The sequence below is a fragment of the Staurois parvus genome, unplaced genomic scaffold, assembly GCF_062004578.1.
Source record: "Staurois parvus isolate SC_StPar_1 unplaced genomic scaffold, SC_StPar_1.0 ptg000973l, whole genome shotgun sequence".
In the NCBI taxonomy this organism is placed as follows: Eukaryota; Metazoa; Chordata; class Amphibia; order Anura; family Ranidae; genus Staurois; species Staurois parvus.
Genome location: NW_028318769.1, coordinates 896795 through 1000156, shown reverse-complemented (window position 1 = coordinate 1000156; position 103362 = coordinate 896795). Strand labels below are relative to the sequence as shown.

General features: G+C 43.2%; 1 protein-coding gene across 2 annotated transcripts; it reads right to left on the bottom strand.

The window, feature by feature from the left end:
* Positions 1 to 35862: 35862 nt before the first annotated feature.
* DAXX (death domain associated protein) lies at positions 35863 to 98864 on the bottom strand. Of its 2 annotated transcripts, none has more exons than XM_089657182.1 (8): positions 98705 to 98864; positions 77468 to 77760; positions 70105 to 70954; positions 69148 to 69332; positions 67167 to 67320; positions 58842 to 59973; positions 40901 to 41033; positions 35863 to 36315 (listed from the first exon to the last, which is right to left on the bottom strand). In XM_089657182.1, the coding sequence occupies exons 2-8, from the start codon at positions 77678 to 77680 to the stop codon at positions 36262 to 36264; spliced, it is 2721 nt and encodes a 906-aa protein (XP_089513308.1). In that variant the 5' UTR covers positions 77681 to 77760; positions 98705 to 98864; the 3' UTR covers positions 35863 to 36261. The 2 variants fall into 2 exon arrangements, with proteins under 2 accessions (XP_089513308.1, XP_089513307.1); XM_089657181.1 differs by having other exon boundaries at positions 58842 to 59976; positions 98705 to 98862.
* Positions 98865 to 103362: the final 4498 nt, after the last annotated feature.

Below are 103362 nucleotides of genomic sequence, written 5' to 3'. Positions count from 1 at the left end.
ACAGGATGGAAGAGCTATGTTTGGGGGCTATAAGGATATTCCCCGATGTTTAGTCATGTGACCTGCCTGCCTGGAAACTCTCCAGATTTACCCCAGAGATGTCGGATTTGCAGCTCTGTGGTCCCCAGGCTCTGTTCTCCGGCTCAGCGTGCCCTGCCAGAGCCGTTGTTGCGTTTTTTTTGCACACGTTTGAAAAATCATTTTAGGCCTGAAGATTAGATAACCCCCAAACATTATATATTATCACAGTATATAAAAAGCAGACACCCTACAGAATCAAATAGTGGTAGTTCCAAGTTTTGTATGTCGCTGGATCTTGGCACAACGGTTTACAAAATGCAACATTTTTATTTAAAAAATGTACTTCATTTCATTTTATGGCACAGAAACATCAAAATGTTACCCAATTTCGGCTGCGCCGAACAAATAGGACCCCGACATGTCAAAACATAAAATTGTGTGTACCCACAAACAGCAACAAGCTTTACAGTGGCTAAATGGCACTTCCGCCTGGCAGTACTAAAGTTGTTGGTTTGAATCCCAACCATGGCACCACCTGCCTGGAGTCTGCATGCTCTCCCTGTGCCTGCATGGGTTTTCTCCGGGTACTCATGTTTCCTCCCACACTCCAAAGACATGCTGGGAGGTGAATTAGCTCCGGTCTAAATTGTCCCTAGTATGTGTATGCATGAATGTGAGTTAGGGACCTTAGATTGTACACCCCTTGAGGGTTAGGGACTGATGTGAATGTACAATATATGTAAAGCACTGCGTAAATTGACAGCGTTATATAGTTAGGTCCATATATATTTGGACACAGGCACAATTTTAGATTTTTTCAGGTATTGATGAAAACATATTCAAGCTATAGTTATATAATGGATATGGGCTGAAAGTGCGCACTCTCAGGTTTAATTTTGAGGGTATTTACATCCACATTGGAGGAAGGATTAGGAATTACAGCTCTTAAGAGTAGCCATCCCCCTTTTTCAAGGGACCAAAACTAATTGGACAAATGAATATAATCATAAATAAAATATTGATTTGTAATATTTTGTTGAGAATCCTTTAATGGCAATGACTGGCTGAAGTCTGGCACCCATGGACATGACCAAAGACTGGGTTTCCTCCTTTCTGATGCTTTGCCAGGCTCTAACTGCAGCTTTCTTCAGTTGTTCTTTGTTTGTGGATCTTTCTGCCTTTAGTTTTGAATTCAGCAAGTGAAATGAATGCTCAATGGGGTTGAGATCATGTGATTGACTCGGCCATTATAGAATACTCCACTTCTTTTTCTTCAGAAGCTCCTGGGTTGCTTTTGCAGTGTGTTTTGGATCATTGTCCATCTGTACTGCGAAGCGCCGTCCAATCAACTTTGCTGCATTTGGCTGAATCTGTGCTGACAGTATATCTGTAAATCTGTTTTGCAGGTAAAAAAATGTGCATTTATTATTTTTGTCTGCAGGAGCCTGTAAAGCATTGTACCAGCGATCTCTAATGCCATGCAGGTCTCCTGCAGACCTGTCAGAATATGTGCTTGGCCGTACGGGATATACAGTTAGGTCCATATATATTTGGACACAGGCACAATTTTAGTTTTTTTCAGGTATTGACCAAAACATATTCAAGCTATAGTTATATAATGGATATGGGCTGAAAGTGCACACTCTCAGGTTTAATTTGAGGGTATGTACATCTACATTGGAGGAAGGGTTTAGGAATTACAGCTCTTAAGAGTAGCCATCCCCCCTTTTTCAAGGGACCAAAAATAATTGGACAATTAAATATAATAAATAAAATGTTGATTTGTAATATTTTGTTGAGAATCCTTTACTGGCAATGACCGCCTGAAGTCTGGAACCCATGGACATGACCAAAGACTGGGTTTCCTCCTTTCTGATGCTTTGCCAGGCTCTAACTGCAGCTGTCTTCAGTTGTTCTTTGTTTGTGGGTCTTTCTGCCTTTAGTTTTGCCTTCAGCAAGTGAAATGAATGCTCAATTGGGTTGCGATCAGGTGAATGATTCGGCCATTGCAGAATATTCCACTTCTTTTCCTTCCAAAGCTCCTGGGTTGCTTTTGCAGTGTGTTTTGAATCATTGTCCATCTGTACTGTGAAGTGCCGTCCAATCACCTTTGCTGCATTTGGCTGAATCTGGGCTGACAGTATATCTCTAAATGCTGCAGAATTCATCCGGCTGCTTCTGTCTTCTGTCACATCATCAATAAACATGAATGACCCAGTGCAGGGGCGGACTGACAACTCATGGGGCCCCCGGGCAATAGGGGATCATGGGGCCCCTGTGTCCTTGCCCAAATTGAAAAAAGCCTATGAAAAAGGTACCAGGGGCATCTCATCGGGCCCTTTACTGACCCCGGGCCCTAGGGCAGTGCCCGAGTTTTCAAATAGTCAGTCCGCCCCTGACCCAGTGCCACTGGAAACCATGCATGTCCATGCCATCACACTGCCTCCACCATGTTTTACAGCTGAAGTGTGCTTTGGATCATGAGCTGTTCCAAGCCTTCTCCATACTTTTTTCTTCCCGTCATTCTGGTATAGATTAATCTTAGTTTCCTCCATCCAAAGAATGCTTTTCCAGAACAGGTCTGGCTTTTTTAGATGTTTTTTGGCAAAGTCTAATCTGAATTTTCTATCTGCAGGCTTATGGATGGTTTGCACCTTGTGGTGAACCCTCTGTATTTGCTCTTGTGAAGTCTTCTCTTGATTGTAGACTTTGACAATGATACTCCCACCTCCTGGGGCGTGTCCTTCACTTGTCTGGGTGTTGTGAATGAGTTCTTCTTTACCATAGAGAGGATCCTGCGATCATCCACCACTATTGTCTTCCGTGGACGTCCATGCCTTTTTATGCTGCTGAGTTCACCAGTGCTTTCTTCTTTCCTCAGAATGGACCAAACTGTTGATTTGGCCACTTCTAATGTTGCTGCTATCTCTCTGATGGATTTGTTTCATTTTTGAAGCCTTACAATGGCCTGTTTCATTTGCATGGACAGCTCCTTTGAATGTATGATGTAGGTTCACAGCAATAGATTCCAAATGTAAATACCACACTTAGAATCATCTCCAGACCTTTTACCTGCTTAACTGATGAAAAAATAACGAAGGAGTAGCCCACACTTGGCCATAAATCAGCTTTTGATTCAATTGTCCAATTACTTTTGGTCCCTTGAAAAAGGGGGGATGGCTAATCTTAAGAGCTGTAATTCCTAAACCCTTCCTCCAATGTGGATGTACATACCCTCAAATTAAACCTGAGAGTGTGCACTGTCAGCCCATATCCATTATATAACTAGAGCTTGAATATGTTTTGGTAAATACCTGAAAAAAACTAAAATTGTGCCTGTGTCCAAATATATATGGACCTGACTGTATAAGTACCTGAAATAAATAAAAATTACCCCATATTATCATCCGTAGGAGACACTTTAAAGACCCCTACAGGTCATCAGTATAACCAGTTGTGGGCCGCTCACCCACAGTGGACAGGTGGTCCCTACAGGCACAGCAACATTCCTGTACATCCCTGCCTGTTTCGGGGTGCGTGTGCCCCCCCACCCTCCGACTTCTGCTGTGATTGAACACTGGGAGTTTGTCAGCAGGTCCCGGCCACTGATTCCTTGTGTCCAATAACAGCACAGAGCTGTCGGAACTATTCTGGGCTCACAGAATTAAACCGGAAGGCCTGAACGTATCATATCGACATAAACCTCACCAACCTGATTCCCAGGTACCACCCTACCCGTACCCTTCGCTCTTCACAGGACCTCCTTCTATCTTGCTCCCTGGTCTCCTCCTCCCACGCACGACTGCAAGACTTCTCCAGGTCCTCCCCCATCCTCTGGAACTCACTACCCCAATCCATCAGACTGTCACCTTCCCTCCTCACCTTCAGGCGCTCCCTGAAAACCCACCTCTTCAGGGAAGCCTACCCCACCCTCACCTAACAGCCGCTGCCCTTCCCTCCTCCTACCACTCCATCCCCCACAGCCGTTTCCTCCTGTGCCTCTACCCCCTCCCTCCTAGATTGTAAGCTCGAAAGAGTAGGGCCCTCTTACCCCTTGTGTACTGTTTGATGTTACTGTTCTGTTTCATGTATTGTCCCCCTAAATAAATAAATAATAATGTCACATGGACATGCTGGACGCCATCTTGTTCTGTATATCCTATTGGTATACAAGGTTTCTGTACACAGAACTTGGCAGACATTCCCAGGTTCTTACAGCATACTTTCCCAGGTTGTAACATTTGGGGGGTATAGTTATACCAGAAAGCCTGAGGGATAAAGACTGGATATGATACCAATTTGCATGATTAATTCCGGTTCTACATCTCGGACTGAATAAAAGACAAAGAACTATTCACAATGATTTTTTTTCTCATGAACATCTGGAAAAGCATTCATATTAAACTTGTGGTCTTATTATTATTTGACAGGAATATTTTAACAAAAAGTGAATATTTGCCCTAATTAACCTCACTGGTGGTCTAATAAATCAATATTTTTGAATGTCAAAGCGGTACATTTGTTTTTCATGGAAATTTGTTGTTTTATATTGTAGGCCTGTATATTTTAGGAATAACTCACTGAAATCTGTTCGATTAAGAGTCTAGTAAACATCCCGGGTATGATAACGTTTGAAACACGAAATCATAAATTATAATATAATAAATAATTATAAAAAATAATAATATAATAATCAATTTATTTCAATAATATAATCAAACCAAAAACACTGAAATTTGAAATATAGCGCCAAGTTCGCACATCACTGAGCAAAGTCGTAGAATCGTTTTCAGTGTCTGATGACGAATTTCCCCCACGAATCATTTTCACTCAATTCTGGAAGTGGTTCTAATTTACTATCGCTGTTCTCTAGCCGGTCTAAAACCGCTTTTGACCTAAAGGGACGCTTTTTGGACGCCATGGATGTTTCTCAGTTTCCAGGCAGAAAGAACGGTAAAAATGCAGCAGGGCACAATGTAGCAATCTTGCGCTCAGAGATGGACGCAGTGCCACCATTTTGTCAGGCACATCCATTTTGAGAAGAGCATACATTTCTCCCTCAATCCTTTATTCTCCTTCCCCCTCCCTTCCTAAGAGGCACAATGACAGATGGTGTGTGCTGGTTATGGGTCAACAGCAGGGCAAGACATCCCTAGTTCGGCGACGAGCAGTCTGCGAAAGTGTAGCCTTCCTCACCTAAGTCATGATAAGGCCAGTGTTCCTCAGAGAATTGGGAAGCACTGACCCAAGAACCTGTGTAGGCTCACACATCATAAAACAGATAAGGCAGCTTCTCCCAGGAATTGAAAGAGATTGTAACCTCATAAAACCTAACAGCTTAAGGTGACAGAATTAAATGAACATTCCTCAAGTCAGTTTGTCCCCTGAGTTTCATATCATGGATTATGAAGATATTGGTTTTAATTCAGAGTCCACCCAAGATCCCTCCCTAAACAGAGTATTGGCCAGTTGCTCAAAGGCACCCCCCTGCTGGGGGACTTTAAAAAAGCACAGGCTGTAGGCTTGAGGATAAGCAAAAGACATCTCCTAATTTTAACATTGTAACAGCAGGAGATCAAAGACCCTTCGCTCTGCAACTTGGATCTGCTACCTCAAGGCTTAACATGGCAAGTAACTTAACCTTTTAACTTCTCCCTGTTATCGCTTGGCTGTGATATGCTGTTTTATATATAAATATATATATCTAGTTACATTTTCTTTGTAAATATTTTATTGCACCTGTTTGACTCTTTTAGTAATAAATCTTTCTTTCTGAAAGAGTTAAACTGTTTCTAAGCGCTTACTTGCAATTCACGAATTCCTGCCTTTTGAAGAGATGCTACTGTGTTTGTTTAATCCTCTGCCCAATCGGTCTGCAGTGACCGTATTGGACAGGCGACTTTTCAACCATTACAGTGTATATTGGATAAAGAGAGTTTCCCCTTTCTCTGTACAAAAAGGGGTGGTGGCAGTGAAGGGTTAGTTGCGTAATTAACCCGACCCAGTAACAAGCGCATTCAGGCTGCTGGTGTGTCGATTGCGTTCCATTAGCTGGACAATCGTTGTAAAGGGAGCAGCAGAGTGTGGCATTGTTACGCACGTCACATCGCGCTTTTAGATCGGCCGGTCCTTTGGTCACGAGTTTGGTGAGAAGGTCTGGGGTCTGACGCCGCGGGCGTGACGTATTATTGTTGGTCGCGATCGTGCGATTGTCATATGTTGAGGGTGCCGATCGGGCGACCGTGACACACAGGACAAAGCACTCGGGACAAAATGTATGTGAAATGCTTTGATACAGTAATGTGATACTAAGAGATTACAATGTATTTTGTGTATGTAAAATTTTTACTTTTTTTAATCTCCCGCCAGTTCCGCCCCCATATGTCCCCACGCTCGCAGGGAATGGAACCCGGAAGACGGATGCCGGCGGACATGGCAAGGGAACACAGTTGGAGGACCTCGCAGGATCGTGAGTCAAGGTAAGGCTCGAGGGATTGCTGCAGTGTAATCTCGAGTGTTGCTCGGGGTTACCACCAGGCAGGTTAAATAATTTGGGTTTTATATTACTATATTCTATCTCCACATACATATATATTTTATCTATAATAATTGGTTTTAATAATTAATACATATTGGTATATACTGTGGATATTATGTTTTCAACATTATAAATAATTATTTTACGTATGTACGCTACAGAAGAAGTTAGATAATTAAGAATCCTCAATACAAATGACCTCAACGAATGTCTGTAAGATGTACAGGTAGATTTTTTTTTCTTTCTCCCTCTAGAATCAGGTAATCCATTATTTTAACCACTTCCTGTCCGGACACTTTTACCCCCTTCCTGTCCAGGGCAATTTTCAGCTTTCAGTGCTATCACACTTTGAATGACAATTGCGCAGTCTTGCAACACTGTACCCATATGAATTTTTTGCCATTTTTTTGAGACAGATAAAGCTTTATTTTGGTGGTATTTACTCACTGCTGGGATTTTTATTTTTTTTACTATGTAAATGAAAATGTCCAAAAATTTTGAAAAAAAGTGGTTTTTTTAAAATAAAACTTTGCAAATAAATAATATTTCATCATAAATCTTGGCCAAAATTTATTCCGTTATTTTTTTAGTAAAAAAAAAAATCCAAATTAGTTTATAACCAATAATTATAATTTTTAAACATTTTTTTTTACATTTTTATTTTATTTTTTTATATTATTATTTTTTATTTTTTTTTACATACTGTCTCCCTAGCAGTACAGTGTCACCATGGTGACACTGTACTACTTGTGGGGGGTGATGAAGATTTTTTTTTTTTTTTTTTTACACTGATTGCTTTTACACCCATATAGGATGTAAAAGCAATCATTTCTCTTTCTCTCTGTCTGCATTCTTGCAGTCATTGAGAAGTACTGAGTGAGCTGTGATTGGTCACAGCTTGTCACATGGTACAAGGCTGTTGTGAATAGCCTTGTACCATGTGACCTCTGTGATCATTCACAGATTTCACACGTAGTAAGCAATGATTTCAGAAGTGACATCTTGCTTACTACTTTGCATGTGATCACTGATTGGCCAATCAGTGATCACATGATTGGGACCTCGTACAGAGGTCCCGTCCGACGATCGGCGTTTCACTGTGTCCGGAGAACACAGCGGGCACTGGATCACGGTGCTGCGCGCTACCAGGGAGCGCGCACAGCTAGGAAAGGCGGGTGCCGCTTATAAACGGCAACCCGCCCCTGGACTGCCACCGCCCTGCCGTTTATAAACAGCAGGCGGACGGCAAGTGGTTAAGTGACACTGGTCCCAGTTTGTCTAACCAGTTCTGTCAATAGAGCTCTACGTCTAAAATGTAATGCATTTTAACAAGCTAAAGGTTCAACTCTTGACATGGTACAGGAGGTTTTAGGAAAAATCCCAAATAATTCCTAATCCTATACTGCCCCTTCAGGTAATCGGGATCATTGAGTGACGTCATAATTAGGCGAGATAAGCTGTGCCTGCCTATATTTTTTGGGTGATAAAAGTTAGGAGCAGGACAAAAGAGGGGGGATAAGAAAGGGAGAACAGGCGGACACACACAGAGACAGAAGTGAGCTGACATCAACAATACCATAGATTCTATATCAGTAAAGTGTAACTTTTAGGGCTCGTTCACACTTGGCTGTTTTGCCAACGCTTGCCAAACGCCCCTATAGCTTTTGGCAAGCGTTGGTCCAGCGTTTGCGGAGCGTTATTAACGCTCGGCAAACGCTCCGCAAACGCCGCATGCGCGGTTTAGCGGCGGTTGCTAGGCGTTTGCCGAGCGTTAATAACGCCCCACAAACGCCTATAATGCAGTTTGAGTGGTGTTACCGCTCCGCAAACGCCCCGCAACCGCGTCGCAACCGCACCGCAAACGCCGGCCGGGCGTTTGCGGAGTGGCACCATAGACGAGAATAGGAGGCTTCAAAGCCTCCTGACTCGTCCAGAGGCGTCCGTTTTGCCGCAACGCAACGCGACGCAAACGCTCCCGTTAGAACAGCACCATGTGCTGTAATGTGCAGAATTGGCAGAGGCGTTTGGGAAGCGGTAAAAACGCTTCCCAAACGCCTCTCTGCCGCCTGCACACAAGGCTAGTGTGAACGTAGCCTTACATTTCCTCAGGCAATGTGCGCTCACCTTATATCTCCAGCTAAACCGTTTAGTCTGATGACGGTTATGGTTAGCACCTGAGTTGAATCGAAATAATTTTAACTGCAGTATAAATTATCTTCATTTTAATTCTCTGGGGGGAGGATTCTCTTTGGAATATCCCCTGATGTCTCGTCTGATCTCCAATGAACCGAATGCAGTACAGATTGCACTGTATTAGTTTCTAGAACCCGCCACTAACGTACTACATTTGTCGGTGACATTAAAAGTCTTAAGCACTGCGTGTTTTTTAGCTGGACACACTGAGCATAATAAAATAATCATTCTCCAGTCATTTATTTGTTAAAATTCTTACCCAAGCACTTGCAGGTTGTACATTTCTGTGTTGCTGTCTCCTGCTTTCTCAGTGCTGTTTCCCTGAACTTCCTGCCTTAACTAGTTAACAGTGGACAGTGCAGTTTCCAGTTAGTCTGTTATCTGGGAGAGGGAAGGAGGGGAAGGGGGAGTGCCTGACCATCCTAGGCTATGAATCTGTGTGTTTCTATTGATGCACACAGTGTAGGGAAACAGCTTTATAGTTCCTGCATTCAAGGGTGGCTCCATAGGAAGCTGCAGGAGAAAGGACCCACCCTGAAAAAGGAAACCTGGGGCAGCAGTCATGGCACCAGTTTAATATGGAACAGCTAAATCAGGAAATGAGAGAATCCCAGAAGTAGTGTCCCCCATTGGCAGATTTCCCCTTTATTCTTGTTCTGGTGACCCAAAATTTGGGATTCTCATGTTGCTCCCTTCTGTCCCTCCACTGCTCAAGAACCAGGACACTTACCTGGCTAGTTGGACTCTGATTGGTCAAGATGGAGATCATGACATCATCTGCCCCGCCTCTCCACCCCCACCTAGTATTCAAGGCCAAAAAGAGAACACGGTTCTTGACACTTACCTGGTGTCCATCTCACAGCTACCAAGTCCCCCACAATCCATGCCGATCCCCAAACATACTGGTTGCAAAGGGAAGGTGACAGTAGGCAAGTGATTGGCTCTTGCAGCTGTCTGTCAGGAGCTGGGAGGAGGGTGCAGAGGTGTGGATTGGTGTGTGTCAATGGACGCACACAGCCCTGATCAGGAACATGCAAGCATGGATGTCTCCTTTAGGATTGGCTAGCTAAACAAAAATATAAACATTCAAGGAAGCAGACTGGATACACTGGAGTGTTCATTTTTTTTTATTTGCATAGCAATTCACCCAGTGACAGTGAATCCACATTCATTTTGTGCGAATGGCTCGAGGAAAATAAGTAAAACTATTTCTTGTGTGGAAAATATCACATTTGGCCATTAGATGGCACTAAGTATCACTGGAAATTCCTATGATACTTCCCTGGATCTGGTGGCCAAGTGCAGTACTTTTCCATTTCAAATAATGAAAAACATTCTATCGGCACAGGAAATAGCCTAATAACATTCGCTTTGTTTGCCCCATTTGCACAGAATGGATTTACCTAGACCAGATATAGTGAATGCAGGGTTCGGGGAGACCAGATATAGTGAATGCAGGGTCCGGGGAGACCAGATATAGTGAATGCAGGGTCCGGGGAGACCAGATATAGTGAATGCAGGGTCCGGGGAGACCAGATATAGTGAATGCAGGGTCCGGGGAGATCAGATATAGTGAATGCAGGGTCCGGGGAGACCAGATATAGTGAATGCAGGGTCCGGGGAGACCAGATATAGTGAATGCAGGGTCCGGGGAGATCAGATATAGTGAATGCAGGGTCCGGGGAGACCAGATATAGTGAATGCAGGGTCCGGGGAGACCAGATATAGTGAATGCGGGGTTCAGGGAGACCAGATATAGTGAATGCAGGGTCCAGGGGGAGACCAGATATAGTGAATGGCCGGTCCGGGGAGACCAGATATAGTGAATGCAGGGTCCGGGGAGAGCGGATATAGTGAATGCAGGGTCCGGGGAGAGCGGATATAGTGAATGCAGGGTCCGGGGAGAGCGGATATAGTGAGTGCAGGGTCTGGGGAGACCCGATATAGTGAATGCAGGGTCCAGGGAGGCTAGATATCGTGAATGCAAAGTCTGGGGAGACCAGATATAGTGAATGCAGGGTCCGGGGAGATCGGATATAGTAAATGCAGGGTCTGGAAAGATCAGATATAGTGATTGCAGGGTCCGGGGTTTAATAACACTTTAAGCTATTTCTTGTGTGGAAGATTCCACATTTGTCCATTAGATGGCACTAAGAATCATTGTAAATTCCTATGATACGTAGTGCTATCTAGTGGCCAAACGCAGTACTTTTTTCATTTTATAAGCAATGGAAAATATTTGATCAGCACAGGAAATAGCCTAATTACATTCACTTTGTTTGCCTCATTTGCACAGAATGAATCTACTAACACTAGACAAATTGATATGAAATTAAAAATAAAAAATAACCCCCATTGTATATAGCCTGGACTTCTTCTAATAAAATATAAAAAAAAATAGGCTTTAGTATGACTTTATCTGCTCCATCCCGTCACAGCTGTATTCTCAGACCCGGTGATTTCCCAATGTTCCCAGGTATGCTGATAGAGGTCAATTGAAGAAATGTTTCCACCCTCCACATTATGATGAGCTCACGGCCGGCAGTAAAGGAGGTGAAGGAATTGGTCTGGCCCCTCCCTGGAGCAAAGGCCCAGTCACAACTGTGATCCCAAAGCCGACACCACTGGAAGAAAGAGTAAATGGGCAGATGACTAGGACACGGCTCACAGAAGATGTGGAGTCTTTGTACAGAACCCAGATTTCAGACGAGATAGGCATACTTTTGGAATGGATGGTGCAAGCCGCTCCTGTCCTGGAATGGTTCAGCCTGGAGGACCGGTTTTCCCGGATACACTAATGATATGAACTTATTTATAATTACAATGTGTCACACCTAAGAGTAATGATTTCATCCCAGTTTCTGAAGTCGGAAGGCCTCGTTCACAATTTGCGGCCGGGACAAAGCAGTAAAGATAGGCAGTTGAGCTGTGGTTTCTCCAATTCCGGAGGACCCACCTTAATCTGCAACAGCAGCTGGACCAGGTGGTACAAACCAGCCAAGGAGAAAATTATACCCCATGCCAAGTCCCATTTCCAAATACCCATTCAAGGGAATGGGACTGCATCACAACTGACCTTCAACTGCTTGTGGTTGCAGAGTGCTGGGGCAGGATATTCCGGGTTAAAACAAGCAGCTGTTTAACCACCCACCTTAAAGCCCAACTCCAGGCAAAAAAAAAAGCTTTCCCTTGCAGTTGGGCTGTGCCCACACTGCAAGGGTTAACTGCTCATTTCTGTCTAGGGGATTGGAGAATGTAGATATATTTACCTAATCCTCCCAGAAGCTCCTGCCCCCTCAGTCTAGTGGTCTTGTGCAGTGGACTATTCCTGACATCATCACACTCACAGACCTGCTCTGGACATGATAACGTCAGGAACAGTCCACCTCTGGATCATGGGGGAGCGATGTTTGCCGCTGGAGTGGAGGATCGGGTTACTATTAGCTTTCTGTTCTCCATTGGACAAAACAATCAGTTAACCCATTCAGTGCAGGCACAGCCCTACTATATGGGTAAACCTTTTTTTTTTTTGCCTGGGGCTTTAGGCTACAACAGCAGCTGAATGGGGTGTTACTCCTGTCACGGCTGCAGCAAAAATTATACCCACTGTCACATTTGGCAGGCAGTACAGCTGCCACATGTGGCCTATTCATGTGAACAAGGCCACATCGAATTACACTTGGTTGTAGTGTGGTATTGTGGGCTTTTCAGGGTTCAAACAGGTGGGGAGGCAACATATCACCTCCCAGCTGCCTGTCAAACCACCCTCTGAAAAGCGATCACCACAAATAGCTACAAGTATGAATGAGCCTGTGACGGGAGTCACTTTGTGTGGGGGGCCCATGGAGCACAGCCCACTTTAGAGAGGTGGGGAGACCCCTGTCTCAGCTCCCCATGTCCCTCTTATGTGTAAGTCACCCTGAGTCTCTTAGGGGCACAGGGTGACTAATGGATGCTGAGAATGCGGTTGGAATTACTTCAGATATGACAGTAATATTTATCAGCTATATGAAGACTACTCCTGATTGTTGATTCTGAACTAGACATGTGAATTGAAGGAGCCAGACCTTCTGCTCTTTAGAGAGATCCTAATTCATCCAACCATTGTCTAGGTGTGAATTCCCATTCACCTTTTGTTTGGATCACCCAGCTAGCTAACCTAATTAACTTACTGTTTAGAGTGTTGAGTCTATTTCTGTATATAGCTGCGTTTGCGTATGATCATGTGATCAGTCTCAGTGTGTATTGTATAAAAAGCTGTTTGAGTTTAAAATAAAGAGTTTCATGTTCAGACAGACTGGTATCGGCTAGTCTTGTATGGTCAGCGGTGGTGTCCGTGGATCTGTGTTCGGACAGGGAAGCAGGAGTCTAACGGAAATACCGTAGTGCAGTCGGGGTCCGGTTCTGTTACAGAGCCCAAGGGGCTTCTGATATGAAGGATAAAGCTGGCCGTACACAAAACAATTCTGTGCAAAAATTACTATTTTCAGAACATTTATTGGTGATCATCAGAACACTCCCATCTTGATCCTGTGAAGATGAGGAAGAAATTTCAGGGGATGAAAGGCATAGGTGTACTGATCCCACAGATCTACCAGATCATCCTCTGATTCCACTGGAGGATCTCTGTACCTGGAGACAAACCTGTCCAGTTTGTTGTTGAACCTGGAAGCCAGGAAGTCCACATCCAGTGCTCCCCACCTGCAAAACAGGTCCTGGGTGTAGGGACCACTCTCCTGGATCCAGGCACACTCATGTGGGGATGGCTACCTGCCAATTGTCTATGCCTGGGAAGGGATTAAATCTACCACTATTGCCGTTATGAGACTTTTGCTTCCATACCAATGGTTGATCTAAGCCACTTCTGTGGGGGTGTTCTTGAACCTGGATCAGGTGACATCTCAGGAACATGGTCCAATGCTGCAGAAACAACATTCCATATAGAATATAATTTCCAAACTAATTAAATATTTATGTATTTGTATAATAATGATAATACATTTAAGGCAATATATAAATAATGAACATGTAAAATCAATACAAATGGAACAAATAAAATAATGTCTACATAGCATGAAATTCATACGATCAAAGAAAAAAGGAAAAATGTGCAGCCATTAAGAAAATATAACCAGCAGCAATTATATATAATTAATTTGTAAATAAACTTCTAAATCGAAATAAAAATAAATGCATGGATGATGAATGAAATGTTTTTGCACAAAGGAACCACTTGCTGTCACCAGAAAGCAGATATATATTGTGGTGCCATTGAAACGAAATTAAAGTAGAGCAACAAACTGGTTCGGGGATGTTTTCTATTCCATAACACTTCCCAATGACCTGTGGTCCTGTCTATGGCTCAACCCTTTGCAAGCTGAGAGGGCCAGCCCACCTGTTTTATAAAGGACACAAACACGAGGTCTTATAATAAATATTTTATTTTCTTATTGTAAGACGATAATACCAATTTGTATCAATATATGAATCTCTGTAACATTATTGAGGTTTATTTCAGGTACTTATATAGCGCTGTCCATTTACGCAGCGCTTTACATATTTATTGTACATTCACATCAGTCCATAACCCTCAAGGGGCGTACAATCTAAGGTCCCCAACTTACATTCATACATACACATACTAGGGCCAATTTAGACAGGAGACAATTCACTTCCCAGCATGTCTTTGGAGTGTGGGTGGAAACCCATGCAGGCACAGGGAGAACATGCAAACTCCAGGCAGGTGGTGCCGTGGTTGGGATTCAAACCAACGACCCGAGTACTGCCAGGCTGAAGTGCTAACCATTTAGCCACTGTGCTGCCCTGCTTTAGTACAGGTACTAACAGTATACAGTTGCAAGAAAAAGTATGTGAACCCCTTGGGATTACGTGGAGTTTTGCATGAATTGGACATAAAATGTGCTCTGAACGTCATCTAAGTCACATCAAGAGAAGAACACAGTCTGCTGAACATAATACTACACAAACATTAGATGTTGCCATGGTTTAATTGCACATAACATGTACACATTCACAGTGCAGGGAGGAAAAAGTATGTGAGGCCCTAGTTTAATGACATCTCCCAGAGCTAATTGGAGCCAGGAGTGAGCCAACCTTGACTCCAATCAGTGTGATGATATTGGATGTGTTGCTGACAGCTGTCCTGCCCTTAAAAAACACCCACCTGTTTTGGGTTTACTGGTTTCAAGAAGCACTGTCTGATGTGAACCATGCCTTGCAGAAAAGAGCTCTCAGAAGACCTACCATCAAGAATTGTTGACTTGCATGAAGCTGGAAAGGGTTACAAAAGTATCTCCAAAAGCCTTCATGTTCAAGTGTCCACGGTAAGACAGACTGTCTACAAATGGAGAAAGTTTAGCACTGTTGCTACTCTCCCTAGGCATGGTCATCCTGGAAAAATGACTGCAAGAGCACAGCGCAGAATGCTGCATGAGGTAAAGAAGAATCCCAGAGTGTCGGCTAAAGACCTACAGAAATCTCTGGCACAAGCTAACATTTTTGTTGACACATCTACAATAAGGAAAACATTAAACAAGAATGGAGTACATGGGAGGACACCACGGAGGAAGCCATTGCTGTCCAAAAAGAATATTGCAGCACATTTGAAGTTTGCAAATGAGCACCTGGATGTTTCACAGCATTACTGGCAAAATATACTGTGGACAGATGAAACCAAGATTGAGTTGTTTGGGAAGAACACACAACACTATGTGTGGAGAAAAAAAGGCCCAGCACACCAACATCAAAACCTCATCCCCACTGTAAAACATGGCGGAGGGAACATCATGGTTTGGGGCTGCTTTGCTGCCTCAGGGCCTGGACGGATTGTTGTCATTGATGGGAAAATGAATTCCTGAGTTTATCAAGACATTTTGCAGGAAAACGTACGACCATCTGTCCGCCAACTGAAGCTCTGCAGAGGATGGGTGATGCAACAGGACAATGACCCAAAGCATACAAGTCATTCAACAAAACAATGGCTGCAACAGCACAGAATACGCCTTCTGGAGTGGCCCAGTCAGAGTCCTGACCTCAACCCGATTGAAATGCTGTGGCATGACCTTAAGAGAGCGATTCACACCAGACATCCCAAGAATATTGCTACACTGGAACGGTTTTGTGAAGAGGAGTGGTCCAAAATTACTCCAGATCGTTGTGCAGGTCTGATCTGCAACTACAGGAAACGTTTGGTTGAGGTTATTGCTGCCAAAGGAGGGTCAACCAGTTATTAAGTCAAAAGGTTCACATACTTTTTCCTCCCTGCACTGTGAATGTTTACATGTTATGTGTAATTAAACCATGGCAACATCTAATGTTTGTGTAGTATTATGTTCAGCAGACTGTGTTCTTCTATTGTTGTGACTTAGATGACGTTCAGAGCACATTTTATGCCCAATTCATACAAAACTCCACGTAATCCCAAGGGGTTCACATACTTTTTCTTGCAACTGTATATTGCTGTCAATTTATGCAGCACTTTACATATATATATACACACACATATCTATATATATATATATATATATATATATACACACACATTTTATATATATACACACATACATACACACATTATATATACATATAAAATATATATATATGAAAACACTCCTATCGTCCTTTGACCAATATTAAAATAAGCACCGATGCAGGTGCCAAAAATAACCCCGCCCCTCGCTGCCCGCCATTGCCTCCACCCGCCACTACTTGCCCCCCCTGGTGGTTCTCAGCCTTACCTGAGAATCCATCAAATGATCCTGGCGCTGGGCAGAGAGATCAGTGAAGGAAAGATGGCCTCCACTCATCTCTATGCTCTTGGAGGACCGGAGCGACGTCACTTCCGGTTCTGGTTCCTTGTAAAAAAGGCCTTTTTTTTTAAAGCACTAGATCAATGCTTTTTTGTATCCAATGCTTTACATTGTAGAGGAGAGATGTGGGGTCTTATTGATCCTATATCTCTCCATAAAGAGGACCTGTCACTGCTTATTTCTATCACAAGGGATGCATGTGTTCCTTGTGATAGGAATAAAAGTGATTAAAAATTTTTTTTTAACGGGACAGTGTAAAAAAAAAATTAAATGAATTAAAAAAAAAAAAAAAGTTTAAAGTGCCCCCGTCCCCCCGTGCTCACGTGTAGTGGTGAATGCATACGTAGGCCACACCCACATATGTAAACAGTGTTCAAACCACATGTGAGGTATCGCCACGAACATCGGAGCAAGAGCAATAATTCTAGCGCTAGACCTCCTCTGTAATTTTAAACTGGTAACCTGTAGAAATTTTAACAGCGTCACCCATGGAGATTTTTAAGTACTGTAGTTTGACGCCATTCCACGAGTGTGTGCAATTTTAAAGCATGACATGTTGGATATCTATTTACTCGGCGTAACATCATCTTTCATATTTTACAAAAAAATTGGGAGATATATATTGTGTTTTTTTTTTTAAATCGTTACAGTGTATTTTTTTCCAAAAAAATTGCATTTGAAAAATATATACATTTTTAAAAACTGCTCATTTCGGTTTTCAGCCAAGTGAATTTTCAGTTTTGGGACCAGAATTTTCATTTCGGTGCACCACTAATATATATATATATGTATATATATTGTACATTCATGTGAAATCCCATGTTTAATCAATGAGAGCCATCTTAATTAGCAACACTGAAGTCGCTCCAACTTTAGAAAAGTTTCCTGTACTAATAGAAGGTGACCGCTATGCGACTTGTGCCCATGGAAGTCACCTCCAAGTCTTATCCTCATCTATATTGATGTGATTTCCCCACGGTTGTGGGGAAGAGGCCCTTGTGGGGACATGGTGCTTTGGGGGGAGGGAGCCCAACATGGGGGACAAGGTGCTTTGGGGGGAGGGAGCCCCCCTGTCCCAAGGCACCCCCTCCAATGTTGAGGTCATGTGGCCTGGTATGGTTCAGGAGCGGGGGTGCTCTCTTGTTCTCCCCTTTCCTGACCTGCATGCATGCTCACATTTTGGCATGGGGGTTCTCCGTAAAATCCATACCAGACCAGAATGGATGGGGGGGACCCTACGCCATTTTAACAAAAAAATGTAAATTGCTGGCAATTCTTTTTGCATTAAAGATTGTTTTCAATACTAAAATACTTAATAATATAACTCATGCCGTATTTTAGTAGCTGTGCGGTATCTTCTCACATTCCCACATACTCAGATGCGGTAAGATACCACATAGTGAATTGTCGCCTCTGTTCAAAGTTCATGGTTGGCCCATAACTACCTGCCATCAGATCCTCCACCCTCCACCCTCCTCTCCTGCAAACTGTCTGCCATCATATCCTCTACATGCATCTTCTGCACATACTGTCCACCATCATACCCTCCGCACTCCTCTCCTGCACATACTGCCTGCCATCATACCCTCCGCACTCCTCTCCTGCACATACTGCCTGCCATCATACCCTCCGCACTCCTCTCCTGCACATACTGCCTGCCATCATACCCTCCGCACTCCTCTCCTGCACATACTACCTGCCATCATACCCTCCGCACTCCTCTCCTGCACATACCACCTGCCATCATACCTTCCGCACTCCTCTCCTGCAAATACCACCTGCCATCATACCTTCCGCACTCCTCTCCTGCACATACTGCTTGCCATCATACCCTCCTCACTCCTCTAATGCACATACTATTTGCCATCATAGACTCTGCACTCCTTTCCTGCACACACGGCCTGCCATCTTACCCTCCGCACTCCTCTCCTGCACATACCGCCTGCCATCTCACCCTCCGCACTCCTCTCCTGCACATACCACCTGCCATCATACCCTCCTCACTCCTCTCCTGCACATACTGCCTGCCATCATACCCTCCACACTCCTCTCCTGCACATACCGCCTGCCATCATACCCTCCGCACTCCTCTCCTGCACATACCGCCTGCCATCATACCCTCCGCACTCCTCTCCTGCACACACCGCCTGCCATCATACCCTCCGCACTCCTCTCCTGCACACACCGCCTGCCATCTCACCCTCCGCACTCCTCTCCTGCACATACCGCCTGCCATCATACCCTCCTCACTCCTCTCCTGCACATACCGCCTGCCATCATACCCTCCGCACTCCTCTCCTGCACATACCGCCTGCCATCATATCCTCCGCACTCCTCTCCTGCACATACTGCTTGCCATCATACCCTCCTCACTCCTCTAATGCACATACTATTTGCCATCATAGACTCTGCACTCCTTTCCTGCACACACGGCCTGCCATCTTACCCTCCGCACTCCTCTCCTGCACATACCGCCTGCCATCTCACCCTCCGCACTCCTCTCCTGCACATACCACCTGCCATCATACCCTCCTCACTCCTCTCCTGCACATACTGCCTGCCATCATACCCTCCACACTCCTCTCCTGCACATACCGCCTGCCATCATACCCTCCGCACTCCTCTCCTGCACACACCGCCTGCCATCATACCCTCTGCACTCCTCTCCTGCACATACCGCCTGCCATCATACCCTCCGCACTCCTCTCCTGCACATACCGCCTGCCATCATACCCTCCGCACTCCTCTCCTGCACATACCACCTGCCATCTTACCCTCCGCACTCCTCTCCTGCACATACCGCCTGCCATCATACCCTCCGCACTCCTCTCCTGCACATACTGCCTGCCATCATACCCTCCGCACTCCTCTCCTGCACATACTACCTGCCATCATATCCTCCGCACTTCTCTCTTGCATATACAATCTGCTATTATACCCTCCACACTCCTCCTCCTGCACAGATTACCCACCATTGTATCCACCGCACTCCTCTTTTGCACCTATTGCTCACCATCATATCCTCTGCATTCCTCTCCTTTCCATCATCTTATCATCCGCCCTCCATTCCTGCACACATTGACCACCATCATACCGTCCAAACTCCTCTCCTGCACATGCTGGTATCATATCCTGCCCACACTCTTCTTCTGCACATACTGGGCCTTTTCATACTTCCACACTCTTCTTCTGCACATACTGTACTAACTGCTATCATATTGTTTGCAGTCTCTCCCAGTTTTCCCATTCTTGAACAGACACACTTTTGCAAGTTTTTGCATAAAGGTAAACCAACCCTTAAAAATTGTGGATAACTGCAATCAGTTATAAGTGTCTTCACTGTAGTCTGGCAGAGCGGTTGCTGAATGCCACAATTGTCCAACACGTGATCCGGTTATACTAGTTGATTTACTGCCAATCACAGGATGGTAACAGCAACCCATGCATTGTAGGTAAATGTAGAAAAAGTGGGGGGGGGGGAATGGGAGCTCGTTCCTATTTTTGCGAAGAACTGACTCCTACTTGATACATTTTTTTATTTTATGATCTAACAACCCCAATATCTCTTTGTTTCCCTATAGCCTAACGGTCTTCATAGAATATTTATTATAAAAAACATACCACCACTGGATGAAGTGAACTGCCATTTTTACCATCACCGTGTAAAATGGAGTTTTTAACCAGACACACTGAGGTTGATTTACTAAAACTGAAGAGCAAAATCTGGTGCAGCTGTGCATGGTAGCCAGTCAGCTTCTAACGTCATCTTGTTCAATTGGTTGTAATGGCTCAAGGTTTTTTACCTTCATGCATTCTATGCATGAAGGTAAAAAATCTTCTGAGTACAGCATCCCCCCCAGCCCCCTCAATACTTTCCTGAGCCCCATCGATATCCAGTGATGAGTATGACAGCCTTCGGCTGTCCCGGATCTCTGCCTCCTCATTGGCTGAGACAGCAAGCAGGAGCCATTGGCCACTCAGCCAATGAGTACCGAGAAGGGGGCGGGGCCAAGCCACAGCTCCATGTGTGAATGGGCACATGAAGCAGCGGGTGCCCCCATAACAAGCTGCTTGCTGTGGGGGCACCTGACAGAAAGGAGGAGCCAGGAGAGCCTGTGGGGGACCTGAGAAGAGAAGGATCCGGGCTGCTCTGTGCAAAACCACTGCACACAGCAGGTAGGTATAGACATATTTAGTATTTTACAAAAAAAAAAAAAAAATAACCTTTAGTATCGCTTTACGCTTTGACAAAACAAGAAAACCTGGAGGCAGATTGGTTTCTATGCAAAGCTGCACCAGATTTTGTACTCACTACACTACACTGAATCCTTTACCTGATACTAATATTGTTACATGTCTGTGTAAGCATTGTACATTCTGCTTATGAATAATATGTAGCTGTATTCAATCAATAAATAAAAAAGTAGAAAAAGGCATGAACAGATGTAACAAGGCATGTTCAACCTTAAACCATTTCAGTAGCAGGAAAATCCCTCTGCATTGTTTTCTGTAGTTAGCCTAAGTTCACATCTGTGCGGGTGGTTCCCGATGTGGATCTGCACCTTTTCCTGCAGCCACAACCACACACAGAAAAATGGATGCGTGCAGGTGCCATTAATCCTAATGGTACACCGCACGCACCGGAAATCACTCCCCTGCTGCACTTGCAGTTCCCGTGCGGGCTACAATTCCTAGAATGCTGCAGGAGCCTTTTCCATGATTTTCTGGAGGCACAGCAGCAAAACGCAGTTCATAGAGCCACATATGTGTGAACCTAGCCTTAAAACTGAACCCCCGGAATTATTTGTATTGCATATCTCATACCTCTGTGGAATCTGAAAATCACTGTGGCAGTCAGCACTGCTACAGTGATAGCTGCAATCTTCTTGGACTTGCTTAGGTTCTATGCAACCAGCTTCATCTCTGAAAAGAAATGCCACCAGCACACCAAGGATTTCTTGAACAGGTCCAAAGTTTTATTCCATATTTAAGTTTTTAATCCTTGGTGTGCTGGAGACATTTCTTTACATCAAGTGTACAAGGTTCCCAGCATGTGATCACTGCAGCACCCAGCTGTACCGACCAGCCATTTCCAGGAACGTGTGCGTTGGGAATATTGTGGTTAGCTTCCCCTCTGCACACAGGTTCGCTTTCCATAAACAAGGTGTTCTCTGATTGAATGAAGTGACTATGGTGACATCACGGCCCCTCCTCTCCACCTCACCCAGTCTGAGAACACCTTGCATTCACTGAAAAAAGGACAAGACATTCTATGAATGGCAGCAGTGTCTAACTAGAGACACATCATACATTGTGATTATTACTTGCTCTTTTACTAAACTAGGACAATGGTGGTCTTGTGATCCTTACTGGTTCTTGATGAATAAGATACCTATGTGCTCTGTTATAGAACTGATACTTCTTGTATAGACTGCCCAGATTACTTTAAAAACATCACTAGTTTTTTTTTTCTTTCTCTACAAATATTATTTTGGTACAATATTTATAAGTAGCAGATTTTTCTGTCATACAATCACACCATTTTGGTTTTTACCAACACATGGTTTTATTTTTCTAGCTATTTTTGTTAGGGTGACCCCACTATGGGGGAACTCAAGGGAGTGATTCTTTGTTGGGGTAAAATGTTGGTTTCTGTTTGTGTATCATGTCAAACTCTCAATAAAACGTTGATTTGAAAGAAAAATTGTAATGCTCATCGGTATACTTTGGAAATGGATGCTTCAAGCTGCTCCAGTCCTGAAATGGTTCCCGGCTGGAGGACCAGTTTTCCCAGATACACTATTATTATGAATGTATTTATAGTTACAATGTGTCAAACTTATGACTAATAGTTGTCCCAGTTTCCAAACCTCTAAACTGCACGGCCCGGTCTGACATGCCGTACTGATGATTAAGAATGAACAAGAGCTCCATGCTGTTTCTGCCCTTCTGCTGACAGCCTCAACATGTTGAGGAGTCACCGTCACATGAGCCTCTTTTTTTTTTCTGTTATTAAAAGAGAACCACTCATAATAGAACTTATACAAGATGTTTCATGTTGAATCACACTATATAGTCAAAAGTTTGTGAAAACCTGACCATTCACCTACGGTATACTATATAGTATGCTCCCTTGTCTCTTCCGCCCATGCCCCTCACCAGGACTTCTCCAGAGCTTCCCCCAATCTATCCATCTATCGCCTACTCTGCCCACTTTTAGGCGATCTCTGAAAACCTCTCTCTTCAGGGAAACCTATCCTGCCTTCAGCTAATAACGGAATCTTCTATTCCTATCAGTTCGTCCCCCACAGTTATTACCTTTTGTACCACCACCCCTCCCAGTTAGATTGTAAGCTCCCAGGATCAGGGCCCTCCTAAGCCTCTTGTATTGAACTGTAGTGTTGCTGTATTGTCTCCCGTTATATTGTAGAGTGCTGAGCAAACTGTTGGCGCCATATAAATCCTGAAGAATAATAATATAGTCACAGGTAGGAGTTGAGATGTTCCCATTGAAGGGTAGACGCTACAGCATGCAAAGACATTTTAGAAAACTGTGTACTTTCATCATTGTAGCAACATAGTTACATAGTCTGGCTGAAAAAAAAAAGACAAAAGTCCATCCAGTTCAACCATTAAAAAAAATAAAATAAAATGTTATAATCCTACACCCACAGTTGATCCAGAGGAAGGCAAAAAAAAACCAGCAAAGCATGATCCAATTTGTTCCTGCAGGGAAAAAAATTTCCTTCCTGATCCCTCGAGAGGCAATCAGATATTCCCTGGATCAACTTCACCTATAAATGTTATATCCAGTTATATTCTGTGTATCCAAGAAAGAATCCGGGACTTTTTTTAAAGCAATCCACTGAGCTGGCCAGAACCAACTCTTGAGGGAGTCTATTCCACATTTTCACAGCTCTCACTGTGAAGAAACCTTTCCGTGTTTGGAGATTAAATCTCTTTTCCTCAAAACGTAGAGTGCCCCCTTGTCCTCTGTGATGACCTCAGGGTGAATAACTCTACACCGTGTTCACTATATGAACCACTGATGTATTTATACATGGAGATCATATCCCCCTTATGTATTATACATGGAGATCATATCCCCCCCTTATGTATTATACATGGAGATCATATCCCCCTTATGTATTATACATGGTGATCATATCCCCCCTTATGAATTATACATGGAGATCATATCCCCCTTATGTATTATACATGGAGATCATATCCCCCCTTATGTATTATACATGGTGATCATATCCCCCTTATGTATTATACATGGAGATCATATCCCCCCTTATGTATTATACATGGAGATCATATCCCCCCTTATGTATTATACATGGAGATCATATCCCCCCTTATGTATTATACATGGAGATCATATCCCCCCTTATGTATTATACATGGAGATCATATCCCCCCTTATGTATTATACATGGAGATCATATCCCCCCTTATGTATTATACATGGAGATCATATCCCCCCCTTATGTATTATACATGGAGATCATATCCCCCCCTTATGTATTATACATGGAGATCATATCCCCCCTTATGTATTATACATGGAGATCATATCCCCCCTTATGTATTATACATGGAGATCATATTCCCCCCTTATGTATTATACATGGAGATCGTATCCTCCCCCCTTATGTATTCTATATGGAGATCATATCCCCCCCTTATGTATTATACATGGAGATCATATCCCCCCTTATGTATTATACATGGAGATCATATCCCCCCTTATGTATTATACATGGTGATCATATCCCCCCTTATGTATTATACATGGAGATCATATCCCCCCTTATGTATTATACATGGTGATCATATCCCCCCTTATGTATTATACATGGAGATCATATCCTCCCCCCTTATGTATTCTATATGGAGATCATATCCCCCCCTTATGTATTATACATGGTGATCATATCCCCCCTTATGTATTATACATGGAGATCATATCCCCCTCTTAATCTCCTCTTCAGAAGAGAGAATTAATTCAGTTCCTCTAATCTTTCCTCATAGCTGATCTCCTCCATGCCTCTTATCAGGTTGTTTGCCCTTCTCTGTACTTTCTCCAGTTCCCCAATGTTCTTTTTGTGTATTGGTGTCCAAAACTGAACTGCATATTCCAGATGAGGTATTACTAATCATTTGTACCGGGGGGGGGGGGGGGATGATATCTCTCTCGCTGGAGTCTATACCTCTTAATACAAGAGAGGATTTTGCTCACTTTAGAACCCGCAGCTTGGCATTGTATGCCATTATTAAGCTTGTGACCTACCAGAACCCCCAGATCCTTCTTCACCATTGATTCCCCCAGTTGTACCCCCCCAGTATGTATGATACATGCATATTCTTAGCCCCCCAAGTGCAGAACCTTACATTTATCAACATTAAACCTCATTTGCCACATAGTTGCCCAATTACACAGAGCATTGAGGTCGGCTTGTAAATTGGAGACATCCTGTAAGGACGTTATTCCCCGGCACAGCTTGGTGTCATCTGCAAAGACTGAAATGGGATTTATAATCCCAGACCCTATATCGTTTATAAATATATTAAAAAGTAAGGGTCCCAACACTGAACCTTGAGGTACACCACTGATGACCCCAGACCATTCAGAGTATGAATCATTAACCACTTCTTTCTGAATACCATCTTTTAGCCAGTTTTCTATCAATTTACATACGGATTTTTCCAGCCTGTAGACTTTACCTTACACATTAGCCATCTGTGGGGAACTGTGTAAACCGCTTTTGCAAAATCCAAGTTTACCACGTCCACCCCCACCCCTCTGTCCAAGTATATTGCGTCCACCGTCACCCCTCTGTCCAAGTATACCATGTCCACCGCCACCCCTCTGTCCAAATATACCACGTCCACCCCTCTGTCCAAGTATACCACGCCCACTGCCACCCCTCTGTCCAAGTATACCATTTCCACCACCCCTCTGTCCAAATATACCACGTCCACCGCCACCCCTCTGTCCAAGTATATTGCGTCCACCGTCACCCCTCTGTCCAAGTATACCATGTCCACCGCCACCCCTCTGTCCAAATATACCACGTCCACGCCTCTGTCCAAGTATACCACGCCCACTGCCACCCCTCTGTCCAAGTATACCACTTCCACCACCCCTCTGTCCAAGTATACCACAACCACTGCCACCCCTCTGTCCAAGTATACCACTTCCACCACCCCTCTGTCCAAGTATACCACATCCACCGCCATCTCTCTGTCCAAGTATACCACATCCACCACCACCCATCTGTCCAAATAAACCACGTCCACCGCCACCATCCCTCTGTCCAAGGTTTTGCTCACCTCCTCATAAAAAGAAATCAGATTTGTTTTACAACTTCTGTCTGTCTTTCATGAATCCATGCTGTTGCTTAAAATATTTTTTTGCAGTCATCTATGTGGTCTTTTATTAATCTCTCCAGTATCTTCCCAACTATAGAAGTTAAACTAACAGGTCTATAATTACTTGGTAGAGATTTTGAACCCTTTTTAAATATTGGCCCCACATTGGCCTTACGCCAATCCAGTGGTACTATGCCAGTAATTAACGAGTCCCTAAAATCAAAAAACAATGGCTTTGAAATGACAGAGCTCAATTCTTTAAGGACCCGTGGGTGTATGGTCCAGGTGCTTTTTTCACCTTTATTCTAAATATTTCTGAATCATATCAATTGTGAGCCAATGTGGATCATCTGGAGCTGTGTCAATACCATGCCCATTATGGACAAGAGCTCCCCCATGCTCCTTTGTATACACAGAGCTGAAGGTGTTTCATAAATTTACCTTCTCTTTATCCCCAGTCACCCACTCTAGATTGTTCTGTAAAGGGCCTACATGCTCAGACCAGACCTTTTTACTATTAATATATTTGAAGAATTTTGGGGTTGGTCCTGCTATCTTTTGCAATTTATCATTCGTTTTCTGCAGCCTTTATTTCCTTTTTGCATATTCTGTTATATTCTTTGTGATGTTTAAACGATGATAGTGTTCCTTCATTTTTATATTTAATAAAAGCTTTTTTTTTATTATCTATAGCCTTTTTAACTTTGGCCATAAGCCACATAGGTTTGATTTTTAGCCTTTTAAACTTGTTGCCCATGGAATATATTTTGCAGTGTGTTCACATACAGTCTTTGAAAAATTCCCATTTCTGTGTTGTGTTCATCAATGCCAATATTCCCTCCCAGTCTAAGTCTTGGAGAGCAGCTCTCATCCTTGGAAAATAAGGTCTCTTAAAGTTGAGCATTTTTATTTTTCCCGTATGTGCTTGCTGTTTACAGCTAACAAATGAAATCATGTTATGGTCACTGCTACCCAGATGTTCTTTTATATGGACATTTGTAATAAGCTCTGCATGGTTTGAGATTACCAGGTCCAGCAGAGCATCATTCCTAGTTGGGGCCTCTATGAACTGTACCATAAAATTGTCCTGTAGTAGGTTTATAAATTTTGCCCTTTAACTGTTCCTGCAGTGCCATTACTCCAGTCAATTTCCGGGTAGTTAAAATCCCCCATTATTATCATTATCCCAGCCCTTTCGATCTGTTCAAGGAGCTGAGTCTCCACCTCCTCATTAACACTGGGAGGCCTATAACAAACTCCAATGATTACCTTTGTAGTACGCACCCCATTTGCAGTTCCACCCATAATGCTTCAGCCTCATCACACTCTCCATCAACTAGGTCCTCTTTCACACTCGCTTTGAGATCACTTCTCACATAGAGACAGACACAACCACATTTCCTATTTACCCTGTCTCTCCGAAAGAGAACATAGCCAGGAATATTAATGGCCCAGTCATGTGAAGAATGAAGCCAAGATTCAGCAATACCAATTAAATCATAGCTCTCTTCATGCACCAAAGCTTTCAACTCACCTATTTTGCTTGGCAGACTTCTGGCATTGGTGAACAAACACTTTAATTCTTTGACACCTTGTGCACATGTATTTTGCATATTTTTTTATTTTCATACAAATGGTACCAATTGCAATGGTTGTTTGTAACATGGGAACCTTCTCATCACCTGCCATAGTCCTCCCCCCATCTTTCCCCATTCCACCCACCAATAAGGACTGACCCCCTATCTGAGCTGTCTGCCCCATTATAATCTAATTATCCCCCCCACTCGATTCTAGTTTCAATACTCCCCCAACCATCCCATAACCTATCCACCAACATAGCAGATCCTCTTCCATTTAGGTGCAAACCATCTCTAGCATATAGATTGTACCCCAATGAAAAGTCAGTCCAATGCTCTAGAAACCAAAATCCTTCCCTCTTACAGTTTGAGGAAGACTCTTTTCTTTTCTAGCATGTCTGTAGCCCCATGCCACAAATCCAGCTCAACAAAGACAATGTTTGATGAGTTTGATATGGAGAACATTGAGTGGCCTGCACAAAGCCCAAACCCTACTGAACATACCTTTGGGACAAAATTGGAATGCTGAATGTAAGCCAGGTCTTACATTGTGACTGGTGTGATCTGACCTCACAAATGCTCTTCTGGCTGAGTGGACATTAAATTTCCAAAACCAACATACAGACAATAGAGCAAAAGTTTTTGTGAAGTGAAGCCAGACAAGGAGGAAACAATGATGTCCCGATTGAAGCGAGAGGCAGAAACTACCTTCGACAAGAAGGAGGTCCTGGACCTCGACATCACTTTGTCCCTATGCAAAACTATAAAAAGTTCCTTGCAAGATAAGGCCACCAGTGTCAAGGGTGAGAGAAACACCATCTCTGAAAACAGAAATGTCAGAAACCAGCCCTTGATAGAGCTCGGAGTCAAAAGCTGGTCTAAGCCCAGCTGTGAGAAGGACGACACTGAAGCAGGATGGTCTAACAGAGTGCAGAGACAACAAATTTTCCCCTTGTAATGAGATCACGTACTGGGCACATGAAAAGCCATGTTTGGCAGCCATATTGTCCAGGAATCATAGGTCAGCCATGACGGTTTTGTAGAACAGTACACATTGCATCAGCTAGGAGTGTACCTCCAAACCTTTTAACAGTCACATTTCAAAGAGCCTGTTATCTCAACTTAGGGACAGCAGATACCAGCACACAGACCTTTACCAGAGCTGTAAACATCTAATTGAGGTTCTGGCATGATGTCTGTTAACTTTAGCCACTTCAGCTCCAGTGACGTACCCGTATGCTGCTGGACTTACAGTGGTTGTACCGGGATGATGCATGCAGGACAAAGACACTGCCCATTGATTTCAATAGGACAGTCAGATGGAAATGGACCGCCTGTTCGTTTCCACCCGATTGTCATCCAATCTGCTGGACAGATGGGGAATGGATCCCTATCCGTCTGTTTTTGGCATACAGGATCGGATCAGATGCCGTCAGGTGTCAGCCGACTATTGTCAGCCGACACCCGCTTGTCCTTAGAAGTCTATGGATGGACCGATCAAGTCTGCCTGAAAAACGGACTGGTGGACCCCATCAGTCCACTCATGTCAAAGGGGCCTTAATCTCTGTTGCTGCTGCCAACTGTTCAGTTGATACTTTCCCTCTAAAGCTCCATTACAGCAGAACTTAAGTGTAAAAACCACAAAACCAAAAATGCTATTTGATTCATTTTTAATAATCAAAGTAAAACTCAGTGTCTTCATGCTTTATTTTGCTTAAAAAAGAAAAATCACCATGAAACTCCCCACACCCACCCTAGTGCCCAATGCAACTCACCTTGAAATGGTTAACTTTGTAGTTAAGTTTTTATTTCCTGAAATAATTCTTGATATACAAGAGGTGAACAAGAGTATGTCTCCTATGTTCAGTGATGTGCAAACCTATCTTACCACTCATATATTGTGAAATTTTGTATTTGCATTTTGGCCCCTGTGTGGGCCTTCTTTGTGAGTCCTTTTTTGTCCCTTTTATTAAAAAATAAAAAAATTGAACCTGAACTTAGCACTTCTAGCCATGGCCATCTTAAGTAAGGGTAAAGTATTCATGTAGTAGTTATTTCCTGGACTTCATCTGCTCTTAGCTCAGGAATGCAGGCAGGAGGGTGTGCTTAGCTGAAAAAAACCCTCCTCTGCTCCTCCAGATGAAAGAAAAAAAAAAAAATGGCCATGATGAGTTTCGGGATGTATATCATTCTGGCCTTGGCCAACAACAGGAAACAACAGAAATGTAAAAAAAAAAAAAAAAAAAAAGCAAACTAAACAAAGGATAGCAGCATATACAGTAGATTAATCACTAGGGGACAGCCCGCAGTATATATACTGCTACAAGGCGGCCCCTGTGCGCAGGATCACGTGTATATATAGGGGGTGCGCGCGAGACGCGTGACCGCCGTACCCGCGCCATCAATCGCGGCCGCAGGTGTCAATCACCGGGTCCCAGCCGGTCATTACCCGCCAGTTCCCGGCGATTGCCAGCAAACAGTGACACAGAGCACAGCTGCATTGTTTTCAATGCAGCTCTGCTCCCTGTCAGTTCCCAACACACTGTTCCTGAGAGCGGAGCTTAGCTCTCGGGATCAGTGTGTTCCTGTGAAGTACGACCCCCTGCCCACTTGTAAAACACTACCCTCACAGTTAACCCTTTGATTGCCTAAAAAAAGTTAACCCCTTCCTCCCCAGTGCCATTAGTACAGTGTCAGTTTTTTTTTGCGCTGATCACTGTATTGGTGTCACTGGGGATGTCAGTGACCCCAAGTCAGTTCCCCCCCAGTGTCAGAATGTCCGCCGCAGTCCCGCCATAAGTTGCTGATCGCCACTATAATTCGTATATTATATATATATATTCACAGTAAATATACCGCCATTTGTAGACGCTATAACTTTCACGCAAACCAATTAATTTACACGTATTGAGATTTTTTTTTAGCAAAGATGTCGCAGAATAGATTTTGGCAGAAATGTAAGACTAAATTAGATTTTTTAATTTTTTTACTGGACATGATTTATAGCAAAAAGTCCAAAATATTGTTTTTTTTCTCAAAATTGTCGGTCTATTTTTTTTATAGCGCAAAAAATAAAAAATGCACAGGTGATCAAATACCACCGAAAGCCCAATTCATGGGGAAAAAAGGATGTAAATTTCATTTTGGTACAGCATTGCACGACTGCGCAATTGTCAGATAAACACAGCGCCATAACACAAACCGCTTATGTAACCGCTTCCTGACCGCCCTATAGCAGAAATACTGCTACAGGGCAGCACAGGTGCGCAAAATCACATACATATATATATATATATATATATATATATATATATATATATATATACACACACACACACACGTGATTCGCACTCCCGTGGTTTTCACGCCCCTCCCAGATGGCGTCAGATTGCCCGTCAGTACACCAGTCATTACATTTAACCCCTTGATTGCTAGAAAGACACTCATACACAATAATCCTCCATTGCTAGTATAGTGTCTGAACGGATCAATATCTTTGATCAGATCAGCACTATACCAGCGTTCAGATTAGTATAGCGTCCCCAAAAATGCAGCGTCAGCAGGATCAGCCCCGACACCTGCGTTTAGCCCCTACGCTTACCCCCCCCCCTTCTCCCCCAGCAAGTGCAGTGTCAGTAGGTCACTGTCACTTGATACATTGCACACAAAACCGCAGTGTTGGCAGAATCAGGCCTGATCTCTGTTAGCACTTGCCGATAAATTTTGATGACTCTCATATGCAGCAGAGTGCCAGTACTAGTGCCACGCTACCTCTTAGTGAACTGGCGAGCACCAGCGATCTAGTACATCCTGGTCTTTCACATACCTCTTAGATTGTAAGCTCCCAGGATCAGGCCCTCATAATCCTCTTGTATTGAACTGTATTGTCTCCCATTATATTGTAAAGCGCTGAGCAAACTGTTGGCGCCATATAAATCCTGTATAATAATAATACCAGCACTGCAGTATCACTTGGTGACGTGGCGAGTCCCATAAGTGCAGTACAAGCTGGTGAGGTGGCGAGCACAAGTATTGTCACGCAACCACCAAGAATTTGCACACAGGCCCATAGAGCTCCTAGTATCCTTCTGGATGTGCTTGCAAATCCCAATTGGCAGCCCACAAATTCTGCAGCACCCGTACTTCCCCCATTCAGTGCCCACCCCAGAATTCAGGTGGAAATAGCAAATGTAACTACTCCCCTTGATTTTTTGGAGCTGTTTTTCACGGAATATCTATATGCGTTGATTGTGGATCAAAGCAATTTATATGCACAACAATGTATCGCCGCCAACCCAAATTCAAACAAGACCAGTTGCATGGAAACTCATTACAGTTTCCGAATTTATATTTTTTTTGGGCCTAACCCTCAACATGGGCATTACTAAAAAAAAAAATGAATTGCGGTTGTATTGGTCCGCAGACCCGATTCATCATATCCCGTTTTCTCTGCTAACATGGCCAGGCATAGATATGAGAGTATAATGTGTTTTATGCATTTCAGCGACAATACACTCTGTCATCCTTGGGGTGACCCTGAATTTGACCGGCTCCACAAAATTCAGCCCCTCACAAATCACCTTAACCAAAAATTTGCAGATTTCTATACTCCCCAGCAAAACATCTGCGTTGATGAATCCCTCATTAATTTTTCTGGCCGCCTTGCATTCAAACAATTTCTCCCCTGCAAGCGTGCCAGATATGGGGTCAAGATGTAGAAGACCTGTAAGAGGGCAACAGGCTATACTTATAAGTTTCGGATTTACTAGGGAGCCCCCCGGATGCCCAGACTACATGGGGAGCAGTGGCAAGATAGTTTGGGACTTGGTGACATCCTTTTTCCACATGGGGTACAACTTGTACGTGGACCATTTTTATTCAAGCGTGCCGCTATTTAAACATCTTAGAACTGGTGCATGTAGCACCGTGTGACCTAATTTGTGCCCACCATTAGAAGTGGGTGGACCCAGGGCGGTATATTTTAATGGTTGGCATACCACACATTTTTGTTTTTTGGCAGAGATTTCTTCTCTTTTTTTCATTTGACCCACAGGCTGCATACAAAAACAAAAAAACAACATAGCATATATAACCAATAAGGACCAGCGATGTACTGGTACATCACTGGACTTTGAATGGTTATACCAGGATGATGCCTACAGCTGCAGGCATCATCCTGGTATCATTTTTTTCAGCTGGCGATCGGCTTTCATATAAAACCAATCCTAGTAGCTAATTAGCTGCAGGATTGCTTTTACAAGCAGCGGGAGACAATACCCCCCTCCCCCTTCCACAGCCTTCTCGGGCAGTCCCGCGCCATCGGGGGAACCTGAGAATGCAGCCGGCGTATCTGCCAGCTGACCATAGAGCTGATTGGAGACCAGAGTGGTGCCAATTATCTCTATAGCCTAAGAAATCAGAAGCTACGAGCATTTCATCACTTCAGTTTTGCAGGATATAAACAGCGCCATTTGTAAATTGGGAAAGCATCTCATCACATCGATTTGGTTTGATTAGATAATGTAAGGGCAGAGGAGATATCTAGAGTTGATAGACCCCAGATTTCTCAAAAAAGAATATATGACAATGCCCATTGAAGTTATAGGGGTTATTTGCATTCCCTGTGATAGCATTAAAAGTGATAAACAAAAAAAATTAAAAAGGGACAGTGTAAAAAAAATTAAGAAAATCAAAATAACGTTAAAAAAAAAAAAAAAAAAGGTACCCTTGCCCCGCCGCGCATGCGCGCACCTGCGTTCGTGAGCGTTGACCCTGTGCCAGTATGGAAACAGCAGTTGCACCATGCATGTGAGGTATTGCCGTGAACTTCAGATCAAGGGCAGTAATGCTAACACTAGACCTCCTCTGTAAATCTAAAATGGTAGCTTGTAAAGGCTCTTAAAATGTTGCATATGCATATTAAAAATGTATGCAGTTTGTCGCCATTGCACGGGGCATGTGCAGTTTTAAAGCATGTCATGTTTGGTATCTATTTACTCAGCATAGCATCATCTTTTATATGTTACCAAATAATTGGCCAATATATTGTGTTTTTGTGCATTAAAAGTAAAAAAAAGTATTTTTTAAAAAAGAATTGCGTTTGTAAAATCGCTGCGCGAGTACCACGTGACCAACAATTGCAGCACCCACCATTTTATTCACTAGGGTGTTTGCTTTAAAAAAATATAAAATGTTTGTGGTTTAAATTAATTTCCTAGCAAAAAATACTGATTTGTGAACAAAAAGTGTCAAAAAAGGCTTGGTTTTCAGGTGGTAAGAAGAGTGAGTGATGTGTGGCATAAACTTCTAATGTTGGGCATAGAATGCCTCCACCCCCCCCTCCCCCAAAACGACCCCTTTTTGGAAAGTAGTCCCCCCAAACTATTTGCTGAGAGGAATGTTGAATCAATAGAAGAATTTATTTTTTTACCACAAGTTTTTGAAAAATTAGTTTGTTTTTTTTTACACAAAATTGTCATTTAAATGATTTACTGCTCACACATGCCATGGTTATATGTGGAATTACTCCCCAAAATACATTCTGCTACGTCTCCCAAGTATGGGGGTACCACATGTGAGAGACGTTTTGACAGTCTAGCCAAGTTCAGGACCCCAAAATCCAATAAGCACCTTTAGGCTATTAAAGGGCTTTATTTCCTCATTACACTTCCTGACTACCTATTACAGTTGCGGGGGCCCTGAAATGCCAAGATAGCATCTAACCCCCCCAAATTACCCCTTTTTGGAAAGTAGACACCCCAAAGAATTTGATAAGAAGCATGGTGAGTATTTTGCAGATCTCGTTTGTTGCCACAAGTTTTTGGAAAATGAAGAAAAAAAACAAAAAAGTATCTTTTCTTTTTTTTATATATTTCAAAACCTTGTGAGAAAAAATGAGATCTGCAAAATACTCACCATGCCTCTTTTTAAATTCCTTGGGGTGTCTACTTTGCAAAAAGGGGTCATTTGGGGGGTTTGGTGCTATCCTGGCATTTCAGGGCCTTTGAAACTGATAGGTATTGAGGAAGTGAAATGAGGAAGTTACACACCTTCAGGCTTTCAAAGTGGTCATTGGATTTCAGGCTCTTGTATGTGGCTAGGCTCCCAAAAAGTCTCACACGTGTGGTATCCCCATACTCGGTAGAAGTAGCAGAATGTATTTTAGGGTGTAATTCCACATATACCCATGGCTTGTGCGAGAAAATTATGATTTAAAAGACAACTTTGTGTAAAAAAAAAAAAGTTGTCATTTACCAGAAAAAAAATAAATCTTCCATGGACTCAATATGCCTCTCAGCAGATAGCTTAGGGTGTCTACTTTCCGAAAAGGGGTCATTTGGGGTATTTGTACTATCCTGGTATTTTAGCACCTCAAGAAATGTGATGGGCAGTCAGAAAGTAAAAGCTATGTAAATTCCATTATCTATACCATAGTTTGTAGATGCTATAACTTTCATGCAAAGCAATCAATATACACTTCTTGGGATTTTTTTAACCAAAAACATGTAGCAGAATACATTTTGGCCTAAATTTATGACAAAATTTTAGTTTTTTTGGATATTTTTTATGACAGAAATGAGAAAATAGTTTAAAAAAAAAAAAAAATTTTTTCTAAAATGTTTTTGTTTATAGCGCCCAAAATAAAAAAGTGCACAGGTGATCAAATACCACCAAAATAAAGCTCTATTTGTGTGAAAAAAAGGACATAAATTTCATTTATGTACCGCATTGCATGACCGCGCAATCGTCAGTTAAACTAGTGCAGCACTGTGTAGCAAAAAAATGGTGTAAATTGCAGTATCTTTACCATAGTTTGTAGACGCTATAACTTTCACACAAAGCAATCAATATATTTTTTTTTACTAAAAACATGTAGTAGAATATATTTTTGCCTAAATTTATAACTAAGTTTACTATATATTTTTTATAGCCAAAAGTAAAAAATATTAGTTTTTTTTCAAAATTTTCAGTCTTTTTTTGTTTATAGCGTGAAAAATAAAAACCGCACAGGTGATCAAATACCACCGAAAGAAAGCTCTATTTGTTTGAAAAAAAGGACGTTAATTTTGTTTGGGCACTGCATGACCGCGCAATTATCAGTTGAATTAGTGCAGCGTCTAGTAGCAAAAAAGAAACCTGGTCAGGAAGGGGGGTAAATCCTCTAGAGGGCAAGTGGTTAAAAACATTTAATGCTGATGGAGAGAGTTTAGTTCCGCTTTAGTGTTCATATTCTAGGACCCTTTGATTAGGACGTGTGATCAGTACTTTCAGTAGATGTTCAGTTCTGTGTATCTTCCAAGCATAAAATACAGGAGCCAGAGAATAATAAAATGTACATTTATTTTCAAAGTTTTTTGATGTTTACATTTTTTTTTATTATAAAACAATAATTACCAGTGAGGGGCGATATTAAAAATACCCAGAGTAAAATAAAATACTCCAGGGTAAGACCCACTCACAGGAACACGTTATTTGACATTTGGCCTCTCCAGAAGATCTTATATTAACGCCCCAAAAGAAAGTCTGATCCACTGGATCCCCCCCCCCCCTCCCCTGAGGTTCTGTACCACACCCATATCTACCAGGAGTCGTCCTCTGAACTCCCCACCTACCAAAACATACCCTACATCCATATTATTAACACTCTCTGCTATTCCGCTAACGTCCATCAACTCAAAACATCACACATCCTGCTATGGTCCCCGATCTTCACAAACTGGATTCAGTCTGACAAAACGATCACCTCATCTGGGTCACACTGCGTGGCAGCATCAGTCTGGAGCAGAGAGGGAGAGGGAAGGGACAGGGAAAGGGAGGTGTGTGGGGAAGGGGGTGGGAGATTATGAAATAGAAAGGAAAAAAGTAGAACATTAGGTGAGCAAATGAGAATTTCAAATGTGTAGCAATTTCAGGTTCTATATATAGTTTCTATTTAATGGATTCATAACCAAATAAATAAGAAATACCAAAACCAAACACTTGAAATCTATCAGCATGAGGCAGGCTAAAGGGGGCAGCTCTCTCACGTTGTCCAGAACAGAAGATCCAAAGATCCAGACTGCTGGATGAAGAACTCACACCGGCACTCAGCTGTCCTGGGACCTGTGCACACTGCCTGTATCACAAGGAGTCTAAGCAGCTCTCAGTCCTCATCTGGGAGTACAGAATAATTAGGCCTATGTTGTGAGAACTGGATAAGAGGGGACAGCTGGAGCAGTTTATCAAGAGACACTAGGAGGGACATTATCAAGCAAACCCAATGTGTCTACTGGACAGGAGCAGCTCCATTTCCAAAGTCTGAGACAGGTATTTGCAACTTGGACACCTGTTTTCCTGGACAGCCAAGTGCGACAGTTTGCAAAATCCCGAGGCAGGTTTATGACTAATGTTAAAGTGATTGTAAAGGATCTTATATATATATATATATATATATATATATATACATACATATATATATATATATATATATATATATATACACACACACACACACACACATATATATACACACACATACATATATATATATACACACACACACACACACACACACACACACACACACACACATACATACATATACACACACACAGTAGTATCTCCCAGAAGTGAGTCCCCCCCCCTCACATTTTCATAAATATTTGATTCTATCTTTTCATGTGACAACACTGAAGAAATGACACTTTGCTACAATGTGACGTAGTCAGTGTACAGCTTGTATAACATGTAAATTTGCTGTCCCCTCAAAATAACTCAACACACAGCCATTAATGTCTAAACTGCTGGCAACAAAAGTGAGTCCACCCCTAAGTGACAAGGTCCAAATTGGGCCCAATTAGACATTTTCCCTCCCCGGTGTCATGTGACTCATAGGGTTACAAGGTCTCTGGTGTGAATGGGGAGCAGGTGTGTTACATTTGGTGTTATCGCTCTCACTCTCTCCTACTGGTCACTGGAAGTTCAACATGGCACCTCATGGCAAAGAACTCTGAGGATCTGAAAAAAAGAAATTATTGCTCTACATAAAGATGGCCTAGGCTATATGAAGATTGCCAAGACCCTGAAACTGAGCCGCAGCACGGTGGCGAAGACCATACAGCAGTTTACCAGGACAGGTTCCACTCAGAACAGGCCTCGCCATGGTCGACCAAAGAAGTTGAGTGCATATGCTCAGCGTTATATCCAGAGGTTGTCTTTGGGAAATAGATGTATGAGTGCTGCCAGCATTGCTGCAGAGGCTGAAGGGGTGGGGGGTCAGCCTGTCAGTGCTCAGACCATACACCACACACTGCATCAAATTGGTCTGCATGGCTGTCGTCCCAGAAGGAAGCCTCTTCTAAAGATGGTGCACAAGAAATCCTGAAAAAAGTTTGCTGAAGACAAGCAGACTAAGGACATGGATTACTGGAACCATGTCCTGTGGTCTGATGACACCAAGATAAACTGATTTGTTCAGATGGTGTCAAGCGTGTGTGGCGGCAACCATGTGAGGAGTACAAAGACGTGTGTCTTGCATACAGTCAAGCATGGTGGTGGGAGTGTCATGGTCTGAGGCTGCATGAGTGCTGCCGGCACTGGGGAGCTAGTTCATTGAGGGAACCATGAATGCCAACATGTACTGTGACATACTGAAGCAGAGCATGATCCCCTCCCTTCGGAGACTGGGCTGCAGGGCAGTATTCCAACATAACGACCCCAAACACACCTCCAAAATGACCACTGCCTTGCTAAAGAAGCTGAGGGTAAAGGTGATGGACTGGCCAAGCATGTCTCCAGACCTAAACCCTATTGATCATCTGTGGGGCATCCTCAAACAGAAGGTGGAGGAGCGGAAGGTTTCTATCATCCACCAGCTCCGTGATGTCGTCATGGAGGAGTGGAAGAGGACTCCAGTGGCAACCTGTGAAACTCTGGTGAACTCCATGCCCAAGAGGGTTAAGGCAGTGCTGGAAAATAATGGCGGCCACACAAAATATTGACACTTTGGGCCCAATTTGGACATTGTCACTCAGGGGTGGACTCACTTTTATTGCAAGCGGTTTAGACATTAGTGGCTGTGTGTTGAGTTGTTTTGAGGGGACAGCAAATTTACATGTTAAACAAGCTGTACACTCACTACGTCACATTGTAGCAAAGTTTCATTTCTTCAGTGTTGTCACATGAAAAGATAGAATCAAAGATTTACAAAAATATGAGGGGTGGACTCACTTCTGGGAGATACTGTGTGTGTGTGATATCTCTATCAAACATGTTATGCTTACCCGCTCTGTGGAATGGTTTTGCACAGAGCAGCACTGATCCTCCCCCTTCTGGGGTTCCTTGCCAGCACTCCTGGCTCCTCCCACCTTCTGAGTAACCCCCCCCCCAGCAAGCCACCTGCTAGGAGGGTACTTGTGTAGGGGTTGATTCCGAGCTGCACTGCGTGTATCTATTGGGCCCTACCTGCCACTTTGTTCTCACTGGATTTGATTGACAGCAGCAGGAGCCAGTGGCTCCCACTGCTCTCACCGAGTCCGCTTTGTGCTGCTTTCAGGCACATTGCTGGATCAAGATCGGACTCAGGTAAATATTCTGGGGAAGAAGAGGGGTGGGGTTAGGAGAGCTGCACCAAAAAGGTTTTTTTTTTTTTTTTTTACATAAAATGCATTAGGGTAACAAACCATCAGCCTTTACAACCACTTCAAGACAGATTTTTACTCTAAACAGTCACGTTAAATGCAGTGCAACCTTAGAGCAGCTGAGCGGCGAAGAATGTATGAATCAAACTGTAATCTTGTAGTAAATCCATCTCACTGGTCCAGTAGAGCATTGCCTTGCTGTGTGACAGAATTAATAAAGGTTCCCCTGGCAGGGTTGATTGCTCAGTCCACCGGAATGTTTGTTGTCAGCCCTCAACAACAATAAGGAGCTCCATGCATTTCTGGCAGATGAACAGGTATTCTTCTGCACTTGCAGGGCCTTTAACCTCCTCCCGCCTGCCATATAAGGTAATGACGGGCGCAAGGTGGTTCTCTCGTTCTGATAGGACGTCATATGATGTCCTCCCATTCTAACAGCACATGGGCGGCTCCAGGAGATCCGAAGATGTCGGCTCGGTCATGTGATCAGCTGTGTCCAATCATAGCTGATCACATGTAAATAGGGAAATGCCGGTTATCGGCATTTCTCTCCTCACGAATTGTCATGCTGACAGCTCAAGAGGAGAGCCGGTTATCGGCTTTACTCAGAAGGGACAGTGTGCCCTGAGGATTTGTGTAGTGCCAGCAGTGCCACCTGTCAGTGCCCATCAGTGACAGCTGTCAGTGCTCATCAATACCACCTGCAAATGCCCATCAGTGCCAAATATCAATGCCTACCAGTGCACATCAATGCCACATAGCAGTGCCCATCTGAGCTGCCTTTCAGTGTTACCTATCAGTGCCACCTATCAATGCCAGTCAGTGCTACCTATCAGTGCCAGTCAGTGCTGCCTATCAGTGCCATATATGAGTGCTGCCTTTCAGTGCCCATCAGTGATGCCTGTCAATGCCCATCAGTGCCACCTACCAGTGCCTCCTCATCAGTGCCACCTATCAGTGTAGCCTATCAGTGCCCATCACTGCAGCCTCATTAGCGCACATCAGTGAAGGGAAAAAAAAAAAAATCACTTATTTACAAAATTTTATAACAAAAACTAAGAAAAAACTTTTTTTTTCTAAATTTTCTGTGGTTTTTGGTTTGTTTAGCAAAAAATAAACCCAGAGGTGATTAAATACAACCAAAAGAAAGCTCTGTCTCAAAAACAAAAATACAAATTTCATATGGGTACAGTATTGCATGACCGCGCAATTGTCAAAGTGTGACAGCGCTGAAAGCTGAAAATTGGCCTGGGCAGGAAGGGGGTATAAGTGCCCTGTAGGCGAGGGGTTAAAGGATTAAAGTATAGGGAAATGTGTATGTATTACAGAGATGTACTGAATGTTTTTTTTGCCCAACGTACATCTTCTGAGATCTGTAAACTGGCTAAAAAAATCTGGAATAAATCTACCAGTGCAGTTGGCGGACTGGCAAGACTTCCAGGATTTCCCATATCCAGCATGAATCTAGCAGCAGCTTGATGATAGCAGAAAAATCTTCCTAGTGATCAGAGAAGAACACACATCCTCTCCTAGGCACACTAGCAAAAACTGTGGTGTGATGGTTGTAGGCGGGGTCATTTCATAGCCCAGTGCTTTTTTGTTGTTAGTGCCTTTCTCCTGTAGGTAGGAGTATAACCCAGCCTATGAATTCGACAAATTCCCATGTCCCTTAATGGCCGAAATAGAAACCTCTTATAAAGCAGTTAGTAATGTACTGTACATATCTGTGCCTTTACAGCTCACCTTTTGTCGGGACGGGGTCTTGTTCGGGGTCACCTGTGGGCTGCAGGTCACCATCAAGTCTAGTGTTATGTCGTGCTCATTGTCACTGCAAGGCTCGGAAGGGCTGGAGTAAGAAGTATATGTACTGCTTGTTCTGGAAAAAAAAAAAGAAGGATTTTAGACATCACTAAAAAGGAAAATTATACTGTAGAAATACATTGTGTGCCGGCTTCTTTTTTTATTTTTTCCTTATAAATATTTATTGGTTTTCAATCAGATATAATTAACAAACATTTTCTTCATTAAAAGATCATTATATTCCTCATAATTTATTTAATTCCCACAACCCTAATTCCCTCCTAAACCCCCCCCCCTCCCTCCCACGCCCATCCTCATATCAATATAAAATTTTATATGTGTGCCTGCTTCTAATACGCTGATGGCATTGTTTTTACAGTCTGTTATACACAACAGCAAAAAAAAAAAACAAAACAAAAAAAAAACCATACGGCAGTGCGAATTCAGGTCAGCAATGGCAGCCCCCATACTTTCTCATGACAGAGTCCCTTCACAACAGACCATGCAATACAATGCAAGATGGCGTATATCTCCAGGCTCCAACCCCTATTTAAAAATCTGACGTTAGTAGGTGCAAAATGTACCCCCTTTAACCACTTCCTTTCCGGACACTTTCACCCCCTTCCTGTCCAGGGCAATTTTCAGCTTTCAGCGCTGTCACACTTTGAATGACAATTGCGCGGTCATGCAATACTGTACCCATATGAATTTTTTACCATTTTTTTGAGACAGATAAAGCTTTATTTTGGTGGTATTTATTCACCGCTGGGATTTTTATTTTTTTTGCTATGTAAATGAAAACGTCCAAAAATTTGGAAAAAAGTGTTTTTTTTATAAAATTTTGCAAATAAATAATATTTCATCATAAATCTTGGCCAAAATTTATTCCGTTATTTTTTTTGTAAAAAAAAAAAATCCAAATTAGTTTATAACCAAAATTATAATTTTTAAACATTTTTTTTTACATTTTTATTTTTTAATATTATTTTTTTTTTTTTTTACATACTGTCTCCCTAGCAGTACAGTGTCACCATGGTGACACTGTACTAATAGTGGGGGGTGATGAAGATTTTTTTTTTTTTTGTTTTTACACCGATTGCTTTTACACCCATATAGGATGTAAAAGCAATCATTTCTCTTTCTCTCTGTCTGCATTCTTGCAGCCATTGAGAAGTACTGAGTGAGCTGTGATTGGTCACAGCTTGTCACCTGGTACAAGGCTGTTGTGAATAGCCCTGTACCATGTGACCTCTGTGATCATTCACAGATTTCACACGTAGTAAGCAATGATGTCACAAGTGACATCTTGCTTACTACTTTGCATGTGATCACTGATTGGCCAATCAGTTATCATATGATCGGGACCTCGTACAGAGGTCCCGTCCGACGATCGGTGTTTCACTGTGTCCGGAGGACACAGCGGGCAAAGGATCGCGGTGCTGAGCGCTCCCTGGGAGCTAGTTTATGAACGGCAACCCGCCCCTGCACTGCCACCGCCCTGCCGTTTATAAACAGCAGGCAGACGGCAAGTGGTTAAAAGAAAGATCTCAGTTCTGTGCCTGGAAAGTTAAGGCTCCATGCACACCAGTGGTTTTTTTCAAGCTCCTAGAAGCTAGTGTTATCCTATGTGCACACTGCTTTCGGCTAGTAGCGTTTTTCGAGCTTCAGCATCTAGGAACAGAAAAATAGTTTCTGTAGATTTTTTTGGGAGTGTTTTAAATAAAACACTCCCAAAAAAATCTACAGAATAAAAAAAATAAAACGCTAAAAGTTCCTAAAACGCTCCTAAGGGCTCGTGTGCACGGGGAGTTTGGAAAACTCTTCTGAACGATGGAAATGGACTGCTGGAAAACGTAGGTTAAAAAAACGTCAGTTTAGCCGTGTTTGCATACCGCGTTTAGAAGTGTTTTTAAAAGATAACCTCAGGAGACCTTCTAAAATCCCCAGAATGCACTGAAAAATAGTAAATTAGCTATTTCAGATATTTTGTGAGAAATAGAGCAGAAGCAGAGAGATCAGTATGTGTTGAGATGACCTGTCTTTTCTGGTTGTATTCACTATGGATCCCATCATGAGCACAATGCGGAACGTTCTACCATTGTTTCCTTCACGCGAAACCTGGAACTGACTGCGCTGGTGTACCGGGTGCATTCGAATACATAAAAACCGCTTTGCATGCATTTCTGATGATGAAAAAAGGATCTGGACATGGAACAGTTAAACGCTTCTAAACGTGGCTAACCGCGTTTGCAACGCCGGTAAAATCTACTCCTGAATGCAAGTTTGGTGCGTTCAAAAAAAATTACTGTAAACGGCGATGTGCACATGGACACAGGAAAAGATAAAGGAGAGTTCAGGGGCTGCTGAAAAAAAAAAACTGCTTAACTGCTCCTGAACGTCAGTTTAGGACCTGCAGAGTACATGGAGCCCTAACAGCTTTTTTTCTACACGTACTGTAAAAACAAGAATAAAATGCCAACACTCCTAAAAACCGCTATTACCAGCATTTTTACGGTAATTTTTTTTTTTTTAAAAGCTCAAAAAACGCTAGTGTGCATGGAGCCACAAGGACAACTTTACCTTTAATTAGTACCACAATCCCCTGAGGGCAGACTACCTGGTCACATAAGTACCTTACTTCCCCAGTCCAGCAGTGTTTGCCCCATACTACATTGTGCACCATGGCCACATCCATGTCTGAGTGTGCCAACCTCCACTAGACTGATGGAGGCTGTCCTGAATTCAGCAGCCCCATAGGAACATATAGGGCCATGGCGATCCTGCACAACATGAACTGGAGCCCACCACATGTGTTCTTTGTAAAGGCTCTGCAGCCCTTCCTGGCGTCCTACATTGCTGTATCAGGGAGGTAGGTGTGCATGTTACCAGATGGGCTGCATTTAGGTTGGTGGGGAAAGGTGAAAAGACAACGGCACCATAGGTGAAAAGTAAAAGGTAGTTGCGCACCCCCACGATTATTTTTTTCTCTAAGCTCAGCCTTGCCACTGCATGAATGCAAGCCAAGCCTATAAAAAAAAATAATGCTACCGACGTAACTGCCCTGGTGTCAATTATAGATAATTGATCTTAAAGCTGAATTGTAAGAAGATTTAAAAAAAAAAAAAAAAAAGGTACAGCCATCCTAAAGGAAAAAAGAAAGAAAGCTAACACACAGCGGCAAGTCTTTGCAAACGTTTAATTTCAAAGCGAACGCACAGCTCTGAACAGTCCTATTAGCATGACTGTATATTTACTTCGGAATGAACATTTGCAAGAACTTGTTGCTGTGTGGTGGCTTTCTTCTATTTTCCTTATGGACTATGGGGCAGAAAGGAGCGGAGACACAGCACTAGTATTTCCAAGACGCCAGAGTGGGAGAGGTGGAGCAGGTATAGGTTGTTCAGTGGAAACAGAAACAACACCTCCTGGCCTCAGGGACCCAGATCAAGGGTGGATGGATGGAAAGAAAACTTGTAGAAGCTCGTCCACCAATGGATCAAAGGTTGTGCAGCTCTAAACAAGGCTGGAGAAGCCCGACCAGTACTGCAAAGTAAAACAAAAAGAGAGCGCACCAACCTTGCGCATTACCTCAGTAAACTGTGATTTTATTAAAATGAGATATACAGGTGAAACTCGAAATATTAGAATATCATCCAAAAGTTCATTTATTTCAGTGCAGCAACTTACAAGGTGACACTAATATATGAGATAGACTCATTACATGCAAAGCAAGATAGTTCAAGCCGTGATTTGTCATAATTGTGATGATTATGGCTTACAGCTCATGAAAACCCCAAATCCACAATCTCAGAAAATGAGAATATTGTGAAAAGGTGCAATATTCTCGGCTCAAAGTGTCCCACTCTAATCAGATAATTAAGCCATAACACCTGCAAAGGGTTCCTGAGCCTTTTAATGGTCTCTCAGTCTGGTTCAGTAGGAATCACATTCATGGGAAAGACTGCTGACCTGACAGTTGTGCAGAAAACCATCATTGACACCCTCCATAAGGAGGGAAAGCCTCAAAAGGTAATTGCCAAAGAAGTTGGATGTTCCCAAAGTGCTGTATCAAAGCACATTAATAGAAAGTTATGCAGAAGGGAAAAGTGTGGAAGAAAAAGGTGCACAAGCAGCAGGGATGACCGCAGCCTGGAGAGGATTGTCAGGAAAAGGCCATTCAAAAGTGTTGAGGACTTTCAAAAGGAGTGGACTGAGGCTGGAGTCAGTGCATCAAGAGCCACCACACACAGACTGATACTGGACGTGGGCTTCAAATGTCGTATTCCTCTTGTCAAGCCGCTCCTGAACAACAAACAATGTCAGAAGCGTCTTACCTGGGCTAAAGAAAAACAGACCTGGTCTGTTGCTCAGTGGTCCAAAGTCCTCTTTTCTGATGAGAGCAACTTTTGCATTTCATTTGTAAACCAAGGACCCAGAGTATGGAGGAAGAATGGAGAGGCCCAAGGACCCCGAGTATGGAGGAAGAATGGAGAGGCACAAGGACCCCGAGTATGGAGGAAGAATGGAGAGGCCCGAGGCCCCCGAGTATGGAGCAAGAATGGAGAGGCCCAAGGACCCCGAGTATGGAGGAAGAATGGAGAGGCACACACTGCAAGATGCTTGAAGTCCAGTGTGAAGTTTCCACAGTCTGTGTTGATTTGGGGAGCCATGTCATCTGCTGGTGTTGGTCCACTGTGCTTCATTAAGTCCAGAGTCAACGCAGCCGTCTACCAGGAGATTTTGGAGCACTTCATGCTTCCTTCCACAGACGAGCTTTATGGGGATGCTGACTTCATTTTCCAGCAGGACTTGGCACCTGCCCACACTGCCAAAAGCACCAAAACCTGGTTCAATGACCGTGGGATTACTGTGCTTGATTGGCCAGCAAACTCGCCTGACCTGAACCCCATGGAGAATCTATGGGGCATTGCCAAGAGAAAGATGAGAGACATGAGACCGAACAATGCAGAAGAGCTGAAGGCCGCTATTGAAGCATCCTGGTCTTCCATAACACCTCAGCAGTGCCACAGGCTGATAGCTTCCATGCCACGCCGCATCGAGGCAGTAATTGCTGCAAAAGGGGCCCAAACCAAGTACTGAGTACATATGCATGCTTCTACTTTTCAGAGGTCCGATATTGTTCTATGTACAATCCTTGTTTTATTGATTGCATGTAATATTCTAATTTTCTGAGATTGTGGATTTGGGGTTTTCATGAGCTGTAAACCATAATCATCACAATGATGACAAATCACAGCTTGAACTATCTTGCTTTGCATGTAATGAGTCTATCTCATATATTAGTTTCATCTTTTAAGTTGCATTACTGAAATAAATGAACTTTTGCACGGTATTCTAATTTTTCGAGTTTCACCTGTATACTCACAAACAAAGAAGTAAAACAAGTGTACAGGATCCTCAAAGGAACATTGGAAGTGTAAAACCAGTGCGAGTCACATCACGATGACGCGTTTCGAAGGGGGTCCCTTCATCAGAGCTCTTAACCCCTTAGAAACGTGTCAGAGGAACCTCGAGAGTCTCCCCTCATGATGTGACTCGCACTGGTTTTACACTTCCAATGTTCCTTTGAGGATCCTTTACACTTGTTTTACTTCTTTGTTTGGGAGTATATATCTCATTTTAATAAAATCAATTTACTGAGGTAATGCGCAAGGTTGGTGCGCTCTTTTTGTTTTACTTTGCAGTATAGGTTGTGCAGTACTAGAAGTGCATGAGTCCTTTTATATGGGCTTTGTCAGCTGATTTAGCAGGGGATCTGCTCTGAACTGGTGCTGAACTGGATGGATATCGGGTTTTGGGACATATGTGTCAGTCTGCATTTTACCATCGGACGTCCACAAACCTGTGATGGCTCTATGGATAGCCTGATGTAAATGGACAGTGTTTTGGATCCTTTGCTCCTTGGCTGTGCAGTGATGGACGGGTGGAAACGGATACTGGAAGCTGTTTGCATAAATGGGAGGTGGATATCTGAATAGACAGACTTGAGAAAGAGACGTTACCGCAGTGAAATGCGTAGCCATGCCCCAGCGTCTGCCATCATTGCTGAGGATCCCACGTTGTCAAACTTTTGACAGTTCGGCTTACACTCTCCATGGTGGTTTAGTGTTCTGATTAGCTGGACATTTTTCCATGCCTGGGACTATAGAGTTGCATAACATGCGCTTTATTCTTCATATTCACGCAAGTGGATATTTACTCTCTTACTAATAAATTTGTTTTCTGCTGCACTTATAAGCACCCTCTTGTGTTCTTCTCCAAAAGTCTTATTTTCTTTCTCGGTCATTTAGGGACACAGGATTCAGACACATTTGGGGCATCCAGAGCAGTCCAACCAAGAGGTGGGCACCATGGCAAACATAAACAAACTGGGGACTGGCTGAAAGAGCTACATGAATCACCTTGCACCCCAAAGCTGGCATGAGAGGAGACCTGTTAAAACATAGAACTATGAGCTGGCAGCCTTGACGATCTGGGAAATGGTCAAAACCATGTTGAGAGGGTTGAAATGATTGGTGTCTCAGTACTACAGCCTCACCATATACAGGCAGTGCCCGAGTTAAGAACGACTCCTACTTACGAACAGAGGGAGAAACAAGTGAGAGGAATTCTACCCCTAGGACGGGAAATTCACTCCTGTAAGAGTTTAAATGGGAAAACTGTGTCTCCACTGAAGATTTACCACCAATACTTGTTTCCACAAAAAACCCAAAATTTTCTAAATCCAAATGTCACAAGAATAGAAAGTGAACTCTTCTGAACAGAACAACAGACTGCAAAACAAACACTGAAGTGAAGCAAAAAGAAAGAGCGCACCAACAAACAAGGATGTAAAACAAGCATTACAGATCCTCAAAGGAACTAAGGAGTGAAGAGCCAGTGTGAGTCACGTCACGAGGGTAGACCCTCAAAGTGAGGCTGACACGTTTCGAAGGTGGACCCTTCTTCATCAGAGCTAACTCCACAATGACACAATGAGTGCCCCCTACCATTTATACCATGGGACTAAGTGAGGGCCCTCCCAGGCCAGGAGGAGGGACATAGGTGTCATAGAAATATATATATATATATATATATATATATATCTATATATCTATCTATCTAAATATATAGATAGATATAAATAGATAGATATCTAAAAAAATATATATATATATATCTATCTAAAAAAAATAAAATATAAAAATAAAAATTATATATCTATCTAAATATATATATATATATATATATATATATATATATATACACACACACACATACATATACACACACACATATACACACACACACACATATACACACGCATACACACAACACAAATTCAACATATATATATTTATTTCTATGACACCTACGTCCCTCCTCCTGGCCTGGGACAGCCCTGCCCAGATGGCACCCTTTAAAATCATGGACAGTCTTGAGGCAACGCATTCTAAAATGGGGTGCCTCAAGACTGTCACTTTTAAAAGGGCACCCCATTCTAAAATGTGAAAAACTATTCGAATAGTTTTTATAGTACAGCAACATCCACACATGTAGGACACCCAACATTAGAGGTGATTTATTAACTAATAGGCTGGCTTGTCCACCTGCTGGCTTGTATACAAGTTCTGGGCAATTTTTAGACATTTTACCAAGGCACCCCTGAAGAAACCTCAAGGCACCATGGTTGAGAAAGGCTGCGCTAAGCAACATTACAGGTCAACCCCACCTCTTCCAGGCAGAGTCTAGAATTGTTACCCAGCCAAGGAGTCAAGTGATCTGAAAAGCTGCAAAGTGTTAGCTTCAGAACCTCCAAAGCAGCTAGTGAATGTTCTAGAAAATAAGATGCAAAAAATAAGAAAGGGGGGAAAAAAAAAATGAAAAAAGGTTTGTGTTTCTTAGAGCTGAGAGAAGATATCCATTCACCTAAAGACACTAGCAAAAAAACTGAGGCTTGGGGGAGTTGAAGGGCTTATGCTAGAGTTGTCCTTATGACCGTTTGCCTGTGTCCAATCACCTTCTGCTTAACACATGGTCCAAGTCTAAGATCCTGTGTCTTTTAATGTACAATTAAGAAAAATATAAAAAAAAATAAAAAATTACTAGTATAATGGAGAAACCTTTTTTTCCCCCTACTAAGACATTCACCCTCTTAGGACACTAGAGCCAACATCCTGGGAGTGTGATGGGTATACCAGCTGCTCACCAGGATGGATAAAAATCAATGATTTTAAAAAAAAAAAAAAAAAAAAAAAAAAAAAAAAAAAATCAGATTTTTTTAATTTAACCGTTTCAATACCGGGCAATTTTCCCCCTTCCTGCCCAGGCCAGTTTTCAGGTTTCAGCGCTCTCACACTTTGAATGACAATTGCGCGGTCATACAACATTGTACCCAAACTAAAATTTGATCATTTTCTTCACACAACTAGAGCTTTCTTTTGGTGGTATTTAATCACCACCGGGTTTTTATTTTTTGCTAAATTAACAAAAAAAGACCAAAAATTTTGAAAAAAAACCACATTTTTCTTTGTTTCTGTTATAAAAGTTTACAAATAAATAATTGTTCTTCATAAATTTAGGCCGAGATGTATTCTGCTACATGTCTTTGGTGAAAATAACCCAAATTAGGATGTATTTTTTAGTTTGTAGGAAAGTTATAGAGTTCACAAACTATGGTATAGATCTGAATATTGATCAATCCTGAAGTACTGACGGCCAATCTAATATCTTGAGGTCCAAGAATGTCAGAACAGTACAGATATCCCCCAAATGACCCCTTTTTGCAGCGTAGACAGTCCAGCGTACTTCATAAGAGGCATGGCGAGTTTTTTGAAGTTGTATTTTTTTGTCATAATTTTTCGGAAAATGAAAAAATTAAAAAAAAATATTTTCACTATTTTTTTTTTTACATACTGTCACCAGTGCAGTACAACGTCATCATATAACTGGCATGGCGGTGAACAGCGACACTGACTGGTGACAGTATGAAAAAAAAAAATATATATTTTTTTTTAATTTTTTTTTATTTTTTTAGTATATTTAATTTATTATTACATTTTTTTTTTTTTTTAAGATTTTTTTTCATATTTTACTATGACCAAAATAGTACAATGTTACCATGGTAACACTGTACTACTTTGGGGAAGTGATCAGTATTTTTTTTTTTTTTTTTTTTACACAATTTGCTTATAGCAAAGAATTACTTTGCTATAAGCAAGCATTTACCTGAATGAAATCGATTCATTCAGCTTTTTTTTTTTTTTTTTTGTGCTTAGCTGTGATTTGGTCACAGCTAATCACATGACATGTGCATGTGATTAGCTGTGACCATTCACAGCTAGGCACTAGTATACAATGGATGGCATCATGAATGAAGCCATCCATTGTATACAACTGTCATGTGACCTGCTGTGATTGGTCACAGCAGGTCACATGGTACCGGCAACGGGAGCCGGTACTCGGATCTGTCATCGGCCGTGTCCGAGGTGCACGGGCGGTGACAGATCGCACTGCTGCGTCGCTCTGCAACCGCGCATGTGCGGGAGCACGCCAAATGGCGTGCACCCGGAAAGCTGCAGCGCTTTTCAAGCCGCCAAACGGCCATTGGCCGGGCGGCTAATGGTTAAATCAAATTTTTTTTAAATAAAATGCTTTTTGAGGAAAATATATTACCATCCAAAGGTTATTCCATCATGAAATAAAGATTAGTTTTTTAATTATGTAGAATAAGGCTGTATAGGTTTCATTTTTTTGGTAAATAAATTCCATGAATCCATTCACAATGTCAGGCTCTTCCAGAGGTTTCTGTAAGATTATTGGGCAGTTTCTCTGCCTACAAGATATTATCACAGATGTTGGTTTACTTTTGCAGTTCTCAAAACTGAATGTGACTCAGCGGAGATCACATGCCTCTTCTTCACAGCAAAAATGTTATAACATGAACAGAGTTAAGAAAAAGACCTTCATCCTAACTTCTACAAACCTATGAATACAGAATCAACCCCTTCACTGCTAAGTTTCAAGAAGTTCGGTGAATAGAATAGAAATAATATTTTTCTGATTGTTTGGAGTGGAATAGATCTGCACAAGAAGAAAGTGAAACTAAGTGTGAGGGGGAAGGGGCTGACAGTCTAAGGTTCTTAAAATATATAGATTTTGTTTCGCCAAATTAGTTAACAAACATGGATGTTTAAGCCAATCACATATGCTGGAATGTTATTGTTTCAGTTGAATAAATCTATTTAAATTGTTATTATTAAGGTAATGATTATTTTTCTCCTTCCTAAGTACAACAGAAAAGTTGTCCAAATATGAATGATTAACCTATTAAACTGGGGATAAAAAAACTAATATGAAAAGTTGTTATTCTAAAAATCTTCATCTACTTGTATATTAAAGTTATACCAGCAAGAATTAGTCTTTATGTAGAAAACTAGGATTTACATCAAGCCTTACTGACTAGTGATTTAAATCAAATCCACCCTGTGGCTCACAGTTTTTTTTTTTTATGCCAGTGTCCAAATTCTCCAGTAGCTGGCAGGATAACCCATATATCTCTGATTCCTGTGTCCCTCAATGAATAATAGTTTTATTTATTAGAGTGCAGTCAGGTTTGAGGCATCGGCACTATCCCACAAGTCATATATATTGTATTTATGGGAATGCATCACTTGCAGTGCTGCAAAAGGAACAAGATCTGATTGGTTGTCAAAGTCAACAGTACCACTAAAGCTCAAGTTTGCAGAAACCTGCCCTAGTGTGTACAGACAGCAGGAGCACACTGCAAATATAAGCACTGCACAATTTTTCATAATCCATATCTAAAGCAACATAAAAAAGAAAATGGACCAAACTACATTACTACTTCACAAATACCTGTAACTACAGACCACATAAAGACAATGGCGTGTACAGCACAAAGCAAGGAGCAATGTGCAAGGCCCAGAAAATAATCTGAAATCATTGTTCACCCTGTTGTAAATGGATATCAAGTATGGCTGCCATGGATTACCCCCCCCCCCCCTTCAGCTCATTGCACTGCTTTTCAAAGCAACCCAGTCACTATGCAAAAGTGTTTAACTCCTTTGCTGCCAGAGCCATTTTGCATTTTGTGCACATTAAAAAGGTACATTTTGGGCCTGAAGTTTAGTTAAACCCCCATACATTTATTATTTTCTGAAAGGAGAGACCCTGAAGAATAAAATGGTGGCAGCTCCAATTTAAGTCACACAATATTAGCGAAACCGTTTATCAAACACATATTTTAACGTAAAAAATACACTAAAGTTAATTTTAGTGCACAAAAATGCAATATAACACACAATTTTTAGTAAACTAGAAAAGGGGAGGTCGTAAAGAGATACCAAACACATCAAACTAAAAAATTGCATGCTCCTGTGAGACGACATTACAGGGATACTAAAGCTTCAAATTTTTGGTAACTAAATAAACATGTCATACTTACCTGCTCTATATAATGGTTTTGCACAGAGCAGCCCCGATCCTCTTCTTCTGGGGTGCCCCTCTGGTGTTCTTAGCTCCTCCTCTTCGCCGCGTGCCACTATAGAAGGCCCCTTCCTATGGGGGCACACATGCGGGCTTGCTCTGGAGCCCTGCTGTGCTTACTGAGCCAACAGCTCCCACTGCTATCAATTTGCCCAGGGAGGAGGGCAGGGCGAGCATCTGGGCTAGTGCACATAGTTAATCTGGTTGAAAAAAGACAAGTCCATCCAGTAACCCCCCCCCCCAAAAAAAAAACGAAAACCACACAATCTAATAGATAACCTCCAAATACACAATCATATACCCACAGTTGATCCAGAGAAAGGCAAAGAAAACCCCAATAAAGCATAATCCAATTTGCTCCTGCTGGGGAGAAAAAATTCCTTCTGATCCCCCGAGAGGCAGCTGGATATTCCCTGGATCAACTTTACCTATCAATGATAGTATCCAGTTATATTCTGTTATATCAAGGAAAGAATCCAGGACTTTTTTTTAAAACAATCTACTTAGCTGGCCACAGCTAAGCTTCCACATTCTCACAGCTCTTACTGTGAAGAAACCTTTCTGTATTTGGAAATTAAATCTCCTTTCCTCCAGACGTAAAGCGCGCCCCCTTGTCCTCCGTGATGACCTCAGGGTGTATAACTCTACACCGAGTTCACTACGTGGACATCCACAATCGCTGGATGGAGATCGGGCTCAGGTGGGTATATGGGGGGAATGCCCTGACACAGAAGGTAAAAGTTAAAAAACCTTAAGGATTTAGAACCACTTTAAAAACTTTGGAACCCAATTTTCCATAGGCGACATGCTAGAAACCCTTACAGGTCATCGGTTTAGAATTAACCATAAACGGGGGCCCAAAAATTATTGCTCTCATTCCAGCATGCATGATGGTATGTAACATGTGCAGTGCAATCAGCATTTTTATACATGGGTGCTACGGTGCACATGTGGGTAGTGAAATGTTTTTCTGGGGGGGGGGGGGGGTTAAGTGCTTGGGGAGAAATTTAAACTGTACAATTTTTTCATCTTAGCTTTATTGCTTTCAAATTGGTGGAGCGAAGCCCGTTCCAGGGGTCCTTGGAATTGATTCAGTGACTGTATAGCCACTAGATCACTTCTATCTAAAAGCTGACAACAGTTACACACATCCCCAGCAGCCCAAAGTGTCATGACCAAAAACCCTCCCGGATGGATGGAGAATTCCAGGTATGGAGAATTCCAGGTATGGATATTTTATACATAGGGCAGCTGTTTAGCGTGGAACCTGGAAACAAGTGGAGATCACTGGGGTAGTGGCGTCTACTTCAGTGATTTCCAGCTTCTAGGGGCAATGGCCAGGTATGGTATATACAGTTACATTGGTCCAAGCTGGACCAATGTAACTATGTATAAAATATTCATATCTGAAATTTGTCTTTAAACCAAGCATTACCTTTGAGCGACTAGTGTACATACACTCTCTGCCTGCACTGACGAACACCATCCGATTATGAGAAATCTGCTGCTGAAATCCTTTGGGAGACGGATACTTCCAGGAGAGTCCTGGGACCCCCCGCAGCTCACTGGTTCTCCCTTCTGATCTACACCCATTACAGGATACAGCAGTGACATGGAGGTCTCCAGGAGGTACCAGAGGGATCTGCAGGGAACCCAGGAGACTGACATCGCCTGAAAAGTCACTTTTAAAGAGAACCTCAGCAGACGATTTTACGAGATTGCAGCAAAGGTTAGTATGTACACTTAGGCTACGTTCACACTAGCGTTGTGTGCAGGCGGCAGAGAGGCGTTTGGGAAGCGTTTTTCCCAAACACCTCTGCCAATTCTGCACATTACAGCACATGGTGCTGTTCTAACGGGAGCGTTTGCGTCACGGCAAAACGGACGCCTCTGGTCGAGTCAGGAAGCGTTGAAGCCTCCTATTCTAGTCTATGGTGCCGCTCCGCAAACGCCGATTGCGACGCGTTTGCGGAGCGGTAACACCACTCAAACTGCATTATAGGCCTTTGTGGGGTGTTATTAACGCTCGGCAAACGCCTAGCAACCTAAAGTTAAAAACTGCTCCGCAAACGCCGGACCAACGCTTGCCAAACGCTATAGGGGCGTTTGGCAAGCGTTGGTAAAACAGCCAAGTGTGAATGAGCCCTTACCTTTAAACATTTTTGAATAGTAACAGGGTCACATCAGATCAGAACTTTGTGGGAACCCTCCGCCAATTTCCTCACCAGGTGATTACACACAGTTTTATAAAACTTTGTTCTCGCATACAATAAATATAACCATTTAGAAATGTGAACGCAGCATCAATAGTTACTTTATAACAAAACATTAGAACTCCTAATTATAGAATATAAATCCACCTGAAATACATTACATGGACAAAAGTATGTTGACACCCCTCCAAATTATTGCGTTCAGGCATTTCCAGTAAAGGGTACAGCATACAAAGACACATTAGATACAGTAATTGTACATTTGTAACTGCGGAACAGTTTCAGGAAGACTTTTCCAGCATGACTGTGGCCCTGTATTTATAGCAGGGTGGATAAAAATCAATGATTTCTTTTTTAAAAAAAAAACCTAATTTTTTTTTATTTAAATCGGATTTTTAAATGCATTTTTTAAAAATAAAATGCTTTTTGAGGAAAATATATTACCATCCAAAGGTTATTCCATCATGAAATAAAGATTCGTTTTTTAATTATGTAGAATAAGGCTGTATATGTTTAATTGTTTGGTAAATAAATTCCATGAATCCATTCACAATGTCAGGCTCTTCCAGAGGTTTTTGTAAGATTATTGGGCAGTTTCTCTGCCTACAAGATATTATCACAGATGATCGGTTTACTTTTGCAGTTCTCAAAACTGAATTTGACTCAGCGGAGATCACATGCCTCTTCTTCACAGCAAAAATGTTATAACATGAACAGAGTTAAGAAAAAGACCTTCATCCTAACTTCTACAAACCTATGAATACAGAATCAGCCCCTTCACTGCTAAGTTTCAAGAAGTTCAGTGAATAGAATAGAAACAATATTTTTCTGATTGTTTGGAGTGGAATAGATCTGCACAAGAAGAAAGTGAAACTAAGTGTGAGGAGGAGGGGCTGACAGTCTAAGTTTCTTAAAATATATATATTTTGTTTAGCCAAATTAGTTACCAAACATGGATGTTTAAGCAAATCACATATGCTGGAATGTTATTGTTTCAGATGAATAAATCTATTTAAATTGTTATTATTAAGGTAATGATTATTTTTCTCCTTCCTAAATACAACAGAAAAGTTGTCCAAATATGAATGATTTACCTATTAAACTGGGGATAAAAAAACTAATATGAAAAGTTGTTATTCTAAAAATCTTCATCTACTTGTATATTAAAGTTATACCAGCAAGAATTAGTCTTTATGTAGAAAACTAGGATTTACATCAAGCCTTACTGACTAGTGATTTAAATCAAATCCACCCTGGTTCATAGCCAGCTCTATAAGGACATAGTTTGATGAGTTTATGGTGGGAGAACTGAAGTGATCAGAACAAGCCCAGACCTCAACCCTGCTACATACCTTTAGGATACAAAAAAAAACTGATTGGTATTCACATCATGAAAATTAAATATGTGGGTTCAGATTCATAGAAGGAAGATCTCTGCTAAACGGGAATTCAGGAGCACAAGGGACACATCTCACTGAAGGTAAGTAATATCCCTTGTGCTTATTTTTTCATTTTAAGTAGACTTCGGCTTTAACCACATGCTGTCTGGGGCACACACACACACACACACACACACACACACACACACACACACACACACACACACACACACACACACACACACACTAAAATCAGTATTTTTTTCTGCTAGAAAATTACTTAGAACCTCCAAACATTTTACAGGTAACAGGAACTCTTTCTGAAGACATCTTTGCTTTCAGGATCATTTATCAGAGATCAGACGTTCCTCCATCTCTGTGTGACACCAATGCAGCTGCTTACTGAGCCCGGCAACCACCGTAAGGCCCCTGGATCACTTTTACAAAACAGCCAGTCACAAGGGACACTGATGAAAGAGGAATTCCCTAGAAACATACATTTCTCCATATCAGCATCTCAGCACCCCAGGCGTGTGAAAAACTTCCCCACTAGCCAAACAAATCCGGTTCTTGAAGAAAAAAAAATATACTTTAAATGAAAGACCTAACATCACCCATTAAAAAAACATGGAGGAAAATTTAAGATCACCATGGATACTTTAATGCCACAGACCCCCTATACACAGATGATGCCACCGACCTGAGGAACACTATAAATGCGACCATTCTCTGCAAAGCTTCAGACACATCCACACAGAGGTGGCTACCCATCTGGGTGTAAACTCTGCTGACAGCAGGTCCCCCACCTACCTACCTCCTCCCTCCCTGCCCACCTATTCAGGTGCCCCTCAACCCTTTGCCACCTATGCAAGTACCTACCCCCCTTCCCTCAATTTGGGGAGCTTTAAAATGCATCTCAAGAAGAAAAAAAAAAAAAAAAAAAAGACTCGCCCTGTCCGACCTTCCACTAAACCCACATTGGTGACTTCTTTATTCACAGAGTTATGCTTTTTGTTTATATGTAATGACCCAAAATACCTGAATATATGCAAATTCCATTTACACACATTTGTACTTAACCACTTGCCCTCCTGAGGATCTACCCCCCTTCCTGACCAGGCCATTTTTTGCGTTCCAGTGCTGCATTATTTTGACAAATGCACAGTCATGCAACGCTGCGCCCAAATTAAATTTATGTCCTTTTTTCCCCCACAAATTGAGCTCTCTTTCAATGGTATTTGATCGCCTGTGCAATTATTTTTTGCGCTATAAAGAAAAGAAAAGAAAAAAAAAAAAAAGGCCGACAGTTTTGAGAACAAAATAATATTTTTGATTTTTGGTACTAAACATGCCCAGTAAAAAATTTAAAACAAAAATCAAATTTCATCATAAATTTAGGCCAAAAATGTATTCTGCTCCATGTCTTTGCTAAAAACAGGAAAAAAAAATCCCAAAACATATAAATTAATTGGTTTACGTGAAAGTTATAGCATTTACAAATGGCGGTATATACCAGGATTTTTTTTTTTGTAAATTTTTACTAGTAATGGCGGCGATCAGAAACTTATAGCGGGACTGCGGCGGGCATTCTGACACTGGGGGGGAACTGACTTGGTGTCACTGACATCCCCAATGACACCAATACAGTGATCAGTGCTAATAAAAAGCACTGACACTGTACTAATGGCACTGGGCAGGAAAAGGTTAACACATGGGGTGATTAAAGGGTTAACTGTGTGCCTTTTTACATACTGGGCTGTTTGTGTGCTTCACTGTAAGCACACTGCTTTGCATGGCTGTGCATAGGAGCTGACAGGGGAGAGAACTGTTATGTTTAGAAACCGTTCTCTCTCCCTGTCGGAGATGCTCGGCCATCGCCGGCCGAGAACTGGTGATTAACAGCCGAGGCCGCGAATGGCGGCCCTACCCGGAAATGCGAAATCACGTATATATACACACACATGATTTTGCGCACCCGTGCCGCCCTGTAGCAGTGCTTCTGCTATAGGGCAGACCGGAAGTAGTTAATGCTGCTGTATTATTTGTGAAAACAAAGAATTTCAAAAAAGAAATAGGAGAGGCAAAGGGCTTAAACAAAGTTTACAGACTTCCTCTGTCCAGTGTTCTCTGTGTAGCAACACCACTCCTTCCCATCAGCTGTGTTTATCGCCCATTATTCCTCAAAAACCTGAAGTAGAACTACTGTATAGGCAAAACATTTTTTTTTTTCATTTTGGATGGAGTAAAGGAGGGTTAAAACCCCCGTCGGATTATTTTCCGCCATCTGTGTCCCACAGAGAGGATTTCCCTTCACTTGCTGTCCCATAGCCAAAACAGCAAGGGAGAGGAAATCCCTGCAAATCAAGGGAAATCCTTGGGGACACTCAGGTCTCCAGAACTAGTGCCCCTATTGGAAAATTTCCTATTACTTCTCTAGGGACAGCCCAAAATTTTGGGCTTCTTTTAACTTTTGCTTTTGATAATAATGGAAAAAAAAAAAAAAAAAAAGACAAATAGAGAGGGTGAATCTGTCTAACGGGGGCACAGACAGCAATAAAAACGGACAGGGGTTCCACTCCCCTCTATTCAAAACAAAAGTGTTATAGTTATACTTTAACCCACCAAAAGTTCTTTGGGGACATAACTTCATAAAGGTGGAACATGTAGAAGACATGAACAAAATATAACAGCACCTACTTCCTCTACCCCTCTCCTTTAAATGACTAATGACAGCCCAATGACAGATGCACATATGTTCTAAGCCGGTAACGTCCCAATCCTCACCTGTTGAGTTTTGCAACACTGAGTTTTTGTTGTGTGTCGTTTTCTTCCGCTTTGTACTTTGCCACTCCGTTCCCAGTCCATAACTGTGAGGTGCGCTTTCTTTTCCTTTTGTTGGAACCAATTTCCTCAACTTTCACTGTGATAACAGAGTCTGTAGGGGTGCTCGTGTCTCTTTTCCGTTTTAAACGATTTATGGGAGTGGATGACATAACCACGGCCGTGTGAACTCCGTTGCTGGTGTCACTGCATATGCTGCTTTTGCAATTATCCAACTGCACCACTTCTGAGTTTTTATTTGAAGACTGACTGTGGCTGAATGCAATCTTGCGTACAGAGTCCCCGTGCTCTCCAGGAGTATCTATACAGACCAGCTTCCCGTTACTGCTCTGCTCCTTGGTCCTTGTTGATCTCCCTGAACCCAGCTTTTTGTTATTTACATGCCTGAAGCGCTCCTCCTCACTGCCCACAGATGGCGAATCCTCCGGTCTGATAGGAACCTTGTGAGCAAGACTGCCTGCAATTTTGTTGATGCATTTGTCCAAACGACTGGACTTTCCCTCTTTTCCCCTTGTCGGTGGGCTCTTGGGATCCGTTACTATGTTTTTTGTTTCTGTACACATCCTAGTACCCTGCTCCTTGCTGGAAGGCGCTCTTGCCTCCTCATAAGGCACATTTACTAACTCAGTGTTTTTTTCATCCCCCCAATCAAAATCCTCTTCAACAACGCTCATTTCCAAGTTCTCCTCCACATCATGATTTCCAGAATCTGCCTCCTCAGAAGCCACACCTGAGGTCACATTGCCCTTCTCTTGTTTAGCATGGTCCTCTTGTGGCTGGTTAACCAGTTGGCTATCATTGCTAAGACATGGAGAGGCAGGAGAAGCTGCCTCCACCTCTAGCTCTAAGCTTGTACTCTGGTCTTCCTTCTCAGGTGAGAGAGATGTAGAACCTGAGGACAAATCCTGGTCTTCATCTTTATCTGACCCCTCTTCATCCTCTTCATCTCCATCCTGATCGGAATCCTCACTGTCTTCATTATCCCCCTCCTCCTTACTAGCAGGAGAAGAGTTCTGGGGATCGGATGTCTCCTCCATCTTTTGGTCGGTTTCATTCAAGTAGTCGACATTCATGTCTTCTAAATCAAAGTGGAAGAAAAAAAAATATATTAAATGCACATTCTATCTTAGATACACTATATGGCCATATGTATGTTGACTCCCCTCCAAACTACTGAGTTCAGGTGGACAAGGTCAGCTCTATAAGAGACACAGTTTGATGTGAAGGAATCAAGTGGCCTGCACAGGGCCCTAACCTCAGCCCTACGGAATACATTTGGGATGGATTACAGATTGCAAGCCACATCTTCTCAAACATTAGTGTCTGACCTCAAATGCTCCTTTGGCTTAATAGGCACCTTTTAGAAAAAGCCCCAAAATCTTGCAGAAGGAATTCCCAGAAGAGTGGAGGATGTTATAGCCATAAAGAAGGGGACAACTCATTATTGCCAAGGGTTCGGAACGATGTCTCACAACTCATACAAGACTGTAGTGGTCAGGGGTCCACAGACTTTTGGCCACATAGTTTAACCACTTCAATACCAGGCACTTTCATCTCCTTCCTGCCTAGGCAACGTTTCTGCTTTCAGCGTTGAGTTACAATTTGGCGGTCATGCAACACTGTACCCATATGAAATTTTTATCATTTTTTTGAGACAGATACAGCTTTCTTTTTGAGGAAATTTAACCACCACTGAGGCTGTTTGCTGCTACACAAATGAAAAAAATACAGAAAATTTTTACGAAAAAAATTTTTTTTTCAGTTTGTTATAAAATTTTGCAAAGAAGTAATTTTTCTTCTTCCCTGATGTGTGCTGATAAGGCTGCACTGGTGAAGAGGCATTAATGAGGAAGCCCTAAAAGGTGGCACTGACAGGCAGCACAAGTGGGCACCGTTAGGCAGCACTGATAATCAGGGTCACGTTCGCTGGTTACCAGCTTTCCTCTCCTTAGTGCGAGGAAAGGACTGCTGAAAACCGGCAAGTCTATTTATGATGTAATCAGCTGTGATTGGACACAGCTGATCACATGGTAAAGGGCCGCTGTGATTGGCCCTTTACCATGATCTGCGACTCTAAAAGCTTAAATTTTTTTTTTCTAAAAATAACAAGTGTCATACTTAACTGCTGTGTGTAGTGGTTTTGCACAGAACAGCCCAAATCCTCCTCGTCTTGGGTCCCCCGCAGGCTCTCCTGGTCCCTCCCTCCTGCCGGGTGCCTCCACAGCAAGCAGATTGCTATGGCGGCACCCGCTGCTCCATGTGTCCATTCACACACGGAGTGTGGCTCGACCTCGACCTCTCTCTCTTCTCATTGGCTCTTTGGCTCAGATTGATAGCAGTGGGAGCCAATGGCTCCCGCTGTGGTCTCAGCCAATAAGGAGAGGGAGTCCCGGGATAGCAGAGATTCCAGTGCACATCGCTGGATCGAGAGGGAGATAGAGGAGTATTAGGGGGGATGCTGCACAGAGGTTTTTTTACCTTCTTGCACCCTTGAGCCTTTACAACCACTTTAATTACAGGTAAGTCAGGTCAGTAAAGCTGAAGGGAAAAAACTATTTCTAGCTAAACTTGAGCTTTAAAACCTAGTCCACATAAGGACATGAATTAGCATGGATCCAAACCCCTACCTGACCCCTACCCTTGTTCGCTTTTCCTTGGAGATTTCCCTAATTGTTTCTCTCTTCCTCCTTTTCTGATAATTTTTCTTTTGTTTCCAATACCTTTTCCTATTTTTCTATTAAGCCGCATCAGCAGACACTGCCCACCTGTTTCTGGACCTCTCCCCATCTGCCTTGATTCAACGACCTAATGGTGAATCCACCAAAAGACTGTCCATTCTCTCCCAGGTCCACCCCCGTAGCTTCAGAAAGAGCAATGCATGCCTACGATAAGTCTAACCTTGATGATATCACCTGGTTGGGAGCAAGTAGCGTCTGATGCCTACCATCTAGAAATGGGTGGAGAGCCTGGGGCCAGATGGTTCAACTACCTGGAGAAATATTTCTCCAGAGCCACTCCCATCCCCTGGAACTCCCTTCCCCAATGTGTCCGACTATCTCCATCTGTGTCCACTTTTAGACAATCCCTGAAAATTAATCTCTTCAGAGAGGCCCATCCTGCCCCCACCTTACATCTGTTCATGTATTTTGTCCATCAGCCCATCCCCCACAGTTATTACCTTTTGTATCTCTCAACCCTCCCTCTTAGATCTTGCTTTTTTTTTTTATTATTTATGTTTTATAATTATGTATTTTTTAATTTACCATAATATGATATATTCAATAGTTTTTATTCATTAATCTATGGCTATTTGTTGCTTATAGGATTCCTTTTTGATTAAGGTGCACTGACTCTCCTTATAAAGTGATTGGATGAGCAAAAGTAGCCCCCATTAGAACTGTTTAGCCATATAATACAGGATATAAATGTTGTTTTTATAAATATTATCGTTTCTAATAAGTTTCCCCTAGAAATATCAGCATATTATGTGTATATATGTTTTTATCTCTATTTTTGCCTTTTAACAATGGTCTTATATGTTGTATTATAAACTGTATGCCGTGCAGGGGGAGCCGTCCGTTCCGTTTCCTGTTTTCCCTTGTTGTCCCTGCCTGGCCTCTGTGCTTGTAAATCTCCTATAAAGATGGCTGGTAACTGGACATTCCTTAAACTTGATAAAGCGCACGCGAGCAAAATGCGTTGTCAAGGTTACCAGCTCAACTTGTGTTCCAAGGCCAGGATCCTCCTTCTGCCCCCTCCGAGGTTGCGGTGATGTCATTTCCGGAACGCCACGATTCCAGCCACTAACGGAGTTCTCTCCAGGCTTTTGTTGCCTGAGGAGCGAACGGTTCTCCTACCTTGTCCTTACCACCACACTCTTGGATGTACTTACCACTATACATTGCTTCTATTAAAGCTCCACTTCCTTAAACTGAACCTCTCCAAGACCGAGTTTCTTGTCTTCCACCCAGCCCGGACACCACCTCCACTGACTTCTCCATCATGTCCAACAATGCCACCATCAAACCCGCCCCGCAGGCCAGAGTACTTGGTGTCATTCTGGACTCCAACCTATCCTTCCAGCCCCAAGTCCAATCTTTAACAAACTCGTGCAGACTCCACCTCCGCAACATCACCAAAATCCGCACGTTCCTAACCCCAGAAACCACTAAACAGCTCATCCACTCCCTCATCATATCACGACTCGACTACTGCAACTCCCTCCTCACTGGCCTGCCTCACCGCTGGCTATCCCCCCGCTCCAGTCGATCCTGAATATGGCTGCCAGACTCATTCACCTTTCCAACAACTCCATCTCCGCCACCCCCTCTGCCAATCCCTCCACTGGCTTCCGATTGCACAACGGATCAAATTCAAAATCCAAACACTGACGTACAAAGCCGTCCACCATACTGCCCCGAACTACATCACTGACCTAATATCCAAGTACCACCCAACACGCACACTCTGCTCCTCACAAGACCTCCTTCTCTCTAGTTCCCTGGTCTCCTCCTCCCATGCCCGCCTCCAGGACTTCTCCAGGGTGTCACCCATCCTCTGGAACTCCCTGCCCCAACCCATCAGATTATCACCTACTCTCCTCTTCTTTAGGCGCACCCTGAAAACCCATCTCTTCAGGGAAGCCTACCCCACCCCCTGCTAACCTGCCGACATCCTCCACTCTTCCTACCACCCCATCCCCCACAGCTATCTCCTCCTGTGCCACCATCCCCTCCCTCCTAGATTGTAAGCTCGAAAGAGCAGGGCCCTCGATCCCCTCATGTATTGTATTGTATTGGTATTGTTCTGTCACATGTTCTGTCCCCCTTTGTAATGTACAGCGCTGAGCGAACTATTGGCGCTTTATAAATACTGTATAATAATAATAATAATGTTTTGGTAACACAGCCCTGGAGAGCAGTAACAACCTGACAGGGGATCTAACCTTTCCCTACTCTTTCAAAAATTAAGGAAAAACAAAAAACAAAAACACAATTTTGGCAGGACGAACAAATTAAAAAACAATGCAAAAGACATGGCTACATTGAGCTGGGCATGACCTCTGGTGAGGGTAAAACCTTTATTTGTGCAATAATCTTTTAGCAATGCTGAAAGAAAACATGTAATCTAGTAACTGTAGAAACGTTATTGGTTTTATATTTACAGGTTTAACCCCCGGGTGGTGAAAAACAGATGGGGAATTCCTCCAGTTTCACACCAAGGCCATCTGCAATATATATGGCTATAACCTGCATCTTCTGTTACCCCCTTGTGCTCCCAATTCCACTCCATTCTGGGTCCTGCCTGTTCGTTTCCTTTCTGCTCATACTCAACACAATAAAGATCCAATCTTACACCATCACAGGAGAAAACATTTTAAAAGGACAGCCTGGGAAGGTGGCACCCTGGGCTTAAAGGGGAAGAGGTGACAGCCACCTGGGCTTTGGGTTTGCCAGTCAACATTGCAGTTTATTTTGAGGAATCAATAATTTGGGGTGATACAGAACTGCAGCAGTGCCAAGATTATTATACAGTATTTATAAAGCGCCAATAGTTCGCTCAGCGCTGTACATTACAAAGGGGGACAGAACATGTGACAGAACAATACCAATACAATGCAAAACATGAGGGGATCGAGGGCCCTGCTCCTTGGAGCTTACAATCTAGGAGGGAGGGGATGGTGGCACAGGAGGAGATAGCTGTGGGGGATGGAGTGGTAGGAAGAGTGGAGGAGGTCGGCAAGTTAGCAGGGGGCGGGGTAGGCTTCCCTGAAGAGATGGGTTTTCAGGCTGCGCCTAAAGGAGAGGAGAGTAGGTGATAATCTGATGGGTTGGGGCAGGGAGTTCCAGAGGATGGGTGACACCCTGGAGAAGTCCTGGAGGCGGGCATGGGAGGAGGAGACCAGGGAACTAGAGAGAAGGAGGTCTTGTGAGGAGCGGAGTGTGCGTGTTGGGTGGTACTTGGATATTAGGTCAGTGATGTAGTACGGGGCAGTATGGTGGACAGCTTTGTACGTCAGTGTTAGGATTTTGAATTTGATCCGTTGCGCAATCGGAAGCCAGTGGAGGGATTGGCAGAGGGGGGTGGCGGAGATGGAGCGGTTGGAAAGGTGAATGAGTCTGGCAGCCGTATTCAGGATCGACTGAAGCGGGGATAGCCAGCGGGGAGGCAGGCCAGTGAGGAGGGAGTTGCAGTAAGATGCATAAATGAACATAAATGAAACAGAAAGGGAGTATGGGGTAGCGATGTGGAGTACAAGAAGAAGTCCTCATGCACACGAGACGTTTTTACAGCGGCTGTTTTTGGCTTTTGACGTTTTTCTCTACAGCCAGTAAACCCCCCAGCATGTTATCCTATGTTTCCATACACACAGACTGTAATCAACGTTTCTTGGCTGGGGCCTTTTCTGGCTGGAAAAAAGACCCCACAACTAGAGGAGTTTTTTAGCTGTAAAAATGCGGAAAAACACGGTAAATCGCGGAAAACCAGCATTTTTTGGATGTTTTTCTGACAGAAAAAAATCTCTAAAAACCACAAACGTGAAAAAAACGCAGCAAAACACCAATACAAAAACTCTAAGAAAAATCTGAAAAACTCACGTGGGTAAAATGAATATCTCCTAAACGTGCCCCATTTAGGAGATATTCACTCTTTTTGTCCGCTGGCGCATGCGCTCTGAAGGAACGGCATACATGTGCCATTCCTTCATAGCACTGAGCCGTGTCCCGAGACTCCCGCGCATGTTGTCAGTGCAGCTCGGCCAGTACGGTGGCCAGGACTCATGAACCCGGAAGGAAGACCGGGTGAAGATGGAAGTTTCTGTAGCACGGACACCAAACCGTTGGAGGGCTTAATTTCCAGGTAAATCCGGCATAATATGCAACATTATTATGACATTACCTTCCAGGATATTTTTCTTTTCCAGCTGCGGTTTACTATTGCTTTAATCTGAATGGAGTGTAGTACTAGTAGATTTAGATGCACAACTAATTAGAAGCTGAGCTTCAGATAACACTTTTTATGTTTTTTTTTCCTTTTTGGAAAAAGGTTTTACATAAAGCTGACCATTGTAAGCACCTCTGTCAGTATTAAAGCGGAACTAAAGGCAGAGATACTCACTTTTCCAACAGCATCTTCTCCTGTGTGCTTACATTCCCAGGATCGCTGTGAGCTGGCAGGTAGACGTAGTTTATTGCTGAAGAGACAATGAGGGGTTTATTTACTAAAGCTAGAGAGTGCAAAAATCAGGCTGACTTCTGCATAGGAACCAATCAGCTTGCAGGTTTTATTGCCAAAGCTTCATTGAACAAGCTGAAGTTAGAAGCAGATTGGTTTCTATGCAGAAGTCAGCCTGATTTTGCAATCTCCAGCTTTAGTAAATAAACCCCTGAATGTCTTTTCTGCAAAACAAATCCTGCCAGTGAGTTACAGCAGAACTTTAGTTCTGCTTTAAATGGCTTGTCTCAATCCTCTAACTGCCACTTTTGCAGGATAGCTTGTCCTGCTGAAAAATAATAGAATACCTGGCCAGATCACCTGTTGAAAATAAAGGAAAAAAAGCCTATAAAAAAGAAAGTTAATGCAGCCATCACATCTAAGAATGTGATGCATACTAGCACATTATGCAAGACTTAACTGAAAATGAAGCCCTCCAGCGGTGTGATGTCCATGCTACAGAGGCTTCCATCTTCACCCGGTCTTCCTTCCGGGTTCATGGGCAGCACAGTGGCTAAATGGTTAGCACTTCCCCCTGGCAGTACTAGGGTCGTTTGTTCGAATCCCAGCCACGTCACCACCTGCCTGGAGTTTGAATGTTCTCCCTGTGACTGCGTGGGTTTCCTCCGGGTACTCCGGTTTCCTCCCACACTCCAAAAGACATGCTGGTAGGTTAATTGGCTCCTGTCTAAATTGTCCCTAGTATGTGTATGTATGGATGTGAGTTAGGGACCTTAGATTGTACACCCCTTGAGGGTTAGGGACTGATGTGAATGTACAATATATGTATGTAAATTGACGGCTCTATATAAGTACCTGAAATAAATAAATGAGTCCTGGCCGCCGGACTGGCCGACCCACACTGACGACATGCGCGAGAGTATCGGGACACGGCACAGTGTTATGAAGGAACAGCACATGTATGCCGTTCCGTCAGAGCGCATGCGCCAGCAGACAAAAAGGGTGAATGTCTCCTAAACGGGCACGTTGGGAAGCTGCAATATAATAAACGTTTGCTTTTGGGTGAAATACTGCGTTAAATCCTCCACTGACCATCATTTTCATCATCAGCCGCCTCCTGGCTTTGTCTCAGCTCTTCTTCAATATCCACATCCGATTCCTCCGACTCTTCATCTTCTTCATCCTCTTCTTCTTCCTCAGATTCAGCTGAACTGTGAGATTTTGCGCTTTTGCTTCTTGGAGAATCCTGCAACCAATCCAAACAAATACTGAAGTAGTAACAAGCAGCAGAGAAACATAAATCAAAGCATCAACTAAACGAATAGGGAAAACCATCTTCAGTATGAGCCCCAGTTTTGGTCACCAATCCTCAGAAAGAATGTCTGTGATATGGGAGTCCAGAGAAGGGCAATGAAGCTCACAAGCTGGCTGGAGGACCTCAGTTATGAGGAACGACTACAAACATTGAATTAGATTCATTTATATCTGGCAGCGGATGCAGCATTGGGAACAGGTTACATGTTCCACCCTAAAAATGGTGAACTTATCCTTTAAGAGGGGATATGATCACAATATACAAATCTTTAAATGGTGACTCTAGCAAGGGAAAAAAAAACTGATTAATCTCAGGTCTCTAAAGAAGACTCAAGGCCACACAATGAAGATTAACCGCTTGCCCTCCTGAGGATTTACCCCCCTTCCTGACCAGGCCATTTCTTGTGTTACGGCGCTGTGTTACTTTAACTGACAATTGCGCGGTTGTGCAAAGCTGCACCCAAATGAAATTTGCATCCTTTTTTTCCCCCAAATTGAGCTTTCTTTCTGTGGTATTTGATCACCTGTGCGTTAATTTTTTTGCGCTATAAAAAAAAAAAATTGACTTTTTGCTATTAAACATCTCCAGTAAAAATTAAAAAAAAAACAAAAATCAAATTTCGCCATAAACCTACGCCAAAATGTATTCTGCGACATGTCTTTGCTAAACAAAAAAAATCACAATATGTGTAAATTAATTGGTTTACATGAAAGTTATAGCATTTACAAATGGCGGTATATATACTGGGATTTTTTTTTTTTATTAGTAATAGCGGCAATCAGCGACTTATAGCGGGACTGCAGCGGGCATTCTCACACTGGAGGGAACTGACTTGGTGTCACTGACATCCCCAGTGACGCCAATACAGTGATCAGTGCTAACAAAAAGCACTGACACTGTACTAATGGCACTGGGCAGGAAGGGGTAAACATCTGGGGTCAAAGGGTTAACGGTGTGCTGCGTGTGTTTTACTATGGGGCTGTGTGCTTTGCTGAAAGCACACTGCTTTGCATGGCTGTGCTGTGCAAAGCCATTCAAAGCAGTGTGCACAAGCTGACAGGGAGGAGAACTGTTTTGTTTACTAAGTTCTCCCCCCCTCCCATTGGAGATCCTCGGCAAACACTGGCCAGGACCCGATGATTGACAGCCGTGGCCGCAAATGACGGCGAGGGTAGGGCGTGCGCCCCCTAATCGGAAATGCGAAATCACGTATACATACGCATGATTTTGTGCACCCGTGCTGCCATATAGCAGTATATCTGCTATAGGGCGGGTGGGAAGCGGTTAATAAGAAGCGGTTCAATATAAAACTGTGTAAGGAGTTCTTTGCTGTTAGAGCATTAAGGATGTGAACTCCTTTGCTCGGTTGGTGGTGTCAGCAGAGAGTGTAGATAAATTCAAAAAACTTTTAGATATGTTTCTTCGTAAACACAGTGTGCAGGGATATGGAAAATGTTAGTGACATGAACACACAAGCTAGCTGGACCAGTTTGTTCAACCTTACCAACTATGTAACAAAACAAGGGGACATAAAGGGCTGTCCTCCCAAACAGAGCAAATTTTGATCTTGGAGTGCATACAGAAAACCAGAGCTCCCTGGGTGCCCCCCTACCTACAGTAGGGGAATACATACAGAAAACCAGAGCACCCTGGTCGCCCCCCTACCTACGGTAGGGGAGTGCATACAGAAAACCAGAGCTCCCTGGGTGCCCCCCTACCTACAGTAGGCTCTGTAGGCTGACAAAGTCTCTTATCTACCTTGACACCCTTGGAAGTACTCGGCACTTCGCTGTCTTTGTTCTTGTTCTTCCAATCCTCCTCTTCCCCTTCATCTTGCATCTCTGCAAATTTTTTGATGACATCCTCCAAGCGATTTACAGCCAAGCTACGGTTTTCACAGAGACGTCGGGCCAGGATTGTGTCCTGTTTAGCAGGGTCGTCACCTGGGCAATCACGCAAAAGAAAGATCATTAAAATAACTGACATAATACCTTATTATAGCTGCAAAAAGATGCAATAAGAACCCCCACCAAGACCCTCCAGCCCATTTTTTTGTAATTACATTTCTGGGGACATCCTGTACTCCAATGGTGTACAGAATACCTCTAAGTTGCTATATTGCAACGACAATGCTGTAGATTGAAAAGGAAAGGTCATTTATAATAACATTAAAATTACAATATGGCGTGTGTAGCAATTATATAGGCTATATATATTTTTCCCCCATGAAAGTGGAGTCACCCTTTATCGTAGACCTCAATGTATATTCAAATCCCTAAAATCTTTGGAGAGTGACTTTGATGAGACTTTACACTCTCTGAATCAAAGTCGCAATAAAGTAGTGCAGGCACCTTCTCAAAGCTGCACTGCTTTAAACAGGTGCCATTGAAAAGAATGGGTTGCAACTTGTCATACGACTTTGATGTCCAAAGGCACATGACATGTCTCACAAATGTGAATGAAGCCTTAACCTAGTTATTATTATACAGGATTTATATGGCACCAACAGTTTGCTCAGCGCTTTACAATATGAGAGACAATACAGCAACAATACAGTTCAATACAAGAGGGAAAGGAGGGCCTGATCCTTGAAGCTTACAATCTAGGAGGGAGGGGCTAGTGGTACAAAAGGTAGTAACTGTGGGGGATGGACTGGTTGGAAGAGTAGAAGATTCCATTATTAGTTAAGTAATGATCTTTTCTTTAATCACTCACCACTCTTGTAGAAATCAGTCAGATGAGAACCAAAGTTATACACCAAGTCCAAATGTCTCCGGTCTTTCAGCTTGTTCCCAAGGTCCCGAAAAGCATCCTGTGCTATACTTTGCACATGCTTGCGTGTCAGGCCTAGGTTATGCCTTTCACTGGCTTTCTGGACCACCTTAAGGATATCGCCGTAATCCGGGAAGACATCTCTGGTTTTATTGATGAACTTTTCCAGGCGGCGATTGACCTCTTTGTATCGGGTGCCCTTGTACTCTACCCGTTGCTCTATAACCCGACCTGTGAGGCTAGAGCAGTCCTTCAGCTCACACAGTTTCTCATAGATGCGAATCATTTTCTGTTTCAGCCTTGACTCCTGGATGTAGGTCGAGTCCTCATCATCCATATCATCCAGAGACAGCTCCTTCTCTTGTAGCTTCTGAATCTCCTGAGCGTAAAGCCGCAAAAGGTTCTCGAGGCGTCGGATCTGATGCTTGGATCCCGCTTTCTTTTCCGATGCCTCCTCATTTGCGTTCGCTACTTCTTCCTCCTCCTTTGTATTTTCAGTTTCTACCCCTTCCTTTGAGTCTTCGACTTCCACCTTGTCACGCTGTGGAGTGGCAGCTAGCGTTCGTAGACTGACTTTTTTCTTCTCGGAATGATTCTTGAGCACAGTACACAGTTCATTGATGTAAACATAGAGCTTTGTTTGCTTGCCCTGCACACGCGTGAGACAGCGACCCAAGGTGTTGCGGAACTCAACAGAAGAAAGGTAGCTAGCGTTGGTCTTGGAGTAACATTTTTGAAGGAAGGGTATTACCTCTGGATGTTCAGCTGTTAACTTGGAGCAGTAGTCCACAAACTGAAAAAGATGAAAGGTGCAAACATTAGGATTGTAAGGGAAATACAGTGCTCAGCATAAATGAGTACACCCCAACAGATTTGTAAGAAAACCTCTTTTCAGAATCAACATTTTCTATGGGACACTATACTACAAAATACTCCCACTAATGCCAGCCATTGATTGCGAACAAGATTTGTTAAATTTGCACAAAATATTTTCCTAACAAATTCATTTAAGATCATGTGGAAAAAATGAATACACCCCAATGAAAGTCTTATGCAGGCCATAGACGGGTCGAAAATCGGACGATTTTTCTTTAAAAAAACAAAAAATCGGTCGTTCAAGCGGCCGACATTACCAGCAACAGTAAAAGAAAAAAAAAAAAAAAGAAAAAAAAAACGGCCGATTTTCATCCCGTCTACAGCCGGCAAAAAGTGTCCCTGCAGAGAGCTCCGCTATTTCTTTGACAGTTCCTTGACATTTACAGCGGCTGCAACATTGTATCTATTTGTATCCATTTAGGATACAGATGTTTTTATTCGGAAACAAATAAATACATTGTTGCAACCGCTATAAATGTCAAGGAACTGTCAGAAGAAATAGCGGAGCTCTCTGCAGGGACACTTTTTGCCGCACTGGAATTCCTCTTCTTCTTCATCCTCCTCTTCTTCTTCATCCTCCTCCTCCTCTTCATCCTCCTCCTCTTCATCACCCTCCTCTTCATCACCCTCCTCTTCATCACCCTCCTCTTCATCACCCTCCTCTTCATCACCCTCCTCCTCCTCCTCCTCTTCTTCACCCTCCTCCTCCTCCTCCTCTTCCTTCACCCTCCTCCTCCTCCTCCTCTTCCTTCACCCTCCTCCTCCTCCTCCACCCTCCTCCTCTTCCTTCACCCTCCTCCTCTTCCTTCACCCTCCTCCTCTTCCTTCACCCTCCTCCTCCTCCTTCACCCTCCTCCTCCTCCTTCACCCTCCTCCTCCTCCTTCACCCTCCTCCTCCTCCTCCTCCTTCACCCTCCTCCTCCTCCTCTTCCTTCACCCTCCTCCTCCTCCTCTTCCTTCACCCTCCTCCTCCTCCTCTTCCTTCACCCTCTTCCTTCACCCTCCTCCTCCTCCTCTTCCTTCACCCTCCTCCTCCTCTTCCTTCACCCTCTTCCTCCTCCTCCTCTTCCTTCACCCTCCTCCTCCTCCTCTTCCTTCATCCTCCTCCTCCTCCTCTTCCTTCATCCTCCTCCTCCTCCATCCTCCTCCTCCTCCTCCTTCATCCTCTTCTTCATCTTCATCCTCCTCTTCTTCTTCATCTTCATCCTCCTCTTCTTCTTCATCCTCCTCTTCTTCTTCATCTTCATCCTCCTCTTCTTCATCCTCTCTTCTTCTTCATCCTCCTCCTCTTCTTCTTCATCCTCCTCCTCTTCTTCTTCATCCTCCTCCTCTTCTTCTTCATCCTCCTCCTCTTCTTCTTCATCCTCCTCCTCTTCTTCTTCTTCATCCTCCTCTTCTTCTTCCTCTTCTTTTTTCTTCTTTTTGTCTTCCTCTTGCAGGTCACTGCTCATGCGCAGATTTTTTTATCGGTAAAAGATCGGCCGATTTGCCCATCATTGCCGCGAAAATCGGCCGATTTTTTTTCCAACATTACCGATAAAAAAAATCTGCCAAAATACCGAAAAACGGCCGAACATTTAGCCCCCTAACGATCCAAAAATCGGCCGATTTTATTTTTGGACGAAAAATCGGCCGATTTTCGACCCATCTATGGCCTGCATTAGAAGCAAAGCTACATTTTAGACAACAAAATCCTAATTATGAAGAATTCAACTACAGGCGAGTCTAATTATTCATTCCACAGGTGTCCAGCAGACAATTATAAAAGGGAGTTAAAGAAAACCCCTCCCATGCCATGCTGTCAGAAATGGCACCACATGGAAGAGAGCTGTCACAAGGCCTGAGAAAGAAAATACAATTTTCTTTACACAAGAAAAGTGAAGGCTACAAGAAGATTAGCGAAGCTTTACTTATCAGTCAGAATACTGTAGCAAAAGTGTTACAAAAATGGAACTGCAACCATCTCACAAAGACATTCAGGCCGTCCATGGAAGTTAACACCCCAGCAGGAGCGTCTTCTGATGAGAAGGGTTGAAGAAAATCGTCATGCAAGTACACGTAGTTAGCTAAAGAAGTACAAAGCCAAACTGGGGTGATTGTTTCCAGTGACACAATATGGCGTACACTGCAGAGGAATGGCATGCATGGGTGTCGTCCACGAAGGAAGCCTCTTCTAAAGTCCATGCACAAAAAAGCCCGCCTAGAATTTGCCAAAGCCCATGCTGAAGAAGTAGAGGTTTACTGGGACTCTGTACTCTGGAGTGATGAGATGAAGATAAAGTTTTTGAAACTGATGGCGTCACAAAGGTGAGGAACACAAAGAAAAATGCATGGTGCCTACAGTGAAACATAGTGGTAGCAGTGTCCTTCTGTGGGGCTGCATGAGTATTGCTGGTGTCGGGGAGCTGCATTTCAATGATGGTATCATGAATTCACAGATGTACTGCTCTATATTGAAAGAGAACATGCTTCCATCACTCTGTAACCTTGGTCGTCATGCATTTTTACAACATGAGAATGATCCAAAACACACATCTAAGGCCACTGTTGCATTTCTGAAGAACAGGGTGAAAGTGATCTAGTGGCCAAGTATGTTTCCTGATCTGAACCCAATTGAACACCTATGGGGAATTCTGAAGAGACAAGTTGAGCATCACTCTCCATCCAGCATCCAGGCTCTAAAAGAGGTCGCTCTTGAAGAATGGAAAAGATTGATGTTGCAATATGTTGTCAACTTGTTCATTCCATGCCTAGAAGACTTGGTGCGGTCCTTACAAATCATGGAGGTCATACAAAATACTAGATGATGTATTTTTTGTTGTTGGGTGTGTTCATTTTTGCATCAACTAATTTGAGTAAAACCGAACATTTTGTAATCTAAGTTATATTATTAACCTTACTTTCATGTAATGAGTGAAACAAATGTTCTATAAAACTCAGTTTTGTCAAAATTTTGAAAATAGTTCTTCTTGTGTTCATTGAGATATTGATTAAAATTTTACTTTTCAAAAGGAGTACCCATTTATACTGAGCAGTGTATATATTTTTTTTTATACACAAGTATGAAATATTATACATAAATATTTTGTGTGTGTCACTTGCTGCACAGTCTGCAAGCATAACAGCAGCATTCCACAGACTCATAACCCGCTATGCTGTGAAATGGACATGAGGAGCAGGTAAGATCAGATTACACAGACAGATGGATGAAACAGAAGGGCTCCCCCCCCTCTCTTCTAGCAGAGATAGGACAATCTAGATCTCTGTTATTCCCAGGCTGCTAACAAGAATGCAGAGAACGTTAGACCTTCTAATTAGGAAAACCAAGTGTCATAGATGCACCTTATGTTAATGAGACAACGATTTTATTCCAGAAAGGAAAAGTGGCTCATACACCCATCTGCCCCCCTCCCCCTTTCTCTATCCTACCCACATCTGTTCTGAGGTCTTTTTCTCTCGTCCCCTAATTACTTACTTTGTCTATCCTACTTTAATATTCCCTTTGTATTTATTACTTCTGTTGTCATGCCAACAAAGCAAAAATTAGTCAGTGCAATCTTAATGACAAATTACTTTTCACCCCCCCCCCCCCAATTCCCCAAACATTGCTTCTGCCCCCATATACACACACACACTTTTTTTTTTTTTATAAGAGCAATTAACACATCTTAAACCCAGCAGGCCTCTGACCAGTCAAGTGATGTCAATGGTACTTCCTTTTCTCATCAGGCTTCAGTGGTGTTTACTCCTGAACAGAACAGCTCCCAAGTAATGACGCGAGTTCTCATCTGTGCAACAGTACTGTGACCCTAGGTCAGCACAATTACACACCTCCAAGGGGCGTGTCCATGACTGCCTGGACTGTGGGAGAAGTGGGTTGAATGTTGCTCGGGGTCATTCAACCTGGAAGATTATAGGTACTGGACTCTTGAGAACAAGCTTTCGGGGTATGTCCCCTTCTTCAAAGTCCAAACAGTACTATTACAAATCACAAAGTTTAAGCAGAATGTTAGAAGGGATTGAGAAAAAAAAAAAAAAAAGGCTACAGATAAGATAGATCAAAAGTGAGGGGGGGAGGGGGGGGGATACTACACTCACACAGAGGGGGTCAAGCTTCAGCTAATAGATAGTCATAAAACTGTCGGATAATGGTTGAGGAATCCCATGTCCAAGTTAAGGCCGTTATCTTTTGTGTCAAATAGAATTATCTATTAATAGAATTAGAAATAGAATTAATTAAGGGATCTTCAATATTTCCGGATCATACAGCTGCACCTCCAGTAATGTTGTATATCTTATCCAGTGCAGAAAATGCAGCAAAGGATCTTATGTTGGCGAAACAGGACAGAAGTTGCAAACAAGGATGAATTTGCACAGACATACCATCAAGGAACATAAAGAAGATGACCTCTGCACACCTGTAGGACACCATTTCACACAACCAGGCCACAATATGGAAGACCTCAATGTTTTAGTTCTGAAAGGAAAATTCAAATCCATCCAGGAAAGAAAAACATTTGAACTAAGAATGATAATTCTATTTGACACAAAAGATAACGGCCTTAACTTGGACATGGGATTCCTTAACCATTATCCAACAGCTTTATGACTATTAGCTGAAGCTTGACCCCCTCTGTGTGAGTGTAGTACCCCCCCCTCACTTTTGATGTATCTTATCTGTAGCCTTTTTTGTTTTTTTTCTCAATCCCTTCTAACATTCTGCTTAAACTTTGTGATTTGTAATAGTACTGTTTGGACTTTGAAGAAGGGGACATACCCCTGAAAGCTTGTCCTCAAAATTGTATGTTAGTGCAAATAAAAAAAGTATCACGGACAGTACTCAATTGTTTCTGTCGCAAATGCACTAATATGGCTGCAAGAACCTCAGGTACTGGACTCCAGAGAGAAAATAGTGAGTATAGCAGCATAGGGTGCATTTTTCCCAACAGCATATTTAAATGTTTTTTTAAATAATGATTTGTATTTTTTTAAAACCCTTCAAGTCCAGGGTCAAAACAAACCTTAAAAGGATAAGTTAATCTTTGTTTAAAAAAAAAAAAAAAAAAGAAAAAAAAAAAAGCGCATTTATTTTTTTACTAGGAGCCTAGAAAATATTGGTGCCATGCAAGACTCCTGCAGTGTTGTCAGTGTAGCTGTCTGCTCATACCTCGTACACAGAGACAGATACACACTGACAGGAAGAGGGAATTATTATTATTATACAGGATTTATATAGCGCCAACAGTTTGCTCAGCGCTTTACAATATAAAGGGAGACAATACAGCAACAATACAGATTAATACAAGAGGGACAATAGGGCCCTGCTCCTTGGAGCTTATGAACTACCACAGCACTCAACAGCACATTGGTAGTTCATTGAGAACTACCAGCTGACAGCCCCAAAGGCTGTTTGGACTTGTAGTTTTTAACTCACAAAATTCTGTGAATGAATGATGCGGCCGAGTGGGTGGGGCCCCGCACGGCTGCTTTTTTAAAAATAGTGACAACTAGTGGGGGTAGAAGATCACCTGCTAGCTGTCACATGGTGCATGAGCACCGGCAGTGGGAACAGGTTACATGTTCCACCCAAAAAAACGGATGTAACATGTTATCCTTTAACACCCAAGCACAATTTTGAAACTTTAACATGTGTTAGTAAAACTGTACATATCACCACAACTGATTAGTGTATCCTGGTGGACTATACCCCTTGTTTGTTCTCAGGAATGATTAGACTTTCATTTGGAGGGAAATGTTAATGGATTTTCCTTTTTTTTTTTTTTTTTATGAGAAAACTGTCCCAAAATAGTAAAAAAAAAATATTTTTTTTTCAAGTTTAGCTTTATACTTTTATGCCAATACCATGTAGAACCACAAAAAAAACCCCTTAAAATAAAATCCCCTACTCCTGACGATCCCAGCAATACCACGTGTGTGTGTGTGTGTGTGTGATTTGTTCTTTGTGCCTGTAGTAGCGGCAGGAATCAATAGTATTTTGCTTTGTCCTACCTAAACACACTGACACAAAATATAAAACCTTTTTTGCTTACCTAAAGCACACTACCACTAATACTGCCACTGACAGACAGTGCCCGACACTGCTTTCGCAGCAATCGTGTAATTGGAATCTGGTTCCCTGGGTCCTGATTGTTAGCAGAAACCAAGGTTGTCATTGACAGCCCGGTCTCAGTGCTGGGAGCGCGTGATCAAGCATGCTGCCAGAATAAAAACAAAAGTTTAAAGCCCACCTCTTGGATGGCACTTATGTGTGAATGAACCTTGGTCAAGGTTTCCTGAACACAAATTCCTTTTAACAGAACATCCTGAGAACATATAGCAGGACAGCAGCAATCATAGCTTTGCCCAAAAGTGGGGGATTAGCTAGAAATAGGCATGGACCTCACCAAGGATGGTCACTGGTGTGCATTACCTCCTCAAAAAGTTTTTGGTTTTCTGCACCCATTGGGGCCTTGTTTTGGCTGTTTCCACCATCTTTCTTTCCACTGCTTTGCGGCTCAGGTGCTGGCACAGGCTCAGGTGGACTTTCCTTTGCTTTAGGGGAAAAGGATGCTTTAGGGGAACAGGACGGTCCTTCCTCATCATCGCCGTCATCCAGCACAATGATATCAACCACATTGGCCATTTTTCCACCTCAAAATCTCAAGGACTGAGACAGTTCTGCGTGAGCATGGCAGGCCAGGGTAGGTGAGGATCAATACCAACCTAAAAGAAAAAAAAAAAAGTAAAATACATTCATGCTTTTTCTTTCTGTACATTTCATATTAAACATGCTGAAAATAAAAGTCACATCTAGTCAGAGAGATTAGGCCAGGGGTGGTCAATTATTTATTTTTTATTTCTTTAAAGTACTTCTATAGCACCATCAATTTACACAGCGCTTTACATATATATATATATTGTGTGTGTGGATCTGAGGAGCTATGTGATCTGACCAGACCGGTACCCCCATACCATTGAGGAGCCATCAGTGTATTTCCAGGCAGTATCCATACAGGACCCCGGCTACACATGATCTTTACATGCGCTTTAAGATTGCGCTTCTGGTAAGTGGGCAATCTATCTATTCCTTTCGTATTGGGATATTGGATGACATCAGAGCTGTTTGAAGTTGTTTTCTGGACCACTCATTTCATTTGATACGACTATATCGGACATTTACTGTTTATCATTTTAAAAGGACAATTTCTCTGTTTTTTCTTCTATAGCGCTGCACTTATTTTTTTTGTCCAATTTATATAGAAAGGTTTTGTGGTTCCTTTTAGTGCAATTAGCTGCTTTTGAAAGTGCGCTCACTAATCTGCTTATATACGTTTTAAATATTCATTATCAGAGACAGCAGACACACAAAAGGATATAGTGAAAGGCTATGGGCATGACAAAAGAGATGGTCAGACATTGCAAACATGCTGCAGGAGACTGTCAGAATGAACACGCTATAGGAGTTGTTGGAGACTGGGGACATGCTGCAGGAGAATGTCAGAGTGAACACATTATAGGAGTTGTTGCAGACTGGGGACATGCTGCAGGAGACTGTCAGAGTGAACACGCTATAGGAATTGTTGGAGACTGGGGACATGCTGCAGGAGACTGTCAGAGTGAACACATTATAGGAGTTGTTGCAGACTGGGGACATGCTGCAGGAGACTGTCAGAATGAACACGCTATAGGAGTTGTTGGAGACTGGGGACATGCTGCAGGAGACTGTTAGAATGAACACGCTATAGGAGTTGTTGGAGGCTGGGGACATGCTTTCAGAGACAGTGATAGACTGGGAACATTAAATGAAGCTGCTAGAAAGCACTAATATAACATAGCAATAAGAAAACAAGACCTACAGAGCTGCACAAAAAGTGTCAAGGGGCCGCAGGTTGGGCACCACGGGACTAGAATATGTAATCCCGAAGGCCTAATTCACGTGGGCACACCTGTTCATACACCCCTGTGAAGAGCCTGCTTCGCCTGCATGGGAAGCACAGCTGTTCTGTGCAGGCAATATGTTCAAGTCAACGACAGGAGGCCGGGCTGAACAGACCAGCACAGACCTCCAACCACATCCCAGAAAGTACACTTGTGCAGGTCCGATGCACAGATCAGAATGAAGTCTGTCTACATTCTGATTGGTGCTTCAGAGCTGCACAGATGAGCTCTGAGATCCAAGTAGCTGGCCACCTCTCATTGATTTGAACAGGCTGCCTGCATGGATCAGCACAGAAAACACCTGTACATCCCGTATGGGTGAAGACAACCCTTCACACAGGTGTATAGATAGGTACACCAGTTTGGATGAGTCCTAAATGTATCTTTCCAGTATGTTTTGAATTAAGCCTCACTAAGCGCCTTGCAAATAGCAGTAGAATTGACGCCTGCCTTGTGTGCTCTTTCAATTGGCTGTTGGGTTGCCCATTAAATAGACCCAATGGGCAATGGCCAATTGAGGAAGCAAGCACAGAAGCCTGATAACACGGCTACCAATTGCAAGGCAGTGACTTCACGTCGTCAGCCTGGAACAGAAAATGCCATTATTGAAATCATTGCAGGCGTGCATCAGGAAGTCCTGTTACTAACACAGAGACCAGGATCTCACTCTCATACTAACGATCGGGACCCGAGACTCACGGTTGTGGGTCACCGGAACGCGGAGATAGCCTCTGACTGGCTACAACAGCGATCAGTCATTGTGAGCCACCCACCTGTTTACTTCCTCTTCTGAATGAATGGGAAGATGCATTGTATCATTCTCTTCATACAGGAGAGGAAGATATAAACTATCAAAAGTGTGTTAATAAAATTGCTAGATAAAGGTTTGATCTAGGTCAGTGCCAGGGTAAGTGGTAGGGTCAAAGGTCAAAAGTAAAAGTGAAAGGTCAGTATCAAAGGTCAAGGTCAGTATATTTTGGATAGAATGCTTTTCTTTTATTTCTTTAAAAAAAGCTTTTTTTAAAAAAATTTGTGTCAGTGTGTATTAGGTAGAATGATAAAAAAAAAAAATAAAAATAAAAAGTTAAATGCGAACCACTGTTTCTGGGCCGTACTATAGATACAAGCAACATACACATAAGTGGTATCACCGCAATTGTTAGGAGAATATATTTTGGGTTGTCCTTTGGTGGTAAATTATGGTAATAGCAAGAAACACAGTTGAATTAGACAAAAGTTGAATTACAAAGTCCACTACGTGATGATTTTTGCTGACAGGTTCTCTTTATGGAGACATCCAGGACCCTGCATGTCTCCCTTGTGCTCCACTGAATGTAATGCAGTCCACATCGCCCTGCGTTACATTCTTTCCAGGCCTCCATGGCTGGGAATTTGTCAACGGGGACCCGGAAGTGACATCATAAACATCACTTACGGGTCAGGACACAAAGCGGAGGGGAGAGGACGTGTACGCTCTCCTCCCTCCTCTTCAGCTGACGGCGGTGAGCCTCAAGCAGGGGGAGGTTCACACGGGAAGGGGGGGGAGAGGTTGGTACTGTGTGGAAGCAATCGGAGGCACTGCCCGAATGATTCAATCTGACAGGGCTAAAGGTAAAAAAAAAAAAAAAAAACCTACTTGCCCGGCACTACATTTCCTGGGCGTTGGGCGATATGAATTCAACATCCCTGGTGCATGAACTACTTTACAAATCCAAACGGTTCCATAGCCAATCATCGGATGAAATTTGCCATGCGATTTCAACAGTCAAATTGCATGAAAAGTGGCAATAGTGTGAACAGGGTCTAAATCACTAAGGGGTTAAGAAACAATAATACACCTGCGCCTCTACAAACAATGGTTAGTGTATACTGACAGCTGCTGTGTTCAATCAAATACAGGGGTCAATTCACCAAGCCCTGGTTCAGACCAGTGCGACTTGTCATGCGATTTGGAAGTGTCAAGTTGCACCCTATTGTCCGCAATGGAACCGTTCAAATTGGTGCGATTCCGACTTTGCGGTGCCGCACCCGTTTGAAAAAAGGTTCCTGCACTATTTTTTGTAATTTCAGGTGTGGCTTGCATAGACAGCATGAAGTTGCACAGATGTCAGGCAAGTTGCACCTTAAATCGCACTGACCTGCGGCTTTGAAATCATGTGACTTCAATTGAAGTTAAAGTGGAGCTCCACCCAAAAGGGGAAGTTCCGCTTTAAGGACTGCTCCCCATTAAGGATTGACACCTTTGGGAGGCGGGGGCGGATACCCGAATTTTACAGGTACCCGCTTCCACTTCTGGTCCGATTGCCTAGGCAATCGGAAACGGAAGGTGTCCTCCCTCCCCGAAGTCTTTTGGGACACGTGACAGGTCCCAGAAGACTACAGGACCATTCACAAAGCACAGAGCTTCTCGCACATGCGCAGTGGGTACCCGGCTGTGATGCCGCAAGCAGTCACAGCCGGGTGCCCACACTGAAGATGCCGGCCTCCAGGAATACAGGACAGCAGGTGAAACGGGCTGCGGGGGACACACCACAGGACCGAGGGACAGGTAAGTGGCTGTTTTTTAAAAGTCAGCAGCTACAGTTTTATTTTTTGACAGGGTAAGCGGAACTCCGCTTTAAATATTTATGTTTTGCGATGTTCATCCTGTTATTTTTGGTGTTTTTACGCAATTTTTTTTGACATGCTAACACCGCACCAGAGGAAGATATAAACGCACACAGAAATATTATGAAACTGTGAAAACATTCTGGTGTGTTTCCATTCACTGTAAAAACATTCTGGTGTGTTTCCATTCACAGAACAATCTCCCCCTGGTGAAATGTTACAAATTGTTCTCATTTCTGAGCTCAGGACAGAACATTTCCCCACAGATACATTGTATACTTCTCATTTTCTGGGCAGTGCAGAGCTCCTCCTCATTGGTATTGTGTACATTGATACAAATCTGATGTCCTACTGGCAGGTGATGTATAACCAAGATGTGTTCTTTAACCCCTCGCCTACAGGGCACTTCTACCCCCTTCCTGCCTACAGGGCGCTTCTACCCCCTTCCTGCCTACAGGGCGCTTCTACCCCCTTCCTGCCTACAGGGCGCTTCTACCCCCTTCCTGCCTACCGGGCGCTTCTACCCCCTTCCTGCCTACAGGGCGCTTCTACCCCCTTCCTGCCTACAGGGCGCTTCTACCCCCTTCCTGCCTACAGGGCGCTTCTACCCCCTTCCTGCCTACAGGGCGCTTCTACCCCCTTCCTGCCTACAGGGCGCTTCTACCCCCTTCCTGCCTACAGGGCGCTTCTACCCCCTTCCTGCCTACAGGGCACTTCTACCCCCTTCCTGCCTACAGGGCACTTCTTCCCCCTTCCTGACCAGGCCAATATCCAGCTTTCAGCACTGCTGCACTTTGAATGACAATTGCGCGGTCATGCAACACTGTACCCATATGAATTTTTTACCATTTTTTTTGAGACAGATAAAGCTTTATTTTGGTGGTATTTATTCACCGCTGGGATTTTTATTTTTTTTCTATGTAAATGGAAACGTCCAAAAATTTTGAAAAAAAAGTGTTTTTTTAAATAAAATTTTGCAAATAAATAATATTTCATCATAAAACTTGGCCAAAATTTATTCCATTATTTTTTTAGTAAAAAAAAAAATTTGTTTATAACCAAAAATTATAATTTTTAAACAGGTTTTTTACATTATTTTTTTATATTATTTTTTTTTTTACATACTGTCTCCCTAGCAGTACAGGGTCACCATGGTGACACTGTACTACTTGTGGGGGGTGATGAAGATTTATTTATTTATTTATTTTTTTACACTGATTGCTTTTACACCCATAAAGGCTGTAAAAGCAATCATTTCTCTTTCTCTCTGTCTGCATTCTTGCAGTCATTGAGAAGTACTGAGTGAGTGGTGATTGGTCACAGCTTGTCACATGGTACAAGGCTGTTGTGAATAGCCTTGTACCATGTGACCTCTGTGATCATTCACAGATTTCACATGAAGTGAGACAGATAGAGCTTTCCTTTGGTGGTATGTAATCACCTCGGGGTTTTGTTTTTTTCTTAAACCAAAAACCACTGAAAATTTTGAAAAGAAAAAAACTTAATTCTTAGTTTTTGTTATAAAATTTTGTAAATAAGTGATTTTTCTCCTTCACTAATGTGCACTAATGAGGCTGCAATGAGGGGCACTGATAGGCTGCACTGATGGACACTGATAGGTGGCACGGATGGGCATTGACAGGCATCACTGATGAGCACTGAAAGGCAGCACTCATATGGCACTGATAGGCGGCACTGACTGGCACCGATAGGTGGCTCCGATGGGTGACACTGAAAGGCAGCTCAGATGGGCACTGATATGTGGCATTGAAGTGGCACTGATGAGCACTGACAGCTGGCACTGATGGACACTGACAGGTGGCGCTGCTGGGGCTACACAGATCATCAGGGCACACTGATCATCAGTGCTCTGATGATCAGTGTAGATGTCCCCTCTGAGGAATGCCGATTACAGGCTCTCCTCTGTCAGTGTGTCAGCTCGTGAGGAGAGAAATGCCAATAACCGACATTTCCCTGTTTACATGTGATCAGCTGTGATTGGACACAGCTGATTACATGACCGAGCCGATATCTTCGGCTCTTTCTGTGGATCGGTGATCTGTTGTGTACGAGGGACACCGTGCACCGTCGATCGTCGCGCTCCGGGAGCCACGCATACGCGGTCAGAATGGGAGGACGTCATATGACGTCCTCCCAGAACAAGAGAACCACCTTGCGCCCATCATATTACTATATGGCGGGCGGGAGGCGGTTAATGAATTGACTTGAATGATTTATCCTTTTGCTGTAATTACCTCACGTTCGTTATTTGACTTTGATGAACTGACTCTTACTATCTCATGATGTATGTCTGAAAAATGGGGTCACGTGACCCTCACATTGCATGTGTTAGTGCATTGACCCCATTGTCACAAACATAAACAAGCGCTTGCGCGTTAAAAAAACGAATCCATACAAACGCAATTTACACATATACATGTGTACATAGAAGTATTTCCATCAATTAATTCTAGCAGAGAGCATAAAGGAATATTCCAGCCAATGGAATGAATTACAAAAAAAATAAAACAAAAGTCCAATAAATTATTATGTAGTGTCCTAGTGAAAATATATTAGTAATGGTGCTCCTTTCCACCGTGCTCCACTGTGAACACTCCGCACTCACTTCAAGAAATGCGTGTGATGGAACTTCCGGCCCTTATGAACTGAGCCAGCGATACTTCCCGGTCACACAGAGAGATGCTCATCTTCAGCTGGAAGTGAAATTTTAATATAGAATGATGGAAACAAATTTTTACGTCATGGGAAGCTTCTCCTTTTATCCTTTTCACCAGGTGCCCTCTACCCTATAGCAGAAGTACTGCTACAGGGCGGAAGGGCTGCATAAAATCATATATATATAAAATCAGACATAAATATATATATATATATATATATATATATATGGGCAGCACAGTGGCTAAATGGTTAGCACTTCTGCCTGGCAGTACTAGGGTCGTTGGTTCGAATCCCAGCCACGGTACCACCTGCCTGGAGTTTGCATGTTCTCTCTGTGCCTGCGTGGGTTTCCTCCGGGTACTCTGGTTTCCTCCCACACTCCAAAGACATGCTGGTAGGTTAATTGGCTCCTGTCTAAATTGGCCCTAATATGTGTATGTATGAAAGTTAGGGACCTTAGATTGTACACCCCGAGAGGGTTAGAGACTGATGTGAATGTACAATATATATATGTGTAAAGCGCTGCGTAAATTGACGGCTCTATACAAGTACCTGAAATAAATAAATATATATATTATATATATATATATATATTATATATATATATATATATATATATACACACACACACACACACACAGACATACATATACACACACGTGATTTGAATTTTCGGGTACGGCGCATGCACGGGTGCCGCCCTACCTGTGCTGCTATTGGCCGCTAGAGAGAGCAATCACCGAGTTAAAGCCAGCGATTCCCGGCCAGCACTCGGTGATCATCGGCAAAAGCTGACAGGGGAGAAACCTGTGTGTAAACAAGTAGGGATGCACCGAAATTTCGATGGCCGAAACGTTTCAACCAAAAACACCCCTTTCGACTGTTGGCCGAAATGAAAAAAAAGAAAAAGCACCAAAACAGGTGCTGAAAAAACCCCACCCCTGGCCCGCCGCTCGGTAGTTCTCAGCCTTACCTGAGAAACCATCAATCCCGACACTGGGCATAGAGATGAGTGAAGGAAAGATGGCCGCCACTCATCTCTATGCCCTTGGAGGACCGGAGCAATGTCGCTTTGCGTTACAGCCATTTTTTAAAAACATTTTTTAAAGCACTAGATCAATGCTTTTTTTTTTTTTTTTTTTTGATCGAATGCTTTACATTGCAGAGGAGAGATGTGGGGTTTTATTGACCCTATATCTCTCCATAAAGAGGACCTGTCACTAATTATTTCTATCACAAGGGATGCATGCATTTCTTGTGATAAGAATAAAAGTGAATAAAATGTTTTTAAAGGGACAGTGCAAAAAAAAAAAAACAAAACACAAAAATTTAAATAAATGAAAGAAAAAAAGTTTAAAGTGCCCCCTTCCCCCCCACGTCGCACGTAGTGGTGAACGCATACGTAGGCCATGCCCACATATGTAAACGGTGTTCAAACCACACATGTGAGGTATTTACAGGAACGTCAAAGCAAGAGCAATAATTCTCACACTAGACTGTAACTTTACACTGCTAACCTGTAGAAATATTCAAAACATCACCCATGGAAATTTTTAAGTACCGCAGTTTCACACCATTCCATGAGCGTGCACAATTTTAAAGCATGACATGTTGAGTATCTATTTACTCGTTATAACATCCTCTTTCTTACTTTAAAAAAGTGGAATATATATATATATATATTTTTTTTTTTTAATCCGTGTACTTTTCCCAAAAAATATATATTCATTTTAAAAACGGCCAAGTGGATTTTGAATTTTTGTTTTTGGCACCAGAATTTTCATTTGGGTGCACCACTATAAACAAGACAGGTCTCTCTCCTGTCAGCATGGACATTCTGTTGTGTATCTCTCTGCACAGCATGTCTCCCAAGTAAAACACACACAGCACACAGTTAACCCTTTGATCGCCCCAGATGTTAACCCCTTCCTGCCCAGTGTCATTAGTACAGTGTCAGTGCTTTTTATTAGCACTGATGACTGTATTAGTGTCACTGGGGATGTCAGTGGCAGTTAGTCAGTCCCCCCCCCCAGTGTCAGACGGCCCGCCGCAGTCCCGCTATAAGTCGCTATGATTACCGCCATTACTAGTATAAAAAAAATTAATTAAACAAAAATCCCAGTATATACCGCTATTTGTAGACGCTATAACTTTCACGTAAACCAATTAATTTACACGTATTGGGATTTTTTTTTTTATTTTTTTTTAGCAACGACATGTAACAGAATACATTTTGCCCTAAATTTATGAAGAAATTCGATTTTTTTTTATTACATATATTTTATAGCAAAAAGTAAAAAATATTTTTTTTCCCTTGTTTATAGTGCAAAAAATAAAAATCGCACAGGCGATCAATTACCACCGAAAGAAAGCTCTATTTGAGGGGAAAAACCAACAGTTACAGTAACCGCACTGTATCGCAAGAAAATCGTACAGGAATGCTCAGCACGTTCCTGTGTGATTCAGCTCCAGGCGTGCTGTGAACCGGCCCTAAAAACATTGTTTTGGGGGTTTTTTCTGCCCATATACACAAGGTCTTAAAGAAGCAAAGTTTAATTGCTGCCACCAGGACCCATATTAGCTGGAAAAAAAAAATTGATAACAGGTTAGGCCTGGTCTTCCCCCCCCCCGTGCCCCCCCCATCCTCTCCGTCTAACAACGCCACCATCTCTCCCACCCCACACGCCAAAGTCTTGGGTGTCACCCTGGACTCCCACCTCTCCTTCCTACCCCACATCCAACTGCTATCCAGGTCATGCAGGCTCCACCTCCGCAACATCTCCAAGATACGCACATTCCTCACCCCAGACACCAAACAACTCGTACACTCCCTCATCATCTCACGCCTGGACTATTGCAATTCCCTTCTCACTGGCCTACCCAAATGAACGCTATCCCCACTCCAGTCGATCCTGAACTCAGCGGCTAGACTCATCCACCTCACCAACCGCTCCACATCTGCCTCCCCCCTCTGCCAATCCCTTCACTGGCTCCCGATTGCCCAACGCATCAAATTCAAACTGCTAACTCTGACCTACAAAGCCATTCACAATGCCGCCCCAAACTACATAACTGACCTGATATCCAAATTCCACCCTACCCGTGCCCTCCGCTCCTCACAGGACCTCCTGCTTTCTAGCTCCCTGGTCTCCTCCTCCCACGCCCGATTGCAGGACTTCTCCAGGACTTCCCCCATCCTCTGGAACTCCCTACCCCAATCCATCAGACTGTCACCTACCCTCACCTTCAGGCGCACCCTAAAAACCCTCCTCTTCAGGGAAGCCTACCCCAACCTCACCTAACAACTAACCTCCTCCACTCCTCCCACCACTCCATCCCCCACAGCCATCTCCTCCTGTACCACCTTCCCCTCCCTCCTAGATTGTAAGCTCGAAAGAGCAGGGCCCTCGAACCCCTCGTATATTGTATTGGTACTGTCTTGTCTCATGTTCTGCCCCCCTTACTACTGTACAGCGCTGAGCATACCCTTTGGCGCTATATAAATACTGTATAATATTAATAATTTACACAGGAATATGCTAGCAGAAGATCCTGCATGTAGGTGTACAATTCATCAAATGACATCCGAGTATACACGTGTGTGTGTGTAAAATCTATCGGCATGAACAGCCCCGGACGCAGTTGTCCTACTTTTTTGTAAGCTGCTCGACACGGCACACATTTTCATCTGTAGATGAGGTTTGTGTATATGGCCCCATTGATTCCTATAGTGCTGTGTTCAGATGCATAAAAAACTACAAACATCTCTGGTGATAACTGTCAAGGTTGTGAATGAGCTCAAATGAACTGTCAAGCCATCAAATAGTGAATGTTAACTGATGGTAGCTGGTCACATGTGCAGCACCATGTCAACTATAGATCAAACAGAAGCGAAGTGTAACTCACATGACTCTATGGCTGCAGACAGTTTGCTGCATTCAACAGCAGATCCAGCACTGTCCCTGGATGCAGAAATACACCGTGCTATGGCGGCCTACAAATGGGCCAATTAGCTGCGGTCAGTTTGTGTGCGTCCATATAGACGCCAACCCTGGGAACATACTGGATGTGAACAAGGCTGCTCATTGCTCTATTTGCACATAGCCACTTAGATGAGCTGCATGAAAACAGTGGTGCACTAGCCACTATCTGTACCCATGTGCAGTGGGTGTTAGGGCTCATGTACACTGCAGCTGATAAACGGACGTTCAGGAGCTGCTCAGCATTTTTTTCAGCAGTCCCTGAACTCTCCCTAATGTTTTCCTATGTGTCCATGTAGACATCATCATTTACAGGCAGATGAGTTTAGTGTCTTTTTTTTAATGTACCAAACTTGCATTCAGTAGTAGATTTTACCAGGTCGCTTCTCAGCCTTTTGGCCAAGATCAAGTGTATCTGTTCTTATCAGTGTCCAGCAGGGGTGCTCCCCATCATTCTAGCTTTGCGGGGATGACTGGTTGTATAGTACCCCTGCTGGTATGATGGGGGTCCTGATGGTTAATACGGGGGGAACAGAAACCGTGGTGCCCATAGAGAGTTGGGGCCCGGGAGTAATTCCCCTTTGGAACGCCAGAGGGGCCCAGTACCTCCTGATTTGAGCGGATCTACCCGAGTCTGGCCAGGGGCCGGGAAGGCAGAAAGTCCGCAAAACAGTGCCCCCTGAGTGATTGTTCCACTTTCAAACCATCATATGGCTGGTGTCACCACTGTTAGGTTTTGTGCTATGCTAAGCAACACAAAAACCCGTGGAGAGAGCCTGACACCGACCAATGCCACCCCCCACCCCTGTGGAGGAGAGAGCCTGAGACATTGACCAACAAAACCCCTGCCCTCATCCGAGAGAGCCTTCCACTACCACTGACCCCCATACACCGCCTAAAAAAGACAGTCACCTTCACAGCTCCGGACATCCCCAGGAATGAGAGTCGGGCTCTCCATACACCATCAAGCAGCCCACAGCCTCTCTCAGATCCCACCTGATCCCCATGCCACGTGTGTCTCTTCTCCAGTCTCCTTCCCCTGAAAAATGCCACCCTAGGCAAATGCCTTGTTTGCCTTGTGGTAATAATGCCCCTGGTCCTAGAGGGTTGGGGGGGGGGGGGGGTCTGAACTTTTTTGTGGCTAAAAAAAGTCAAAAACAATTTTCTATTTGTACCAATTAACTGGATGAAAGACAAATGAAGGGTCTGGCTGACCATAGAGTTGATCTAAGAGCGGAGCGGCTCTATCATCTAAGGAACCAGAAGCAATGAGCATTCATCACTTCTGGTCTCGCCAGATGTACACAGCACCATTTTAAAAATTGGGAAAGCATCTGATCATGCCGATCTTGGTGTGACCAAATGCTTTTAAGGGCAGAGGAGACAGCTGGGATCGAACAGACCCCAGATACCTCCATAAAGGGTACCTGTCACTGCCTATTGCTGTCACAAGGAATGTTTACATGCTTTGTGACCGTAAAAGTGATAAAAAAAAAAATGAAGAACAATGTAAGGCTTCATGTACTCGAGTTTCGGAGCTTTTGGCATTTTTTTGCCAAAGCTCCTAAACTCAACTCCATAAAAGCCTGTGGGTACATGTAACGGAACCGGACCCCGACCGCACTAGGGTATTTCCGTTAGACTCCCACTTCCCTGTCCAAACACAGATCCATGGACACCACCATGGATCTGTGACCAAACAAGACTAGACGATACCAGTCTATCTGAACATGGAACTCTTTATTTTAAAGTCAAACAGGCTTTTTATACAATACACACTGAGACTGACACCGACCAATGCCACCCCCCACCCCCATGGAGGAGAGAGCCTGACACATTGACCAACAACACTACTGCCCTCATTCGAGAGAGCCTTCCACTACCACTGACCCCCAGACACCACCTAAAAAAGGCACTCACCTTCACAGCTCCGCAAATGCAGCTATATACAGAAATAGACTTCACACTATAAACAGTAAGTTAATTAGGTTAGCTAGCTGGGTGATCCAAACAAAAGGTGAATGGGAATTCACACCTAGACAATGGTTGGATGAATTAGGATCTCTCTAAAGAGCAGACGGCCAGACTCCTTCAATTCACATGTCTAGTTCAGAATAAACAATCAGGAGTAGCCTTCATATAGCTGATAAATATTACTGTCCCATCTGACATAATTCCAACCGCATTCTCAGCGTCCATTAGTCACCCTGTGCTCCTAAGAGACACAGGGTGACCTACACATAAGAAGGATACGGGGAGCTGAGACAGGGGTCTCCCCACCTCTCCAAAGTGGGCTGTGCTCCATGGGCCCCCCATCCAAAGTGACTCCCGCCACAGTACACACAGGCTTTTAGCAGAGTTTATGAACTGCCGTGGTTAGGTGAGGTTAAGCCTCCTATTAATCCTAGAGTCGCGTTCAGGATAAGAACGTTTTGACCGACGACCGCGGGAAAATGCAAAACGCGATAAAAACGTGGCAACCGCGGTACCGCGTTTCCCAGCGGTCATTCTAGGCTCGTGTATATGAAGCCTTAAAAACTAGGAAAAAAAAAAAGTCTAATGATAATTTAAATAAAAAAACAAAAAAAAACGTATCCTCTTAGCACCGGCGCCTCCCAGCCCTTTAAGCTTCAGAAGCCAGGCGGGGTTTTAGGGTCATGTGACCACTGTGATTCGCTTTCACATGATCGGAAAAGGTCCCAAGCGAAAGGGGAGACCGGGACCTTTGCATGAGTCACGGACATATGTGCTGGGAGAGTGCAAGGCACGTACGCTCTCAGCACACATGTATTTTCTAATTGCACGCAAATATGCAGCCGCTCGGCATCAAGGGGTTAAAGGAATGGTAAAAAGAAAAATAAAAGTAGTAGCATTTAACCTAAAAGTGTAAGAAGCGAGCGCTGACCAGTCAGCAGCTATGCACTGAAGGTAACCAACAAAAACCTTAATTGAAATAAATGTATAATAGTGCAGCGCTAAAATGATACTACAAATTACGACCGTGGGTGGGATAATAAACAATAGAATATGAGCGTATAATAAAAACATATAAATGAAGATAAGTATAAAATACCGTATTTTCCGGCGTATAAGACGACTTTTTACCCCTTGAAAATCTTCTCAAAAGTCGGGGATCGTCTTATACGCCAGTAACGGCATGCTGACACTTTTTAGGGGGGCGGCGCGGTGCCGCCGCCCCCCCCCCTTCCAACAGAAGGAAAACTAAGTACAGGGGTGGGCAGGGGCTGCTGTCTCTTACCTGGCTCCGGTCCCACGACGATCCGGTCCAGGAAGCGCGGCTGCTCCTTCATTCGGTTCGTCCACTGGATGTTCGCACGGCTGCTCGGCTCCACCTCCTCACCGGTGATTGGCCGCCAGAACTGTAGCTCAGGAAAGGCACACAGGCGGCCAATCACCGGCGAGGAGGCGGAGCTGAACGGCCCCGCGAAAATCGAGTGGGAGATGCAGGTAAGTGTGCCGTGCTTAGGTGCTGCTGCAATCACATATGCTGGCTGCAGCAGCACCGTACTGGAACAGGGGTCAGCAAGTGTCAGTGGGAGGAATAGTGCCCCATCGTTGGTGTCACTGATACCAATGATGGGGCATTATTCCTCCCACTGACACCAACGATGGGGCACTTTTCCTCCCCCCCACTGACACCAACGATAGGGCACTATTCCCCCCCCCCCCCACTGACACCAACGATTGGGCACTATTCCTCCCCCCCCCCCCCACTGACACCAATGATGGGGCACTATTCCACCCCCCACTGACACCAATGATGGGGCACTATTCCACCCCCCACTGACACCAATGATGGGGCACTATTCCATCCCCCACTGACACCAATGATGGGGCACTATTCCACCCCCCACTGACACCAATGATGGGATACTATTCCTCCCCCCCCACTGACACCAACGATGGGGCACTATTCCTCCCTCCCCCCCCCCCCCACTGACACCAATGATGGGGCACTATTCCTCCCACTAATACCAATGATGGGGCACTATTCCTCCCACTGACACCAATGATGGGGCACTATTCCTCCCACTGACATCAATGATGGGGCACTATTCCTCCCACTGACATCAATGATGGGGCACTATTCCTCCCACTGACATCAATGATGGGGCACTATTCCTCCCACTGACATCAATGATGGGGCACTATTCCTCCCACTGACATCAATGATGGGGCACTATTCCTCCCACTGACACCAATGATGGGGCACTATTCCTCCCACTGACACCAATGATGGGGCACTATTCCTCCCACTGACACCAATGATGGGGCACTATTCCTCCCACTGATACCAATGATGGGGCACTATTCCTCCCACTGACACCAATGATGGGGCACTATTCCTCCCACTGATACCAATGATGGGACACTATTCCTCACACTGATACCAATGATGGGACACTATTCCTCACACTGATACCAATGATGGGGCACTATTCCTCCCACTGACACCAATGATGGGGCACTATTCCTCCCACTGATACCAATGATGGGGCACTATTCCTCTCACTGACACCAATGATGGGGCACTATTCCTCTCACTGACACCAATGATGGGGCACTATTCCTCTCACTGACACCAATGATGGGGCACTATTCCTCTCACTGACACCAATGATGGGGCACAATTCTTCCCACTGGTGTGCACTGGAAGAGGGGTAGTCTTATACGGCGAGTATAGCCCAAACACTACATTTTAAACAGGAAAAGTAGGGGGTCGTCCTATACGCCGGAAAATACGGTATATCAATCCTATACAATAAGGGATTATAGGGCAAAGTGATCCGTAGTGATGACTAAATAGTGCTCAAAATGTCCCCAAAGATTCAATCGGTGCTTGTCCTTGTGATAGCTGATGCGCACTCACTGGACGCGCAATATTAACCTCCCTGGCGGTGTGATTATGTCAGGAATTTTGTACCAAAAGCGGTACCATTTTTTTGCATGGAAATATGTATTTTTTTTATTGTAATTTAGGAATAACTCCCTGAAATCTGTCCAAACAAGAGTCTAGTAAACATTCTGGATATGATAAAACTTGAAATACGAAATCATAAATTATAATTTAATAAATACTCATAAAAAATTATAATATAATAATAATACATTTAATTCAATAATATAATCAAACCAAAAACACTGAAATTTGCAATATAGCGCCAAGTTCACACATCACTGAGCAAAGTCGCAAAATCGTTTTCAGTGTCTGATGAGGAATTTCCCCCACGAATCATTATCACTCAATTCTGCAAGTGGTTCTGATTTACTATCGCTGTTCTCTAGCCGGTCTAAAACCGCTTTTGACCTAAAGGGACGCTTTTTGGACGCCGTGGACGTTTCTCAGTTTCCAGGCAGAAAGAACAGTAAAAATGCAGGCAGGGCGCCGGACAAAGCAGTCGGGACAAAATGTATGTGAAATGGGTTGATACAGGAATGTTTTGCTATGAAATAATCGTTTTAAAAAAAAAATGTCTGTTTAAATTTTCAAATTTGCCACCGGTTCCGGCGTCACAGGGACCGGAACATGGAAGCCGGATGCCGGCATCGGCTGAAGGAGATGGCCGGGGACGCTGCAGGGGACACATTGTGGGAGCAAAGGACAAGGTAAGTGCTGCAGGGACTCCCTGAGCAACGCCGCATGGTAAGCCCGAGTGTAGCTCAGGGTTACCGCTTTTGGTACTGAAACTTTACCCCGAGCTACACTCGGGAATACCGCCAGGGAGGTTAATGTGCATTTGAATAAATTATCCTGATGTCATGAAGGTAATCATCTGGGCCAGTAGATGGAGAAGGCTCCCTCTCAGGGTGAATGGGTCCAGAAACTTAAGATGTTGCTGATTCAGGGATATCCACAGTACCCCTTAAGGGATTTGGTGGGTACAGCTCACAGGAATATGTAGGAGGCTCCCTCTCTGGCAGCAATGGGCTGGTACTGGGCGTCTAAGGGATTTAATGCTCCCCACAGGGGTCAAAACGGAAGAATGCCCATAGTGCAGTATGTTGAATAAAACATTTATTAATCAAAAAGTAGGATGCATCCAAATATAAACATTAAAAAGCAGTGAGGACTGACCATCCCTGAATAGAGATGGCCGCCGGAGCTCCACGATGCTCCGACGGCGTGACATCATGGCGTGAGTAGGCTCCTCCTCACATCATCAGAGGAAGAAACCATTTTGGGTACTCTGGATATCCCTGGATCAGCAACATCTTAAGTTCCTGGACCCATTCACCCTGAGAGTAAGCCTTCTCTATCTACTGGCCCAGATGATTACTTTGATGACATCAGGATAATTTATTCAAACGCGCATTACTATTGCGCGTCTGGTGAGTGCGCATTTCTTCCTCTATCACAAGCACCGATTGAATCTTTGGGGACATTTTGAGCACTATTTAGTCATTGTAACAGCGTATACCCAGAGATAGACGCGGTTCAACCATTTTGGTTTCAACCTCCATCTTGGCAAAGGGGTTAACTGTCCTGACACATATATTTCTCCCTTATTCTTCCCCCCCCTCCCTCTGTGAGAGGCACAGTGACATATGGCAGTATATGTGTGTATTAGAAGCGTCACAGGCCAGATCCCAGCAGGGGGCAATGAGGTGCCTCACTGTCCCAAGAAAGCTGTACCATTTCACACCTGCTAAGAGATAAGGCAAGCTTTCTCTGGAGTTGAAAGATTCTAACCTCCTAAAACCTAGCTCAGCATAGGTGACAAAATCAGATAAACACTTCTCAAATCCATTTTTTCCCCTATATCTCATATCTTGGAATATGAGAGAACATAAAAAGTGAGCATCTCGCCAGATGGGCTAAGAGGAGCCGAACAATTTGGTGGGTCACTCACCTTGTCTCGGACACGCAGGGAAGCAGAAACATAGATCTCGTGAAATGTGCAGTATATAATTTCATAATTCATATCGAATTAATCCTTAGACTTGTCTGCATAATAATCTACCCGCGGGTGGAATGTCCCTTGTGCAGATGGACAGTTATGGGCCAATATATGAGTTATGGACGGTTTTTGCTCTAGTTGAGGCATCTGCCCATAACTACACACCCTAAAAGGGTTATTGGGCCTTGACTTAAGAGACACCCCCTGCTGGGAACTTTAAAACAGGCTGTCAGGCCTAAGAGAAGTTAAGTTGAAGAATTCTCCCATTGACCATCCTAACATAGGGAGATCAAAGCACCATTCTGCTCTAAAACTTGGTCTGCTTACATCCAAGGCTTAATGGCAAGTATCTTAACACTTTAATCTCTCTGTTATCTCTTTGCTGTGCTGTTATTCTTTGTATGTATGTATATATATATATATATATATATATATATATATATATATATATATCTTAGTTACATCTTGCTTCTGTAAATATTTTTATTGCACCCGTTTGACCTTTTAGTAATAAATCTTTCTTTCTGAAAGTGTTGAACTGTTTCTATAGCTCTGTATTGCAATTTACGAATTCCTGCCTCTAAAGAGAACGCTACTGTTTGTTTAAACCTCTGTATAACAGGCCTGTGTTATGATCGTTTTATACAGACGATTATCTCAATCATTATAGTGTTTTAGCTGAGATCGCCGAGTTTCCTCTTTTTCTGACAAAAAGGAGGTGATGGCAGTGTGAAGGGTTAATTGCATAATTAACCTGACCCAGTAACAATCGCCCAGGCTGCCGGTACATTGATTGTGGTCCGTTAGCTGGAAAATTGTTGTGCAGGGTGCAGCTGGGTGTGGCATTGTTACGCAAGTCACATCGCGGTTGTAGATTGGTTAGTCCTTTGGTCACGAGTTTGGTGAGGTCTGGGGTCTGACGCCGCGATCGTGACAGTCATCACTACGGATCACTTTGCCCTATAATCCCTTATTGTATAGGATTGATATATTTTATACTTCTCTTCATTTATATGTTTTTATTATACGCTCATATTCTATTGTTTTTTATCCCACCCATGGTTGTAATTTGTAGTATCATTTTAGCGCTGCACTATTATACATTTAGTAGTATTTAACCACTTGACTACCGGGCACTTATACCCCCTTACTACCCAGGCCAATTTCCAGCTTTCAGTGCTATCACACAATTGCGCGGTCATGCAACACTGCACCCATATGAAATGTATATAATTTATTTCACACAAACAGAGCTTTCTTTTGGTTGTAATCGCCACAAAATAATTTGCAAATAAAAAAGTTTTTCTTTGTTTCTATTACAAAATTTTGCAAACAGGTAATTTTTCTTCTTCACTGATGTGCATTGATGGGCACTGACTGGCGGCACTGATCATCAGTGTAGATGTCCTCTGTGACATTTGCCAGTTATCAACAGTACTTTCCTACAGCTGTGACAGTGTGAGGAAAGTGCTGCCGATAACTGTCAACTGTATTTACTTGGTGATCAGCTGTGTCATTGGACCTCTGTGATTGGCCTTTTACCTCATCACCTGATCAGCGGTGTCCCAGAACTGGACAACTGAGCTGTAGCCAACTTTCAGCGCGGTTGTGAAGTGGTTAAAGCACCCCCATCCCCCAGTGCTCACGCGCAAAGACACACACATGCTTTGGTCCCGCACACGCATATGTAAACAGCAATTGAGCCACACACAAAGTATCGCTGCGAACATCAGATCATGGGCAGTAATTCTAGCACCAGACCTCCTCCTGTGAAAATCTAAAGTGGTCTCCTGTAAAAGGCTTTTAAAGTGTCACCTATGGATAAAAAAAAAAGTAAGTCGCTTGGTGCCATTCAGCTGGTGTGCGCAATTTTTGGTATCCATTTTCTCGGTGTAACGTCATCTTTTACCAAACTGGGTATTCTATTGCGTTTTTTGCGCACTAACCGCTTCCTAACTGCCCTATAGGAGAACTACTGCTACAGGGCGGCAGGACTGCGCAAAATCACATATATACACGTGATATTGCATTTTCGGGAAGGGGGCATGCGTGTGCCGCTATTGGTGGCTACAGCTGTCAATCACCGGGTCTTGGCTGGAGATCCCGCGCCCGGTGATCGCCGAGGAACACTGACAGAAGAAAGGTCTGTATGCAAACAATACAGATCTCTCTCCTGTCAGCACCAGCATGCTGCTTACATACGGTAGTAAAGCAGCACACAGTTAACCCTTTGATTGCCCCTCATGTTAACCTCTTCCTGCCCAGAACCATTAGTACAGTGTCAGTGCTTTTTATTAGCACTGATCACTGTATTGGTGTCACTGGGGATGTCAGTGGCAGTTCCCACCCAGTGTCAGAACACCCACCACAGTCCCGCTATAAGTCGCGGATCGCCGCCATTACTAGTATTAAATTTTTTTTTTTTTTTTTAAATCCAGCACATATACCGCCATTTGTAAACGTTATAGCTTTCACGTAAACCAATTACTTTAACGTACAGCGCTGAGCAAACCCTTTGCCGCTATATAAATACTGTATAATAATAATAATAATATACATGTATTGGGATTTTTTGTAGCAAAGTCATGTAAGCAGAATACATTTTGTCCTAAATTTATAACGAAATATGACTTCTTACATTTTTTTTTTTTTACTAGACATGTTTAATAGCAAAACGGCAAAAATATTGTTTTTCTGAAAACTGTCTTTTTTTTTTTACAGCGCAAGGAGATTTTAAAAACGCATAGGCAATCAAATACCATCGAAAGAAATCTCCATTCGTGGGAGAAAAAAAAAAAAAAAAAGACGTAAATTTCATTTGGGTGCAGCATTGCACGACCGTGCAATTTTCAGTAAAAGTAACAGCGCCATATCGCAAAAAAAAAACGGCCTGGTCAGGGAAGGGGAGTAAATCCTATGCAGGGCAAGTGGTTACAATTCAAAAAAAGTTTTTTTTTTCATACACACAAAAAAAAAAGGAATTGATTTGAAAAACTGCTGCGCAAATAAAAAAAATTGCAACGCCCGTCATTTTATTCTCTAGGGCCTCTGCAAAAAAAAAAAAATATATATATATATATTTTGTTTGGGGGTTCTAAGCAAAAAAAATAAAATACTGATTTTTTTAAAAACGTAAACAAACAAAAAGTGCCAGAAACGGCTTTGTCTTAAGTGGTTAATTAATATATATACATACACACATATATATATATATATACGCCATAAATACTTTATATAATGTTTTGGATATATGTATTCACACAATATATATATATATATAGGAGTATAATAAAAATACAAAACAAATGTCCTGCCCAGAGGCCAGTATACACATCACCAGCATCCAGCCCCCTATAGGTGATGTACACACCAGTATATACACCCCAGTGTCGGTACCACAATTGTAGGTGGTGGGGGGGGGGATGATGAGAGGACAATGAGTTGGTATCAGAGCCGGACCCAGCCATCCCTCTGTCAGCCCACACTGGTACACCCCACCTAATCGCTGCATTTAGAGGGAAAGCCCGCTCAGGAGTAACTAACCTGTCACAGACACCACAGCCGCTACCTAATGACCGGTACGGGCTGCTCTCCGTTGTGAAGTACCGTAAAACGACACCGCGGCTTCTTCCGGTGCCCTGTCTAGGCGTCAGAAGCGAAGAGAGCTCCGTTTCCGCTTCCGGGAAGCGTAAGAACGCGCGCAGCGTCAAGCGGGTGATAAGAGGGAGGAGAGGAAGGAGAGGGGGCGGAGTAAGAGAGGAGGATGGAGGCGGAGCTGGAGAGGAGGGGGGGGGGGAGGAAGAGGGAGGCGGAGCAGGAGAGGAGGAGGGGGCGGGGCGGAAGAAGGGTGGGGCAGTATCAGAGAAAGATGGGGCTGTGTGGCGCAGGCGTGGAAGGTCCTCTCGTCGGCCTCTAGGGTGTGACCTGCGCGCATCCTTTGGTTTCTTTCCTGCCAATGAAATTCATTTTTTTTCACCAAAAATAAAAGTCCTGAAAATAAAGTCCTCATGCACACGGGATGTTTTTACAGCGGCTGTTTTTGGCTTTTGACCTTGTTTTCCTACAACCAGTAAACCCCCCAGCATGTTATCCTGTGTGTCCATACACACACAGACTGGAATCAACATTTTTTGGCTGGAAAAAAAAAACAGAACTAGTGGGCTTCTAGAGGAGTTTTTTTATCTGTAAAAACGTTCAAACGCGGTAAAATGCCACAAACCGGCGTTTTTGGACTTTTTGACCCAAAAAATTTTTTTCCGGTAAAAAAAAAGCTAAAAAACACAAAAGTGGGAAAACGGCGCTAAACAGAGCAAAAGCCACTAAATGCAAAAACACTAAAAACAAGTTTTTAATGTGACTTTAGACAGCTAATGTTACCAGCTTTATCAAAACGCCCGGTGTGCATGGAGCCTAAAGACACGGTAAAACGCCGCAAACCAGTGTTTTTGGATGCTAAGACCAAAAACATTTTTTTTTTGGCTTACAAAATGCTAAAAAAACGCAAACACGGAAAAACGCCGCTAAATATGGCAAAACGCTGCTAAACACTTATGCAAAAATGCTAAAAAAACCTGAAAAACTCACATTTTTAACATGACTTTACGCAGCTAACTTTACCAGTGTTATCAGAACGCCTCGTGTGCATGGAGCCTAAAAACGCAGTAAAACACTGCAATCCGGCGTTTTTGGATGTTTTGATCAAAGAAAATTATTTTTGGTTAAAAAAAATGCTAAAAAACGCAGCTAATTGCAGTAAAACACCACCAACCGCTCATGCAAAAACACAAAAAAAGCTGAAAAACTCACATTTTTAACGTGACTTTACGCAGCTAACTTTACCAGTGTTATCAGAACGTCCCATGTGCATGGAGCCTAAAAACGCAGTAAAACACTGCAAACCGGTGTTTTTGGATGTTTTGACCAAATAAAATTATTTTTGGTTAAAAAAAAATGCTAAAAATTACAGCTAATTGCAGTAAAACGCCGCTAACCGCTCATGCAAAAACACTAAAAAAAAGCTGAAAAACTCACATTTTTGACGTACTTTTACACAGCTAATGTTACCTTCGTTATCAAAACGTCCCATGTGCATGGAGCCTATAAACGCAGTAAAACACTGCAAACCGGTGTTTTTTAATGTTTTGATCAAAAAATTTTTTTTTTAAGTTAAAGAAATGCTAAAAACGCAAACGCAGGAAAACGCAGATAAATCTGACAAAACGCCACTAAAAGCTAATGCAAAAATGCTTAAAAAAGCTGAAAAACTCACGTTTTTAATGTGACTTTACACAGCAAACGTTACCAGTGTTATCAGAACGCCCCGTGTGCATAGAGCGTGCAAAACACGGTAAATCACGGCAAACCATAGTTTTTGGACTTTTTTTGATAACAAAAAAAAATCTCTAAAAATCGTAAACGCCAAAAACCCCACTAAACACTATACAAAAACACTGAAAAACAAGTTTTTAATGTGACTTTACACAGCTAACGTTACCAGCGTTATCAAAATGCCTGGTGTGCATGGAGCCTAAAAACGCAGTAAAACGCCACAAGCCGGTGTTTTTGTATGTTTTGACCAAAAAATATTTTTTTGGGTGAAAAAAATGATAAAAAACACAAACGCGGGAAAACGCTGCTAAATGCGGCAAAACGCCGTTAAACGCTAATGCAAAAACGCTAAAAACTGAAAAACTCACGTTTTTAACGTGACTTTACACAGCTAACATTACCAGCGTTATCAAAACATCCCGCGTGCATGAAGCTCAAAGGTATTACCGCCATTTTAACGCCTTGGCTCCGGCGCCTACCAGCTCTTTAAGATTTCAGAAGTCGGGAGGTGGGGCGGGGTTTAGGGTCATGTGACCGCCGTCACATGATCGGGAAAGGTCCAGATCGAAAGAGATTGGGCCCTTTCCGTGAGTACCGGACATGTGTGCTGGTAGTGCACAGGGCGTACACGCTCTCAGCACATATGTTTTTTTTTAATAGAACGCAAATGTGCGGCGCTCTGCGTCTAAGGCCCAGACGCTGGGAAGTCGCACATTTGCGTTCAGCCGGCACGCAGAGGTTAAAGTGGAACCTCACTCTGCCCATCAACATGGACTATTTGTAATCCTTATGTTGCCAGCATTAGTAAATAGACAGGAAAGTAGATACATTTTACTTGTTTTGAATGTTTTGTTTGCATGTCTTCAGTTACTTCCTGGTCTCTGGCCTAGGCTAATGATGTCATACATCCCAGGAGTCTTCAGGAGGGTGGGAGAGGTTTTCTCAGCTAAGCACACCCTCCTGCCTGCATGCCTGGGCTAAGGGTAGATGGATTCCAGGAAGTAAATGCTGCATGAATCATCTGCCCTTACTCAGGATATCCATGGTTAGAAATGTTAGGGGGGTGTTTTTTTCAAAGTGATTTCTCAGCAAAGTAAAGCATGGAGAGATGGATGGATGAATGGGGGAGATTGCTTTGAATATTACCATCCAGTTAAATGGTGTTTTTGGTTTGTGGGGCTCGGATGCCGTGTTGTTCCGCTTTCACATGGCCAGTAGCCATGTCAGATCATCCCTCTGCAGGTGCCAAATGGCCCCGCTCAGACCTGTGCGTTTTACATGCGGTGCGATAAAGAAGCCCTGCGTGCTGAATCTTTGACGCACTTTCATCAAAACATGCGTTCTATAGAGATCAATGATAGTGTGCCTGAAACATAATGCATCAAAAACGCATCGCACGATGGGGGCGTGGTCACGCAATGGTGGAGTGAGGTCGCGTGTCTCCGGAGCTCCGCACCATCCCGGCTGCAGTCTGGTCATCACTGACTCTCCAGCACCCCTATCATTCCCAAGGGGGCCAGGAAGCTTCAGGGTACAGGACCAGTGACCCGTAGCTCCCTGGTCCTGGACTTTTTCTCTCCCTGAACGGCGGGATCTGGAGTGCAGGAAGGCCTCAAGGCCTCTGGATTTATGGCTGGGATCAGTGAGGTCCAAACCCTGGTCGTGGAGGCTCAATGCGTCGTTGTTGAAGGAGGGCCCCATTTTGGATGACCTTACTCATTCCTTGACTCAGATTTTATCAGAGAATGATACCCCGGAGGTTTCCCCTACTGTCCAATGGGAATCCCATAAATGCGTCACGAGGGTCATGAGGGGTGTACTTCTTCAAAAGGCTGGGATCAGTGAGATCCAAACCCTGGTCGTGGAGGCTCAATGCGTCGTTGTTGAAGGAGGGCCCCATTTTGGATGACCTTACTCATTCCTTGACTCAGATTTTATCAGAGAATGATACCCCAGAGGTTTCCCCTACTGTCCAATGGGAATCCCATAAATGCGTCACGAGGGTCATGAGGGGTGTACTTCTTCAAAAGGCGTCGGAGTTGAAAAAGGAGTGTCTGGCTCTACTTCAGCGTCAATTGGAGGTTGTGGCTGCTCTGGAGCCTTCTCACAAGAAGTCCTTGGTGCAGGAGGTGGCAGAGGACCTTCGGATCCAGCGGAGTAAATTGGCGGATTTGCTGCTGCATGATACTAAACTCAAATTACGGAGGCTTCACCAGTTGCTCTATGAGCCGGGTAGGCTGCTAGCGCGCTCCCTGCAAGAACTTTCTCTTAGAAGTTATGTACAATAAATTGATTGCTTATTGCCGTGCCCTAAATGTGAGATATGAATACTTCCAGAAATAATGAACCTTCCAAGTCAACTTATTACAACTTCAAAATTAAAAACGTGAAAAAAAATTATAAGTAATTTAAAAAATGAATAGTGTCCAAAAAAAGTCTATATAAATTTGATTAAAGTTGATTAGTCAAACAAGATTGCAGATGGATTCTTGCTGGAATATACAGTAGATACTTGTATGCGCTCACCTTCCATTAAGCCCACTGCTGAGCTAACACAGCTTTATGATGTTTATCCTTGATGGATATCTTTAGAGACTCCCTTGGATACTCCTGATGGTTGATAGTGGATGATTGTGGGTCTGTGGGTTAGCTTTTTCTCATGGCAATAAAAAGTGCTCCATCTCCTTGTATTATTCCTCGTTGGTATAGTGGGAAAGAAAAAGGTACATGGTGCCTTATCATTTTTTAAAAGAACAATTTTATTCTTATGCACTCACAAGTATTCAGTATAAAAAGTTAAAATCAGTGAAACCTCTAAATGCGTGTGTGACAGGTCTCCTGCGTGGTTGCTCACACTCGCCCACATAGACTTA

Excerpts from the sequence above, each read along its gene's own strand:
- DAXX (XM_089657181.1), bottom strand. The coding sequence starts at position 77,680 with ATGGCCAATGTGGTTGATATCATTGTGCTGGATGACGGCGATGATGAG. Across the intron at positions 59,977-67,166 it reads GGCTGATGATGAAAATGATG|AAGACATGAATGTCGACTAC; the intron begins GTCAGTGGAGGA and ends ACTTTGATTTAG. Across the intron at positions 41,034-58,841 it reads AGTGTTGCAAAACTCAACAG|AACAAGCAGTACATATACTT; the intron begins GTGAGGATTGGG and ends TTTTTTTTCCAG.